Source organism: Lepidochelys kempii, chromosome 4, assembly GCF_965140265.1.
Source record: "Lepidochelys kempii isolate rLepKem1 chromosome 4, rLepKem1.hap2, whole genome shotgun sequence".
NCBI lineage: Eukaryota > Metazoa > Chordata > Testudines > Cheloniidae > Lepidochelys > Lepidochelys kempii.
Window position 1 is genome coordinate 14296347 of NC_133259.1, and position 144179 is coordinate 14440525.

Below are 144179 nucleotides of genomic sequence, written 5' to 3' on the forward strand. Positions count from 1 at the left end.
TAAACCATTTTATGAACCATATGAGGGAAAGAATTTACAGTTGGAAGAGAGATGCTTAGAAAACAGAAAGAAACAAAACCGAGGCGGTTTGGAGTGTTAAACAGTATAGAGAGGAGAGGATGATGTCCGCATGTTCCTATCTCCACACCTGATATCAGCATATGGAAAACATCTGACGTTACAGCAACTTTCAAATGCTCTTGCATGATGATAAAACAATAATAATACCTAGCTCCTATATAGTGCTTTTTATCAGTAGATCTCAAAGCACTTTACAAAAAATGTCAATGACACTGCTGAAACATTACATTGTATAATCCATATAAACTATAAGAAATCTTGAATCTAAAAACACATCCTCTGGTATGTACACTTAAAAAATTGGGGATTTGTATTTGTGGATCCAGCTATAGTAGAGGTTTCCAGATCTACACAATTACTAAATAAGAGCATTACGCGCAGTAATTTACATTCCATATGTGTCTACAATTATACATTCTTGTTAAAAAAGCTTCATTTTCTGCAATCCTTGGTATTATTGAACCCAGCCTTTAAAGAACCATGAATCAAAATCTCATAATTTTTGGAGCATCTTACAAATCATGAGATTTAAAAAATAATCAAATTTGGCCTTTTGTTTGCTTTAAAGTTTGTAAGCATCCAGGGTACACATTTTCAATGATTGCTCAATAACTTTGAAGGCTAGAAACTTTTTTTTAAAATGAAAGCTTGGATTTTCCAATCATTACATGATTCCAGGAGCTGGAGCTTTAAGAAAAGACAAATATTGCAAGACTCAAGATAAAATTGTGAGCGTTGGTAATGTTGCTTTGGTCCACTCCTCTGCTCCATTTCCCTCACCCACTTCCTTTACACTGGTCTCTTTCTACCCTTTAGTCCAGCCTCCCCATCATCTTGCCTCTTCCAGTTGCTGGGTTATTCTTCAGCCCACCCTCTCTTCTACATCACTCATCATCCGCACCTGTGTGTTGTGCCTCATTTTGATCCATCCCCTGCTCTCCCCTCCCCTTCTTTGCACTGGATCTATCCAATCCTCCTCTTTAGGTCATCTGCCAGTGGGAAATTGAGAAATCTAAGTAGACTTAGGGTGCCTTTCTGCTATTCATTGGAAAACTGAGAGGGAAGAAAGACTATCTGAAAGATGTCAAGTTTCTGGTATCAAAAGATTCTTTAATGAACTGGCAACTACCACTGCTGTCCTAGGTATCCCAGCATGAGGTGTTATATGCTACTGTTAGATTTGGACTATAGAACTCCAAAATGTGGATGTATTTGTATTTGTGCATTAAAGTAACTGACACCAAATATTTTACTAGTATGATACCACCCTCTGAAAAAAGCTACTTGCATGTCATCTGCATTTGTATTATGGGAATCCCCAGAGAAAGATATGCCTGCAGTCATATCACTTTGTGGCAGGATCCTGTCATCTCCCTCAGCCCAAGCAGTCAGGCTGGGTCAGTACTTGGATCGAAGAGCTCTATGGAACACCTAGATGCTTCAGGAAGTGATGTTGGGATCCAGCATACATAAGAGAATGGCCATATGGGGTCAGATCAATGGTCCATCTAGCCATATCCTGTCCCCCACCGTGGCCAGCACCAGAGCTTCAGGGAGAGTGCACAGGACAGGGCAATTTTGGCGTGATCCACCTGTCTTCCACATCTGGCTTCTGGCAGTCAGAAGTTTAGGATTGCCCTGAGCATGGGGTTGCATGCCTGACCATCTTGGCTAATAGGCCTATTTTCCATTTATAGGCCTATCTTCCATGAACATATTTAGTCCTTTTATGAACCCAATTATACTTTTGGCATTCACAACATCACCTGGCAGTGAGTTACACAGGTTAAATTGTGTGAAAAAGTACTTCTTTTAGTTTTAAACCAGCTGCATATTAATTTCCTTGCGTGACCCCGAGGTTTTTGTATTGTCTGAAAGGGTCAATAACATTTTCTTGCTCACACCACTAAGGATTTTATAGACCTCTAAGTGTGATTACACTTTTTTCTGTGTCAGCTAGTTCTTCTAGTCTATGCAGGCTCTTAAAACACTTTCATCACCATAGTAGATGGGCTTCCCCTGACCTTGGCTAAGTTTTTTCTCTCATTCACTGCAGGTTGAAAGTTTCACAACCCTTTTTTCCTTTCCTGCAAACAATTATGGAAAACGATGCCAGTTTTTGACCAGCTCCACCCAGGAGCCAGAAATGTCCTGTTCACAGGCGCTTGGATGTGCCAGCAGCTGGGATTGAAAGGAAGAGAGGGCTGTTGCTGCCAAGAATAACTATGCCTGCTGGGCCTGTCCTAAGCTTTGGCTGGGGACACTGCTTAATTTGTGCCAGGGCTTGACAGGGCAGATCCCTGGCACCTCTAGGCTTGGCAGTTCATAGCCCCGCTGGGCTTGCTCCATCAGTTATGAATGTAAAAAAAAAAAAATGCCTGTGCCCCAGTACCTCTTTCATTACAAATTAAGTATTGGCTGGGGAAGGGCTGCTCTCCCGCTAGCCTAGGGGCAGGGCCATCCCCGCGCGCGCGCGCCAGCCTCCCCGGGGGCTGGAACCCCTGCTCCTCCAGCGTTCGAAACGGTCGTTCCCCCCTCTAACGGCAGGCGGGATCCACCACCAACGTTCTAAACAACGGCCGAGGCTCTCAAAGGGCGGCGCGAGCGCGGCCTCCCTCCCCACGTGCCGGCCAGGCCCGGCGACCTCACTTCCGGCCGCGGGGCGGGGGGAGTGGGCGGAACCGGAGGAGTGCGCATGCGCCGCTGACCGCACACCGCCCAGGCGAGGCGGCTGGTCCCTTGCAGGTCCCTGAGTGCTCGCCTCGGCGCTGCTGCTGCGGCTGGGCGCAAAGTCCGCGCCGGGCCGGGCAGGGCAGGGCAGCGCGGGGTCCCCCCCTTGGCCCTGCAGGAGCAAAGGGGGCGCAGCTGGGCCCGGCGCTTCCCACCCCGCGGCCGCGGTGCCGCTGCCCGGCGGGCGAGTGAGCGGGGCGGGGGCAGCTCCCCGCGGGCGGAATGTGAGGCTCGCAGCCCGGCTCCTGCCAGCGGCGAGCGGTTCCCCGGGCAGCGCGTCCCCTCCCCCACCCCCGGGCACCCCTCGCTGCGGGGCCGGGCACTGCCCGCGCTTCTCCGGCTGCGTCCCCGTCCCCAGCCCGCCGCTCGCCATGAAGAAGTTCTCCCGCATGCCCAAGGCCGAGGGGAGCGGCGGCGGCGGCGGCGGCGGCGGGACGACGTGCGCTGGCTCCGGCGGCGCGGGCGGCGGGGGCGCCGCGGGCCGGGTGCTCGCTGTGGGACGGCACCAGGTCACCCTGGAGGATCTGCTGGCGGAAGGTAACGGGTGCAGGCCCCGGGCCGTGGGGGTGGGCAGTGCCAGGGCAAAGCCCCCGCCGCCTCGGTGGAGATGCCCCGGAGGCGATCGGCGGGTCAGGGCGGCTCAGCCCCCATCCCGCTCGCTTTCCCAGGGCCACGAGTGCCAGCCCATGCCCTTGCGGGAGGGAATCGGGGCTGGGAGGCAGGAGCCCTGCAGAGTCCATGAAGGGGGCTCCCGTAGACCGACTAAAAAGTTGGGGACAGAAGGAGAGAGGTCTTCCCTTTGCGCCCCCCACTCTGGGCTAGAAGCCGGAGACCTTTGGATCGCCCCTTTTTTCTCCTCCCCCCGGCACTGGCTCTCCTTCCCAGACTCTAAATAGCTGCATACACATTATAAGCCGGTTAGGGTTTTTTGTTTTTTAAATGATTGGCTGGTGCATTGGCCTCATTGTAGGGTTTACTTAGTTTCCTGGCATATTGTCACCAGTAAACCATTATGAAATTGCCTAGCAAGTGGCATGCTGCTGTTGGATCTGATGATTCATTGGGTCAGATCAAATGGTGTTTCAGAGAATGTGTGTAGTGTACAGTAACCAATGCCAGAGAACGGACTTGTATAAGATTTTTGTCCTGTTTGCTAAGTAATTCTAAATGAAGCTCATATTAAGGCCTAACTTCTGGAATTCAACAGACTTGTACTTGGATCAGCAATGAATGTGTGGTGTTTGCAGCTTTTTATGCAGTAGGACTCCTGTCTCTCCCCTTGCAACAATATTTGATTAATTACTCCATCGTTAGTATGCTGCTTGTATTGTTAAACCGGCAATTGACATTGCAGTGAACTTATGTTGGACAACAAAAGCTCTGAATGGGCAATATTTGGTCATTTATGCTATGCATTTTAGTAAACTAAATAACATAGGTAATCTTGACTAGTATCCGCTTTGGGTTCTTATTGTGGGAGTAACCAGTATAGTTCTTATCCCTTAGCTAAATTTTTATGTATACTCTACGCTATGAAGACTACTGTAAAATTCCCTTCTCGGGTGGTTGGACATAAGGCCAGTTTTGTATTTAGAATACTCCTATGCGGTGTGGTATTCTTGCAAAATTAGAAAACAGTAAAGTGAATAAAATTATGTTAATGTGTGTCAGAGAAAGAAAAGGAGTACTTGTGGCACCTTAGAGACTAACCAGTTTATTTGAGCATGAGCTTTCGTGAGCTACAGCTCGCTTCATCGGATGCATACTGTGGAAAATACAGAAGATGTTTTTATGCACACAAACCATGAAAAAATGGGTGTTTATCACTACAAAAGGTTTTCTCTCCCCCCACCCCTCTCTCCTGCTGGTAATAGCTTATGTAAAGTGATCGCTCTCCTTACAATGTGTATGATAATCAAGGTGGGCCATTTCCAGCACAAATCCAGGTGTCGTTCCGTCCCCCCCGTCCCCCCCCACAAACCCATTCTCCTGTTGTCAGAGAGTAGACTTATGTGCATATGCATGCTGGCCAATTTTCATGGTTTATTTATAATTCTCAACCCAAGTACTGTGTGCAATTGTGTAGGTTTGCATGTTCTCATTACCCCTTGCATATATTTATTAAACTGCTATTAATGTCAAACAAAGAACGTTTATAGGTTCTAAATTGATTTCCTTATTTCAAAGTGAGAGAATTGGTAAACGGCTAAGGCATTGCAGATACTGATAGTAGATCTGAGTACTGTTTATCCCGTGCTATTGAAAAATGATTGCAACGGGAGTATGTTATTGTGGAATTTTCATTTTTTCAAACATATGTGGGATTCTGGGAATCCTCTTTCGAACCTTGAAAGGTCTATTGAAAAATATGAATTCTAAGGAAGAACATGCCTACCCTGACTTTTAGTGCCCTCTGAAAGGGACACTGTCATCTTGAGATCTTTTTGATTTAAAAATATGAAATGAATAGTTTGTTACTGCATCTTTTTTAGCTTTTGTGCAAATTTTTCTGTAATAATTTCCTATTAAAAAGGTTTCAAGTCAGCTATTAAATACCCACACAAAGGAATACTGACCATGCACTTCGCAGCACTTGATGCCAAAAGTAGAGTGGAATTTTCCCACCTCACCTTTCAATTAATATCTTTATCTATTGTAATGGATTTTTTTAATCTTTCACACAGAAGTATTAGTTGACAGTATCCGTTTAGCTAAAATTGAATTTGTGTTCAATATTGAGAAGATGGGTAGTTTTGCTTTTGCAGTTTAGAAGTGAGCTCAGTACTCATGCATTAGTTTTAGGCCACCAATTCCACAACTAGCAATGCAGGTGGACCCTTTTATGGAGCCTTAGCCCTGGTCTACACTGTGGGGTTAGGTTGAATTTAGCCTTATGTCCATCTTAAAATGAACGCGTCTACACAACCAACCCCTTTCCGTCGACCTAAAGGGCTCTTTAATTGACTTCTGTACTTCTCCTCTGTGAGGGGCGGAGTGCTAAAATCAACCTTGCTGGGTCGAATTTGGGGTAGTGCAGATGCAATTCGGCAGTATTGGCCTCCGGGAGCTATCCCAGAGTGCTCCAATGTGACCGCTTTGGACAGCACTTTGAACTCCGATGTACTAGCCAGGTACACAGGAAAAGCCCCAGGAAATTTTGAATTTAATTTCCTGTTTGGTTCGCGTGGCGAGCTCAGCAGCACAGGTGACCATGCAGTGCCCCCAGAATTGCAAACGAGCTCCAACATGTACCAAAATGGAGACACTTGATCTGATTGCTGTATGGGGAGAAGAATCTGTGCAGGCCGAAATCTGATCAAAAAGAAGAAATGCTAAAGTATGTGCCAAAATCGCACAGGGCATGGTGGAGAGAGGCTACAACAGGGACACGCAGCAGTGACATGTGAAAGTTAAGGCGCTCAGGCAAGCCTACCAAAAGACAAAGGAGGCAAACAGTTGCTCAGGATCAGAGCCCCATACATGCCGCTTCTATCATCAGCTGCATGGCATTCTAGGGGGGGACCCCACCACTGCCCGTGGACACCTGCAAGGGGGGACTTTCACGCAACAAGGAGGAGGATTTTGTGGAGGGGGAGGAGAATGCTCAGCAGGCAAGCAGTGAATCTGTTCTCCCTGGCAGCCAGGACCTTTTCATCACCCTGGAGCCAATACCCTCCCAAGGCTGGATCCCCAATCCTGAAGCCAGAGAAGGCTGCTCTGGTGAGTGCACATTTGTAACTACAGTACAGGGTTTAAAAGAAATAGTGTTTAATGTTTGTTTTGCTCTGAAGAATTGGGATGCATTCGCCGCCAGTACAGCTACTGGAGAAGTCTGTTAATGTGTCTGGGGATGGAGTGGCAATCCTCCAGGGACATCTCCATGAAGCTCTCCTGGAGGTACTCTAAAAGCCTTTGCAGAAGGTTTCTGGGGAGGGCTGCCTTATTTCGTTCTCCACGGTAGGACACTTTACCATGCCAGGCCAGTAGCAAGTAGTCTGGAGTCATTGTAGCACAAAGCATGGCAACGAATGGTCCTGGGTTTTGGTCGCATTCAAGCAACATTCGGTCTATATCTTTGTGTTAGCCTCAGGAGAGTGATATCATTCATGGTCACCTAGTTGAAATTGGGGAATTTTTGTAAGGGAACAGTAAAAGGACCCCGTTCATGCTGGGTTGTTTGCGCTTGGCTAAAAGGGATCATCCCTGAGAACAGCCACATGGCGGGGGGAGGGGTGAAGGGATCATCCCAGAGAATAGCCACGCGGTGGGGTGGAGGGAGGTGTGTGCTGCACATCCACCCAAAAACCGCAGCCCCTCCTTTTAAATGTGAAACCCAATTGGCATTACTTGCTATGGGAAAGGATGGCGCTGCAGTGTGAAACCATTCCCACATGTTATGAAGGTGTAAGAAGCCAACCCTGTGTACCAAAAGGCTTACCATGGCTGCCTGGAAACCAAATTCTGTTGCTTCATACCGGCAGGCGCTCAATATAAAAGGCAAAATGCGACCTTGTACCTAAAGCACATGTGCTGTCTGCTGTGAATTGCTTGATTCACTGTGGAAGAGTCTCCCTTTTGTTCTCAGAAATGTATCATTTTAAATTTTACTCTCCCTTTTTATCTCCCCCCAGGTGCAAATGTTTCTGTGCTCCCTCTATCATTTCCATCCCTGAGGTTATCGCAGATTAGAGGGTGAAAAAAACGCACTCGCAGTGACATGTTTTCCGAGCTCATGCAGTCGTCCCGCACTGATAAGGCACAGCTTAATGCATGAAGGCATTCAGTGGCAGAGGCCAGGAAAGCATTAAGTGAGCGCGAAGAGCAGAGGCAGGAGGCGATGCTGAGGCTAATAGGGGAGCAAACGGACATGATGAAGTGTCTGCTGGAGCTTCAGGAAAGCCAACAAGAGCACAGACCCCCGCTGTATCCATTGTATAACTGCCTGCCCTCCTCCCCAAGTTCCATATCCTCCTCACCCAGATGCCCAAGAACATGGGGGGGAGGCTCCGGGCACCCAGCCACTCCACTCCAGAGGATGGCCCAAGCAACAGAAGGCTGTCATTCACACAGTTTTGATTTTTAGTGTGGCTACAATAGGCAATGTGGCCTTGTCCTTCCCTCCTCCCGCACCCCACCCAGGCTACCTTGTCAGTTATCTCACTTTTTTTTAATTAATAAAGAAAGAATGCATGGTTTCAAAACAATAGTTACTTTATTTCCTTTGCCAGCTGTGATTGAAGGCGGGAGGATGGTTGGCGTACAGGGAATTAAAATCCACAAAGGGGGCGGGTTTGCAGCAAGGAGAAACACACAACTGTCACGTCTGGCGAGTCATGAAACTGGTTTTCAAAGCCTTTCTGATGCGCAGCATACCTAGCTGTGCTCTTCTAATTGCCCTGGTGTCTGGCTGCTCAAAATCAGCCGCCAGGCAATTTGCCTCAACCTCCCACCCTGACATAACCGTCTCCCCCTTACTCTCACAGATATTATGGAGCATACAGCAAGCAGCAATAACAATGGGAATGTTGGTTGCACTGAGGTCTAACCTAGTCAGCAAACAGTGCCAGCAAGCTTTTAAACGTTCAAAGGCATGTTCTACCACCATTCTGCACTTGCTCAGCCTATAGTTGAACTGTTCCTTACTACTGTCCAGGGTGCCTGTGTATGGCTTCATGAGCCATGGGAGCAAGGGGTAGGCTGGGTCCCCAAGGATAACTATTGGTATTTCAACATCCCCAACGGTAATTTTCTGGTCTGCGAAGTAAGTTCCTTCTTGCAACTGCTCGAACAGCCCGGAGTTCCTAAAAATGCGAGCGTCATGCTCCTTTCCCAGCCATCCTACGTTGATGTCAGTGAAACATCCCTTGTGATCCACCAGTGCTTGCAGCACCATTGAGAAATACCCCTTGCGGTTTACATACTGGTTAGCAAGGCTGTCCAGTGCCAAGATAGGGATATGTGTTCCGTCTATTGCCCCACCACAGTTAGGGTACCCCACTGCAACAAAGCCATCCAGTGCGACCTGCATGCACATTTCCCAGAGTCACTACCCTTGATAACAGAATGTCAGTGATTGCGTTGGCTACCTGGATCACAGCAGTCCCCACAGTAGACTTGCCCACTCCAAATTGATTCCCGACTGACCTGTAGCACAGTCAGGCGTTGCAAGCTTCCACAGGGATATCGCCACTCGCTTCTCAACTGTCAGGGCAGCTCTCATCTTGGTATTCCTGCGCTTCAGGGTGGGGGAAAGCAACTCACAAAGTTCCAGGAAAGTCCGCTTACGCATGCGAAAGTTTCGCAGCCACTGTGAATCATCCCATACCTGCAACACTATGTGGTCCCACCAGTCTGTGCTTGTTTGCCAGGCCCAGAATCAGCGTTTCACTTTATCAACCAGCCCCACTGCCACCATGATGTCCCAATTGCCACAGCCCATGCTTTCAGGAATGTCTGTGTCCACGTCCTCATCGCAATCGTCCTCATGCTGGCGTCTCTTAGTCTGGTTCTGCACATACTCCAGGATAATACGCAAGGTGTTTACAATGCTCACAACAGCGGCAGTGAGCTGAGCGGGCTCCATGCTTGCCGTGGTATGGCATCTGCACGGGTAACCCAGGAAAAAAGGTGCAAAACGATTGTCTGCTGTTGCTTTCACGGAGGGAGGGAGGTGCGACTGATGACATGTTCCCAAAACCACCTGTGACAATGTTTTTGCCCCATCAGGCAATGGGAGCTTAACCTAGAATTCCAATGGGCAGCGGGAACTGTGGGATAGCTACTCACAGTGCACCGCTCTGTAAGTCGATGCGAGCCACGGTACTGAGGACACACTCCCCCGACTTAATGTGCTTAGTGGGGACATACACAATCGACTGTATAAATGGATTTCTAAAAATTGACTTCTATAAAATCGACCTAATTTCGTAGTGTAGACATACCCTTATTGAAGTCAATGGGGCTCAGTATAGGGATCTGCCTTTGCAAGGCTTGTTGCAGGATACAGTTTTCTTGGATTGTGTAGGGGTATGATTCTCTAATAGTTGAGGAGGTGACTTAAAATAGGCCTGTGGTAGAAAACAGGGAAATTGGATAGTGCTTTGCTCAGCTTACATACTTAAGAGGACTGGTAATCTCATTTGTAAATTGTCAGTTAAGAAAAATATAAACTCTTATTTAAGGTGGATGATGTTAGGATACTACGTCAGCCTAAGGGTTGGAGAAAGTAATGCGTGTGTAGCCTGTCCCTTTTGTTGGCTGCTATGTTATCAAGTAACTTCGCATTAGCCATAAAATATAATGTTGTCTATAACTTCATCCTTTTGTGTGTATTTACTTTTGTTCTATGATTACATTAGAAAGCATTCAAGTCAAACTTACTGTTCAAGTTAGTTGATAATGTTCGATGTTTGTGCTCAGCAACGATAGTTAGTGGCATTGTGAAGACATCTGCATCTGTAATCCTTCCACTGAAGCCAAAAGAAATGAAAGTGAAAATGTGGAATTAAAAATTAGCAGTATTAGCAGAGCTAAAATAAAATCTACTTGCGCAAGGGCCCGTAGGAACCTTTCATCGTGTTATGTACTTCTGCAAACTCTAAGGTTCTGTTTATCCTCTTTCCTGTAAAAAGCAAGTTTCTAGTCCTTATAGTTGTGAAGAAAATGTTCCTAATATGGTGTAGGGCAGGGGTTCTCAAACTGGGGGTCGGGACCTGTGAGCTTCCACCCTGAACCCCGATTTGCCTCCAGCATTTATAATGGTGTTAAATATATAAAAAAGTGTTTTTTATGTATGTGGGGGGGGGGGGGTTTGCACTCAGAGGCTTGCTGTGTGAAAGGGGTCACCAGTACAAAAGTCTGAGAACTCCTAGTGTAGGGTTCTCTTGCCTTTCTGAATGCAGGCATACCATCTCAGCCACTCTTGTCAGTTTTCACTGTAATTTAAATGCCGATGAAACTGATAAGAGGGAGACCAATTTAAAGTCAGTGCCTCTTGGGATGAGCATTGGAAGTGGTCAAGCACTGGAGCTGTCAATGGAGAGGATTCAAAAGAGATTTGGGGAGAGCTAAAGTAGTAGCTACAGGAGCCATGGAGACTGTAGTATGGGAGTTGGGGGAACAGGAAGAAAAGGCTGGCTGAGAGGAGCAGCAGGCAGAGGAGGTTTGGGGTGGAGGGTACCACATTGATCAGACCCGTACTAGCTGGAGGCTATGAAAGATGGAGTCCTGGGGGGGGTCCAGGGTAGCATCCTAGTGGGACTCCCAATGCCTTCACCTGTTGCAGTAACTGGAGGTGTGGGGACTGGCTTATCTGAGCATTATCTATTTGACAGCAACCTATTAGACCCCAGCCCTGTTTGTAGTCTCATTGTATTAGGAGATCTGGTATCTGTTTGTTTGACTTATTTGGCAAATATTTTTTTAATTCACCTAGGTCTACAGCGGGTCAAATACTGTTCAGCAAACATTACTATTTTTGTTAAATCCTCTAGTCAGGATTAGGGGCACCATTGTGTTTGGTCCTGTATAAACCCACTGGAAGGTATATGGTCTATGCCTCAAAGAGCTTTTAGTCTAGGGCAACTGGAATTAATAAAATAGAAATTTATTTAAGAATTCATTGCAATTTGAATACACAGCTGTCTATTCTTCCAATTGAAATGGTGTGGAGTGGCCGTGTAGATATTTTCACCCCAGCTGATAGGCTTAGTTGTTGGATAAGTATGTGTTGGATAAACATTTCAAACTCTGAAAATTTAATATTTCAGGTTGAGTGTTTGAAGGCTATTACAAAGGCAGGCCCTGATCCTATAGCTTGACTTCAGTTAGGCTCCATGTGAGTGGAGGATTGGTGCCCTGGAAGTGGCAAATTGGTATTTTAGAGGTTTACCTATACATAACTTGCTAGCATACAGTAATGAATCTTCACTAGATTTGCCACTGTAATGTACATGTCCTCACTGTAAAGAGGTACAATGCCAAGGAGAGTACTGCCAGTCTTTCAGTGACTTGAATGGCTAGACTTCATAGCATTGCAAGTTTGTTTGGAATGGGATGGGTACCGGAATGAGAGAACAGCATCCATCTGCTGGAACACAATGATTCATGAGATCTAAAAGCACTGTTCTTTTCAGGGATGTTCTGGTCATGACACTTTGTGTCTGGTATAGTTTTCATAAATAAATTAGCAAAAACATGATCAATCTTACCTGAGAGAGAGAGAGAGAAATTTCTGTCCCGGGTGGAACAAAATTACTTATTTCTGTGCGCACTGCCTATTAGGTGGAGATGGAATTCTGAGACATACGTCGTAAATATTGGATTAAGCAGAGTGGAACATTCACCCAGAAATATCTTCACTCGTAAATCAGCATGGTGGGTTGTTTGGTTTCTTTGTATCTGGAAACAGCAGTAAAGTTTTGTGTGGCTTCTCCATAGGTCTGAACCCAAGATATGAGGTGATGAATGACTTCTCATAGTGCTGGGCAATGTTTCTCATTTATGCTTTCCCGCTGCGCCCCAGGATAGTTGAGGGTGGCAGTGATACTGTTCCCACCCTCCCTGGCTGAAGAGGCTATGTTTGTCAGAACTGATTAACCTGGCATGGACCTTCCAGTGCCTCTCTCTCTCTCACAGTGGCGGTTTGCTATTGCAAAAAACAATTTTCTAGGACCAGACAGTATAAAATGGGTAACTTTAACTGATCATTTCTCTTATGAATGCTAAAAAGAAGTCGTCAAATAACTTATTCTACTGAGTGGCGCAAAGTCCATAGTTTAATTACCGTATTAAAGAATGAAACATACTTCTGAGTTCTTCCAGAAGGACTTTAAAGTGGTTGTATAAGAGAGTCCAAGCAAAAAGGTCAAGTCTCTCTGTCGTATAATGTTATAGTGTTCAAGAAAGAGAAGTTTTACTCAAACACCAACGTTAAATGTTTCCTCTGGTCAACAGCCCTTTTTCTAGCCTCCAACATCATGGAGCACTACCTTAAAAGTTCAGTCTGATTCTTATAGCAGTACCCGGCTCAAACTGCTGCAGAAGGTATCATTATACTTTCCACTAAAATATATCTCCTCATAATTAATAACTGCACTCAGACAAAATTTTGTGATGAGACCCAGTATTTTTAAAATTAAATAAGTAGTCCACTGGGCAACCTTAACTCAGAATTAACCAAGTTTTGGGGTAGGTAATATATAATGTAGGTGGTTCTGGATGTCCATTTTTAAAAGATGGTCTTGGTTCCCATTCTGGAGGCATACTGCTGTGAAAATCCTATTATAATGGATCTGTGCAACATAGCACAATGAAGAACAGGAAAAGCTACCAGCGCTTTCCTGAGTTTTTTTTCTTTGAGTAATAAACTGTGGCTCACCATAAAGCTAAACAGATGATTTAGAAAAGCAGAGCTGAATTAATCTGAGTGTGGAAATTCTCAACTGGAGGGAACTTCAGGAGATGGTGGCAGAGATGGGTGGGTAGGCCTGGTTCTGCCTCCAACCTGCAAGCCTGCTGAAGTGTCCATTGTGATGAATCTGTGGACTTTGTTACTTGAAAGGATATTTTCATATATGCTTAGATAAATTTTTGTATTCTCTAGCTTTCAGTCTGAATCAAAATCTCAGTATTGACCATTCTTGTTCCTATAGGCAGAGGATGTGTTCACATCTGCTACTTCATTTTTACACCTTAATTAGGTAACTATATTAAATGGCCTGGTCTACACTACACAGTTAGGTTGACGTAAGGCAGCTTACGTTGACCTAATTATGTCAGTGTACACACTACAGCTGTGTCCTGCCAGTGTAAGTACCGTACCACACCGACATAATAACTCCACCTTCATGAGAGTCATAAAGCTTATGTCGATGTAATTAGGGCAACGCAGTATCTCTGTAGACACTGTGTTACTTACATAAGCTGTTGGCTGCCATGCTGGAGCCTTGAAATTTGACAAGAAAGCTGGGATGCTACAGCCTGGCTGCCCCTGGTGCTCCGGAATATGGCTGTGCCCGCCTGGCTCCCCACTCAGGGAAGCAAGAAGCCCGGGTGGCTCCTCTTCCCCCCCCCCCCCCTCCACACCGCACAGTGGGGAGCTGCACTGAGTTGAGAGCTATGGCTCTCAGCCCCTCCACACTGTCCATCTTCAGATGGTGGAAGTGCTCCTCGTGAGGATGTGCACCTCTGACAGAAGTAGGGTAGTGTGAACATCAGTAATTACTGAGGGGGCTGTAAGTTGACCTAACATAGGTTGACTTAAGTCTGTAGGGTAGACATGCCTTAGTAACTCTTTGCAAGCTTACATTTTGTTACACAGGCTTTCTTCAGCACTTCAGCAGTTAGGTCACATGTATCATGCTGCTCCTTGTATCTTCAAATAAAAATAAGAATCCTTTCTGTTGGGAGTCTAGAAAGTTTTAGATATTCAAATCATAGAATCATAGAATATCAGGGTTGGAAGGGACCCCAGAAGGTTATCTAGTCCAACCCCCTGCTCGAAGCAGGACCAATTCCCAGTTAAATCATCCCAGCCAGGGCTTTGTCAAGCCTGACCTTAAAAACCTCTAAGGAAGGAGATTCTACCACCTCCCTAGGTAACGCATTCCAGTGTTTCACCACCCTCCTAGTGAAAAAGTTTTTCCTAATATCCAATCTAAACTTCCCCCGCTGCAACTTGAGACCATTACTCCTCGTTCTGTCATCTGCTACCATTGAGAACAGTCTAGAGCCATCCTCTTTGGAACCCCCTTTCAGGTAGTTGAAAGCAGCTATCAAATCCCCCCTCACTCTTCTCTTCTGCATGCTAAACAATCCCAGCTCCCTCAGCCTCTCCTCATAACTCATGTGTTCCAGTCCCCTAATCATTTTTGTTGCCCTTTGCTGGACTCTCTCCAATTTATCCACATCCTTCTTGAAGTGTGGGGCCCAAAACTGGACACAGTACTCCAGATGAGGCCTCACCAATGTCGAATAGAGGGGAACGATCACGTCCCTCGATCTGCTCGCTATGCCCCTACTTATACATCCCAAAATGCCATTGGCCTTCTTGGCAACAAGGGCACACTGCTGACTCATATCCAGCTTCTCGTCCACTGTCACCCCTAGGTCCTTTTCCGCAGAACTGCTGCCTAGCCATTTGGTCCCTAGTCCGTAGCTGTGCATTGGGTTCTTCCGTCCTAAGTGCAGGACCCTGCACTTATCCTTATTGAACCTCATCAGATTTCTTTTGGCCCAATCCTCCAATTTGTCTAGGTCCTTCTGTATCCTATCCCTCCCCTCCAGCGTATCTACCACTCCTCCCAGTTTAGTATCATCCGCAAATTTGCTGAGAGTGCAATCCACACCATCCTCCAGATCATTTATGAAGATATTGAACAAAACCGGCCACAGGACCGACCCTTGGGGCACTCCACTTGATACTGGCTGCCAACTAGACATGGAGCCATTGCTTATGGACTATTCTGTTTGCTCAGGAAAAAGTAGTCCAGAAAAAAATCAAGACTTCTTGTAAGTTTAGAGAGACAGTTAGCTTTCCAAACTGCTGGTTTGTTTAAGGGCTTTGCAAAACATAATATGAATTAAACTTTGTTGAGAAAGGTTAAATACACAACTCAGAACTGGTGCTGCCCCTAAACACAACTATGCTGTGCTAATACAGGAGAGCTAAAAAATGGAACTGACTTCTCTCTTTTGTCCAAGCTAAGTTACCTCAAAAAAATTAAATAGCAAAATTGGTGAAAAGGAAATAGATTTAAAAACATTTCAGACTTAAGGGTGATGATGATATAAACTTTAATTTTCTGTGTCTTGTCTGTTTATAGAATAAAACATTATTGTGACTGTGAAAGAACATAAAATATTTGATCTAGTTATTTTTATTTGAAGTCACAGCTTTGAAATAAGTAAAATATTCCAAATGGAGGACTGAGGAAACTATACAACCTAAAAAGAAAAGGAGTACTAGTGGCACCTTAGATACTAACCAATTGATTTGAGCATAAGCTTTCGTGAGCTACAGCTCACTTCATCGGATGCATTTCATTCGTGATCTGTAGCTCACGAAAGCTTATGCTCAAATAAATTGGTTAGTCTCTAAGGTGCCACTAGTACTTCTTTTCTTTTTGCGAATACAGACTAACACGGCTGCTACTCTGAAACCTATACAACCTAAATGTTCTTTCATGCCCCTTCTCTCCTCTGCACCCAGCGCCACTCCACATGTACAAACTAAGTTTCTATATGAAATTCAGTGAGAGTTTTATGTCAATAGCATGTGGGGGCAGGAGGTGAAGGGTTAAAGGAACTTTTGATCTTGGAGTTATGTAAGGCAGGAAAATAGGCTGTTGAGTACTAAAAGGTATTCTAGGGTTTTAACTTCATCAACACTTCTGATAGACTAGCTCTAGTAATAGCAATATGAAGTGAGATTAACATTTTGCTTTCTACAGGATGCAGCTGTGTTCAAATACATTTTCTTTAAAAACAGGAAGTGCCTATGGGTAGATGTGTGTAATTCTTGATTTGTCTTTCCCATATGTTAATGATGCATAACTGAGAGTGTATTGAGTAGAGGAAGGCTTCGTTTTAACTCAGTGTAGTGGTACTGGGTACAAAATAAGAAAAAATGTTATGGCTCCCTCCTTAGCATTTCATTTTCACTGAAAAGTGTTTAATTTTGGTGGAATAATAAAATTAGTAACTAGTATATTTTGTTTACTAACTCAGTATACTTTAACTGACTTTGATGTATCCTAAATTAGAATAAGATTTTAACACTTTTACCCATCTACTTCACAGGGCTGTTAGAATCAGCTCTATTATATAGATGGGGAAACTGAGGAAGGGAGGATGAAAAAAATTCCCTAGGGCTGGAGAGGGGTGTCTGCATCAGATCAAGGATAAAAATTCAGGAATTCCTGAGTTTTAGTCTAATTCTTCTCTTTTCATATTATTAGTGCTCAATCATTCCCTAGACAATTATTTCCACATTTTAGTGTGTATTATAATTTATTTTCACATTTCCCACTTTATTGTCTAAACTCAGTTTGATTTAAAAGAGAAACTAAATATATTTTCTGTGTATGCCTAATTGTAGTTGGATATTGGTTTAAATTAGCAGAAGGAGAAACCCACGTACGTGGTAGTTTAGTAGCTCTGAAAGCTTTTTTGTAAAATAGTGCTCAAGAATCAGACTATTGTTAACTAACAGTTTTTCTTTGGGAGATGTTTTATGCTTAGCTTGATGTAAATTTTTCATAATTTTTCCCACCAGTCAAATCTTGATAGATTCTATTTGCAAACACTTTTTGTTTTACATTTCATAAATGTTGCTTTGGCGATATTCACATTAATACAGTTTGACATTACTATTAATTTATATTATGGTAGTACCTACAAACTCTAGTCAATGGTGAGGGTTCCATTGTGCTAGGCAGTGCACAGATGAGTAACAAAGAAGACTGTTCTTTCTCCAGAGAGCTTAGCGTAGGGTTAAAATTTTCAAAAGGGACTTGCGCACTTAGGTGTTTTTGAAAATTTTACCCTAATCATGAGAAAGCAATAGGTGGACAAAATAAACAGAATGGGGTGGGAGTGGGTGGGAAGATGAGGATAAATTGAAAAGATAGTGAAAGCATAGTTTTGATGAAATCAGAAGTATCTTAAAATTTTATGTTTTTAGTGTATCATAGAAACACAAACAAATTAAGATGAGTGTTAGAAGATTTATTTGGCTGTGTATCCTCTTGTCCTTCAACAAACTTACCCTGCATATCTTTTGTTTAAAATGGAGTAACAGTAACTTTAACTGACATGGATTGTAGTTAGTGTGCACGAAGCTGGTGTGTGAATCTGCAGCACACTAGCTTGCGACACACTAACTTGTTTTGTGGACCTTGCTACTGTGCATTAAAAGTTCTGTAGTGCGCTTTGATATGCTGCTGGAACATATGCAGTTAGTGTGCAGCAAGCTAATGCACTGTACATTCCCACCCCGGCTTGTCATGTACCAAGTCTCTGGTGAGCCAAGTCCTTAATTTTTGATGAATGAATGAATGAATCTCAGTATTTGATATGACAACACAATACATGTTCAACAATGAAGAAAAGTCAACTTCTCAGACTAATTCCTTTCTAATCAGTAGTGGTGATTTCATGTCTGAGCTCCTCCTAGGCATTGATCAGTTTATCCTTACAACACCCTATGAAGTAAGGAAGTAGTAGTACAGGAGAACCTCAGAGTTATGAACATGTCTGGAATGGAGGTTGTTCATAACTCTGAACAAAATTTTATGGTTCTTTCAAAAGTTTACAACTGAACATTGACTTAATGCAGCTTTGAAACATTACTATGCAGAATAAATATGCTGCTTTCCCTTTATTTTTTTAGTGGTTTACATTTAACACAGTACTGTACAGTATTTGCTTTTTTTTTTTTTTTTTTTTGGTCTCTGATGCTGCCTGATTGTGAACTTTTGATTCCAAATGAGATGTGTGGTTGACTGGTCAGTTTGTAACTCTTGTGCTCATAACTCTGAGGTTCTACTGTATGACCATTTTATGGATAAGGAACTGAAACAGGCAATTGGCAAAGGTCACAAGGGACTGAATGTAATTCTCCTAAGTCTCAATCAGTGCCTTAACCAGAAGACCATCCTTCCTCTTGCCTAGTTTGGTGAGTACAACCGAGAAGAGCAGCTTGTCCAAAATTAAATTATGGAGACTCACTTGTAGGGAGAGAACCATCCAGACCCAAAAAGTCAAATTGGAAAGTGTACCCTTATTATTATTTTTAAGAGTTACTTGGTCATTCAGGCATATAGATAGAGAGATAGCACATGCATATTACTTGGGTTGAAGAGAGAGTGAAATTGATTTTTGACAGAAGAGAATAATATTCAGTGGGTGGGGCAGTATTTTAAGTCCTGTAACTGGGCTCCTGGCTGTTGTGTTTATATATTTTTCTTAATTTATTTTAACCTTTTTTCAGTCTTTCCCTCATTGTTAAAAACTTTTATTAGCTTTCTTTAAATCCTTAACTTAGATCTTTATCTCTAATAAGTTTTATGGACTTTAGACTGTCACTTTTGTATTTGTTGCTTGGTGGCACATCCTGGTCATTATAGTCTTATAATTCAGAGTGTAAAAAACCCCTGACAATTTGGACACTTGCCTGCCTCAGTCTACTAAAGAAATACTGTGAGTTTGTTTCAGATGGCACACTAGGAATTATTTCTGGAACCTCTGTAAATCTATTATGAAACTTCAGGTTTTTTTCCTCTGCATCAGTTGTGTCTCTGTGTGTATACAATATGTCAATACAGCTTAATTTAGTAGTTGCTTGAAAAGGCTATTAACAGTGCCTGAAATACTTGTATATAGCTAATAACTAGAGGTTAAATGACTGGGGATAGGATTCAGTTCCCAATGGCTTTAAGGGGCAATTCTCTGATACATGGCATATACAGTCCAGGCCTCTTGGTTGCTGGAAAGGGAAAGTTCACCCCATCTTTCGTCTCTGCCTTATGCTGAGAGTAAGTAAACTTTGAGTTACTGGTCTGGTCTGTGTATGGGTAAGGTTTTGTCTCCATTCTCCCTTGTCAGCAAGTGGACAGGGTGGAGAGAGAAGAGGGGCATTCTGTCCCCTTCTGTGCTGTTTTTTTTTTGTTTTTGAGGGGGTTCAGTACTGTCCCCTATTAGTCTCTTGTTAAGTATCTGAGATTTTGCCATGCTGGTTTTTGGTCCACCTCTGCCCTTGGTCTCAATCACCCCACATCGCTACTCTTCATAACTTTTAGGAGCAGCAGTGTGATGATTACAAGATCAGGGATCAGTGGTGAAACTGACCAATCACCTTCGAAATATAGGTGGAATGGAAGAGATTGTAATAAGTTACACTGTGCAGCTGCTTGGGAGCGAGCAGTGATAGTCATGTTTTTGCACTGTCCACACTGGCGCTTAGGTCAATGTAACTTATATCACTTGGTGAGTGGTGGCTTATTCACAACTCTGAGCATAGTAAATTATACCGACATAAGTGGTAGTGAGTACAAGCCCTTAGTTACTGTGCTGATATAGAATGAGAACTTGAAGAGAATACCGTAATGTATATGTGTAGTGAGGCTAAGTTAAGGTTGTACATGAAACTTTAATTTTTTAACTTCCTGTCTTTTGAGTGCTTAACTTTGCAACCGTAAGATTCCTTTTACATGATTTGTTTTCTGTAATTTCTTGAGTCTGCAGATTGGCCAATCTATAACTGTTTTTTCACTCACATAATACTGGATGGACAAAAATTGGCCAAACAAATTTTTCCTGTACATCCAGAGGTCTGTGACCAGGGTCTCTCCCCCCTAATCCAGATGGATTAATTTCCTTTGGGACTAAAAACCATGACTGTTTGAGATTCTGATACCTTCGACAAGACAGTTTGTATCTAGAGTCTCTCATCCTATCTGAAAAAAAGTAATGTGGTGAAATTTGTTTTATGAACTTGACATTCCTATTAGAAGTATTCAACAAAAAGGTTGAGCCACTGTGATCCTTCCAAATCTACCTGATATGCAGAAGCCTGCATTCCACAGGACGTGGTCAGCTGGCCTTGTATCATGATGTATGCGGAAACAAGTATTACAAGGCTGAGACCACTCCTTCTGAGACTTCAGCTGGATACCTTATGCAATCTAGTTTGAGAAGTTGTCCTGGGAAACACTGGCATCTACTGCAGATGTGAGGACACTGTGGTGTCTCCAAATTAGTTGTAAAAAGAAAAGGAGTACTTGTGGCACCTTAGAGACTAACCAATTTATTTGAGCATGAGCTTTCGTGAGCTACAGCTCACTTCTACTTCTGGAAAGATTGATAGCAAGGACTAATTGAATGTTGACTCTGGATTGATGGATTTGTGGTATCAGAAGACACATACTGGTAATGGACAAAATGGTCAATTCTGTAGTACAGAGTGGATTGATTTAAAATGATTTTAATCATGATTACAATCGGCAAGCAGGAAACCTTGATTTAAATCATCAATTTAATCTTATCTTGCATTTGTAATTTTTACTGGTAATCATTAAAACATGTTGGTTTGCAGCTAAATATAGACTTACCAAATTTAGTGTGTTACTTTTTGCTAACCAGGAGGATAAGCTATATCTACACATTTTTTTAAAGCTAAACATAGCTTTATTTGGATTAATTTTTACTTATGTTGGAAAGTTGTGAATGATTCATTTCTTATTTACTAGACTATTTTTTTACTTATGTTTTGTATTGAGCTGCATTTGGATTGAAAGTGGAATTCGGCTAAAATTCACACAAGCTGCCTTTTAAAATATTTTTATTAAGTAAAACTACTGTAAATGTGCTGGATCTTTTTTCTTATGTAAGTTTTGATAAAAACATGTTTTGCAATTAAAACTGTTTTATTAAACAAAAGGAAGACTTTAAGACTTTCGAACAGGTAGCTCTCGTCCTCTCGGATCTTGTTTATATTTATAGATTGGAAAAGGGAAAACAAGCTTTCCTGCTTTTTCAACTTCCACTTTAACTTTGAATAAATTTAAATGAAGAAAATAATCTTTCTTCATCTGCAGAAGAAGCTGTTGCTGTCAAAAGCTGGTTTAGCACTTCAGCAAACTCTGGCTCCAAATTTCTACCATTCATTGGTTTGATTTTCTTTAAAACTTTTTTGTAGCCAGCATGTCCTGCTTGAATATTTTTTATTTGAATGGTAGGTTTCAGAGTGGCAGCCGTGTTAGTCTGTATTTGCAAAAAGAAAAGGAGTACTAGTGGCACCTTAGAGACTAACCAATTTATTTGAGCATAAGCTTTCGTGAGCTACAACTCACTTCGGATGAAGTGAGTTGTAGCTCACGAAAGCTTATGCTCAGATAAATTGGTTAGTCTCTAAGGTGCCACTAGTACTTTTATTTAAATGATTTTGATAGATTACTATTAGTTTAATCCTTAATATAGGTTGTCACAATTCCAAATTTAAATTAAAACAGGTTTGTTTATTTAAAAAAAAAGAATTTAAAATAAATCTGATTTAAATAAAATATTTAAATTAAAATCTGATTTTTTTTATCTGCTTTGTTCTACAAATCACATTTCCATGGGAACTGATTTTCTAATTACACAAAGACTTTCTAGTCAAGTGGGGACTTGACCTTACTTGTTAATTCAGCTACTGGTTATCTCCAGCTGAGATTTACCTAATGGGGCATGTGTGTTTGGTAAGCTTTGTTAAAAAGCTTCAAACTCCACAGCATGGAATTTAGAAGTAAAATTAATTACAAACGACCCACAACCCTGCTGAAATTTGCAAACTATATAATATACAATAAAATGCTTCTAAGATACAGTTTTAATAGCAGATTAGTTAATGTGTTTTCTAAAATTTTGTTTATCCCACGTATGGCCAAACTATATTTAACTCTATTCTGCCAGTACTTTGACTTAGTCAGGATCCTAAAATTCATTATTCTTTTCATGGTATTTTAGTTTTTCAGAACTTCCAGATTTACGTATTATTATCCACCAGTGCTTAAATAGTAGGAGACAGCAATTTCTTTGCTTTTACCTGCTGTCCTATACATGGTGGATCCAGCCATTTTGCTGTTGTAAGCAAGTTTCAGTCTATACATAGCTCCCTCAATTGGTTCAGATGTAACAGCACTCACATATGGGATTGGGACTGTGTTCAGTTTTGTTCCTTGCACCTGAACGATCCAAAGGAAAGTCATTTTTTTCAGAGTTTCCTTTAAAAAAATTTATGGATAGCCTTTATCATTTCAAAGATAAACAGATGTAGTGATATCTGCTTTATTCTGCATTCAGTCTGAAACAGTAGCTCTGAAAGGTATCAACTTGCCCCATTTATTTCAGTAAGGGGCCTGTGGGCTTCTCTCTTCTGTGGCTGTGGAAAGTGGTACGTTTCCAAGATGCCACAGAATTTGCCATTTTGCTGTAGCTGGACACTTTGTTTCCATGCCATGATGGCAGCTTCAGGATATTCAGGTGGTAAATGATTAGGGAGCAGGTATACAAGATGGTAGAAAGTCACTTATCCTTGCCAGACAATATAGGAAAAAATACAAGCCTTATACCAGTCCAAATAGTCCTCTTGGGGTTCAATCAGGAAAATACACTGGGAGAGAACAGCTGCTTGAGGGGAAAATAGACCTGTCTTTCAAGAAGTCTGCAGGACTCTGTGTTGGCTTAATCTGGACTGAAATCCCCTTGTCTGCGATCTGACTTTTCTCCCAGTGTGCGGAGTATTGTTCAGTTTCCATATTGGATGAGTGAGCTTTGGGAGACTTCCCTTAAGGGGATATGCCTTAGAAAAGGTCCCGGGATGTAGAGTCATCCTGTCATAATTCAGCCTCAGGAAGAATCACAATAGGCTTGAAGCTATCCATTATCTGCTGTGGAGAAGGGTGATAGTCAGAGCCTCTCTTCTATTCTATTCCTCGTTACAGAGCAGTGTCTGATTTGGTGTATTCTGTAAGTTCCCAGAAAAGTTCAAATCCAGCATAGGGACTCTCAAATACACTTCGGCAGCCATAAATTTAGAGGCCTTCCCTACTTTCTATAGCTCTGAAGGCTACTTCCTATAAATCCTTATTTATTGATCCCATGGGGGAAACCTGTATTTTACCTTGGGATAACGGTACTTCCAGCACATTTCCTTTGCCTCTTTGATATGGCTACTACTCCTAGTGTGTTCATGATGCTTGACATGATAGTAGCCCACAGAGAGGAGAGAATCTAAGGCTATGTCTGCACTGTCGCAGTGCAGGCGATGGGACTGTGAATTGCAGAGTGCACCAAAATGTTGTGCTCTAACTGCCCTGTGTGGATGATTCTGGCGCAGACTAAAAGGTATCTAGTTCACATCAACATAGATGTATTAGATTCCCTCCTGGTCTCACCAGTGGCCTCCAAAGCTGCTTTCGATCTCTTCTGTACCCTGGTCTGTCTCACTTGACATCAGATATGCAATCCTTCCAAGCAGTACTGAAGTAACTCATCTAGTATCTCTGTCTTGTGAGTGGGGTTTTAAGACCTCACAGCTCCTTTTCACTGTGATAGTCCCAGGAAGCCAGTTTCCTAAAGGTTCTGTGCATGTGCTTTGCTTTCGCTGAGGGCTATGTTGCTACCGGTTTCAAGTTACTGCATAGCTCTTTCTAATCAAGCAAAGAGCATTACAAAGAAAACAGATTTAAATGCACACTAAATATACCCAGAGTCATCCATTGAAAGACTTCCCAACCCTCCTGTAGGACTTCAGGGTCCCCTTGGACAGAAGATCTTGTCTGCTTGCTAGATCAGAAAGGCCAGGTCTACACTATATATCCGTATAACTGTGTCGCTCAGGGGTGTGCAAAATCAAAGTGCTACAGCAGCTGAGCTGCACCATTGCAGTTGTGCCACTGCTGCTTTTAAGTGTAGACCTGCTCTGAGTCAGTTTAAGCACAGCCTTCTTACGCCCTTTCTTTGTCTGTTGGTCTCTAGAAAACCCACTTTGAACCACTGTATGCAAGCTTCCCCACTGGGTGGTACCTGCTTAGCGATGTTCAAAACCTAAGTGATTTACCTTCATGCCCCCACTGTTTTTGGTTCCTGGAGGAATTGTGGCAACCCTGCTCCCTGGCGTTCGCATACAATCCTTGGACCACAGTGATACATACATTTAATAAAATATGGGCCCCAGAGATATCACATGGGATTGCATTATCTGTTACAGCAGCCTACCAGGTTTTGCAGCAAATACTGTGAGAAGAGAACAGTCCTAATGGCAAGGCTCTTAAAAGAGGGGAGACAGTATAGGTGGCCAAAGCCTCAAGGTGATCCAGTATGCTACTGCTTCTCTGCACAAGTTATGGTTGCGTTATAGTTAGATCCATTCCAAGGTTTGAGCCCTGAATACGTATGAGACTTGACATTAGACTAGTTAAAGTCAGAATAAATTCTTGTTTCTATCACTAACTCTTCTGGACTAGATAAAATCTTTGTTTAAAAATATAATCTTTAATAGAAAAGACATCTCTCCAGTTAATAAAACAGCAAATAGAAATTCACAAGGCAGAACTAGAAGTATATTCCTTAGAATGGGACATGTCAATGACTAATGTTTGTATCTTTGGAGAAAAACCTTAATTTGTTTTTAAACTCTTCTGTAACTATCACATGTTTGCTGGCATCTGAAACTGAATGTTTCTTGAACTTACTTAAGAGCTCTTTGGTTTTTTACAGAAGAACTAGCTTAGGCCGGTCAGATATTCTAATAACACAGCACTATTAAATGATGCAATTAGAAGTTGGTGATTGTTGCACTTAACTGAGTGGAGGGAATCTGAGGGGTGAGCTTGCACTTGCACGACTTTATCTGTTGACTAAAAGATGTGCTTAATTGCCCATGGGGGGGGAATATTCATCCTTCTAACCGATCAGTAATAGCATAATCTTTTTAAAATAAAAGGAAATGAAAAAGCTGTTAAGACAGTTTCTGTGAATAAGAGACTGAGAGAAGGATCAGTTACCCTCATTTTGAAAACATTAGTGTCTGAGATATCCTGATAGGTCTTGCATAATTTCCTTACGCTTTCATTGTCTGCAGATCTTTGGAAATTGGGTTACTACAAAATTGCTGTACGTTTTACCTAAAAATAACGAGGTAGAGTGTGATGAGAAGCTTTTGAATTAGATGGCTTATGCAGTTTCTTTTGACATCCAGTTCATAGTGTGTAGTTATGACGTTGGTAACCAATGATGGATTTTTATTTGAAGACCTCTCATTGGAAATTAGTGGAGGCACTTCTAGCTTTCCCTCTTAGTCAGTTTAATCATGTTCGAATTTATCTAATGGCATCACAAGTAACACCAACAGTTAGTGTAAATGAGATTAAACTGAAACATGAATTTTTCCTGTCCTGTACACATGACCTTTGTATTTGTTGGATAAGAAATTCAGTTATAGGAAGTCTTGTTTGAGTGAGTCCTTTTTTATAAAGAATTAATTGAGAAGTTTCTTTTTGTATATTCCAAATCTACATTTCAAAATTTTTGTATATGACTACTAACCATAACTTTAAATTTTCTCATTGTTGTGTATGAATATAACGTTAAGTTCAACATCAAAGAAGGCGCTGTTGCATTTTATTTGACTGCATCTTTAAATCAACATCATGTTGGAATATAAAGGAAACACTGCAGATTGAAGTGCATTGGTGTAGTAAGGGATGAGATGTATAAAATATTCAGACAGGTGATCAAACTACTCATCCTTAATGTAAACCCACATCAAGTCTTTCTTTTGCATAATTTGGAGATGTAGTCTGGTGTTCCCATTTTGGGAAGATTTAATGCAGGGATTCAGGTTCCAGCATTTTAAGAGCAGTTTGTGTTTTTGTAACAGACATGTCAGGAGCAAAATGTTTAAGGATGTTTTGTACAATATGTTGGTCTAGATTTGAAAGGTTGCTTTCTCCAGGGCGTCCATGTAATATTGAAGTGACTACTCTGTCTCTAACCAGATTGGGGGCAGGCCAGATTAATGTCTCTAAAATTCAAGATTAAGCCCTGCTTTCAATCAGTATGTTTCCCCTTTGTGAGAGGATGGCTGCAGATGTGTTGCAGAACACTACAGTACTTCTAGCCCCAAAATGCATAATTGATATTATGTTTAATTACAAATAAATCTTGATATCTTCTTATGAATTCAGTTTCATAGCACCCAGTTATAAAGAGCTTAAAAGCTGACTCTTTATTATAAAAAAAAAAAGTTGAAGCCAAAATGATTGTGATTTATGACCAAGCATAAACTTGATTGACTTTTATATTAACTCATTTCTAAGACTGTTCAGATTAATTCTTGTAGTGACAAGTCTCTCTTGGATAAAATGTATAGGTGAAAATGGGTTATCATTTGAATCTGCATACTCAGCTGGGATATTACTGGCAGTGAAAGCAATCTGTTAACCTTGCATTACTAATTATGGTACTTCATTACCACACTTCCTTGTTAAAAGAACCAAAGTATTTTAGTGCCTTAAACAATGGAGTCCATGAATTATTTGTAATGTTAGAGAAATTTGGATCTTGCTTTTAATTAATAGAAAAAAGGCAGCTAGTGAAAGCAGTGCTATAGTTAAGGTTGATAGACCTCAGTCCAAACTTTTATTTTTGGTTCCAGTATTCATACTTTTAGACATTCTGCTTCAGAAATGAATTGTTTGGGAAAGTTTATAAAAACGTGTTGATTATGTCTCTTAGAGGCCCTTAATTTATCCTAGTTGAGAAGGATGCAAAATTCTATTTTTAATCTTTTCTTTGGAATGGTAGATGCTGAATTAACAATATAGTCTTTTCAAAGGTTTGCAATTCTTGTAACTTTAATTAAATTTAAAATCGATATAAAATGACTGAACTTTCTACTGTTCAGGGTAGTTCTTGATATCATGTGGAAAAATCCTGATGAAGCTTGATAGTTAAATTCTTGAACTGTACAATTGTGGGACATTATAAAAATTCATGGATGTGTATCAATTGTAAGCATCATTGCAAACTTACTTGGATTTAACCTTTTCTCACTTTCTTGGGGTACTGTGCATGTAAGCTTATATTGATATGTTGCTGCTGGTCATGGGTAGGCAAATCAAAAATAGAAGTACAGAAGTTTCTTATATGTAATCCATAAGGAAGGAGCAAAATACTGGTGCTGATTTGCCTCACTAAATGTCACTGAAACATTTTGGTAGCGTACAGTGGCATAGGTCTGTGTGATACACACTTTGAATTTACATGACACAATGCTGCAGGTTTGGTTATGATGTCAAATGTGCTTTAGAAGAGCGTGCTTTAATTGGTCTAGCCAAGCTCTACCTTAAAGTGAATGGTAATTTGGGATACTTCAACTTTTTATTATACTTAACAGGAGACAATTTAAAAAGTGCTTGATTTTCAGGAGTTGGTGTGCAGCACTTTTTGAAAATCAGGGTCTCCTTAAGTTGTCAGGTTGGGCACCTAAATTTTTGAAAATCTTGTCATGTATTCCTAGCTCATAGAAACAGAGGTATTTTTAATAAGCTTGAAACAAATAGATAAGGGGAGATAGCAAATGGAAATGAGTGGGTATTCGTCTAAAAAAAAAAGAGCCAGAGATAAATTTGTGAAATGTTAATGTCCAACAAATGGGTACAGATTTGAAAATATTGGTGTGTTGGGTCAGAGAAGAAGGAAGGTTTTAAATACTAGTTTCATAAAACAATAAATAAAGTGGAATAAAATGCAGGAATTAATTTATCTGAAAAATATTATATTTCTTAATATTCTTATATATAAGATTCATGAATGTGACTGTAATTGCTTTGAAAATTCATCCTGTCACCATGGATGTAAGCCCAATCAAAGACTTTGGGTAAAATTTTCACAAGTGCCTAATGGGCACTAAGTGAATTAAATGCTTTTGAGAATTTTACCCTTAGTTCATAACTGTTACTTCCTGAGTCTGTTGCATATGGGTGAAGGTGCATAGTAAAGGGTCTGTCACAAGTAGCATGGCTAATGTATTTTTTTTCTGAATTTGAGACTTCTTAAAAATGGATTTTCCCAAGCAGGAGTAGGTGTACCAAACATTACTTTATTTTCAGTAGTAGTTTAGCTTCCTGTGAATATATTCAAATTACACAGCTCTTGTTGGCCATACTAAAAGCTGTCTGTAGAAAAATCTCTTCCCCCTCCAGTGCCTAGGTGTACTATTCTATCCAGGTAGAGAACATGTTGTACCATGGAACTTATTTTGTATTTAACAGCACTGATAAATAGATCATGCCAATGTAGAATGTTTTGGCTCTGGCCCATTGGTGGTACTGGTATTATTTATCTCATAGGCTTTAACTAGGGGCCACCAAATGAAATTAATAGGCTACAGGTTTAAAACAAACAATGCACAGTCAACATGTGGAACTCCTTGCAAGAGGATGTTGTGAAGGCCAAGACTATAAGAGGGTTTAAAAAAAACCAAACCTAGATAAATTCATGGAGGATAGGTCAATCAGTGGCTATTAGCCAGGATGGGCAGCCTCTATTTGCTAGAAGCTGGGAATGGGTGACAGGAGATGGATCACTTGATGATTACCTGTTCTGTTAATTTCCTCTGGGGCACCTGGCATTGGCCACTGTGGGAAGATAGGATACTGGGCTAGATGGACCTTTGGTCGGACTCAGTATGGTTGTTCTTATGTTTAAATTACCTACTACAGTTACTTGCATATTTGTATTTAAATTGCTACTGGTGGCTGGCCCATTTAAGACGAAAAAAAAAGTTTTAAGCCTTAGCAGGTGAAAGGTCTACTTCAGACTTCCATGGAATTTTACTTTGCATGTGTTCTTGTGGAGAGGAGGAAAATGTAACTTAATCTAATCAAACAAATTGTAATTTAGAAATATATTTGATAATCCCTGGACTAAAAGATGTGGAAATATATAGCACGTGAATGAAAACTTGTAATATCTGGATTCTCAAAGCTTCATAAAAGTATCTTTTGGATGGGTCCCAGTAGACAAGGACTCAGAGATCTCACAAAAGCACTTAAGGCTCTCAGTATGGCTAGCTCCAATAGGCCTTATCAAAGCCACTAGAGAGCTTGTATGATCTGTAAGCGAGCTAAAGAAGCTAAAAAATCCAAGTAAAATAGGGGAAGAAAGTGTAAAAGATCTAGGAGTTATGAGTCCTTTGACTTCTCCTTCCTTGCCCTCTTCCACAGAGGATGGTGAATTGCTGGGCTGTGACTCCGATCAGGATTGGGGAAAGACTCAGCAAAGGTTTTTTCCACTTGAGAAATTTGAGGCCATGTTTAACAAGGTTGAATCTGTGATTCAGATTCAGTCTGAACAAAATCCCAAGAGTAAGCCTTTGAACACCTCCCCTCCCCCCCCCCCCCACACACACCATCTTCCCCTGTGGTTGCAATTCTTCTACACTCCTCTTTCGAGGAAGTAATAAGAGATGAATGGGATAAGTCAGAGAAGGACATATTAAACATGATCTTAAGTTCTGTAAGATCCAGGAACCAAAAATTGCAATTACAGAGATATTGAAGATTGTTGCTGCCATAGCGTCCCTGGCTAAAAATATGGTTATCCCCTCAGAAGGGGAGTTCTAGCCTAAGGACCCCACGAGGATGAGGTGGTGCTCAGAACTGCAGAATCGTTTGTCATGAAGGTGAACTCTTCTTTCATTGCTTCCAAAGAAGTGGTTCTACCTTCAATCTGTCTAAGGCCACAGTATCCCACTGAAGAGAAGTGCCACAACTGTATGTGTCAGAGGGGCTCTGAGAATTATAGGAAAACGTCAAAAAAAGAAAATGGTATCCCTCCCCGTCTATAATATTTACTCAAGGGGTAAAATCATTTCCAAGTCACAACCTGCAACACATTCCTGCCAATGGATGCCGCTGCAGAGGACAGGAAGTTCACCTTGTTGTGCTTGATTGTGTTGCGTGGCCAGAAAGAGTTAAACATCCTGCAGAAAAGAAAAGGAGTACTTGTGGCACCTTAGAGACTAACCAATTTATTTGAGCATGAGCTTTTGTGAGCTACAGCTCACTTCATCAGATGCATGCAGTTTCCACGGCATGCATCTGATGAAGTGAGCTGTAGCTCACGAAAGCTCATGGTCAAATAAATTGGTTAGTCTCTAAGGTGCCACAAGTACTCCTTTTCTTTTTTGCGAATACAGACTAACACGGCTGTTACTCTGAAACCTGACATCCTGCAGAATAAATTACTAAAATTCAACTCTTAAAGACAGATGGTGAGATAATGTTTGTGTTTTGTATATGGGTAGAGGTCAAAAGTGTAATCAACAGTCCCTGTCTATGCTGTATTCTGTTAATTCAAAGATCAAAAGAACATCCTAGCATTTAAATGAATTGAAAACACAGGATATCTCTGTATTCATCTCTTTGAAATGTACAGCAAATCATCTGTAAATGGTGGAGAAACAGGCCATTGGCCTTATGTTAATCTGTGTGAATAATTAACAAGGATGCTTAGGAAATGAGGGCCTATTGTTCCCTGAGGGACTCCAATTTATCAAAGAAGGCCTGAAATTGTATGGAAGATCCTTGGGCCCCAATCCTGTTTATCTCAGGTCCGCTTAAGTTTCAACAGGGGAAGTTTGAGTTGTCAGATTGAGATCCCAGTTATGCTGGTACTCCCTGAAGGTGATATTGGACATTGGACTACATCCTATTAACTAAATTCTAAAGGAACTCTTTGCAACTATAAAGCTTAGTGTCTCTGCTATGTATCTGAACCTTAAGAATTGTCTGTATGTATGTTGATCTTTTAGCCATACTCTTTCCTTTTTAAATAAATTTTAGTTCAGTTGTTAAGAATTGGCTGTATGCATGTATTTGGGTAAGATCTGAAATATTCATTAACCTGGGAGGTAATGTGTCCGATCCTTTGGGATTGGTAGAACCTTGTCTTTTATATGATGAAATAAGATTTTCAGAAATCTTCATCATATTTGACTTGGGTATCTGGATGGAGGCCTGAGGCTGGGTTACTTCAAAACCTGGATTTGTGCAGGAAATAGCCCAGCTTGATTGTCATGCACATTGTGTAAAGAGTTGTCACTTTGGATGGGCTATCACCAGCAGGAGAGTGAATTTGTGTGGGGGGGTGGAGGGTGAGAAAACCTGGATTTGTGCTGGAAATGGCCCACCTGATGATCACTTTAGATAAGCTATTACCAGCAGGACAGTGGGGTGGGAATGGGTATTGTTTCATATTCTCTGTGTATATATAAAGCCTGCTGCAGTTTCCACGATATGCATCTGAGGAAGTGAGCTGTAGCTCACGAAAGCTTATGCTCTAATAAATTGGTTAGTCTCTAAGGTGCCACAAGTCCTCCTTTTCTTTTTTCAAGGGAACTGTGGTGTTGACTTCTGGGCAACCAGTGAGGTAACAAAGAATCTGTTTTATGCTGGCTTGGTAAATCTAAGTATTGAAAATATCCACCAGCTTTGGGGATTACCTGCCCCATTCTTTGCAGTTCACCCTAATTGAGTGACCTCAGCTGGGACCCCGGTCACAATAATACTTACTCAAAGGAAAAATCATTTCCAAGTCACAACCTGCAGCACCTTCCTGCCAAAGGATGCCTCTGCAGAGGACAGGAAGTCCACCTTGTGGTGCTTGATGAAAGTGGTAGCATTTGACCAGGAGGCTATCTTACAAATTTCTGCTATGGATGCACTAGCTCTTTCTGCCCATAAGGTCACCAGGGATCATGTATAATGTACCCTGATTCCTTCTGGAATCAGAATCTCTGATGTCTTGTATGCTTTCACAATACATAGTCTAATCCACGTAACAACAGAAGACTCAGAAGCTCTGAGTCCTTGGCATTTCAGATGGAAGACTACAAACAGGGCATCCTATCTCCTTTGGGTCTCTGTGTTTGAGATAAGTTTCAGGAGAATGATAGGGTTGGCTATAACTGAGGGACACTCTTGAAGTACGTGTGTATGCTTCAGAGGCATTCCTCAGAACAGTTCAGCTCTGAGAATCTTGCCAACTCCATGCATCTTCAGGGCTGGAGGGACTGGGGTTAGAGAACGTGGTAATAGAGAGGCTGTGAGTAGTGCAGCTGCTGTAAACTGTACTGGCAGTGAGGGGACCTTTGAGTTCCTACTGCAGATCGGGTCCCAGTGAAGTGGGAAGAAGCTGTGTTGCCTTTCTCATAGATGCAGAGGGAAAAAGGAGCCCCTTGGAGGTATGGGATTTTGAGGCTCCCCTTCCCCTTCTCCCACTCCTTGCAGGCAATCTACAAAATTAACACTTGTAGACGTGATTCCTCCTTTTTTTTTTTCTAACATGCTTTGATCAGCAGAAAGGTAGTTAACGAAGTTGACATTTAAATTACTGGGCATCTGAGCTAACTCCCAACTGAGATCAATGTTCACACATCTCAAAGCTGCTATTGCAGGCTCCCTGCAAAGCTAAAATAGGCTTTCACTAAAACAGTCTGGTCAGGGCTATCACTGCCACCAAAAATGTCAAAAGTAACCTATTAATGCTCATGCCTAGCATTTGAGGCTCCTAAGAGCAGGTAAGATTCCAACGAGCCCAAGTCTGATGGGTTGGTGGTGGGCTCCCAAACTTAGCCTTCCTCAGTCTCTCTTCTCAGCACTGTTGTTTATAGGTAATGGGAAGCAGAAGGGCTTGTGGGGCTACAGTCTTTTCCCACTGCTGCCATTTTGGCAGTTCACAACCATAATCTAAACATTCATTATGACTTGCCTTCAAAATTAGACTAATAGTAGTGCTCAAATTTCAGAGTAACAGCCGTGTGAGTCTGTATTCGCAAAAAGAAAAGGAGTACTTGTGGCACCTTAGCGACTAACGAATTTATTTGAGCATAAGCTTTCGTGAGCTACAGCTCACTTCATCGGATGCATACCATGTGAGTTGTAGCTCACGAAAGCTTATGCTCAAATAAATTGGTTAGTCTCTAAGGTGCCACAAGTACTCCTTTTCTTAGTAGTGCTCAAAGATGATTTGCTCAAGAGGCCTACCGAAAAGTGTAAACACCTTAACTAGGTACTTCCTGAAGATACTTCTCTTTGTACGTTAAAGGACAAATGCCTTGTTTTTCAGGAGAGTAACTTTCTCCCCTTCTCTTTTCTAAATGTAAAAAGGAGTTTCTTTGTTCAAACTATCCTAAGAAGCTTTTCTGTTTCATGCTTTTTTTAATATAGCTACAAAAGTCTAGGCAGCCTCTAGCCAGCAAAACAGTGTTGATGGTTTTCATTCTTAAATAACTTTTAACAGTGAAGCAATTTGGTTTGAAATGATGGATGTTTTGCCTCTAAGTGAAAATTTCTTAATAAATAAAATTTTCAACTCCTAGGCTACAAATGCATATGTGCACATGCTTTGCTTTCAAGCATTTGAGTAGTCCTATTAAAGTCAGTGGGACTGCTTATGTGACAAATTACCTCTCTGCTTAAGTGCTTGCAGGATCAAAGTCTTAACTTTCAGTATTTTGTTTTTGTCTATAACAGTTTTGTAAAAATCAAGTAAGAGACTCTCAGGCATTTTAATAAACCACCATGTGTTATTTCATTATAGTACACATTTTCAAATGCATTTTACAAAGTCTCAACTGGATTTAAATCATGATTATCTTAAAAAAAAAACAAAAAAAAACAAAAAAAACCTACGCAAAACACCACCCACCTAAGGAATTTAAACAATTTTAAATTGCTTCACCCTTAATTTGCTATTTTTTAGGTAAAATAGTGAAAGAGAGCATAAATGTTACATGACGTACATTTGCAATGACAGTTTCAGTATCTCAAAATACCTTCTCTTGTGTTTTTTGGGAGGCCCATACTAACACTTCTAGAAAACTTTTAAAAACTATTTGCCAGAATGTTTTTAAGGATGTCTTCATATATGATCACCCTCTCCTTTTTCCAGTGCAAATTGTCAAGAGAGCCATTATATCTCTTAAATGGTGGATTAATTTCTGGATTATATTACAGTAATTTAAAAATTTTATGCCTTTTTGAATAGGAGAAATGGTTGTCATAGTAGTTAAGCATTTCATTTTTTATTTGTGCATTTACATCCTTTTTTTATAACCTTTCATTTTCTGCATTGATGAGTCATAATTCCGAGATGAGTATTCAGACTCATGATCAGATTGTAGTGAATTATGAAGAGCCCTGATTGTTGAGTTGAGACAGTTTGCCTAGAAGTGTGGGAAAGATGTGGACTTTAAGACACTACAGACTTGAAAATCACACTTTTGAATAGTTTTCAAATCTACTATTGTTACGAATAGCCCCGAAGATTACTGTAATGAACATTAGAGAGGGAAAAGGGTTTTTTGTTGGTTTAGTGTATTTGAAAGCATTTTGTACATATGCAGTTTCACTGTTTTCCCTGTACAGTTGTTTTTACCTATTATTTGTATGATTCTTATCATAGCAAGGTGAGGAGAAAAACTAAAAACAAAAATAGACAAAAATTGACAGGATGACTCAAGTGTGTGTAACACTTGAAACTGAAATTTGCATTTTGTATTGATGGTGTTGCTTTTAGATGGGGTCTGATTTGACTGATGAAGGGAGAGTTTAATTTCATTCTCGGATATGTACATATGTGTTGCCAAGGGGATCAACAGAGTAAAAGCAGATTAAGTTTAAATTGTCACTTGCATTATGTGCAAAATTCAATTAGCAAGTATCTTTTTCAAGTTTGTGACCTTTTTAAAGGCTTTATCTTTACGGTTCTCAAGCTACTTTGCCTACCCCCTAGCTTTCTAGGGTGCCAAAAGAATTTCCTAAACTTGAGTTTAGGTTGTGTACTTGATGAAAGATGGGGTGAATTTGCCATATCAAGCTTAAAAATTGTAAGTATAGAACTAAAAATATAAAACATGGCACTGTTCATCCTGGATTAAACCTCTCAGAAAAGTTTCATTGTCATCTGCAAATGGCAACAGTTACAAGCTGCAGGAGTTGACAAACTAACATTAATGTGAAATAAACATTTTTCAGGCAATAGCACTGCATAACATATTGTAGTTGCCTTAAATTGTTAACCAACAATTAAGTACAATTACAAGAGGACCAAAGTGTCAGTGATTTCGTACTTGATTAAAAAAGTGTTCTAAAAAATCATGTTTTATCGTGGTTTGATACATTTTTAAAGGAATAATGGAAATTCTAGTGGTCTAACTTTTGTGTAATTTTTTTCCTCAGGTGGCTTTTCCACTGTGTTCCTGGTGCGTACCCATGGTGGAGTACGCTGTGCATTGAAACGAATGTATGTTAATAACGTGCCTGACCTCAACATTTGCAAAAGAGAAATAACAATTATGGTAAGTAAAGCAACTATTTGATGGTATGCAGCAGGCATGGATTTGAATGGAAATTTTGCAGCTTTATTTTTCTAGAGGGGTGAGATTAGGAATATAGATATCCTCTACTTTTGGAAGATGGAGTGTGAATTGTGCTTTAGTTACTCTTAGCTGGTCAAGGAGTAGAATTGGAGAGAAACTCTTGTGAACCCCTTCTCTCTCAAAGATGATTTCAGTGCATCTCAGCAGCAGCCACAAATGCAGCAAATATAAACACATAATACTGAATGAAGAGGTGGGTAAAAGTCTTTATCTCTGATTCAGGATTATATCTGGAGTGACTGATTTGTGAAGGTCAAGTGCAGGCACCTTTGCTGGTGTTAATGCAACAAGCCACGGGGGCAATGTGCAAATGCTTTAGGGCCCAACCTTGCAGTATTAAAACTCATTTTTTAGCAATCTCAGTATTAGTATCTCTATTTGTACTCAATAGCCTATGTTAGAATTTCTTCACTGAACGCTATTGTTTCCTGAAAGCTATTGCTAATGTGTTCATGCTCTTCAACCTTCTGACTCCTAGTTAAAAGGTTTGAGAACATGCAAATGTACTGCTCTAGTCTTATAAGACAAACTCTCTTCCATGTATAAAAGAGAATATGCACACTACCCAAAAAAAAAAAAAAAAGAGAGAGTAACAGTAAGACAGCATATCCCTTATCCTTCTAAATTTTTTACCTTGTGAATCATGTGAAAGAGATCCTCTCATTGACCGCCTCCTTTCCAAACCTCAAAATCACAATTCCCCGTACAATTGAAGTGTTACATGTAACAAGTAACATTAAAACTGTTCTAAAATATAATTCTGTAACAGTGATGGTAAAAATAGCAATGTAGGTTTCCACAGTTAGTCTGTTTCTGTGTCAGATGTGTTCTGTTTACAACTAAAAAAAATTTTCTGCCAGATCTGTGAACTCTAACTGTAAGCTCTGAAAGTACTGTATGTGACAATCAAGGTTCTGCTGGCTAAATGATGCTTGTAATGGGGTTGTCAAGCGATCTAAAAACATTAATCGTGCAATTAAACAGGAGTGGTATACCATTTATTTAAATATTTTTGGATGTTTTCTACATTTTCAAATATATTGATTTCAATTACAACACAGAATACAAAGTATATAGTGCTCACTTGATATATTTTTTTATTACTAATATTTGCACTGTAAAAAACAAAAGAAATAGTGTTTTTCAATTCACCTCATACAAGTACTGTAGTGCAATCTGTTTATCATGAAAGTTGAACTTTCAAATGTAGAATTATGTACAAAAAATAACTGCATTGAAAAATAAAACAATGTAAAACTTGAGAGCCTACAAGTCCACTCGGTCCTACTTCAGCCAATCGCTCAGACAAACAAACTTGGTTACAATTTGCAGGAGATAATGCTGACCGCTTCTTGTTTATGATGTCACCAGAAAGTGAGAAGAGGCGTTAGCATGGCAGTTTTGTAGCTGGCGTTGCAAGATATTTATGTGCCAGATATGCTCAACATTTGTATGCCCCTTCATGATTTGGCCACCATTCCAGAGGATATGCTTCCATGCTAATGATGCTTGTTAAAAAATAATGCATTAATTAAATTTGTTAGTGAACTCCTTGGGTGAGAACTGTATGTCTTTGGCTCTGTTTTACCCGCATTCTGCCAGATATTTCATATCATAGCAGTCTCGGATGGTGACCCAGCATGTTTGTTTTAAGAACACTTTCACAGCAGATTTGACAAAATGCAAAGAAGATACCAATGTGAGATTTCTAAAAATAGCTACAGCACTGGATCCAGGGTTTAAGAATCAAAAGTGCCTTCCAAAATCTGGGAGGGACAAGGTATGAAGCATGCGTTCAAAAGTCTTAAAAGAGCAACACTCAGATGCGGAAACTACAGAACCCGAACCACCAAAAAAGAAAATCAACCTTCTGCTGGTGGCATCTGACTCAGATGATGAAAATGAACATGCATCGGTTCGCTCTGCTTTGGATTGTTATCAAACAGAACCCATCATCAGGAAGGATGCATGTCCTATGGAATGGTGGTTGAAGATGAAGGGACATATGAATCTTTAGCGCATCTGGCACTTAAATATCTTGCGATGCCGGCTACAACAGTGCCATGCAAATGCCTTTTCTAACTTTCAGCTTGTAGCAATCTAGTCTGCAGTCTGGTTCTACAGGTGTAACTGATTGGAACCCGGTAAACCATTCTGATGTGCAAAAAACCCTCCAACCCCAACCTGGTTTAATTTTAGTTTTGAAGTTTCTACATGAGAAGAAAGCAGTAAGAACTTTATATTTTAAACTATATGCAATGAGTAGATATCTTAAGTAAGACGGTACATTTTTTTACGCCAACCCACACTCTAGACACAATATAGAAATAATATGAAGGGTGTAGCTGCTTGGTTATGTGCCCTCACTTAGTATCAGTGGTGCAAGTAGAAATCATTTCTTTCGGGTACGCTGCCCTCATGGGAGGGGCACAAAGGGTGGGGGGCGCATGTGACCTCCACACAACCTGGGGCCCCCGCACTCTACCTGTCCCCTCCCCATGATCCACATCCATCCCACGTTAGCTGGCTCATAGTTGAATTTAAACTAAAGAAATAACAAAGGTAGATGTGAAGCAAACATGCAGGATGCAGAAGTTTTTTTTTTTTTTTTTTTAAGTAGGTCAGAAAATCCTTTAGAACCCATAACAGTCCTGTACTAGGCTACAACAACCAGGGCAGAATTTCTGTGAAAGGCGCACAACACCCACATGTACTACCCTTACTATAATTGTATCAAGTCCATTCTGAACAGCATCTAATACATGAAGCATATTGTATATGGCTGCATATTCACGGGTCCATGGCTTTGATCTGATGTTTCTTCCTGGTGAGCAACAGATCTTTCAAATGTACTGTACAACTCTTTTAAAGATCCTTAGAGCAGGGGCGGGCAAACTTTTTGACCTGAGGGCTGCATCGGGTTTCTAAAATTGTATGGCAGGCCAGTTAGGGGAGGCTGTGTGTCCCCAAACAGTCAGGCATGGCCTCTGCTTCTCACCCCCGACAGTCTGCCCCCCTCTCCCTCTTGGGACTTCTGCCCCATGCAATCCCCGTGTTCCCTGATGGCCCCCCAGGGACCTCTGCCCCATCCACTCCCCGCTCTCTGTCCCCTGACCGCCCCCAGACCCCCTGCCCCTAACTGCCCCCCGCCTCCCCATCCAACTCCCCCGTCTCCTTCCTGAATGCCCCCTGGGACCCCTGCCCCATCCAACCACCCCTTCTCCTTGACTGCCCCTGGACTCACTGCCCCCTGCTACCCCATCCAGCCCCCCTCTCTCCCCCCGGGAACCCCTGCCACATCCAACCACCCCTTCTCCCTGTCCCCTGACTGCCCCCAGAACCCTTGCCCCATCCACCCCCCGCTCTCTGTCCCCTGTCCGCCCCTGGACCTCCCCGCCCCTAACTACCCCTCCCTGCCCCATCCAACTCCCCCCTCTCCTTCCTGACTGCCCCCCCCGGTCCCCTGCCACATCCAACCACCCCTTCTCCCTGTCCCCTGACTGCCCTCAGAACCCCTGCCCCTGGCTGCCCCCCGCCATCCCATCCAACCTCCCCCTCCTTCTGGACTGCCCCCCCGGGACTCCCGCCCCCATTCAACCACCCTGTTTCCCTCCCTCAGAGTGCCCTGATCCCTATCCACGCCCTGATCTCTATCCACACCTATCCCTACCCCCTGACGACCACCCCCGAACTCCCCTGCCCTCTACCAACCCCTCCGCTCCCTGCCTCCTTACTGCACTGCCTGGAGCACCGGTGGCTGGCGGCGTGGCTGCACCAGGACAGGCAGCAGCCCAGCATGGAGCACCGGGTCAGGCCGGGCTCTGCAGCTGTGCTGCCCCAGGAGCTCACAGCCCCGCTGCCCAAAGCATGGCGCCGGCAGAGCAGTGAGCTGAGGCTGCGGGGGAGGGGGAATAGCGGGGGAGAGGCTGGGGGCTAGCCGCCAGGAGCTCAAGGGCCGGGTAGGATGGTCCCGCAGGCCATAGTTTGCCCACCTCTGCCTTAGAGCATGACAAGTGATCCTAATCAAAGGGATTATTAAAGACCAGTATTTCAAAAAGTTCTCTTGATTCTGACAATGCCACCATGTTCTCCATAAATCTATAGGAAGACAAGGGTCTTAATTCTTTTATATAGGAAAACTATCCCTATGAATGATAATTGGAAGTTGTTTAAGAACGCTTTACTAGATGTTCCAAAAGCCACAATCAAGGAAGAAGGCAGTATTGGTTAGAAAACTGACCCAATTTAGAAGGGAAGTGACAGCTATAAATAATAATTAAAAAAAATAGATGGAAGAAAGGAGACGTTGATAGCAATCAATATAAACCGAAAGCTAGAATTCGTAGAAAATTTATCAGGGAACAAAGGAACACCAGGAGAAATCTATCACTTGCAGAGTTATGGACAATGAATTTTAAAAAAAGTATATTAGTTACAAAAATAATCCTGACAATGGCTTTAGTCCATTATTAGAGGACAATGGTAGAATTATTAATAGTGCAGAAAAGGAAAAAGTGTTCAATACATATTTCTGTTCTGCATTTGAGAAAAAACAGATGATGATGTCTCATATGAAAATACTCTTTCCATTTCACTGGTATCTCGGGAGCATATTGAATAACCACTGTTAAAGATTTTTAAATCAGCAGGCCCAGATAACTTGCATCCTAGAGTTTTAAGAGCTAACTGAGGAGCTTACTGGAACTGGACTGGTAATGTTGATTTTCTATAAGTCTTGGAACGCTGGTGAAGTTCCAGAAGAGTGGCAGAAAGCTAATGTTATGTCAATACTTAAAATGGGTAAACGAGATGACAAGGGTAATTATAGACCTGCCAGTCTGACATTGATCCCAGGCAAGATAATGGAGCACCTGATATGGAACTTGATTAATAAAGAATCAAAGGAGGGTAATATAATTAATGCCAATCAACATAGGTTTATGGAAAATAGATCCTGTCAAAGTAACTTGATATCTTTTTTTAATGAGATTAGACGCTTGAGTAATAAAGGGAATAGTGTTGATGTGATATACTTTGCCTTTGGTAAGGCATTTGTCTGGGTACGGCATGATATTTTGATTAAACAACGAGAAAGATGAAAAATTAACATAGCACCCATTAAATAGATTTAAAGTTGGCTAACTGATAGGTCTCAAAATGTAACTGTAAATGGGGAATCATCATCAAGCATCTAGAGGGGTCCTTCAGGGATCGGTTCTTAGCTCTACGCTATTTAGCATATATTTATCAATAACCTGGAAGAAAACAAAATCATTACTGATAAAGTTTTCAGATGACCCACAATTGAGGGAGCGATTAAATAATGAAGAGGACAGGTCACTGATACAGAGTGGTCTGGATTGCTTGGTAAAATGAGCATGCACAGACAATGTGTGGTTTAATATAACTAAATGCACACATCTAGGAACAAAGCATGTAGGCCGTGCTTACAAAATGGGGAACTCTATCCTGGGAAGCAGGGACTGAAAAATATTTGAGGGTCATGGTGGATAATCAGCTGAACATGGGCTCCCACTGCGATGCTGTGGTCAAAAGGCCTAATGTGATCCATAGATGCATAAACTGGGTAATCTAGGGTAGGAATAGAGAGATAATTTTACCTCTGTACTTGCCACTGGTGTGACCGCTGCAGGAATGCTGTGTCCAATTCTGGTGTCCACAATTCAAGAAGAGTATTGAAAAATTGGAGAGGGTTCAGAAGAGAGCAATGAGAATGATTACAGGATGAGAAAATCTGCCTTAGAGTGATAGACTCAAGGAGCTCAATCTATTTAGTTTAACAAAGAAGGTTAAGGAGTAATATGTTTATGTCTATAAGTACCTACATGGGGAATAAATACTTAATAATGGGCTCTTCAATCTAGCGGACAAAGATATAGCATGATCCAATGGTTGGAAGTTGAAGCTAGACAAATTAATACTGAGAATTAGGCATACATTTTTAATAGTGAATAATTAATTTATTGAGGGTTGTAGTGGATTCTTTCTCACTGACCATTTTAAAATCAAGATCGGATCTTTTTCTAAAACATATGCTCCAGGAATTATTTGGGGGAAGTTATACAGCGTATGTTATATGGGAGGTCACCTTAGATGACTGCAATAGACCCAGTTGGCCTTGGAATCTATGAAGGTAGGACTGGGAAATGTCCAGTATATACTGCTTTTGGATACTTAACTAGCTGGAAAAGAGAATGTTGTCATAGTAAGAGCTGGTTTTGGACCCTAATAAATAGTTGCTTGATCAGGTCTTTCTCTAGTGGGGTACATTAGAGGTGGAGCTCTTTGCCGCTAATTATAAAAAGAAGCTCCTGCACCAAGTGAAGGCTCATATGGTGTATCTCTCACATCCTTTTGTGAGGGAAAGCTCTCATAACTTTCCACTAGTCCTCTTAGAAGCAAGGACTGTGACAGCTGTGGAAACTGTCAGGCATGGATCAAGTTGCCTGAATTTTGGCTTATTGTCCGTTAGTCCTTTTTAATGTAACACACAGTCCATGAATGTTTGCAGTGTATTATGATTATAGCTGCAAAATCTTAACATTTTTGAGTTTGTCTTAATGATGAAATTAACAGAGAACATTTTTCTTTTGACATGAGCTTAGTGTTTATAAAGTTTCCAAACTGACAGCACTGTAAATTAAACCTTACTACCTACACGGGTGCAGCATAAATAGTGGCAATCCAAGCATGTTCACGCTGTCCTGCCCATGGTATCTAAGTCTTCTTTTGGAGGAATTATGTTTATGCTCTATTTGATCCTTGGTGCTTAGCTGAGTCTAAGATGGGGTTGACTGCTAATATTTTCTTTGAAGTGGGCACCTGTCCTCTGGGAATTGTAGTGGGCACCTACTCACTTGACATAAGCTCCTAAGTAGCTATTAGAATGTTTTTTCAACAGTTACCTAGGACGTTTCAAGCATGGTGTAGAGATGAAAGACTCCATATCCCAAGAATCCTCCAGTCTTCTATATAGATGTATCTTTATACTTTCTAGAGTTTATTTAAACGTTTGTTATTCAAAATGTGATGTTTTTTTTTTTTTTCCGGTTTCAGAAAGAACTCTCTGGGCACAAGAATATTGTAGGCTATTTGGACTGTGCTGTTAATTCTGTTAGTGACAATGTGTGGGAGGTGCTCATTTTAATGGAATATTGTCGAGGTAAGTAAACTACTGTTGGAGTTCTTATTTTTTATGAACATAAGTAAAGCATTCTTAAAGTTAGAGTCCAGGGTTATCTCCTAAAATGTGACATGTATTTTGGTAAAGACCACATTTATTATCTTCCTAATTAAGGTCAAGACCACTGAAAACACTGTCACATTTGATTTTGTTCTTAAGTGCCAGAAAGAATGAATCTGGGAATATTGAAAAGCTCATCCTACACTGCTTTATATGAAGGTCTGACCAGAAAAGAGGGGGGGGAAATTAAATGTTTACATAAATATGTAAAGTGTCCTTGTTCCCTCTAACAAATTTCAGAATATATTTGTATATTGATTTGGGAATGAAGACTTTGCAAAACTGAATATCTTTTCACTCATGAAACTGCTGCTCCAGATAATGAACTGTAAAGGCTACATGCTGTCTCATCATCCTGATCCCTTAAATTGTTTTAAATCAGTTTATTCGGTGGAGGGTGGAGGCCATGGAGGTCCAAATAATGGTATCTCATGTCCTGGTCTATAACAGTTCTTTTTGTTTTAGGCAATACAAGTGGCTTCAGAATCATTTCCTCTTTTTCAAATATTTAGTTTCTTTAATTTACAAGTACACCTCTACCCCGATATAATGCGGTCCGATATAACGTGAATTTGGATATAACGCGGTAAAGCAGCGCTCCGGGGACCGGGGCTGCTTTACCTCGTTATATCCAAATTCATGAAACAGCTGATTGGCGCGGCAAGCCTGGAAGGAAGGGAGGGAGCGGGGGAGAAGCGGAGCAGCGGCAGCCCACTCAGGGGAAGAGGCGGAGCGGAGGTGAGCTGGGGCGGGGAGTGGTTCCTCTCCCTGCCCCGATATAACGCGGTCTCACCTATAAGATGGTAAGATTTTTTGGTTCCCAAGGACCACGTTATATCGGGGTAGAGGTGTATAGTTTGGGTTTTTCCCCCTTTTTTGTATAGAAATGTATTCCAGTAGTTTAGCTCAAATGTAGAGAAGTGTTAGGATCCAGTTACGGTGAATCTGGAGAAATGCTTGGATTTCAAAGTAACTGTGTCTGCTTCATGTGAAAATAAAATGTTCTGCATAAGCCTGCGCATTAGGTGCTTAAAATGCTTCAGGTGCCTTCCCTTTGAGGGTATTTGGCCTTTGTCTGCACTCAGCCAGTGCTGGTCAGTTGGCCTTCTGTGAACTGCCTGATGTGATATCCTTGGATCTCTGTTTTGAAAGACAAATCCGATTCTGTGTCATTGTAGCTTGTGTGTATTCTCACTGTTGCTGTGAGGTGCACTATTGTGTGCTTCTGCAACCTTCTAGAAAGCTATGCTCTTTGGGAGCCACGTGAGTGATGCTTTCATTGTGCTCAACATTTACAGCCTGAATTTACTTCATCTCCTATTGGCTGAGGGTAAAGGGAATGTCTGCTGTAACCCTCAGATTTCCAGCTACCTTTTCTCTTGTTGTACTTAATTTAGATAGATAACTATAGTTCTTTGACTTTTCTGCACCATCATGTACGTGGTTTTGGCGATGGTTTTATCTCTGTGCTGATCATGTAGACTAAGAAAGCGCCTGCATTGTTCTGAAGCAGGCGTACAGAACTAAAACTAAATATTGCTCTTGTTCTCCTAAACTAAAGATGCTTTTCGATAGGGAAAAGGGGCACTGATCTGAGAGCCAGAAGACCATGCTTTTCCACTAATACTAATTCTTTTCATATTGCTTAATGAACAAGACCTGATACCTTCCCCCTTCTTAAGGTAGGGTTTAATCACTTCTCCCATCTTATAAAAAGGTCTTACAGGGTTTGCACAAGGTCACTTCTCCAGTAAGGCAGACCAGGTCTAATTCACTTAGCTACACTGCCTCAGAATTTTACCTAGGTTGGTACAGAAAACGAGTGAGATGTAACTCCATTAATTTCAGTTGAGATGGACGAGATTTGTGACATGGACTTGAAGCTTCTGGGTTCAAACCCTGTTGAAAATCCATGCAGGAGCTTGGTACAGTTGCACGTGATGATGTTAGGTGATTTTTAAAAAATGAAAACTGAGGAAATTACATGAAAAAAACTGTTAAAAGGATATTAAGTTTGTGAAGTTGAGCACTCAGATTACAAAAACAGTAGAATTCAAGTTGCTGTTTGTGCAGCTTCTGTTTGTCAAAATGCATCAAGGGGGAGACAGCCTTTAATTACATGATCACATACTTCCCTTGCTCAGGCCCTTGCCTCTGCCTCATTCAGTGCATAAGTAGGACTTTTGAATGCTTGACTTCGCAGTTTTAATAGTGGGTGAAGTAATATCTTTTCTAGGACCAACTTCTGTTGGTGAAAGAGACAAGCTTTCGAGCTCCACACAGATCATCCACGTTGTTTCTCTAATATTCTTGGACCAACACAACTACAACAACACTGCAAACAGTTTTGATAGTGTCTTTTAAACATATGTTTATATAGTATAAGTATAGATTGCAGCTGTTCATGTAAAAATTGACTCAATTCAGCTCAAATTTTGAGTCGTGTTTTGATTTTGCACACTTCTGAGATTTAAACATCTAAATTTCAGTAAGTAAAATCTTAAAAATTTATGGCTTGTCCACTTGCTGATATTAATATAAGTTAACTAAACTGATATTACTTTATTTTTTTTTTCTGTTTGCCAGAAGCTGGGAATGAGCAACAGGGGATGGATTGCTTGATGATTACTTGTTCTGTTCATTCCCTCTGGGGCACCTGGCACTGGCCACTGTCAGAAGACAGGGTACTGGGCTAGATTGACCTTTGGTCTGACCCAGTAGGGACATTCTTATGTTCTAAGAAATGTGGTTTTGTAACTAATGGGCGCTATGCTTCCTAGCGTCTGAAAGTAAGGCTCATAATCTCATAAAAGATAGTATTCTATGTGTAGTATAACTAAGCCCCTTCATTTTCGGTTTAAACTGATTTTTACAAATAAAAAAAAATCCTAGGTTTTACAATAAGTATTCGGGTTTTTTTTTCTGATTTTCACCCTACGTTTGGATCATTCATATCTATATATAAAATATAACTTGTTTTATTAGGAAAATACAATACATTGCATGAGATATGTATTACGATAATACATTAGTCTGTTTGTGTATATGCAAAGGTGCCTGTTGAAGTAAGGTTATGTATTAGTCTAGAAGATGCACACAATAAACGAACAGGCACACGTTCAAGCTCCTGAAGTGCGTATGCATCTGAATGTATCTCATGCCCACCATGTACACATTTCAGGCTGTTAGCAGATAACGGTTTAAAGCTCTGACACACTAAAGACGGGAAAATCTGTATCAGAATACATTTCAGAACATAAGAAAAGTTTAAAAAACTTTAAAAGTTTAAAAAACAACAAGGAAAACCAATGAAGTTGAGTGTATACAGTGCAAATGCTGTGGCCCAGTTACTAAAGTAAATATAGGCTAATAGTTTTAAGTCTATAACAGTAAACTGTTTATTCAAATTAAAAGTTTTAGTTTGGGATTAGAGGTATATTGTTTTCTTAAACTCACAGTTGGCATTGTGCTTTGAGTTGTTTTAGTTCTGTAGCAAACCACATTGAATTCTATTAATCAAAGCATTAATCTACTCAATACTTTTGCCCCGTCCTTGTGTCCACCAAAATAAATACCGGTATTTGTCCATAAAATTTAATAGTTTTTTCCTCCAGTTTTCATCTGTTTTTGTCATTGTATTAATAAACACAGATAAATTCCTGGGAAAAATAAAATAAAATAACTGAAAATGAAGGGCTCTAAGTATAGCATGAGAATAATATGGTGAGCAATTCAAAAACTGCTGTTTCTAAATGTAAGTTTAACTTGATTGCAGTGTAGATGGAGTAGAAAATTAAGCTACTAATTAATGGAGAGCATAAATGTATTTCTCATTTGATCCACTGCTTTGAAGTCATAATTAATAGGTATTGGTGTCGGAATCGACCTAATGGAGACAGTCTTTTCCTTCTGAACTTCTCCCTGCTGGCACACTTGCTGAGTTAACTGCACCTTCCTTCCAGTATGTCTGCCTGCACTGAAGATAATAGATGTTTTCTCTTTCGCTCTCCGTGAGATCCTTTTACAAGGGAGTTGCCTCTGGGAAACCAGTTTTTCCTTTATTTTTTCCACTTTAACGGAATATAATGCTAGAAATGACTCCATGATCACCAGAGATTACCAATAATCCAAGAATTTCCTCTGAGAATTTGGTGCTTATTCTGCCAGAGATATGTAACATAGTGGAGGGAGAACCATCAGTCCTCTCTGACCAAATCACAGTGTTACAGGATTTTTTTTCAATCTATTCTTTCTGAAATAGAAAAGGTGAATTGGTTTCTTCAGATAGCAATTCTTGGGCAACAGATCTGTCAGCTGTCAATGCTTTTCAGGATAAAGATGTACATTTTAAAAAATAAAATTTTGTGTTCAAGAAAATTATTCCTTCTGCATGTGGAAATCTTGAGTTCAAAGACTATTGAATAGTCTCCATTGCATCTCTCTAATGTGATTAATTCAAATTTCTGGCAGTTACTCAGTGGTTGCTTTTTTCTCCTGAGTTATAGATGTTAAGGACAGAAGGAAGCATTATGATCATCTAGTCTGACCTTCTGTATAAAAAACCAGACCAAAGAATTTTCACCTATTGATTCCTGCATGCAGCCCCATACCTTTAAGCCTAGCTAGAATGTGTCATAGTATCATAGAATATCAGGGTTGGAAGGGACCTCAGGAGGTCATCTAATCCAACCCACTGCTCAAAGCAGGACCAGTCCCCAATTTTTGCCCTAGATCCCTAAATCGCCCCCTCAAGGATTGAACTCACAACTCTGGGTTTAGCAGGCCAATGCTCAAACCACTGAGCTATCCCTCCCCCTCTACAACTGTTTCTGTCATTGTGATACTCTTTGCGCTGGTACTTTTATTACTTTCCCTATATGGTGGTTGAGTGATAATGAATGTTTGTTACTTCTCATGAATTAGGACTCCTGTCTAGGACAGTGAATCCAAGAGAGGAGGGAAAAAAACAGATTTCTGACTTGCCTCCCTAATATGACTATAATTCTGAGGACATACTTTTCTTATATTTATCAACTAGTTTTTGTTTAGGCAGGTGAAGAAGCGGTGTCAGATGTCAAATATTGCAATAGTGGCATCTGCATAATAGTGGTTTATTTTCTATACTTTGAAATTATAACAACTTTTGTAGTTTTTGGGTCTTCTCAGCTTTGGATTTGGCGAAGGTCAGCAAGTGTGTTCGTGTGGGGAGGTTTCAGATTTCAGTTCCCAAAGATCCTTTTGCCACCATTGAGTGGGATTGGACACTGAATTACCTTCTGTTTGGAGCAGTGGATTCTTATTAGGAATCAATAAAATTAAGGGTAATTAACTTTGTCTGTTCTGTAGATGTACGGGGGATGGGGGTGTATTAGCCCTGTTTGAAAAACAGCAAGAGTGGTTGATTAAAAACTTGTTTAATTTTTTGACAAGAGGTTGAAACATTTTGAGTGCATATAGATAAGGTTTTAAATAGAAACACACTTTGTTAGATTCAAGGCCACACAACATTTTGAAAGATCGTTAAAAAGAGTTGTTACTTTTACAAAGTTATGTTTCTGCTGTAGCGGGGCAAGTCGTAAATCAGATGAATCAGAGACTTCAGACAGGCTTTACTGAGCCAGAAGTGCTGAGGATATTTTGTGACACCTGTGAAGCTGTTGCCAGGTTGCATCACTGCAAAACCCCAATAGTTCACCGGGACCTGAAGGTAAGAGTTCCACTAAAAGGTAATGAGCTGAAATGTTTGCTGCTATTGAGCAGCCGACAAAAGATGACTTGTAATGTGGAGGACATCTCATAGTGTGCAAAAGCTGCCCACTTATATATGGGGAGAAGAACAAAGTCTGTCTGCAGAACCGTACCCAGAAGATTAAATGAAAAACGTTAGGTAGGTTAGGCATCACATTCTTGTAGAATAGATTTTGGCACTACTGGTGACCTAATGAGGTAATGATGAAGTTATTGTTTTACTATTAATGCTAAATTTCTTTAGAATGTTCAGAATATTAATACATGACAGGTTTGTTAACACTAACTGAAAATTAGAGGGAAGACTTAGCTGCTTTCTATAAAATTGGACACTACACTGTTTTTTGTCTTTCAGTTTGTCAATTTACCTGATTGTTTCATTTTTCCTTTTAAGGTAGAGAATATTTTGTTGAATGACAATGGAAACTATGTCCTTTGTGACTTTGGCAGTGCCACTAACAAATTCCTTAATCCTCAGAAAGATGGTGTTAATGTAGTTGAAGAAGAAATTAAAAAGTAAGTTCACTTAAACAGCTATTTGTAAGCACTAATTAATTCTCTTAGCAGCACAGAACTTATTATATGTTATGTACATTAATGGAAACGTAAGGGACTAGCTAGGAACAAATTAGTGTTCAGGATGGTTGATTTAAGTGCACAACTCCTGAAGATACGTTCCTGTTGTTAACCACTTCCTTAGTAGTGATCAGGGCTATGCAAATACCTAAAATAGGCATAGCAAGATAGTAGGAATACCTGGTAATGTTGATGCTATTTCAGTTAACCTACAGGCAATTCCTGCAAAATTTAAAGTGAATACACTAACAGTAGAGTGTTAATTACAAAAAGTTTGATGCCTCCAGGTAATACATTAAACTTAGAATATATGCAATCTTGTGATACTTGTACTCTCTTGGCTCTTTCCCCCTAAGAACCTGCAGTGTTCTAAGCCTTGCTTCATTCCTGTTTAGGCCCCTGACCTGCAGTTTACAGCATACACGTGAACTATTGTACCAACATGTTGTTAATTACAGAATTGTGAGACCTTAGATTCAAAGTTATTTGATGTGCAAGTTTGTTAGCACATTGTTGAGACATCTGGGTGCTATTGAAAGACAACTAATAAGAACAGGCTCAATCAGCCTGCATGATTGCTGACACTGGAAAAAGGCTTCATACTAACTTACTAAGGTCTAGATCTGTCCTAATGATGGATCTAGTAAGATCCACGTCATTTCCACTCTGTTTAATCAGAGAAATTGTGCATGTGTTCAAGTTTAAAATTTGTTTGTTTGTTTGCCTGCTAAAGATGGTTGGTGCTGAAGAGTAACTATGTATTATTCAGAACTTAAATGGAAAATAAATGTACACCTTTTTGAAACTACTACTTAAGATACATACATTTGGGAATGATATGTTACATTTTATAAACACACTGTTATTTGCTAATATGAGTCTCAATATCCCTGGAATATGCTTAGTTTTTAACTAGCAAGAATCAGTTCAGTGAAGTGAGCTGTAGCTCACGAAAGCTTATGCTCAAATAAATTGGTTAGTCTCTAAGGTGCCACAAGTACTCCTTTTCTTTTTGCGAATACAGACTAACACGGCTGTTACTCTGAAACCAGTTCAAAGATGTAACTTCAGCATCTGGGTTTGGCTTTGACTGCAAAATTTTTCAAGAAAAGTTACCAAAAAATAGTAGACATACTGCTATGAAAAAAATCACTCTTGGCTTTTCTAGCTCCATCTTTCTTTTTTCATGCTCCATATTTCCAGCATTAGCTTCATGTTGCTTAGAACTTCAATAAGAGACTGGTCTGTTAATGTGTATACCTTTAGAGTAGTGTGAGCAAAATATCAAAAAATAAGAGACGTTAAAATGCCACAATCTAAGGTGTAATTTGGAAATAGTTTTTTCGTAGCTGCTTTTGAAGATAATCTATAACAAGAATTAAATATTTATCATTTCCCTGATTTTATTAAAATCAGGTGTTCAAGTTTGATACCTTTAGACAAACTTTTTTGTGTTCATAAACTTGGTGTATTTGATTTGCAATAGTTATAACTTGTTGTAATTCTTCTAAGAGTATAGAAAAACAGCAAAAGGTTCTTTCCATAAAACAAAAAACTTTTGCTGAGCTATGAGCAGCATATCTACTGCCATGTCCGCATAGATGGTCAATGATCAATCCACACAGCATCATTTGTTGCTTACAGGAATGCTGTAATGACTTACTATTTTACATAGTAAGAAGAAAAGGAGTACTTGTGGCACCTTAGAGACTAACAAATTTATTTGAGCATAAGCTTTCGTGAGCTACAGCTCACTTCATTGGATGCATTCAGTGGAAAATACAGTGGGGAGATTTATATACATAGAGAACATGAAACAATGGGTGTTACCATACACATCGTACTGAGAGTGATCACTTAAGGTGAGCGATTACCAACGGTGGGAGGGGGGTGGGGGTGGGTAATAGGGGAAATAGTTTTACTTTGTGTAATGACCCATCCACTCCCAGTCATAACATTCAAAAATCAGTCGGAGAACACTTCAGTCTCTTCGGTCACTTGATTATAGACCTAAAAGTTGCAATTCTTCAACAAAAAAACTTCAAAAACAGATTCCAACGAGAGACTGCTGAATTGGAATTAATTTTGCAAACTGGATACAATTAACTTAGGCTTGAATAGAGACTGGGAGTGGATGGTTCATTACACAAAGTAAAACTATTTCCCCTTGTTTACTCCCCCCCCCCCCCCGGTAATAGCTCACCTTAAGTGATCACTCTCATTACAGTGTGTATGGTAACACCCATTGTTTCATGTTCTCTATGTATATAAATCTCCCCACTGTATTTTCCACTGAATGCATCCGATGAAGTGAGCTGTAGCTCACGAAAGCTTATGCTCAAATAAATTTGATAGTCTCTAAGGTGCCACAAGTAATCCTTTTCTTTTTGCGAATACAGACTAACATGGCTACTACTCTGAAACCTATTTTACATAGTGTATAAGTAATCTGTAGTGGGCAATTACCCATATTAAAAATGATTAGTGTATATTAGCTTATGAATGGTGGCTAATAAAGGTATACTGCAAATCTTCCATTTCATCTCAGTTCCACTTTACTTATTTTCTGCTAGGTATACAACACTGTCATACAGAGCTCCTGAAATGATTAATCTTTATGGAGGAAAACCAGTTACTACCAAGGCAGATATTTGGGTAAGTAATATAAAAGGTGGTCTAATTCTTGTAGAGTTGTTCTGCTTTATTAAGAGTAAAAAATTGATAAAAGGGAAGTTAACGTCTCAGAAAATACAAAATAAAGGCTTTGCAGTGAGAGAATAAGGTGTGGCTTCTTGCAGCAGAAGTAGTGTGTGGGAAATGGTGATAAAGAGAAATAGCTGTAGATAATGGCTTTGCCTTTTCCTACAGAAAATTATTGGCATACGTGATGTACTGTAAAAGGGGAATTATTATTTAGATTAGTATTTTTTTTTCTTTAGCCTACTAGTGCAAAATGTAGGTAACATCAGTATTTTCCCTCGCTCTGACTCAGTTGTTAACAATGGCTTCAACAGAAACCTGTTTAAGTATGATTTAAATAAGACAGACTGAATAGGTGACCAGCTCCTGTGCATTCAGTCCTATCAGCGATGTTTAGTTCAGTGTGAAAAATAAGATTTTATTGTCACTAATGATGTATAGTGAATATTTGCAGAGTGCATTAAAGATGAAGAGTGCTATATTTGCTGATTATTACACTATATATAATCAGAAAAGTAACAATGAGAAAATAAGGTATGTAATACAAAAATAAATATTTGTAATGAGTGGCTGGTACTGTTCGTTAAACATCTTTTAGTTGCTAAAGAAACAAGGTGGATGAGCCACTCTCTTTTATTGTACTAACCTCTATTGGTGAAAGAGACAAGCTTATGAGCTATGGAGAGCTCTTCAGGTCTGGGAAAGATATGCAGAGGCCACAGCTAGCCTAGGTCAACTGAGCTGGGCTGTGGGGTTATGAAATTTGCAGTGTAGATATTTGAGCTCAGGCTGGAATCTGGGCCTTGAGATCCTGTGAGTGGGGAGATCTGGCTTTGAGATTTGGTGCCACGAGTTCTTTATCGTAGTGTGTATCCAGAGTTTTGCAGCTAAATACAAGGTGGAAAAGAATTTGTTTAACATGAGTAGCTAATGTGCATTCTAAGGGCAAATCTACACTACAAAATTAAGTCAACCTAAGTTAGGTCGACATATAGCAACCACAGTAATTAATGGGGCTTTTCATGTCCATATTGTGCCCTCTGTCGGTGGTGTGTCCTCACTAGGAGTGCTTCCACCGACTTAACTGTGTGGGGCATTGTGGGGTACTGACATCTGGGGCTTTGGGGCTGACAGCCTGAGCTGTCGGCAATGCGGGGCTCGCAGCTGCAGCCCCACTCTACCCAGGGACGCACAGCCCAATATTTACATTATTATGTAAATAATGTAGCGTCTACATGGATGCTGTGTTGCCCTAACTATGTCAAACTAAGCACTATGCCTCTCACAGAAGTGGAGTTAAGTTGATGTAGTGGGTGCCTTATATCCGTGGGAGCTAAATTTTAGGGTAGATCCTTATTAGATAAAGTAGCTTACCTTGACCTAACTCTGTAGTGTAGACCAGGCCTAAGAGACGATTCAAGGAGAAGTGGACACGTTAACACCTCTTCAGTCATAGGTCTGTGAGAGTTCATTTGAGAGCATAGCGATGGTCTAGTTTCACCCACACATGATGATACCCATATAGGGTATCATTAAACAATTACAATCCATACTTGATGGGGACCACAGCCTGAAAAATCTTTTCTGAACCCTCTTTTCTGGGCTTAAAACAACCCCCCAGACTCACCAATCTCATGAATAGAGGCAAGCTCCCCACAGACCAGGACACATCAACTCAAACTGGTACTGGCCCTGCCATAACAGATGTAAACCCTGCAGAGTCAACTCTGCTCCTATAATGACCATTACCCACCATAACATACCTTTTAAGATCCACGTGTCCTACACATGCCTAAGGCAACGAGGTGTACTTCATTCAGTCACTAAATACCCTAGTAACAACTGTGTGAATGAAACCAGTCATTACTCTCTCAAATGAACTCTCACAGAAAAGTGATAAGACAAAAACAACATTAATGGGCCAACACTTTTCACAAAACAATCATTCCATATCTTACCCCTCAGTCCTCGTTCTCAAAGAGAACCTGCATAATGCTTTCGAAAGATGAGCCTGGGAGCTTAAATTCCTAACCTTGCTAGACACAGAAATCATGGTCTCAATAAAGACGCTGGATTTAAGGCTGATTACAACAATCGGTAACCCTCTAGCCTGCTATTTTTTTTGTCCTATGACTGCAGAGGTGTTCACAGGTCACTTTACCTTGAATAGTCTCTTACAATATGTGTTAACTGCTTATGCTAAACAATTGTTTCCACCTTGTATTTCGCTGTGATGCTGTGAGTATCTTTCCCAGACTGGAAGAAAAGCTCTGTGTAGTTTGAAAGCTTGTCTCTTTCACCAACAGAAGTGATCCAATAAAAGATATTACCTCACCCACCTTGTGTTTCCACAATCCTGGGACCAACACTGCTACAACAACACTTTTAATTACTAAAACCACTGAGGAAATGAAGCGAGGGTAAATCTGATTACTATATGAAATATAACACTTTCATTGTCAACATCTGTAATACCTAATGAGGACTTAAGAACTTTTTCAGATCACTGAAATGGGAGAACAACTCCATGATTACTTTTTTTCTACATGCCAGACAGGTGCATCTTGAGTAGATTCCATCAAAAAGTTTATGGGAAAATAACATGAGCTCAAGGACTCTTATTTGTCAGTTTAGATGGTGGTTCTACACGTGCAATTTCGCTGTATAAACACATATTGGAATATTCATCTGAATTAAAAAAATAGATTTTTTTAAAATTCAAAAACAGACGTAAGTTTCCTCTCTGAATTTCTTTACGTTAACAGCTTAGTTGCTGTCTGGCATCCAGTTGGAGGGACAAAAAGCACTTGTAGAATTGCTTCAGATCACGTCATTGCTTACATCCCAAGTTATGTCAATGGAGTGTTAACTCAAAATGCTACCGTGTTCAATGTCTATGCAGGCATTAGTAGTGACCAGCATTTAAGTTATTTATTAAATCTAGCTTCACTTTTTACACTGATTTATTGCCATTTAGACTTTGCAATGACAATACTTTTTTCTTTCTTCTCTTTTTTTTTTTTTTAATTTTACTTTATAGGCACTTGGCTGCTTGCTGTATAAACTTTGTTTCTTCACACTTCCCTTTGGGGAGAGTCAGGTTGCTATTTGTGACGGAAATTTTACCATTCCAGACAATTCCCGATATACCCATAATGTACATTGTTTGATAAGTAAGTAGCTGGGCAGCACTTAAAATTGTTTTGTGTGAATTTATTAGACCTTACTACTAGTAACCTTCCCTACCTACAGTATGCACTTATAGTTAATGTCCTTTAAATCAGTGAATTTGAAGGTTTGCTTAAACATAATCTAACCTTGCCCTGACACCACTTTTAGACCTTTGTTCTAAGTTCAGAAGAGTCCTTATCTCCACTGTCTGAGAAATCAAAGTAAATCTGTGGTTTTGCTGGGGAAGAAAGGGGGATCATTGCATTGAGGAAATCTTTTGAAAAGGAAAATTGTCTGCTCTGATGAAGAAAAAAAAACAAAACAGTTTCCTTTTAGTTCTTCTTCAAGTGCTTGCTCATGTCCATTCCATGTAGGGGTGTGTGCTCACCACCTGCACCGGTGTTGGAATCCCCTCCCTCCCCCGTGGTATCCATAGGGGCTGGCTCTGGTGCCCTCTGGAGTCACATGCATATGTGCCTGTAGAAGGGACACCCTCTCCCCCCTTCAGTTCCTACTTACCACCAGTGATGGTGCTGGAACGCTCCTCTTGCCTTAGCAAGCTATACTGACCAGTGGTGGTTCTAGTTTTTTCTTGTGTATATACCTGTAAATAGTAGTAGTTTTAGTAGTTTCTAGGACTTCTTAGTGGTTAAGTGTAGTATAGATAGTCTCTGGAGAGACTTGGTCTAGGGACAGGGCATGCCCTGGTCCCTGGGCTTTAAGCCATGTGAGCGGTGTAAGAAGCCTATGCCATTGAGCAATCCATGCTCCATTAGGTAATATAAAATATTAAAATTTTTCTTTAAAAAGGTATCCCTGTCTGAGATCTTTCACCTTCCTCAAGATCTTCCCTACAGATCTCCCCATTGTTTACAGCGTCTCTTCTCCTCCTTGCTGAAAACTTACATTGAGGACAGCCCCCCCAAAAAACTTTTTGATAGGACAACCAGCTATATCTGTAAAATTTTCAACATTGGTTATTGTATAAGAATCTAAGTAATATATAGTGTCTTCAGTAAAACTAGTTACCTGTGCCAATCTTTTTTTAAATAATCAGTTTTGAGCTACCCCCGCTTTGTGAGGAATGTTGAGTTTACTCCTGAGCTAACTTAAAAAGACAGAATCGCAGCTAGGATGGAAAAAACATGTTTTGAAAGGATGCTTATGCAGTATTTGCAAGGATACTTTTGCAGCAAGGAGCAAGAAATGCATTTCTTTTTAAAAAGAGTGATATCCATAAAACCATGCTGAGATATAGCACAGAATTTCCCCAGCACTTCCTTGCAATGCTCCCAAATATAGCCCTATATTGCTCTAATCAATTTAATGAAGAAGCTACCATAGACAGAAAAACAAACAAAATTTTAAAATTCTGGGGAAAAATCGTGTTTAAATCGTAGACCTCATAACTTTAAGTAATTATTATTTAAGTACTTGAAATGTACCTCTACACACTCACTTTTTTAAAGAATAAAAACAGTGTTGCCTTCTTTGTCGATAAAGCAAGATGTGTTCTAGAAAATGTTGTCCATCTAGACCAGTCTTACATTTCTGTTTGGTTTGCTTTCTACCTGGAGAAAAGTAACAAAAAGTAGGAACAGAACTCTCATCAGAATTAACTCCAGATACCTGGCTGTGCACACCAGAGATGAGGAAGAATCTCTCGCTTGAAACTTACATTTAATTTGAGACAATCACTCTTTCAAATCAGATCTGTTTAGTTCTTTATTCTTATGACCTTTCTTGATTCCTAGAATGAATGTTGTCATATTTCAGTTGATTTCCCAGGTTGCCAGGAAGGCTATTACCCCAAAACTGTTTGATAAAGCCTGGGCTGATGCAAATTATACTTTTAAAGTTTCCTGACATGTTCTTGCTATAAACTTCTTGTTCAGAATCTAAGAAAGATTTTTCTATTTTTATAATTGTTTCTGTATTTGACAGGTTATTAAATGATCTCAGTATGCTGACTTCACTGGCAAATTTCTGACCAACGTGTACTTTAATAGGCTGTAACTTATCGTGTAGTCTTGGTTCACACGAGACTACAGGTGATTTTGTCATGTATTTAGCAGGACACTAAAATCCAGGATGAGTCCAAATATGCCTCTAAATCCTTCTGAGCCCTAGGCATCTATCTTTTTAACCTTGAGTTTGTCAAGAGCTTTGTTGTGACATACCTCTTTCAGAGGAGGGCTGCACACAGTTTCTCCCAGCTGCCGTATATTACTTCTGTTAGCTAGGGGAACTTAATAGAATTGAGGTCCTAATTGTGCCCCGACACCCCCCCACACACACTACTTGCAATGTCTGAAACTTCTTTCTCAGGTGCTTCTGATGCCATCATTTCCAGCAGTTTTGCACCAGGCTAGGATCATGTGGTGGTGCCACTGCAACTTTTCCATCCTATCTTACGCTGTTCTTGTCATCTTTTTTAAATGGTATTTCCCCAGCCTTTTTGACTAAACTCTTGGATTATTGCGAATATGTGAAATGAGGCTAGATCTCATTTTTAGGGTGAAATTTGCTAATGTTTTACTACAGTAGTGTCCAATCCTGAGGGCCAAGTGTATTTCAGAATGGTCAGGAGTCTACAATCAATATTTTGGGGCTGATTCTCTGCACTGTTCTCTCTCTGCACCTTCAGGATTTACCACGATGTAGGGAAGTCTTCTAGCTCTACACCTGCTCTACCTCCTGCATAGAGGGAGGCATAGCTCCTGAAAAGGGAGCATCTGAGTGGTTGGGGTGGACACTTGAGTTGGAATGAACACTTGGGCTGTGCCCAGTTGGCATATTGTCCCTTGGGGACCACAGCCAGCAGACATAAGTTGAGGCATTTCCCAGGGCAAAGAATTGGGGAACTGTAACAGGGTGGTGTTGCTCAACTTCTCCTGGCCTGCCCTGCATGGGAGAGGAGAGTGGTATTTTGCTTAGTGTGCCCTTAAGCTCAGGCAGAGCTAGTGAAGCTGTTATGCTGCCCTTTTTTTGGTCCCGGGCGGTGGGGCTCAGTCTTGGGCCCCAAACCCCAGTAAGTCGAATGCCAGCCCTGGCCACCCCATTAAAATGGGTTCATGACCCACAGTTTGAGAATCACTGGATTAAAATGAGTGTACTTCAGAATTACTTATTAACAGTAAGTTTGTTTTTAATAATGCTGTTTCTGTAACGGACGCATGGATTGGTGCTGGTCTAAAATCCACTCTTTTTAATTAGTCTGCATCTAATTTTAACATTCATATAGAATAATGTTCTCATGAAATGGCTGGCTGTGTCAGTTCAGAAAACATAAATTGTGTTCAGAGATGGAACTTGGTTATGTTTTGTGTGTGTGTGTGTGTGTGGTTTTTTGCATGGGTCCTCTAATTAAAAAAAAAAAAAAAAAGTTGCCGGTTCCAAATGCAGTGACATTTACACATCAGCCCACCTGTGATGCCTTTAGTTGGCTCACTGTTTTACATTTCTGTAAAATGTATCTGTATCTCAGAAAATGCTTTTCAAGAAGGCTGGTATTCCTGAGTTGTTTTCATTCTAGTAATGGAGAAGAAGGTTTTGAAGACATAACTCTGATCTAGCTGGTGGAGAGACTCAGTTTTCCTAAAATACGAACTACTTTTTTTTTTTTAACTTATTAGTGTAGCACTTTGCAATTTGTTTTATAGCATCCCTAGCAGTCCTTACAAGTCTACTGTTCAACTGATTCAGCTGAGCGTCAGGACTGGTAATGCAAATTTTCTACTCTTTCATTCAAGCAAAAGAGGAAAACATACAGTATAAACCACATATTCTTGGCAACAGACACCATTCTAACTCAGTACTTGTCTGAAAGAAGTAAAAACCACTTTTTGAAATGAGTAAATTCTAAATCAGTTAGTAAAGTAGTTTAATTCTCATTTACTCTTCATTTGTACTATGTCATAGGCAAATTTTCTTTAATTGCTATTAGAGAAATTTTAATCAATCCACTTTTACAGGGTACATGCTTGAACCAGATCAAGAACGGAGACCCGATATCTTTCAAGTATCTTATTTTGCCTTTAAACTTGCCAGAAAGGAATGTCCATTGTCCAATATTAATGTAAGTAGTCTTCTGTTTCTCACGTCTTTTTTGATAGATTTAGTAAGTGTCCCTCAATATTGTCAAAAGGAGTTATTACTTCTAGATCAAATCAAGTGGAAACATGTCTAATGTTAACTTTTTTCTTTATAAAAGTCTGTCCCTGTGCTGAAATTTCTGGATATGATAAATTTCAAATAGATGCTGTGTTGACAGAATTCTTAGCTCGTTAAACTAAAGCAAAAAGGAAAACTGCCTTAGAATCTTCTGGATAGCCCTAATAAATAAAGATGGAATGGAAAATCGCTTCTGACACATCCTGATAAACTATATCAGAATGTAATGGTACTTTCAGTGAACTGTACTTTCCACACTTTTTATTTGGCTAGGTCTCTGGGTAAATATAAAATACATTTTAAATTGTTCCTGCTATGTTGATTTTTCTCTCAGTAAGTTCAAATTTGAGAGTTACTACATGAGGTAATGAGGACAAAAGGAACTGATAATTTTGAACAGAGCTTTGAGTTAACTTAATATTATTAACCATCCTTAGCCATTTCCAGCCTTGGCAGGCTCTTACCTACCTACAAGGGAAAATGGAATAGCCTGAGATTTTCTCCTCAGCCCCCTTCACCTTATTTCTATATTTCTCTAGCATTTGGGGGAAAGATATAAAATCTCTAATTCCCAGACACAAACTACATTTAAGATGGAGTTAAGGTTGAGAGGACATAACTAGTAATGTTATAAGGATGGAATAATTATTTCAAAACCAAGCATTCTTCTTGAAGTAGTGTCCATATGGCTGCTCTGCTTCAGTTGTGCATATGCCTCTTGAGCCCTTTGATCAGAGGTTTTTCCACTACCTGTGCCTGTTTGACCTGTGTATGTGCCCTATACCTCCTCATGCCAGATGTCAAGGCTATATAGGGATGCTTGAGTGAACCACCCTTAGTTCCTATTCTACCGCCTTGGCCGGAGAGGGAGCTCTAGTGTGCCTGCCTGGAGCGTGCCGTGGCTATTGTGTATTCTTCTTAGAGTTGCTTGATAAGATTGGTTAGTATAGTTAGCTGTTAGTAATAGTAATAGTACCTGGATGACTGGCTACTCGAGGGCCATTATTATGAAGCTGTGCTATCTTCCACCCAGAGAGCCCTTGCTCTGTTCCAAAAGTTGGGTCTTCAGCTGAAAGTAAGGAAATTCACCTTAACCTTCATAAAGAAGATACAGTTTATAGGGGCTTCATTGAACTCGTTGACAGCCAGGGCCTGCCTTCCATTAGACAAGTTCATAACCATATCAAGTTTGGTACAGACAATTCAGGGAAGTCCTTGGACTACTATAAGGACACATGACAGCTTGCGATTTTGTGACCGAACACGCATGGCTACGTCTCCACTTCTTTCCAGGCTGGCTCAGAATGACCTGTTTTCTAGGCAGCCGCACCTTGGACAAACAGGTGATGGTTCCTCTACAACTGAGGAGCTTCCTGGATTGGTGGAAAGATCAACTCAACATTTTAATGGGCATTCCCTTCTGTTTCCCAACTCCATCACTAACTTTAACAGAGGCAATATTGTTGGGATAGGGAGCTCACCTTAATGCTCTCATGACTCAGAGCAGATGGACAACTCAGTAAACCAATCTCCACATCAATCTGTTCGAGTTCAGGACTGTCAGGAATGTCTGCTTCCATTTCCTGCCTCCCAGAGGCAAATCAGTCGGGTCATGATGGACAGTGTGTCCTGCGTGTTCTATGTCAACATACTATGGAAATGGTGCATAGCTCATCAGATCTAAATGTTGGTGGTCTACCTCTTGGGCATTCAGAACACCACAGCCAATGTTTTCAGCGGACACATGGCACAGAACTGTGAATAGGAACTAGACTTTCAAGTCCTCCAAAACATATTCCTAAGATGGGGTCTGCTGAAGGTGGATCTCTTCAGAAGAACAAGAAGTGCCCTCTTTTCTGCTCATGAGGGGGGTCTGAACCACCATTTGGGGGGGGATACCTCTCTTCCTTTCTGAAGGAATAGTGTCAAATTCTATCCAAATGTAGGTTTTGTGTTTTAAAAAAAAATCTTTTATAATGCGTATGGTGAAAATAAATGTTTCCATGAATGTGTTTGAAAACTCCGAAGGAAACATTTTAAAACAAATATTCTCTGCACTCTGTGCAGCCCAAACGTAACAGCGTTGTGCTGAAAGTTAAACTGACTTAGCTGACTTCTATTCAAGATGAGAAAGCTAAAAGCAGTCTATATCATGGTGAATTTTTTTTAAAAAAATTGCAATTAATAATCTCTGTGATGGTTTCTCCATGGGGTTCCACCTGGAACTGGGGTAACACTGAGCCCCCTGACCCACCAGCCTGTGCTCCCTCTCACACGGTACTGCTGTGACAAGCTGCAAAGCCCATCAGTCTGCACTTTCACCAGCATTCATACAGTAGGGACACACCCAGCTGCAGTTACATGCAGGCTCTCTGACCAGCCCCTGCATAGGAAGGCTACAGCCAAGGCAACTCCCAGCTCCCCAGGCATGCCCCGCCTCTGGCGTATATACCCAAAATTGTTCCGTCTTGTGTTGCACAGGGAACTTGACAGCATAAGCTCAAAGTTTCCCCCCACCTTCAATGTGGAGAGGAATACCCAACAGCCTATGAGCTATGATTCCCAAACCCTTCTCTGCAATTCACTGGTTAAGATAAAGCAAAAACAATTTATTAACTACAAAAGATCGATTTTAAGTGATTATAAGGAACAGCAAACAGATCAAAGCAGATTACCTAGCAAATAAAAAAAAAAACCAAACTAAGCTTAATATACTAATAGACTGGATATGAATTAGCAGATTCTCACCCTAAGAGATGGTACAAGAAGGTTGCAGATTCTTAAGGGGCAAGTGCACTTGCTTTACAGCTTGGAATCCCCAGGTGTTTCATTCACAGGCTAGAAATCCCTTTAGCCTGGGTCTAGCATTTCCCCCAGTTCAGTCTTTGTTCCCCAGGTGTTTCCAGGAGTTGTCTTGTGTGGGGAGTGAAGAACCACAGATGATGTCACTCCCTGCCTTATATAGCTTTTGCATATGGTGGGAACACTTTGTTTCAAAGCTTGGTTCCCAGACCAGTCTGTGGAAAAATACTGACATCCCAGGATGGAGTCCAGCATCATGTGGTCTGATCACATGTCCTTGTAGAGTCATAGCAGCCAGTACTTACAGGCTGTTTGGAGCATTCACAGGAAGGCTCACCAGGTGGAAGATAAGCTTCTCCGAAAGCCTATTGTTTTTTCATAATGGCCCATTGCCCTGAATAGGCCCCCCTTCACCCAATTTTGTCTAGTGGGCATTAGCCAGGTGTAACTACATTTGAAATACAGATATAGTCAATATTCATAACTTCAGATAAAAAGATGATACATGCATATAGATAGGATAATAATAATCAAATCATAACTTTTCCAATGACACTTCACATGCCTAATGTACAAAATGTATCATAATTATGCCATAAAGCTATCATAACATCACTGTGAAGAACATGCGGTGCAGTGTCACAATCTTTGTAACAGAGGTAAGAAAACATTTTTAATACATTTAACCTGACAATGTGTGTTTAACCACAATATTGAGCCAAAGCACTGTCTGATACTTTGTTTATGAATTAAGATCCCCCAAGAAGCCACAGTATTCCTCTTCAATTTGAAACAACTTTCAGGATTTTATATTTTAATTCACATATGTTTTTTCTGAAGAATTCTCCTGTCCCTTCAACTCTTCCTGAACCCATGACAGCTAGTGAGGCAGCTGCTAGAAAAAGCCAAATAAAAGCCAGGTGAGTAAAATAATGTAGAACTTTGTGGATTCTGATGTAGATATCTTTATAGCAATTTTATGCACCTGAAGTTTTCTTATATGTTTGGTTAATATGCTAAAACTCCTCCTGATACCCAGGACTTGTGTGTATATGAATTTTTTTAAAAGGTCAATGTTTTTAGCAGTCTGAGATGGTAATTTTAATAGATAAGAATATTTTATTATGAAAAAATGTCTCTTTAGCATTTGTTTTTTTTTGACAGATCAGTGATAGGGGCACATTTTGATAGGATAACTTTTCAAAAGCTCCTAGTTGACTTGACTTAGCCTCCTGTGTGCCTAATGACAGGTTTCAGAGTAGCAGCCGTGTTAGTCTGTATTCGCAAAAAGAAAAGGAGGACTTGTGGCACCTTAGAGACTAACCAATTTATTTGAGCATAAGCTTTTGTGAGCTACAGCTCACTTCATCGGATGCATAAAGTGGAAAGTACAGTGAGGAGATTTTATATACACTCAGACCATTAAAAATATACATTGTATGGAGAGTGATCACTTAAGATGAGCTATTACCAGCAGGAGAGTGGGGTGGGGGGAGAGACAACCTTTTGAAGTGATAATCAAGGTGGGCCATTTCCAGGAGTGAACAAGAACGTCTGAGGAAAGGGGGGGAGAGAATAAACAAGGGGAAATAGTTTCACTTAGTATGATGAATCAACCACTCCCAGTCTCTATTCAAGCCTAAGTCAATTGTATCCAATTTGCAAATTAATTCCAATTCAGCAGTCTCTCGTTGGAGTCTGTTTTTGAAGTTTTTTTGTTGAAGGATAGTCACTTTGAGGTCAGAAATCGAGTGACCAGAGAGATTGAAGTGTTCTCCGACTGGTTTATGAATGTTATAATTCTTGACATCTGATTTATGTCCATTTATTCTTTTACGTAGAGACTGTCCAGTTTGCCCAATGTACATGGCAGAGGGGCATTGCTGGCACATGATGGCATATATCACATTGGTAGATGTGTAGCTGAACGAGCCTCTGATTGTGTGGCTGATGTGATTAGGCCCTATGATGGTGTCCCCTGAATAGATATGTTGGCACAGTTGGCAACGGGCTTTGTTGCAAGGATAGGTTCCTGGGTTAGTGGTTCTGTTGTGTGGTGTGTGGTTGCTGGTGAGTATTTGCTTCAGGTTGGGGGGCTGTCTGTAGGCAAGGACTGGCCTGTCTCCCAAGATTTGTGAGAGTGATGGGTCGTCCTTCAGGATAGGTTGTAGATCCTTGATAATGCATTGGAGAGGTTTTAGTTGGGGGCTGAAGGTGACGGCTAGTGGCGTTCTGTTATTTTCTTTGTTGGGCCTGTCCTGTAGTAGGTGACTTCTGGGTACTCTTCTGGCTCTGTCAATCTGTTTCTTCACTTCAGCAGGTGGGTATTGTAGTTGTAAGAATGCTTGATAGAGATCTTGTAGGTGTTTGTCTCTGTCTGAGGGGTTGGAGCAAATGCGGTTGTATCGTAGAGCTTGGTGTAGACAATGGATCGTGTGGTGTGGTCTGGGTGAGAGTTGGAGGCATGTAGGTAGGAATAGCGATCCATAGGTTTCTGGTATAGGGTGGTGTTTATGTGACCATCGCTTATTAGCACTGTAGTGTCCAGGAAGTGGATCTCTTGTGTGGACTGGTCCAGGCTGAGGTTGATGGTGGGATGGAAATTGTTGAAATCATGGTGGAATTCCTCAAGGGCTTCTTTTCCATGGGTCCAGATGATGAAGATGTCATCGATGTAGCTCAAGTAGAGTAGGGGCATTAGGGGACGAGAGCTGAGGAAGCGGCGTTCCAAGTCAGCCATAAAAATGTTGGCATACTGTGGGGCCATGCGGGTACCCATAGCAGTGCTGCTGATTTGAAGGTATATATTGTCCCCAGATGTGAAATAGTTATGGGTGAGGACAAAGGCACAAAGTTCAGCCACCAGGTTTGCCGTGACATTATCGGGGATAGTGTTCCTGATGGCTTGTAGTCCATCTTTGTGTGGAATGTTGGTATAGAGGTCTTCTACATCCATAGTGGCCAGGATGGTGTTTTCAGGAAGATCACCGATGGATTGTAGTTTCCTCAGGAAGTCAATGGTGTCTCGAAGATAGCTGGGAGTGCTGGTAGCGTAGGGCCTGAGGAGGGAGTCTACATAGCCAGACAATCCTGCTGTCAGGGTGCCAATGCCTGAGATGATGGGGCGTCCAGGATTTCCAGGTTTATGAATCTTGGGTAGCAGATAGAATATCCCAGGTTGGGGTTCCAGGGGTGTGTGTGTGCGGATTTGTTCTTGTGTTTTTTCAGGGAGTTTCTTGAGCAAATGCTGTAGTTTCTTTTGGTAACCCTCAGTGGGATCAGAGGGTAATGGCTTGTAGAAAGTGGTGGTTGGAGAGCTGCCGAGCAGCCTCTTGTTCATATTCCGACCTATTCATGATGACCTCCTTTGTCAGCCTTTTTGATTATGATGTCAGAGTTTTTTCTGAGGCTGTGGATGGCATTGTGTTCTGCACGGCTGAGGTTATGGGGCAAGTGATGCTGCTTTTCCACTATTTCAGCCCGTGCATGTCGGCGGAAGCACTCTATGTAGAGGTCCAGTCTGCTGTTTCAACCTTCAGGAGGAGTCCACCTAGAATCCTTCTTTTTGTAGTCTTGGTAGGAAGGTCTCTGTGGATTAGTATGTTGTTCAGAGGTCTGTTGGAAATATTCCTTGAGTCGGAGACGTCGAAAATAGATTCTAGGTCACCACAGAACTGTATCATGTTCGTGGGGGTAGAGGCAGAAGGAGAGGCCCCGAGATTGGGCAGAAGGAGAGGCCCCGAGATTGGGCAGATTCTTCGGCTGGGTTAACAGTATAGTTGGATAGATTAACAATATTGCTGGGTGGGTTAAGGGAACCATTGCTGTGGCTGCTTGTGGCATGTAGTAGTTTAGATAATTTAGTGTCCTTTTTCTTTTGTAGAGAAGCAAAGTGTGTGTTGTAAATGGCTTGTCTAGTTTTAGTAAAGTCCAGCCACGAGGAAGTTTGTGTGGAAGGTTGGGTTTTTATGAGAGTATTCAGTTTTGAGAGCTCATTCTTAATCTTTCCCTGTTTGCTGCAGAGGATGTTGATCAGGTGGTGCCGCAGTTTCTTTGAGAGCGTGTGACACAAGCTGTCAGCACAGTCTGTGTGGTATGTAGATTGTAATGGATTTTTTGCCTTCAGTCCTTTTGATATAATGTCCATCTGTTTGCAATTGGAAAGGAAGATGATGTCTGTCTGTATCTGTACAAGTTTTTTCATGAAGTTGATAGATTTCCACTCCATACGGCTAAATGCAGTGCCTTGCATAATGACAGGTTTCAGAGTAGCAGCTGTGTTAGTCTGTATTCGCAAAAAGAAAAGGAGTACTTGTGGCACCTTAGAGACTAACCAATTTATTTGAGCATAAGCTTTTGTGAGCTACAGTTCACTTCATCGGATGCATAAAGTGGAAAGTTCAGTGAGGAGATTTTATTTCTACATAGACCAGGGCAACAAAGCCCGTTGCCAACTGTGCCCACATATCTATTCAGGGGATACCATCATAGGGCCTAATCACATCAGCCACACAATCAGAGGCTCATTCAGCTACACATCTACCAATGTGCTGTATGCCATCATGTGCCAGCAATGCCCCTCTGCCATGTACATTGGGCAAACTGGACAGTCTCTACGTAAAAGAATAAATGGACACAAATCAGATGTCAAGAATTATAACATTCATAAACCAGTCGGAGAACACTTCAATCTCTCTGGTCACTCGATTTCTGACCTCAAAGTGACTATCTTTCAACAAAAAAACTTCGAAAACAGACTCCAACGAGAGACTGCTGAATTGGAATTAATTTGCAAATTGGATACAATTGACTTAGGCTTGAATAGAGACTGGGAGTGGTTGAGTCATTATACTAAGTGAAACTATTTCCCCTTGTTTATTTTCTCCCCCCCTTTCCTCAGACGTTCTTGTTCACTCCTGGAAATGGCCCACCTTGATTATCACTTCAAAAGGTTTTCTCTCCCCCCACCCCACTCTCCTGCTGGTAATAGCTCATCTTAAGTGATCACTCTCCATACAATGTATATTTTTAATGGTCTGAGTGTATATAAAATCTCCTCACTGTACTTTCCACTTTATGCATCCGATGAAGTGAGCTGTAGCTCATGAAAGCTTATGCTCAAATAAATTGGTTAGTCTCTAAGGTGCCACAAGTACTCCTTTTCTTTGTGCCTAAGTACCTTTTGAAATGAGGTTAAGGCTTGCTCCTAAGTCAGTTTGGCACTTTTGGAAAATTTTACTCATGTTCTGGCAGAATATTGCATTGCTATAAAATTCCCAAATAGCGAAACAGAACTGGAAATGACTGAAGCTCTAGAGTCTGTAGATTTTTGACCACCATGAAGAGAGAAGAACGGATTCTTGCTTTTAAAAAAATATTTTATCATCTCCTACTTTTTCTATATCACAGTGTTGAGTTTCTGGAATATTCCATGAATGATCGTCATGGTGCAATCACAGTACTTTGCTCAAACTCTGAAACAGTTGCATTCTGTCATTAAGTTATGATCAATATATGTCTCCAGGAAAAACAGAACACTTGCACTTAGGAAGAATGAATGTTAATGATGTTCAGTCACCTTGGTCTCCTTGGAAATGTTGTTGCATGGGCCCCCTCTTGTGGTATCTATAGACATTTGAGAGTTTATCTGAATTAGTAGGCAGGTCTTTTAGGCTTGTTCTCCAAAAGTAATGTCAGGGGCTTTTCAATGTCTTCAATATTTTTAGAAATCAAAACTTAGAAATATTAACATAAAATTTAAAGGTATGCAAAAAGAAGATGGGCTTAAGGGTATCTTGAATAAAGCTGAAGAACAGTCATATACATTGAAATGTCTTCTCTGGAAAATTTTTCATTGTAGAATAACAGATGCTGTTGGACCAACAGAAACCTCAATTGCACCACGACAAAGACCAAAGGGCAATTCAAGCACTGCCACTTCTAATGTGCTAACTATCCAGAGCTCAGCAACACCAGTAAAAGTATCGGTTCCTGGTGAATTCGGTAACTGTGTGCAAAAAGGTAATTCACTCAAGCTGAAGGACTTAAATATTAACACCCTTCCTTCCCCCCACCCCCACCCCCAAAAGGGTGGTGGTGGAGAAGGTTTGTTCTATTTTTCCATTGTTTTTAAAGATAGAAATCCAAAGTCTGTGACAGTCACTTTGAACCCAGAGGTAGCTGTTGTGATCAGTGTCCTGGAGCTCTGAACCATCTGGATAGCCCTAACGGCCATCCTACCTATTTTTCAAAACTCCACAGTGCGGATCCTGACACATAGCGGCTCCCCTACATAAATCAAGAAAGCACAAGTTCATCTCTCCTCTGCCTGGATTGGAAGCTGTCAAACTCTAGATGTCATCAACACCAGATAACTGAGATGGCAGAAACAACATGGCAGACGTCCTGAGCAGACAGTTGGTTACCACTCATCAGTGATTTTTTACCTAGATCCATCATAGAGATGAGACATGGGGACCCTGGTGATAGATTTGTTCGCCACTGATGTCAACGCCAAGTGCCAGAACTTTTGTTCCAGAAGGAGCACGAGTCTAGGCTTATTGGGCATCTTCCTTCTGCAGTGGTACCAAGGTCTCTTATGTGCCTTTCCAATTCCCCAGATCCCCCAGCATGATTTCCAAGGTTAAAAGGGACAAATGAAGAATTATTTGTAGCTCTGTACTGGCTGAAGCAGTTCTGGCTTAAAGATTGATTACAAATGTCCATCCAGCCTTTGATCCAGCAGCTCCCAGACTGCTTGAAGCTGAGCTACAGCCTCACAACCAGATACACTTCCCAATCCAGAAGTCACTGCAGCCTCCCAAAGACAGCATAGCTATTAGCTGGTTGAGTACCTTGGACAGAGACTGCTTCCTTCAGATCCAGAAAATCCTGACACAGAGCAGGAAAGCATCTACCAGAAAAACATATTCATTTAAATGGGAGATGTTCTTGTTGCAAGCAGCCCAGCATGGTCTGGACCTTGTCCAGGTCTCTGTACTGAAGGTCCTCAACTACTTAATGCATTTAAAATAGTCTGGCCTTTTATTCATCTCTGAGACCCACCTAGCAGCAAGCCAAGCTTGCCATCTGCCTGTACAGTATTGCTTAGTCTTGTCACCCCCAAAAGAATATTACACACACACACTCCCACTGGTCAGAGAACCTCCTACTGCCTGGGACTTCAGTTTAATCTTCCTAAGGCTTGTGGAGCCTGCATTCAAACCTCTCCTTACACCACCGTGGTTTTTGTTGTTCTGATCCCTGCGGTAAAGGGAACAGAAATTACCTGAAAGTACCCCAATGTGGGAATTGCCAGTAGGTGTAGAGCCAGCATATATTGCTCCTTCACCACCCTCTCTACAGACCATGATGCAGAGGGCGTGTTGCAGGGAGTGGCTGGAGAGCAATTATGTGGCACAAGTGAAAGCAACCTTCAGATTGCTCTAACTGGTGCAAAGAATCAGGGACATGTAATAATAGGTGGCTGGTTCTCAACTTCTCCTTTTTCCTGTATCCTGGACTCTCCCACATAGCTGTGTGAGGGAGGGGAACCATTCTTGGCTACACTCTCCCAGGCGCAGGCAAAGGCAGTCAAACTCCTATCTGACTCTCCAGAGGGCTCCTGTCCTGTAGATAGGTAGGTCAGATTTCCTTTTTCCCCTGCAAAGCAGAAAATGGCCAGTAGGGGAACTCGTGAGCAGCTGCAACAGATGTTGGCTGTGCACCCATACAGTGATAAGACTGATTCAGATGCTTAATTTGAAAAGTGGCAGGATGCTTATGAGAATAATTTGTAATTATTTTCTTAACCTAGTTGCTCTCAAGGACCACTGCTTAAAGCTTTGGTCACAAGTGGCCCCAGGGCACAAGTTTTATACCACTGGCCTAGAATGTTACACATGAGGTACATGATACATGAACTACCTGACTTCATCTTACTTAGACAGCAGTGTGTAGTACATTAGTAACTACTTACCTAATAAAGGCTGCACAAAGAGGACTCTGTGGACTGGAGAATCTGGCCCAGTGTGTGTGTGTGTTCAGTATATTGCAAATGTTTGTGTCAATATGCTCTAGATCTCTGAATATACAAAAACATTTTTTCCTTAGCTATTTTTTTAAAATCTTAAACAACTATAATTTGTGAGGAGTTAGATTTACCTTGATGCATGAAGACTTCATGTGCCTAACTTGCCAGCGTGTGGAGTGATCCACAACAAGCAAATATATATTTTCCTAAATGGATGAGTTATGCATCTAGGTACATTCATTACATTAAAGAGTCAGAAGGATACAAATGGAATAAAGGGAACTGTCTATTTCAGTATCAAGTTCCCACTAACTGGAATGTTTTGGGACCTCTGAGCATTCTCAGTAAAGAAGAGCCCTCGAACCAGCTGACAAAGGCCATAGAGTCAAATTATAAGAGCAAAGGGAGTTTCCCACATGACTCAGGCTGGAGGCATGAACTCTTAGAGTGAGAATTCTGCAAGATATCTTCAGAGATATAAAATTTACCTTGCAATTCTACCTTCTCTTAAGATTTCAATTTCCCAAACTGGTCAAGGAAACTCTTAGGGCAGGTCTATGCAACAAACTTGAATTTGTAAAGACTTCTGGTGAAGATGCTGTAAACTGACAGGAGAGGCAAGAGCTGTGTCGGCAGGAGAAGCCTTCTGGCCAACATAGTGCTGTCTACGTGGGGGGCTAGGGTCCATATAATCTGGATTTTTCACACCCCTGAATGATGTAGTAATACCGTAGTAACTGTATACTTGGACTTAGAAAACAGTTTGTTTGCAGTAAGAGTGTTAAAATAAAAATGTGACAGTTACTGACAATTCTGCCAATAAACTTCAGCAATACATGAGTAAATAAAATTCTTTAAAAACGTTATAGGAACCCTACGACCAGGAAATGGACAAGAGATCTTGTCCCAAGGGACCAATCAGCACACTCCACAACAAAATAGAGTGCTGCAGCAACTGCAACAGGGGGACTGGAGATTACAGCAACTGCACCACTTGCATCACCAGCAACAGCAACAATTGCTTCAGGATGCTTACATGCAACAGGTACAGGGTTATTTTACTAAAGGAAAATGCCATGTTTAAAAATAATTAAATGTGAGTAAGCCCTCTTTTTAAATTCTATATTTCAATTACACATGGAAATTTAAACTTTTCTACTACTGTGGGGGGGTTCTGCCTTTTTCAGGCAGAGAGCAAAGTGGGCTGTCTTATTTCCCCTTTGTCCTACATCTGTTGTATAACACACTTTTTATAGTTACGTTTTACGTGCTAACCAGTTGCTGTTTCTTCCGGCTGCTTGAACTCAGATCCTAGCTGGATTTTGATTTAGCACTAGGTGTAAGTGATGTGTTGTGCGAGACACCCTTTCATTCCAACAATCTAGAAAAGCAACCTGATGCTGGCAATGACTGTCAGCAATAGTTTGTTCTCTGAAGAGCCATCCGTGTAGGATTCTCGTTCTGTGGTTTTGCCTAGTCAGTGTAAAATTCCCATAGCTGTTGAGGTTTTTTTGACCCTGGAGGGTAGCAGCGGTGAGAGCAGAAGACAGATCCCCCTTCTTGTTGGATCCCCCTGTAAATACTACTTCGCAAACATTATGGTCCCTTTTTTGACCATGGTCAGCAAAGGTGCTCCCTTTTGGTGATTGTGATTCTGCATTGCTCCAGCTCTTCTGTTGACACTGTGTATCCTTAAAAGACTTACTCAACAGAACACACGTTTAAGTATGGCTTCCTAAATTTCCTGAGGATCAGATCATTTTACTTGTACTGTGTGGTGCCTAAAACACATTTGAGGGTGAGTGATACAATAAATAACCATCTGAGAGGGAATCTAAAAGAGCAACCAGGTTTGACAGATCCAGTGGGTCCATAATACATAATTTTTTCCCCCACAGGACTCTCTGCTTTTTAAGGTAGACCATTGAGTTTTCATTTAAGTGTTCACTTGCAAAATACACTAAATACTGGCCCAGTTTTTATATCTTGTACTATCAGAACAACGTGTTTTAAAATGCACCAGTTGTTTATAGTGTGTTTTACACTTATTTAACCATTGCTCTCCTTTATTGAAAATGCTGCTGATGCATATAGATGCATTTTTTAAACAAGCTGTTTAAAATCATTACTCATTGAGTTGTTTCGGTTAATTTTTTCAGAAATATCTCTTTCTTTCTAAATGTAGTATCAACAAGCAATGCACCAGCAAATGGTCCAACAACAACTTATGATGCAATCTATGTACCAACAACAACCTTCCCCCTCCCAGTATCCTGCCATGGTATGTTGCCTGTAGATGCTGCTATTCTTTCTTTGATTAGTTGGTGTGCTATACAGATTAATTACAATGTATAGTAGTCTTAATAGGTATCTGAGCTGCAATAGACATCTTAAATATTGGGCAGTGAATCATCTAATTTGTTTCCCAACATGCTACAGCTTTCAGTGCTAGCATGTTTCTCTGTTCATATCTGTTAGCTGATTTTATAATGAGCACATTTTAAAGAATGTGTAGATTTGGGTACAGTTAACACATGTTGCCTGAAACACTGCTGAGTAGTTATTCACTAGCCTGAGAGATATTTGGTTGTTACAAGAACGTAGGCAGATGTTCAACGTCTAAAGGTTGGTAGAAAATTAAAGCTCTATAAAATCCAATATTTGAAATAAACTTCTCAGGCCAAGACTTTTTCAAAAGTGGTTGCTTAAAATAGGGTTCTTAAGTGGCCTGAATATCCAGCAGCTCCCTTTCAGGCTCCATTATACTGGTACTTATCACAATTGGCTAACAGTACATGTAGCTTCTGCAGTTGCATGCAGTCATATTAACTGAACACTCATTTTGAACACAATTATGGAAGTCTGGTCCTTAAAGACAAAAATAGAAAATAAAGCACTACAGTAGACACCATTTAAAATATTTATAATTTTGCTTTTGCAAGTAGATACTGAAGTATAGCATAACGTACATTAATTTTGCTTGCCTTTGCCAGTAAATATTTTAATGGTGACAGTTGTATGCACAAACGTGGCTGAGTTAACATTACTATTAGAACCTTAACTTTCTCAGAGTAATGTTAACTTGGCTACTCCATGCATACTATTATGCAACATCTCATTTTCCTGTTTTTACTTTTTATATTTGTTCATAAATAAATATTCTGAATATGCCATAAAATATAGGATGGGCACCAGAGCAGAGAGAGAATTTTTCATTTGCATTAAGTGATAAAGCATTTGAAATCAAGTATATGTTACATTGACTGAAGTTTGTTTATATGAAATATTCTTGAATGCAGCTTTTAAAATATATCTAAAGTCTTGAGTTAACAAACATCAAAAAATATCAGTTAAGTTAAACCTTTCCTTTATTTACCATTTGATGTATCATGATTTCCGTAAAGAGTAAATGTTCTTACATAGTACGTGTGCTGCAGTATGTAGGTACATCACGGTGGAAACTTTAAGCTCAGAATTTTCCTGCTTTAGAGAGATCTTTTGTAGGTGGTCTGGTCTTTTCTTAGCAAGATGGAATAATTTCCTATTGTTCTGCGGTATGCAGTCCCTCTGGACTTAGAACCTGACTGCAAAGGTGGTTTTATTTCATTAGACTTACGGTTAAACTTATTTTAAATTTTTCTATTTTTATTAATAGATATTATAATGTCAGTTTACTCCACCTTTGCAATGTAGAAAAAAGGACATGGAAAAATAATTAGCCCAATCTAATTAGTACACTCTCTTATCTCTAACATAATTAGAGATTTTACTCCCCCATCAAAATAGATTTATCTGGGTATGTGGGCAACTATAATTTTTGCAAGGATAATTTACACCAAGATTACTAAAATGAACATTACTCAGCATTTCAACCTTTAGTGGATATAGTAAAACATAACTTGTTCACGGTGCATACAGTACAGCATTGTAAGGATTCCTCTGTGCTGCCATACAGTGCCCTCAATATATTGCATGTGTGTAATTTAAAAAAAAAAAGGTAGCAGTTATATATTTACTTTGATCTTTTTTCCCTCTCCAACTCATATGTTTCAATGAGTGATTTATTAAACAAGCAATTTTATTAGTAGTATAAATGCTCTAATACTGATTTCCTGCAGTTTCAGCAGAAATATGTAACTTTGGCTTTGCCATAGCCTGATGTTTTTTGTCTTCCTCCTCATATATTAATTTCAGACAAGATGGGTGAGGTAGTATCTTTGTTGAACCAGCTTCTGTTGGTGGAGGGGATAAGCTTTCAAGCTTCACAGAGCTCTTCCTCAGGTCTGGAGAAGGTGAAGAACACTGTGAAGTTCGAAATCTTGTCCTGTCCACCAACATACGTTGGTCCAATAAAAGATACTACCTCACCCACTTCATGTCTTATATCTTGGGACCAATACAGCTACAACAACATTGGAAACTACGATGATAGTCATATTGCAAGTCCAAATACTGTACAAGAAGCAAAAGGAAAGTGGCCTGTTGAATGGCCACATGAATTCTGGTTACTTTATAATGGTGAGTCTCTTCCTCAGGTGCAACAATACCAGCAAGCTCTCTTACATCAGCGGATCCTTGCACAGCAACATCAACAGCAACAGCCACAGTCTCCTGAGTATCTTACCTCTCCTCAAGAGTTCTCACCAGCCTTAATTTCCTACTCTGCATCGCTTCCAGCTCATGTTGGAGCAGTGATGGATTCTCCTTATACTGCCAATAGGCAAGTAGGCATGTTGTTGAGACAGTAGTGCCGGAGGCCCTAGTTGACTCAATCCCGTTGTGATGGGCACTGTACAGATACTTGCCTGGTCCTTTCTCAAAGAGCTTATGCTTCCTTCACTATTCTGAAATGTATTTAAAATGTGTCCTACAATCTGCATTCAACTTGATGCTGTTTATATTGGGGTGGGGTGGGGTACTTCTCTGGCTACTCTGACTGACAAATCCAGTTCAGGTTCTGCTGCTGACAGAACACACCACTCATAGCTGCTTGCTTCTGGACTAACCTCACTTCCTGCCTTGGTTGGTCATGGGCTAAGTTGCTCAGGTATTGAACTTGACACCCTGCTGCCATTTACCATTCTGCTATCCCTAGGCAGGATTAAAACCTTTTCATATGCTGCTTCAAGGTATGAGTATGTTGTGATTTGCTGTTGACTGTTACTTGTACACCCCACAACACAAGCTATGGCTGAAGTTTCTTTCAGTTTTCAGGCCTCAACTTTAGCTGCACGCGGTGTAAACTTTTCTACTTTATTCACTATGCATTGGAAGGAAAAGATCAGCTTCATTTGTTATGATGGAAATACGAATGAGGCTGCAGCTAAAATATTTTCAGCTTACTTACAAAGCCGTGATTTTGTTAAATCAGTTTTCTGAACCAAACAGGCATGGATTGAAGGGTAAAGGAGAGAGCTGTTATGGTCAGATGTGGGTGGGGGTTGTGTTAAAAAATTAGGCTGAATTTGACACCATATGGGAGCCCTCTCCACAGATGTAAGATCACACTTGAGACTCGGTAGCTGGAGGCAACATTCAGACGACAGGCAGAATTTTCCTCCTGGCCAGTAGCAGGAATCCACAGAGACCATATCAGATAAACAGGCATAGTCTGCATCCAGGACAGCTAGGGTATGCTGTTAGAACTCAGGATTAACCATGGCCTGAGGTTTGATAGGCTTCTGTGAACCAGGTGCTTCTCAGAAGCCCCAGGGAATTCAGCAGGAGATCACTAAGGTGTTGTGGCCCTCCAGATAAGTCCCAAATCCCACAGCTCCAAATATCACCAGGGTATTGTCTGATGGGCCAAGATGACCTGACCACCACAGACAGGATGGGGGAAGAAAACGGACACCAGTGAGGATGTAGGAGACCTTATTAAAGAGGTGTGTCAGTATTTAGTTTATCATCTACAACCAGAGTCTACATATTTCTCTTACCTGTCAGGCAAGTTCACAGTTTCTTAGCAATGCAGGTCCCAGGTGGTGCCCCACCTTCCCCAACCTCAATACCTTTTTCCCCAAGGTGGCTGCCTCTCCTCCAGCCCCTTCCAAGGCAGTTTTTCTTCTTGGCACTCCTTCAGCTTAGTCTTCTTGGGTGCTGCTGGTGTTGCTCTTCCTCCTCTCTGGAATAAGCTGGGTCTGGCTTGTATAAACCCCAGCCTCCTCCCACTCCAGCAGACTCTGAAAAAAGTAGTTAATTGGAGTCAGCTTCTTGGGTCCTTTTTTCTTCCCCATGTGAGAGTTCGCTTGGTCACAGCTTCACAGCCCCTAAATCTCTGCAGCTTACAACAGAAAATAAAATCAAAAGTAAAATACAGACAACAAAATACAAGAACATTGACGAAAAGCTGCCAATCCTTTGAGTTTTTTTGGTTTTTATATGTTGTGTCAGATAGATACTGGTACAAGTTAATCATGTTTGAAAGACTTCAAGAGTGGATTTTCTCATTATTTTGTTGTTTTTTTTAAAAGGCCTTGACTGACTGACTGACTTGTTTTCATTGTCCTAGTATATTTCACTTCTACCTATAAATAAATGTTTCAGTTTAAGTTCATGCCTATGGATGCTCCGCCTTAAGATGTGCATGCGCTCTCGAGTGGAGATTGCAAATTAGTGTCCACAGGGCTGTTTCTGCTCAGAGCTGTACCTCACGCATCAAACAAGAGGATAAAAGGAGGCATGAGCCTGCTGCCACTCAGCTTCCTCTTCATTGCCTACAGCTCAGAATGGAGCGTTCTGCTGTCTTCAGGTTTCTGCCATTTTTTCCATTATTTATTTTATCTGTTTTTACTTAATTATCCCCTTTTCTATTTTTGGTTAGCATGTTTGCGCTCCTGGGAGCGAGGAGCTGTTCCCCCTTCCTCTTCTTGGACCTTTCATTTGCGCTGGAGCACAACCTGTTACACTTAAGGGCTTAACCCCTACCAGACCTGCCGCAGGACTTGTCCCTGCAGTGACAGACACTTGAGTTGCCTGTGGTGTTTGGGGGTTTCTTGCCTCCCCTCAAAACGTAAAGTGTGTCTGGTATTCAAAGACCGGTCCAAAAAGACAGGGAAACGAGACTAGAACTCCTGCCTAATGAAACGTACTCTAGTTCCAGAGGGGTCTGCTCCCTCCTCCTCCATGTTGGCCTCAACATTGCTGGCTGCTTTGGCCACTGTTGGAGCTTTGTCTGCAGCTCCAGAAATGATGGTTTCAAAGGAAAAGAAGCACGCCTCCCCAGCCAGGTGGACGAAGAAAAGAGGTAGGTCTTCCCATATGACCCACTTTCAGGAGACTGTACATCCCTCAGAGGGTATGGCTGAATCTCTGGCTGAGTCCAGGACCAAGGTTTTTGTACCATAAGAAGCCCTATATAAACAAGCCCAGTGGCACCACCTGATCATGACACTGCTGTATACACAGGGCTGTCCTGCATATCTCGACTCTGGTCTGTTACCGCAGTTCCGCAGACGGTTGAAGACCCTGCAGCTTCCTCAGTACTGCAACAATCTCTCTCTCACCAGGAGGCATTTCCGCCTCTGGTAACAGCCCAAGTCTTTATTATAGGCTATCAGAGGCCTCCAGCACCTAGATTTTTTTTTTTTTTTTTTTTTTTTTTGGGGGAGGACTTTATAATTTCTCATGAGCTGGAGTCTCCACTGTTGAGATCTGTCAGAGCTCCCTCCCTGGTAACATTCAGACAGTCACAAGTTGAGACTTACCTAAGTTGCTAGCCTTTAGAACTGGCTATGTTACCTTGAGGTTCCATTTGTAGCTCAAGAGAGGATTGGTCAGACTCCGAGATCTTGGTACAGGAATTCTTCCATGTACTGTACCACTACGCTCCTATGAGTCCCTCTAATGGAGAGACTTTGGGGGAACCTGGCAGACATTGTAGGCCTAGAGAGCCTGATTATCATTGAGAACTCCTACTTTTTTCTTGGGGATAAAGGATCAGTAACCTTACTGTCCATGGGTACCAGCAGACAATTCCCTCGCTACTTCGGTATTGGATGATACATAGGAGGAACAAGAAACTCAGGCTGAGGGGATCTCTCTTCCTGTGGTAATACCATCACTGCCTTCCTGTGCTGGTGACATCAAGACCTTCCGGGACTTCAGGCAGTGGCTGGTGGGCTCTCTCCAAATCCTGCTAGAGGAAGTCCAAGAGTCGCATCATTGGATATTTGGAATATCAATCCCCAAGGAAAGTTTGCCTTACCTATTCATTTCTCTATCTCTTACATGCACCCTGTGGCAAACACCTGCCACAATTCCATCCACCTGTAAGAGGGCAGATAAGATATATTATATCTCATCAAGTGGAGTAGAACACTTCTTTTCCCATTCCAGTCCTAATTCCTAGTGGTGGATGCAGCCAACGAAAGGAGCCATCAAGCTCACTCTAGACCTTCTCCAGTGGACAAGGGATCAAGTGGCTGGACTTGCTGGGCAGGAAGAGCTACTAGTCTTCTGCTCTTCAATTTCATATTGTCAATTATCAGGCCTTCATGGCAAAATAAGACTTCGCTACATACTCAAAATTTACACATTTTACTGGACACCTGCCACAAGACCAGAGAGATCAATTTCAGTCCATCTTGGAAGGCTAATTAGTCGCAAAAGCCTCTGTGCAGGCTACCTGAGATGCCACGGCTCCAGGTCCAGAGCCATTGCTGTGGTCATGAGAAGAGCATCCTGGCTCCAGGCCTCAGATCTTCTGAGAGAGGTGCAAAACACTATGGGGAGTCTCTCCCTTTAGAAGGACCCAATCTCTTCAGTGAGAATATGGACTCCTCGTCTTGCATACTCAAGGATTCCAGGGCTGTTTTGCGGTCACTGGGGATTTAGTGTTTGTTTAGTAGATCTCAAACTGCTCAAAGATCCAGTCCATTCCAGTATCATCAGCACGCCTTCTCTAAGCCTGAGGAACTCTTCTTTGGAAGATACAAACAGCAAAAATGAGGACCCCTTCCACTCCCCCACACACTTCTACTCAGTCTGCTCTCGACTGAGCTCTTAGAGCATTGAGCATCCCATTCTGCTGGATCCTCTCTTGTGCAATTACTCCCTCGTGTCCCTTTTGGTGACTGTCTGTCCCACTACTTACCTTACCTCAGCCAAGTGGATACTGGAGGTCATCAGAGTTGGTTATTCCATCCACTTTCACTCCCCTCCTTCTCACTCCCCCTTACCCATCCCTCTTCAGGGACCCTTCTCACGAGGAACTCATAAGACAAGAGGTTCAATCCCCCCTCCTCCTCCTGTGAGCAATAGAGCCAGTTCCACCAGAGTTTATCGGAAGAGGCTTGTATTCCAATCTCTTTCTACTTCCAGAGAGAGAGAGGGTGAAACTCAGGAACTTGAATTATGTCCTAGCACAGCACTTCAGAATGACGACACTCACTACCATTATTCCATCCCTAGATCCGGGAGGCTGGTTTGTTGCCCTCAACTTACAGGATGTCTGCGTTCATGTAGCCATCCACCCATCCCACAAGTACAGCTTACACTTCAGAATAGGAACAGATCACTACCAATATTGAGTTGTCCTTTTCAGACTCTCCATGGCTCAAAGGCTGTTGACAAAAATCCTCTCAGCAGTAGCAGCTTCTCTGTGTCAGCTCGATATTCCTGTACTTGGATGACTGGCTGCTCTAAGGCGGGTCACCTGAGAAGATCCAGTCATCAGTGGGCAAGGCATTAACCTTATTGTAATCTCTGAGCCATCATAGGAAATCCATACTAATTCTGGAACAAAGAATAGACTTTATAAGGGCCGCTTTAGACTCCACAATACCAAGAGCCTGTCTACCCAAGGAAAGATTTTTCCATCCTATCCAGTTAATCTCAACACTGCAGTTCAGCCCACAAACAACCTTAAAGCCTTGTCTAGAGCTACTTTTGCCGGTGATATTCCCAACCCCAAAGAGAATTGGGTTGTCACCATTTTTTCTCTTAGCTTTTTAATTTTTAAATTTGAGTTGAATTTTTTCAGCCTGCATGGGATGTGGGATCATGGTTTTTATACAAACTGCAAAGGGGGTGAGGGGGAGCAACGTAGAAGGGGTTTGGAGATGAAACCAAGAGGCTAGGGCACAATGTTGTACGTTTCCAGTTAATAAGAAATGGAAAAAATGAAAGTATATTTACATATCTATTTAGGTCTGGTCTACACTGTAAAGTTATGTGTGCTTTAACTGAAAAATTTCATGCCTTGTGTGATGTAGTTAAACCAACCTAAGCCCCAGTGTAGACACTCTCGACATAGCTATGGCCTCCCAGAGAGCTGGGTTTAAGAACCTCTTCCATCGTGGTAGTGTCTGTCTATGGTACAAAACTATAGTGGTGCAGCTGCAGCACTGTAGGTGTGCCACTGTAGTGTTTCTAGTGTAAACGTTCACTTAGACATTCACATACTACTTAGTCGTCTTTGTTCCTTGAAAGTGATCTCCGAAGGAAATGGGTTTATGCCTCTTTTTCTTTTTTTTTTGCTGCTGTGCTATATAAAGGCCTGAAAAGTTTTAAAAACCACATTCATTAGAAGTTGACATGTTATATACCCCTCCTGTCTTCCCTTATTTTTAATGAAAACCAAAGAACAGGTAGTATTAAGATTCCAAGAAAGGAAAAACTTGATTAAAGAGAAAGTGACTTTATTTTGTTTAAAATTTATCTTTTTCTTGTTAACACTTATTTAACTTCATTAACTCTATAAATAATTGGAGGAGGAGAACCTTTTAGTCAATAGCCCCAGCCCTTCAATTAAGAACCAGCAGGTCCCAATCTACAGATACGTTTTCTTCTCCCCGTTTCCCCCCCCCCCCCCCCCAAAAAAAAAAAAAAGAAAATCCCAGCAACAAAACAGGGAAAACAAATTTTGACATTCCCAATATTCCTCCCCTGCTACCCTCCTAAAAAAGCAGAAATAAACATACTGGCTATTTTAAAATATAATACAGAAACAAATAGATACACTGCCTTGACTATTTCAGGTCATGTTTACATTAGAAGGTATTTGCAGTTTGGCCATGCTTAGACTGAATGGAGAAAAAAACTCAAAGTAAAACACAAGTTGAAGTGAATTACATACAACAGTATAAAATAAGGTGGAACAAAACTCTAAACTATCTCACTGGGAAGTTGTCACATTGTGTGTAAGAACAAATATTTAAAGACCTCTGAAATGACGAAATTCTGATATGCTTAATTTTACATCAGTAGGCTGTAATGTTTCTTTATCTGCTTCCCCAAATTGACTTCACAGGTCAGCCGTTCCTGATACAGAGGCCGTTTCCAGTTACCCAAAGCAGAACATCAGTAACCCACCGGATATGTCAGGCTGGAACCCATTTGGAGAGGACAATTTCTCCAAGCTAACAGAGGAGGAGCTACTGGACAGGGAATTTGACCTTCTGAGATCAAGTAAGGGACGCTTGAAGGCTTATTTCGCTTCACAGTAAATAAGGGCTCTGTGTAGGTACACTCAACAGTGCCAAAGACTGTCCTTTTGAAGGGCCATGCAGTCTGTTGTACACAAAATTCTTTCTGAGCATTTGAGGGCAGAACTAGGTCCGCTTTCTCACTTTTCTTTCCATTTGGAAAATGTTGTGTGCGGGGGAAATTCACTGTTTAGCATTAGCAGCTATTGATATAATCTTTAACTCTTCAATATTTCTCACATCTCCTTGATTGTCAAGAATTCTAAGTATCAGTAGTATGGTGTTCAGATAAATGAGACAATTTAGCTGCTTGCATTATTCCATTTGCAGCTCTGTTTTCTTGCACACCAGAACAGAATGGTCTGTTGGTCTGAAATGCCCTTTGAAAATGCCTGAAAGAAAAATTGGTCTATTACATTATGTTAATGTTTTGTAATGTCCTTTGATGAGTGGCTACATGTAAGGGCTGCTTTATTGTTCTGACATGGCAATAGTTGAATAAACTTTTTTCCTCTTTAAGTCAGATATCTCAATGTTTTTACTTGAAATCACTTTCTTTAGTCAACTTGTTGGTATTCATCCTGATACTATTTTCAAATGTAATTTTGTTAAGGAAGACTAGAGCTGTTTTTAAAAAGACCTGTAGCATGTAACAAAACATGACATTGACTTCAGAGTTACAGGTATAATAATTTGACAGATAGGATCAATTTCTCACTTGTAAAAATGCAACAAAATAGCTAGTGGGGAATTAATGGAAAAAGAAACTATAATTTTAACAGAGCTGGCTTCTTTCACATTTCTGGTGGCTTAATTTTTCCAAGTGACTTTTTTTTTGTAAGCTTGCTGTGAGAATGTGGAATGCCAACAAGCAAAGTGAACATAAGAATATTAAAGACCATACATGAAATCGTTTTTCTACCATTTAAATTCAAGAAATCATCCTAAAATAAATAGGGCAGAACCGAAAGCTTACCGTAGTGTTGCACGAATGTGGTTTATTTGTACCATTTTTCTAAGAGATGTCAAAGTAGCATTGCAAAAATGAATTATTTCCAGTAGAACAAAAAACTTGTTCTTGTTAATGTTTGGGAAATGAAGATTGTCCTAGTTGAAAATAACCATTCTTTAAAAAATTGAACTTGAAACTATTGTCTTTCCAGTAATTGTGTTTAAAATCTTAAGCATACTTCCTTCAAAAGGAGCCTTGGAAGATTTGGAAATCAAAATAATACTCAACAGGAGAATGTTTGTTTAAAAGTGAAAGGTCAACATAGCGCTGCCCATTCTCATGATTCCTAACCACTTTGCTGACCATAATTATGCTAAATGTCCGGAGTATGTCCTGTGTCTGGCTTCACTGATTATTCCGTGTTTCCAATAGATGTAAGGAAAACAAAATATACTGACCAGAAAAATATTTTAAGTGGCTTCATGACTAATGTACTAGCTGCCATCTAGCAAATGTACTTACTGAGAATGGCCAGCTATACTGAGCATACTCAAAGTTATGTTCAGTCTGGTGAAAGATGTAGAAAAATTGACAACTTAAACAGATTCTAAGAAGGGAAAATAAGATTGTCAGAGATTTAAGATTTTAATTTTTTTCTTCATACAGTGTGATCATATTCTAAAATTCCAGCAAAATAGAAATCCTAAAGTAATGCTATTTTCACACAAAGTCACTTTCTTTGAAGGTTCTAGGAGGTTGATTTCTGCCTGTAAATGCTAGTGAACTTTGCATAAGGTTATCTCATCAGGAAATTCTAACACCATTGTCTCAGAGGCCCTGAAGTTATGTAATGCCTTTATACACACCTGATAGAGAGCTTATGACGCTTTGTAGTGAGATGACTGGTGGTATTCTCAGTGCAAGATTAAGGAGAATACAAAGAAGAATAGTTGATTAAGATTATTATACAGTCTGTAGGCTAGAGCTACGTCTACACTAGCACTTTTGTCGTTTTATAGCTTATGTCACTCCGGGGTCTGAAAAAAACACACCCCAGATTTACGTAAGTACACCGACATAAGTACACAGATGTGCTCCCGTCGACACAGCGACCGCCGCTCATTGGAGGTAGTTTAATTATGTTGACGGGAGAGCTCTCTCCTGTCAGCATAGAGCAGCTGCACGAGCGATCTTACAGCGGCACAGCTGCATCGGTACAACTGTGCCACTATAAGCTTACTAGTGTAGTCATGGCCAACAGTTGCTTTATTCCAACATCACAGTGAGCGAGATGGGACTGTAAAGTGATGGCAGAAAAAGGAAGAATTATTGTAACATGACAAGAATTAGAACAACTTTTACATGGCTGGTGGCTCCTGTTAATATAGCGTTCATGATATATAATGCCTGCCATTGAATTTGTGTAGTAGCCTTAATATGATGTTTCTTGGAACGCAGTCCTTGTAAAAACGGGAGTGCTTGAAACCACACAATTTTCTCTCCTCTTTTGCTCTTTACTGTTAAGTCGGGCGGAATACGTAGTAAAAGTTAGAGCATAGTAGACATTAGACTTCATGTTACCTTCATGCCAACATTTGTTTGAGTTATTCCTTATTTCCTCAAGTATACTGAGCTTCTACAAGAGAATTATATGAAGAAAATAAACTAATGATGTCTTGTACTCTACAATCCCTTGTATCTTTTCTGCTGATTCTCCTTTAACAGTTACTGATTACTTCCATTGTTCAGTGTTTGTATTATACCCTGCTAGTATAACTGACTAAACAAACAATGGATGCTGGTGCTGGTGTATCTTGCTTTTCCCCTACCCTAGTCTGTAAAGTGGCTTTACTATTGTACAAGAGGCTCATGATAATAAGCCACTAGCACTTCACATTGTAAAATTAAGTGCCTGAGCACTGTTCCATTTATTCAGTATTTAGTACTTAGCTTGTACGTAGCACTGTATATTTAAAAAAAAACAAACAACTTTTCAAACATCAACTAATATCACATTTCATTTCTGAACTAGGGAATAACTCCATTTATAGATAGGGTTAAGTGATGTGCCCTAGGTCCTTCAATGAGTTGTTAGAACCAAGACTAGAAACTCAGGTTTCCTGACTTTTTTTTTTTTTTTTAATATAACCACAAGACTGCGCTGCCTAGGAAAATGTTGAGACATAACTTGCTGTGGTTTAACAAATAATACACTAGGTGGCAGGCTGGTTTAGTATACTGCAGGAGGTGCAATAGTTTTTATTCCTCACCTTTGGCTTGAGTCCAGTTTAAAAGCCTCAGTGGCAAGCCGTACTACACATCACAGATTTCCACAATCTTCACTCCGACAATGAGGATTTTCTTAATGAATTCCTCATTGCAATTATTGACGTCCTGTCACAAAAGAGATCCCTGATATTAAGGCAATAGTAGACAAAGTAGATAAAATACTTCCATTACATTTTAGCCTATGGATTTTGATGTTGAGACAGTTAGCAGTCTTGTTCTAAATGTATGTTCTGTAATATCTATAGTAATCTTTTAAAATCAGAGCACAAATGTTTACCGCTATACAGTTAAAATGGCAAAAGTGGTAAATGTACAGGCATACTCCTCTACAGAGATAATTTACATAATTCTGGTTTTAGTTATTTCATTGTACATTAACAAGATTATACTTGCTAAAATGTTTTTGACATCGTGCAGATGTGTTTAAATATATATCACTTCTCTTTTCATAAAATCACCAGATTCCTTTCAACAGGAGAAGACCTCAGTTTTTACAAGAGACAGCCACTGTTTATCACAGAATGTGTAAATTTTCTAGGTTTATTTTTGCTTTTTTTGATCTGAGGGAATAAGGACGGAAGAATGAAAACCCAGAGAAGAAAATTTTCATTGCTGTACTACTTAGTCCGATAATTGACACGTTATAAGCTGTCATATAGTCTTTTGAAATAAACTTTTCCGTTTGCTTTCAGTTTCACTGGGCTGGCATATCACAAAATGTTGATCCTTGTTTTTATTTTCTAAAAGCCTAATTTGTTATGTCATGTCACAGTTTACATATACATTAAAAATATGTAAAGTTTTGTTCACTATTCATTAAACAAGTTTCCTAGGTTCTCCCTTTTGGGTCTCAAAAGTCAACGTTTTTAGGGTATATGATTTATCTGCAGCTATCAGCATCTTCATCTTAATGTGGGCACGTTCTACTATACAATCTCTCATATAAACTGGTTAAACTATTATCTGCGTACATAGTAGAGTATGCACAGAGAACTAAAGTTCTTGATGCTATGATGGTTAAGCTTTTTGTTCTCCATGTTCACTGCAGGAGAAATGAATAAACTGAATATTTTATATCATATATAAAAGAATATTATGCTGTGGAAAAGATCCTACTTTCACAGAGACAAAGTCACTTGACAATTAACCAGTAGATGAAGCTAAGTGAGAACGCTTTTGTGTAAAAACATTTTTTTTTTTTTTCAAAATTAGCTATTCCATTAGCTACTGGCTTTTTTTCTGCATGGTTTCCTTTTCCGTGGTCATGGTTTTAAAGATGCCAATGAAGCTGCAAAGGCCAAACATGAGTGATTGTAATGGGTTTCTGAAAATTATAAAATTGCATTACGACTAAATGGTTTCTTTACTGACTAAACACTCAGCTGCGGTACTACACTTTGGAGCCAAAGTAAAATACTCACTGGAATATGGGTAACAGTAGTTGAACGGTCATCTCTGCTCACTATGATTTTCTGTTATCTTGGCTCCTGAAGTCTTTGCTGAAGATTTTGTTCCTAGTGTAAATAAATAAATAAAACATACTTTCCCAAATTGGAAAATTTTACTATTGCTGAGTTATTGCTTTTTAAGCTCCAGTACTCTTAAACTGGAACCTATGGTTTTGGGATTGAAAACTGCCCATTCTCCTAAATAGAATTCCTCTTCAGATCCATTCTGCATCATATTATTTTTGAGATCCAAAATCACTTCAAACAAGTGTGCATATCATAGAATCATAGAATATCAGGGTTGGAAGGGACCTCAGGAGATCTAGTCCAACCCCCTGCTCAAAGCAGGACCAATCCCCAATTTTTGCCCCACATCCCTAAATGGCTCCCTCAAGGATTGAACTCACAACCCTGGGTTTAGCAGGCCAATGCTCAAACCACTGAGCTATCCATCCCCCCATATGGGGCCTATGCCAGCATTCTAGAGAAATGTATAGAAGACCCATGGGCATGGGATGCTCAGTATAGTTTAACTCCAGCTGTGTTGAGGAACCATCCAGTCCATGTCTTAAGCAAATTAACCATTTTTTGAAAATGTTTTTTTGTATAGTCATTTTTCCAATTTTATTCTGTTTTATGCTTTCTTGTTGGTTCAAAGCAAAAACTAGAGAGAGCTGGTTATTAAAGAGGTGTGCATCTTATGACAGGATGCAAGTCTTGTTTGGATTGTGGCACTTGTGTGGAATCTATTGCATTATCAATTGGCATTAAAGAAACTGATAATTTTCCTCTAAAGCCTAATCATCTATGCTGAAGGACAAATAAGTCTTCATATCAGTGTGCTAACAGTCTTAATTGCCTTAATCATTGACACTCAAGGAAAGCTCATGCAAGCTTTTTATCCCTCAGTTCCAGGATATCACATGAAAGTAACTTTGCTTGCTTCACATGTTGAGGGTCCTTTTGAGCATCAAGAAACCATGGAGTCAGCCTGCTTCTGCCCTGGCCTTAATCAGGAAATTGGACAAACTCTTAAATCACAGCAAGATTTAATCATCTTCCTCACCCTTCCTTCCTTGGGCTCCTTGTTGTTACTAGTAAATTTACAAATCAAAGGGAAGCATGTCACTGTGACATTAACACCAAAGGTTAGCTCAATTGAGAAGGAAGGCTTACTCATTTTTGCTACTAGCAGCAGTATAACTGTAATGGTACACAGACTGAAAACCAGCCTTAGCAAAAACAATTCAATAGCGGCAGTCTCAGGGTGTGGAATGCAAGGAGTGCCAAGTCAGTGAAACTTTTCCTGGATCCCATTAGCTTCGTCTTCTGAATCAGCTGATGTTCCCAGAGAGCTAAGAATCCCAACTCTTTATTTGGAATCTAGCTGTCTGAAAACCTTCTACCCATCAATCTGCCTCCTTCCCATCCATATTCTGAGGTCTTTTCTGTGAAAAATAGAGGGGAAAAACAGCTGGTCTCCATTTCGCCTATAGCAGGAGACTAGGGATGATGGTACCTAAAGCCTCCCACATGCACATTTTACATAAACTTGTATTACGGTAGTGGCCACAATGCAGCAGGCTCTGTCCAGATATGCAGTAAGAGGCAGTCCTTGTCCTGATGACCTCACAACTTAAAAAACAAGCAGCAAACAAAGGGTGGAGGAAAATAATACTTTTTTTTTTCTCTATCAGCTATCTCCAGCTGGTCCTCAGATTCTCCGTGAATAGTCAGTTCATTTAATTGGCACTTGGAAGTAAGAAAGGTCAATACAGACCAGATCAGAGAAGATGTTACCTGTAAAAGGGTCATGTAGGAACAAATGTGAAGATGGCTGTGGGAGAAATGGAAAAAATTGGAGGTTGTCTGCTCATCACGGGCAGGGAGGCAAAATGTAAGAGTTAAACAGTTAATGTTAGGCAGTATAAGTAGAGTATATGCAAAAGAACAACTAATCAAATTCCTCAGACTGGCCCTATGCATAGGGGTGTGATGGTGGGAGGAAACAATGTTTTTTAAAGCCTACCCATACACCTGTCCTATACTATGCTTTAATATGACAGTGCTTATTACTATGGCCTCTGCAGAATGCCATTTTTGAAACTTAAACTGACCAGGAGCTACTTGAAGTCTTCCATGACTCAGACATTCAGGATTTGCTGTAACAGAGCAGAAATTGACAGGCTTTTCATACAACAATCTGATAGATGAACACACACACATAAACTGGCACCTAGTGCACAGATGAGCTGGTGCAACTGAGAGCAAGTTGAGTGCACATATGACTCAAGAACCTGCTCAGGTCTGACACAGTGATGTTGCCACCATCATCTTCCCCTACACAGAGATCCATATGAAGTCTTGAGACTTGGGTACTGCTATAAGTGACACACCTGTAATCAACATAGTTGAACCACCATGTTCTGCAACTCTCTTGTGTGTATTTGCCAGAAGGGCTTATGACCCATTTTAGAAGAGCTGTGGTCACCTCTTTATCTTGCCTCCATCAGATTTACAATGCTTTCAGTTTGTATCTGTATCTGGCTCAGTAATATTCTCTCAGAATGCTGGAGCTAGACAATATGCTCACTCTGTCAAATCATTTATCCAATATCTGTCCAATTAAACACTCATTAGTCATCCACCTGGGAATTGCAACTACTTGTTAATCTACGATGGAATACCACAAGGGTAATTATATTAACTCTGGTTACTGGTAATTTTTCTTTCTTTAGCTGAATGTATAGTTTCTGTAGATCCTTGCTCACCTGCCCTCCATCCCTTCTTCCTTTTGAATCAAAAATTAGAGTTTAGCCAGATGGAGAGGCACCGTGGGCAATTGAGGATGTGGGCTTTTTATATTCACAGAATGTTCAACTATGACTATCAGTTTGTGTACTGTTGGGTAACTGCTTTGAAATGGTTCCAGGACGCTTGAGCAATAGTGCACCAAGATAGATCTGCTGACAGAATTACAGTTATGGGTTACCTTCTTGTCTTATCACTGATGACCCTTGGAACACTAGGCTACAATAAATGAGGAGACTACATTCACAGTTTTGTGTTGCATTATTCTTGTAATGTTGATTACTGTATGTATCCCTTTCTAAAACACATTGTATGGACCAGAACACTAGAGAATAAAGAGCATATAAAACATAACTATACTTGTTTGGATTTGGTGAAACTCAAAAACTGGTATTGCAATCATTAGTACAATTCCATAATTTAAAAGGGATTCTGGCGGGATTACAAATTTATGTCCTTCATTGTGGTTCTAGCAGAAAATCTTTACCTTTAGGGAAGTTAGTGAATTTTTTTTAAACTGATTTTAGACATAAAAAATTAAAATGTAACACAAGGTGTCTGACTTAGGTCCTTGGATACCATGGTGTTTGTGATGTTAGAACCTAAACGGAACAGAACGAAAATTAGTTTCTCTTACAAGTGCTGCTTGACTCTATTGGTTTTTAGTTTTAATACTTTTTCATCATCTGCCACAGTTTACTTCGGGGTGGGAGCAGAGAAGTAAAGCAAGAATGAACTCTTGCAGATGAAGGCGTTCAAAAATGGGATAGCTGTCAGGGTACAAGGAGAGGATGTTATCCTTCCGAAACAAACACAAATCTATTAAACGTATCATTAATTTGGCATAAGAACTGCCATTTTTATTTTATTTTATTTTTTGTTCTGTTTCATTTATTTTTACAGACAGGCTCGTGGAGAGGAGAGCATCCTCAGATAAGAATGTGGAGCTACATTCTGCTCCACAGAACCATCCTTCTGAAGATCCCTTTGGTTCTGTACCTTTCATTTCTCACCCAGGCAAGTTACATATGTAACATCACTACCTCTTATTTAAATATCTCTCTCTCAAAGGAAGCTTGTTCAGTTATATGACCAAACCAGTGCAAATTGGAATCATCAGCCTTGTGGTTGAAGATTGAATAGAGGACAATTTTTCGAACGTTATCGTGAGTGTCTTGGAGTTTAAATCTAATCTAGCACCCAAATGCATTGATACATTTACATTTCAAAAATTGCATATACATGATATATTGAATTTAATACAACCTGTGTCAGTTTAAAAAAAAAAAAAAGTCTCCTGTTAAGGAAATTAGTCATTTAGGTCACACACAAGTATTGCTACTTTCCTTTATTGTTTTCAGCCACCAGCCTTTCTGTCTTTTATTTTTGTTGTTGGCTCCTCTATTTTATTAGAATCTGCAGGTGCAACAGCAGAGGGATAAAGAGCTTAGCTTTATGTCTGGTTACAGTCACACTTATGACACTGAGACTCTGTATAACTTTCTTTATAGAGACAAATTTTCTGACTGTACTGTGAACTCTGGGATCTAAAAAACAAGTTGTGCTCTATCACTTACTAACTTGCCAGTTATTAAAAATTCGGCAACAAGAACTTCATTGACAATTTTAATGCATGAGGTAGAATAGAATCTAGGGCACTCCTCCGTAACATTACAAAAAGTTTTTGTTACTTTGTACTACTGTGAAGCCAGCAATGAGTAAAATAAGGTGTAACTCAAAGATGCTCAAAGTTGTGGGTATGTTGAGTTAAAAATGCCCTCTTCATGTGATTTTTCTGACTGTCCATATTCACAGAAATGGTTCCTCTAATATGCTCTGATTTCACTTTGTCTTCAGTCTTGTGTACTTTTTTTTTTGCAGCCACATTCCCTTTTGACTTTCACTTTGCATTTCTGTGACTCTCCTTATGTGATCTAACACTTAGGCCCTTTCTGACCATGCATTACCAGGTGTGAACAGAATAATATTTGGCATTCTGTTCTCTACTGTGGTACTCATTAAGAGGTAGGCTGTTAGTTCTGCTCTCATTCTCTGTCAACTTTTTCCTTGTCAGGCTGCCTTAAACTGGTTAAAACTGGTTAAACTGCTTAAACTGATTCTGCTCACATTACTACATTCTCTGAGTTTTCGTCTGTTATATCTGCTCAGCAAGCACTAAATTACCACCTTCAATCACCCTGCTCTAAAGAGTTCTAGCATTTCTCAGGTCTCTTAAGCCTGTCCTAAGTACTGTGTGTTTTCCATAGAACTAGACTCCGCAGGATTTGCATTATGCAGAATCTGCAAAGACTCTTCTTTGCCCTATAGGCAAGGCTGAATTAATGTGAAATAAGGAAAGAAATGGTCCCTTTGAGTGATGGCCATCCAACTTAGTGTCACTGTTTTACTTTCCTGATCTTGATACGCTCTCAGCAAGCCAAGGTATCCTGCACTGAGATATTTTTAGGTCTGGAAACTTTTTATAGTCCCTTAACTTCTGACACAACTTTTTGATGTTTTTACTCTGCTACTGCTTCTCAGCCTGCTGTGCCTATAACCTTAAGATAATTACATTGAATTTACTAAATCATATAATGAAAACCCCCCACTTTTTTCCATTTACATATTTAGGATAATCTTGAGTCCAGGAAATGGAAGAGCTGGGGAGATGTAGAGTGAGAAACTATATACCCTCACTATTGACTCTTTTGCCATTTGTAAAACTTACAAAAAATAAAATATTTACAATCCTGGATCAGTTGAGGCTGAAAAGTAAGAGGAGACTTATAAAAGATTTTCTCTAGCTGTTGATTGTAAAAATTCTTACACTACAGCAGTCTGGGAGGCATGGCCTATGTTGAGGTCTTTTACTGAAAAAACTGCAACAAATGTCAATGTTCTTCTTCAAGTGATGGCCCCTATTGTATTCCACTGCGGATTACACACTCACACAATGCGTCTGAAGCCAGAGAATTTGAAAGTAGTGTCCACTGATCCGCATGTGCTCCCTGGCTCACCTTGGCCTCTGACTGAGGGGATAAAGGGCAGGGCAGACTGACCGCCTCTCCAGTTCCTGTCACTGCTGCTTGGTGCGGGTCGGAACCTCTCTGTGTCCATAGCTTCAGCTTCGTCCCTTAAAATAAAATTTAGCTTTTTAAATAGTTTTAGTGGTGTTATGTTATCCTGGGGGGACCCTCCCCACTAAACCTCTTGTGGGTACTATAAACACAGCTTTCAAAAATGGCTTTATTAGGTTGATTTCTTCAACAAGGACCACTTGTTGAGATATTGGACATGATACAGCAAGATCAGTGCTATTTAGCAAATACAGAAGCCTGAAAATACGTCCTTTCGTTACAAGGTGACAGTTATTTTTTCCCTAAATACTTGCTAGCATATCTACTATACCACAGTCTGTCAAATCTCAAAGCAGTGTATAATGTCTTGTGATGGCTGGCACAATTTGGTACAACATATGAAAGAGTTCTGAATTCTACAAACAAATTGGTCCTTTGTAGGTTAACTTCTGGTAGAGTTTTAGTTTAAAAAAAAAAAGAACATTCCCATAAATAAATTTCTGCTATTTGGAATGGTACTCAACGATAATGTTATAGATAGATAGTTAATGGCCTTGTACTCTACTCCTTGCATAGGACATTTTGGTCTCAGTCTTTTAAGAATAACTAAATGGGATCCATACAATTCCCAAGAATTTGAAGACTTTAAAATATATATTGTTTTTTTCAGGCTCCCAAGGGCTGGAATTATTCTCTGAATCGAGTTGTATTTTGTAGCTTTTGGTAAAATTTTTTTTAAAAAGTAGAGTTTTCATTTCTTTACTACTGCAAAGCATCTCTAATGAAACTAATTTATATTTTTACCAGAAATATCATCTAGCTTTCCCTGAAAATTTAATTTTGAACAGGTAAACTATAGTGGTAGTGTCCCAGTCATCAGACGGTGGTAATCAAGAATAATGAATGATGCATGATTTTAAATCTGTAGGCATGATTTTAGACCATGGCAACTTATGTGATAAGTTTCTCCCCATCATATTTTTACTATAACACACAGATTACTATAGATTTTGATTTGTAAATGTGAGGCACAATTCACTTAAATTTAGGCAGAAGAAATATGGAATATAGTTGAATCAATGAGGCAAATTTGCATAAAACATCTGATTCCCTATATAAATATCAAATAAGACTGCACAGTTCTCCAGCTGCATGCAAAACATACTTATTTTGGTATTTTTGAGTTGCCTGGAAGATGATGCAGCTAATTCATGCCAGTATCTCTGGCTAAATGATCATCTACTAAGCAGTGGTCCACTTCACAGTAAGAATATCAGTGAGTTCATGGAGTAATTCACTTTGGGGGGGAAACTTTTTTTTTTAAAACCTCGCACTTAATATTGTGGACTTTGACCAAAAAAATAGCATAGCTTATATTGCAGTAGTCTGTCTTTATTAAACTATGGCTGTCAGTTTCCTACTACAGTGGGAATTCATGATCTGTGACAAGTTGATGGTCCAGGACAATACTGATTGCTTTGCTCTTGAAATGACTCAAGTATACTCCTGTCACTCATTTTGTTGTGTGGTCATTTTCAGTCCTTTCCTTTTCGGGGATGAACAGAGATCCTTTGGAGGCTGCATAACTAGGCACCCTTTAATAGTAAATAATGAAGTAGGTTTTCTACTCCTAAAATTAAAATAGATCAGTACATCAGGATCATGCATTATGTAAGTCCACTCATGTTTCATGATACAAGAGGGGTCCCACTAAAAACCATCAAAGACGTCCTAACAAGTGTAAAGTTATTCACAGATGTGTTTTGAAGGGGAAAAAACACATTCTAAGAAATACATGTTTTAATTTCCAGTTCTTGTCTTGAAAACAAGAGCAGCAAGCAGCATACATCTATTACAATATTCAGCAGCTGCTGCTCTGCCTGTCGTCAAAGAAATAGTGCAGATTTAGTTGAAATGTCCCAGTAATCCTGGGGCCTGACATGTGGCAAATTGCTGTGAAATGATGGCGGCAGTATGTTACCAATTCAAAGAAAGCGTAAGGCCCTTATGCCCCACTCTTCCGCCCCCCTCCCCCAACCCCCAAAATGATGAACCAGCAGCAGGAATGTAATTATTGCAGTTGTTACAAGCCATTCATCCTCTTATAATCGGATGTCTAGAAAAAGAACATCAGAACAGAAAATTTCCTTGAAGATTATTAGGATCTTCTTATATGATTAAAGATGTTCCACCTATCTTGCATTTGAGTGAAGAACAATTGTCTCCTACAAGATGCAAAGCTGATTAGAAGTGTAGCAATCTGAGCAGTACATTGCAAACAGATGTTACTGCATATTTCTCCAGCTTTTATAAATATATATTTGAAAATTTCATTGCAGCAGTTTACAGTTTGAGAAGATTACTTAAAAAAAATGAAATCTTCTGCTATGTTTATTTTAAAGTGCATTCTGACAACATTAAAACGGCATTAAATTAACAAAACTCTTTTTTTCCCCTTTGGGCATTTATTCTGATACATTTACAAATTTTGGTAAATGAAGTATAGTTTGACAGCTTCTACTTTTGGGGTTGAAAATAGTTTTACCGTTATTGATGGAGGAAAATTTCTATAATGTTTAAACTTATGTGAATTCTTAACAGTACCGGGGCTTTGTATTTGGATATTTATTTTTACTTGTTTAAGGTTGAATGTAGTGCTCATTAATTTAACCAACTGTGACGCTGACCAAAGTCACCAAGAATGTTGTTGTTGATTTCAAGTGGGAGTATGCTCATTCCCTAAAAGCATGTTTGAGCTGTGCATAATCATAATGTGTGCAGGTATGTAGTGGAAGCTTCTTCAAGCAATGATGAATCCAGCGAAGTATAGCACTGTAATATACACCTAGTATATTCTGGACTTGAGCTTTTTTTCAGCAAAGACTGTTAATCATACTTTTTTTGTGCTGTGACTTTGTACTGTAAACAAATAAGTAGGGTAAGATCCTCACTCTTTTCTAAAATGCAAGGACATATGACCAGTGATGTCCCAACTATATAATATACATTAGCAATGCATTCATCACAGAACAGAGAAGAGGGAGAAACATCTGCAGTCAGGAACATCTGACATTCACTGTTTTCCTGTTTTGAGGCCCCTTTGAATTCTAATCATAGAGGGGTTATCAATAGCAAGTTTTTCTTACAACTTTTGCTCCCACTTACTGAAGATTTTAATTAGCTTATCCATTATGCCTAGCCCATCTTTTTAAATGTTTTTGTATTTATTCAGGGTTTTTTTGGTTTCATTACAAAAATCTCGTAATTCAGTTCTTCTCTCCACATGAAGAAATCAGCAATGTTCCTGCATATTGTTGGGGACATGGGTGGAGGGTGAGGAGAAACAGAGGAGAGAACCCCGGGGGAATTTTGGGTGAGGAGGCGAGGAGAGAACCGTAGGAGTTTTGGCTTTTCCTGTTCAGAAGTAACGTACGTTGTTTGAAAGACTGCCTTGGGCAATTCATTTTTATTGGTCCTCTGGGTCCAAATAATACGTTTCAAAGTGATCAAGAATGTATTCAGTATGTAAGGGAATTCCTTGAGGTGATCTCAAAATCAGTGATTGCTTAAAAAGGATTTTCTCTTGATCTCAAAATCAATGGTTGCTTAAAAAGGATTTTCTCTTGGACATGTTTCATTGTGTATTTTTGGTGTATATAAAAAGTAAAGAAAACTCTTATTTCTGCAGAAACTGATGTAACCTTCTGATGGGCTTTCTCTTCCGTTTACCCCCAAAAGGGCCTGATTCTCCCCTTTCTTAAACTGGTTTAAATCTGGAGTAATTCCACTGAAGTCAATGGAGACCCCATTGTAAAACCAGTGTAAGTGAGAGGAAAACCAGGCTTACTATCTCTATAACTATATTATCTCAGCATATGATTTAGAAGTTGCAGAAGTTTAATACATCCATAATATATCAAATTTTCTTCAGCAAAGCTGAGGAAAATCATATGAAGCAAAATGTGAATCTCTTCAATGAAATTAGGGGGGGAGAAAGAGGGTTCGTGGGTTTGCTTTTGTAAGATTCTAATAAGTATTTGACAGTTTCAGTAGGGACTATGTCAGGAAATTAATCTCAAGTTTTGAATAAAACACTGTTCTTCTTCCTCTAGGAAATAATTTTTCACAGTTTTACCTGCAGATAACAAAAAAGAAATCGAGATTTGCTATTAATAGAAGTGGAATGACTTTTGGCCTCTTATTGCTGAGTCATTAAACAAATATTCCAAATTAACCCCCATAAACTGGCATTGGTTGTATGCACTTACAAGTACCCTGGGGAGGGTGCAGGGAGGCAACTTATTTCTAGATCTAAACAAAAATCACCTGTGTATACAAACAAGGAAAACCTACTTCTGTGGCTTGTAAACAAAGTATGAGAAGTAAGCAGTTTAGGGCAGAAGTGTTACTTAAATGAAAGTTTGAAGTTATTCTAAGTCTAATAGTAACCAGAGATAATTTTTTAATTGATAATAGTCGCATCTCGATAAGGAGCAAGGACAACCCAATCCTAAAGCTATGAAATAATTAACTGTCCTGGGGGAAAATATTTTGTAAATCTGATTATTCTAAAATTCCAGATGGAGTGGGTAATATTAAGGGTGGTTTTGTTAGGGATGAGAATTAACAGAACGTATCTCTCACCCACACTTCTTTGCAAGCTATGTCTTGTAAGCTTCAGATTTACATCCAAGACACCCAAACTTGATCTCACTGTTAGTTACTGTCAATAAATGGTAACAGAACGCTGACACAGAGCTGTGGTTAGAAAAGATCTTGCAAGTTTAAAGAAACAAATCCCCCACATAGTTTCTTGTTCTCTATTCTTGGGTTGTCCCCTATATTTAGGGGTGTTTTGGTCACGGATTTTAACCTGCAGCGGTTCACATTAAACCATGGCAGAGAGAGAACTAAGAATGAGTCGGCATGGCGGCTGCTTCGTTAAAATCTTTTTATATGAGAGGTGGAAAGGGGAACAAGGGATGAACAAGGGTCTTTCAAGTGCACTTCTGTGTGAAAGCTCTTTGAGCTGTAGTACGAGCTCAGGAGACAGAGCTTTGATTCTAATCCCCACACTTACACGGTTGTGGTTTCAGAGTTTAAGTGGGCACTCCTGTATAGTATGTAGGGTAGGAACCATCAAACTAGAAAATGACTTGGCAGTCATCAGAAAATGAAAATCCTGCAACTGTCTTCAAAGTAAGCCGGTAACCACAGAAATAATATATTTTGAATTATTTTTCTACTGGGTGAGTTATAAGTAGTGTGGATACCACTTGTTCAGAAACTGTGCTGCTCTTTTTTTCAACCCCATAGCAACAGATATGATGCTTTTGTAACTGCGTTGCAGTCACGAGCCAAAGTAGTAGGAAGTTCAAGTTTAAAGGACGTTATTTCTGTGCATGATATGCTCTGGGGAGTGCAGTTACTCTGTTCTGTACTTTGAAACAATGTACAAAAATGGGTATCGAGAGTAAGTTTGTTTAGACATTTAAGTGGCCTAATTTTCAACAATACTGCGTGCTCAGTAGCTCCCACGGAAGTCGTGGGAGCTCGTCAGTGCTCAGCACTTTCAAGAACCAAGCCACTTGTTTAGGTACCTGCATATGGATTTAGGACTTTAAAGTTCGGTTCATGTTCTCGAAAACCTTGGATAGGGGATGGTCCAGTTGGTTAAAACTGCTATACTTTCTACTATATACAAGTAAGGGACACAATGAAAAACTATGGACTCTTAGAAATGTATAGGTCATTATTATTTTTGTGTAATCTACCTACTTCAGTGCTGATATAGCATAATCCAGGAGTCTCAAACACACAGCCCATGGAGTTATTTGCTGCAGCCTGCCAAGCTCCCCGCGCCCCCGCTCCCAAGTTATTTCCTGCATCCGCCAAGCTCCCCTCCCCCCCAGCATGCTGTGTCCCCGCTCCTCTGCCTACCTCCAGGTGCTTCCTGCTGCCAAACAGCTTAGCGCTTTCCAGGAGGGGGGGGAGGAGCAGGGACCTGTGCACTCAGAGGAGGAGTGGGGATTTGGGGAAGGGGTTGGAATAGGGGCAGGGAGGGGGGCGGAGTTGGGGTGGGGACTTTGGGGAAGAGGTTGGAATGGGGGCAGAGAAGGGGTGGGAAGAGGCGAGGCAGGGGCGAAGCCTCATGGAAGGGGTGGGGGCGGGGGCGGAGCAGCGGGGGGGAGGGGTGTCAGTGATGCGGCCCTCAGGTCAATGTACTAGTCCTCACGTGGCCCTCGTGGTGATTTGAGTTTGAGATCCCTGGCTTAATCTTTATTCTGAAATAGCCTGTCATATGTATATGATCTCTGTTCAATCGATTGATAGGTGGGAATAGTGAAAGACTTCAATCCTAATTCATCAGACACTTAGAATAAATAAGAAAGCACTCAGATAATACTAGTCCTAGCAATTTATTCTTCCTGTTCCATGCTCTGCCCCTATCCTTATTGCATCTCTGTGCAGATCTTTAGATCTATTTCTTCAGTATTACGATTAGTGACATATGGATGCTAACAATGTGTAAGGACTCCATTGAACAATCCCAGACAAACACAACCCCTTTATTGACCTGATCGTGGAAACATGCCTGTGAATACTGCTACTCATGTGACTAGTCCCATCAGCCTCAATAGGACTGCCTGTTCCTGTGCCATTACAAGGAATGGAGGCACCAAAGCTGATTGGCAATGGAACAGTTAGTCATATACTGACTGTTTGCAGAGTGCTCTAAATATGAAAACTAAATATTATTTTATGTCAGCTATTAAGCTGTTCCCAAATCTCTCAAAGCTCTCTTGGCTTTATTATGGCTGAAAGAAAAACATTGATAAAGGCTATGGTGATAGTAAGAGGTGCTCGGGTGATCAGACCCAAAAACAGCAAATGTTCATCCCAGTAAACAAACAAACAAAAAACCCACCTAACCACTTAATGTATAATTAAAATAAGACCTCTTTGCAGTAGACATAGCAAGCAAGCTCAAATTAAAAAATTATTTCCCAACTGATTTCTTCTCCCGTTCCTCCATTCTCAAGCCCCTTCCTCTACAGGAGTTGTTATCCATATATTGGAAAACTAGGCTTTCGGATGTTCATGTAGGTCAACAAAAGTGAAGTTGACTTAGTGTGCTAGGACGCTTAAACTGTATAGCGCAGATTCAGGACACTGATTATAATGTGCACAGGCTCAAGCCCCAAGTCTTTTATTACATGTGTTCTGTCATGGCAACGTTTCCCATTTAAAAAGTAAACACGCACCATTATATGGGTTAAATCTTGCCGCAGTACAGTAACTCCTCACTTAACGTTGTAGTTCTGTTCCTGAAAAATGCTACGTTAAATGAAACAATGTTAAGCAAATCCAGTTTCCCCATAAGAATTAATATGGGGGGGGGGGAAATTAGGTCAGCAAGTTGAGACAGCCGCTGCTGCCAGCAAGCTCCCTCTGTCCTGCTCTGTGGAGATAGGGTAAAGGAGTGAGGGGGACACCCTGACATTAGCACCTCTCTTCTCCCTCTCCTCCCCTCTGCACAGCAAGCAGCAGGCTCCCGGGAGCAGCTCCAAGGCAGAGGGCAGGAGCAGCACATGGCAGTGGGGGGAGGGACAGCTGAACTGCCCCGCAACTGATAGCCTGTTCGGCGGCTACCGCACAGGGAACTTAGGGGAGTGGGAATAAATAGGGGGCTGTCGGTCCACCCTGGTTCCAAACCCCGACCAGCTAGCTCCTACGGGCTTCTCTTTCTGCAAACCGTGGACAAACAGGCGGCTGCCAAACAATGTTATAAGGCAACATTACGCAACTTTAAACGAGCATGTTCTCTAATTGATCAGCAACGTAGGATGACTTCAAGTGAGGAGTCACTGTGTATGCTCCAGGGGGTCAAACACAGCCCTCACAGTTTCTCTTTGTCTTGCTAATGCAGTTTGGGGATGGTTCGTCTCCTAGTATCATCAGGTTGAGAGCATGAATATGAGACTAAAGACTAATATGTGATATTTAGATATTTTCAGTGTACCAAATTTTCAGTTCATCAGACAGAAATGGAACCATTTACCGGTTACAGGTGTTCAACTCTCTTCATACAGAAATAGTTGTGTAGGTATATACAAAAAAGCAGAATATACACTTACATTGGTACTAATATTTTAAAAACAAGTTTGTCTTTCTTGAACCTAATGTTGCTAATGTCTACCCTAAATCAGATAGATTTAGGTTATTTTCATTTTGCAAACTAATCACATTCATGTTAACAATTACAGAGTCTCAACAAATATTGGAAATGTCAGGATTTGGAAGACATGGGGTTATCAAGTCCAACATGAAGGCTATACCTTTGGGAAATCTAAAGTATCCAGTCAAATAATCCAGATTTTAATTTAACAGTAAACCAAATGTGTACTATTTAAACTAAGAACAGATAAGACGCAATTTAACACCAGAAGCAAACAAACAGTCCAAAGCTATAATCACCTGATGTTTCTGGTCATTTTGTTCTTAAATCCATATAAAAAACATACATTACTTCTAAACTCTTTATTATGACTCTGGGCATGTTTTAGAGGTGAAAAAATGGTTACCAAAAACTATTGTTATACTTTTTTTCATAGAATACAACAAGATAGTCCAGTAAGCTTCTACTTCCTGCCAGAAATAGACCATTAACCATCAAAAGATAATATTGACCTTGCTTGGAGTGATAAAGTTGCATACTCCTTGAGTGGCAAAGGAATAAATCATAAGCCAACAGCAGAAGCTTTACCAGTTAGAAACCAATGAGTAGAATGACAAACTTTTTACTCAGACTAACCAATTCATCCTTTAAGAAAAGAACAAAAAAACCATGCAAACTTGCCCTATACTGTGAACAATCTTCAGTTGCTTATATTCCAGGAGTGCTGATTTTTTTTATGAAGAGAGGGCCCAATCCTTTAGTCCTTACTCAAGCACAACTGTCATTAAAGTATATGTAAATTTTGCTTAGCTGAGGACTTTCCAGGTCAAGTGGCATACTACAGAGGTTGTTAGTTGCTTTAACAGTACATAGCTGTTCTACCTATAACTTAAGTTGGGTGTTGACCGTGATGTAATGATTTATTCATTTATTTTTATGCATTCATGACTGTTGCATATGGGTATATTACTGAATCTTACGGTTTCAAACTGCCCCCAGTGGACAGTACAAATAGCTCCCCCCAGCACAACCCATTTCAATTGACCATAAATCAACTAGTAATTATCAGTTAGTCGAGCAAATGCTTGATCAAAAATATGTTTTGTTCCATGCTCTGAAGGTCGATAAAAGTGATCTCTTGTGATACACCCAGAAGAAGTGGCTTCCATGCTAGGGGACTCTCCTGAAATTAACCAGCCTCAACTCCCTACACGAAAACACCATCGCACGGTCAGCAAAAGAGCTTCAACTGAGATGACGAGGCATAGGAAGGGGATGCTGTTCAAGTTTTACAGGACCCAAACCACATATGGCCTTATCAATTAAAAACTGAACTGGGAAGCAGTCCATGGAGCATAGATGTAATGTGGTTGGGCCAATTTTGTTGGAATTGGAAAGAAGTGTTTAAATGTGTAGCTGGTTTCCCTCATCCACAAAACTACAGATTTCTACTGACAAAAGTGTTTATTCTCTTCAGTATTTTGTATACCTCTCATTCATTTTATGAACAGCCTTTGGAACACACAACTAAATGTTTTCTTGTCAGATGCAGTGACAAGAAGTAGAGATTTTGTCCTGTGTGTCTTTGAAGGAGGAGCAAGGGGATATATGGTAGAGTACACATTGCTGCTTCTGGGAGCAGACATATAACTATACAGCCCTTGCTACTGGCTAGTGCCTACTGCTGACCATGCTCATCTCAACACTGTTAAACTCAGATCCAAAATCGTGCCCTTGACACTCCCAAAACTGAAGAGCTGCATCAGATCTTTTGCCTTTAGGCTGTTTTCCCCCTACTATGCTAGAATTGTATTTGTAAAAACAGTGCCTAGGGCTGGGGATTACAAATTTGTCCCATCTTTGAAATAGGTGACTGTATGTCAGTTGTAAGAAGTCGTTTTATACATTCAAAATATATTTCAATTTAAAAATAAACATGCCTTTTAAAGTCTTTTATATTAAATTTTAAAATGTGTTAAATGCTGTAAGAATGGAGTTACATGTGGGGGGAGTGTAGGTGACAGAAAAGAGGTAATTGGCCCTTCCGTATTTTAAACTCTTCTGCCGACGAGTAATTTTGCTTCCATGCCACCCATCCCTCTCCCTTCCTACTGATTATGAAGCACTTCAGTGTAGCGGTGCTCTGTGGGTAGGTGTTAGCAGTTGCTTTTTTTACTATCTGGAGTGGAATACAGTAGTGGCCTACTTCCCTTTATTGCTCACGTTAGAAGAGACACTCATCCCCTCCTCCTTGCCCGTCAGTTTAATCAATGTAACCATCCCCCTCTTTCCAAATCCTTCCATTGGCTGCCTACCCACTATTGCATCCAACTTAAGCTTCTCATCAACTACCTTCAAAGCTCGCTGTAATTCTGGTCCTCCCTACTAATCTTTCCTTGTCAAGCTTTTCATTGCCCCTCATCCCTTCTACTCCACCCATGCTCTTACCTTTGTCCACTCATTTGTTAGCTTTTTGCACAAACCTCTCTGTGCGGTCTTCCATGTGACCTCTATGCTACATAGGAGCTCTCTGAACTCATCTGCAAAGACTTGACCCCATCCACATTTAAGTCCCTCTGAAAGACACATTTGTGTGATGCTGCGTATAATGATTCTAGTTCAGGGGGTCTCAACCTTTTTCTTTCTAACCACCTCCCCCAACAGGCTATAAAACTCCACAGCCCACCTGTGCCACAATAACTGTTGTTATGCACACAAAAGCCAGGGCCAGCATTAGGGAGTAGCAATCAGGGCAGTTGCCCTGGGCCCCTCGCCGCGGGGGGATGTGCAAAGCTAAGTTGCTCAGGCTTCGGCTTCAGCCCCATGCGATGGGGCTTTGTCTTTCTGACCTGGGCGCCAGCGAGTCTAAGGCCAGTCCTGCTTGGTGGACCCCCTAAAATCAGTTCCCGGGCCCCAGGTCCCTGGTTGAGAAGCACTGCTCTAGTTAACTTGTATATAAACTGCCTATTGTTCCCTTTCCTCAGTCTCAATTTGCTTGTCTGTCCTTAGATTTGAGGTCTTAGATCAGGGGCTATCCTGTTTCAGTATTTGGAAAGCACCTGACTCATACTAGGCACTGCTGTAAGTAATTAATAAAGTCAAAAGTAAAGGCCAGTACAAGAGCTTTGCTTTCTATTTTCCCCTTTAGGACAGCAAAACCCAGTAGTAAAACAGCTGCTGCTAGGAGAGATTCAGTCCTTTTTTGTAGTTAAAAAGTGGGACTCTTTAAAGACAATCAGTGGTGTGCTTCAGTAAGAGTGAAGATCTGAGAAGTCAGGAAGTATAGCATTTTCAGTAAATAAATTGATTTACTTTGGTGTGATACTGTAAACATGAGACCCGTATTCATGAAGCAATCTTCTGTGGGTGAAATGAAATGTATCTACAAAGGTATAAATATTCTCCATACTGTGTGTGTGAGTAAACTTTTCTGATGTCCTTTAAGATGAAAGGTGCCGTCTAAGACACCTGTAAGATATTAAAATATTAGTATAAGTGAACTCTGAATTTTACAAAGGTCTCAAGGGACACGTGATACCTATGTAAAATCAGGGCTTCAGGTGACCCGTGTTTCCTCAGTTATAGGCTGGCTGAGTCAGGAGAAAAGGGTGCTGAAGCTCCACAAGGCTGAAGCTAAACTCCAATGGCACTCGTAATTTCTGCAACAGGGGAGCTCTGAAGTTCTGCTGGAGCAAATCTAACCCCCTGCAGGAGTAGGGCTCTGCTCGACCCCTGCAGGTGATTAAGAGCTCTGCATGGTTAACTACACTCAGTAGCACATCAGATTAATAACAGATAACTTGAGTTTGAATATCTAGCTCTTGTATAGCACATTTCATCCATAGATTTCAAAGGGCTTTACAAAATACTGACCACCCGATCAATATCATTCCCATTTTACAGATGGTGAAACTGAGGCAGAGAGGTAAAGTGACTTTCCCAAGGCCACCCAGTAGGCCAGTGACAGAACCAGGAATAGAACCCAGCTCTGTTATATCACAGTCTGGTGCTTCATCCACTACGCAACTCTGCCTCACCCATAAAACAGGGGTTGCAGTGTAGAAAAAATCATTTAATGAAAGAGGTCATTTTGTGCTATTCAGATGGAACCCAAATAAAGATGAGCTGCCTTTTCTATTTTCCCTGCCCCCCCTTTTGTTTACAAGCTCTATAGACACTATGTTGGCCTCATAATTAACAAAAGTATTCCAAGTAATTAGACTTGAGACTCTACTACCTCAAGTACAACCTTATTCTGGAGTGGGGAGAATATTCTCTGATCTGTATCTGCAAACCTACAATCCTGCACCACTGAAACAGGACCCATCATCTCTGTTCCATAGAGACTGAAGAAAGATCCTTTAACGTATCCCCTTTATGCTATTTCAGAAGACTTGATTTTGTATTTGTAGTTTTAGTCTTTCTAGTGCATCAGTGTTTTACCAAGAAAATGAACAGCCTGTAGGCAGTGTAAGCCCCTGATTCAGCAAGGCACTTAAGCATGTGCTTAACATTAATTAGGGACTTAAGTGCTTTGCTGAACAAGGGCCAAAGTATTGTTGTAGGTGAGAAATTAGAACATAGCTTTTAAAATGTGCTCCTAGGGAGGAGGGAAGAGACGTGACCTTTTAAAATAAAGCAACAGACCGGTGTTTCATAACAGCTACGTCCTTTTATAGATATAAGTGGTACTGCTCAAACATCTGTTTTTGCTGGCTTTTTCATAGGGAATTTGCATACGCTTATACATATGCTGATCCAGAGACACCGCCAGGTTGGCACATTCACCAATAGTTCACCCTGCACGTGGTGCTGTATAAAAAATACTTCTGGGACCGTATTGCAGCCATGTGGCTTGCTGGTGTGCTGAATTCCCCCACCTCCTCTTCACCTGTGTATTTCTTCACACACAGCCTTCTTACTCGGACTATGTGCAGGAAAAAGTGAATTTCACCCTTTGAGAGCTCATGCAACAACAGTAATCAGCACGATTATTACTGCCATTATATATTGTTCTATGATACACTTTCCATTCTTTGCACTGTATTTTTTTGCAATTTGGTTTCACAGTCAGAGCAGAGCTAAGTTGTCCGCTGATGTACGATGCTGCAGTAGTGTATCAATATAAAAAAATCAATATTGCTACCCAGACCGGTACCTATTCAGCTGTACAGTGCACACAGCCAAGTAAGGTGGTGTCCACATTTGTCTTCCAAAAATAAAGAAGCGTCTTCAAATTCAAATGCTGTCATACAACTGTATTGCTCTCTGATTTGTGATTGGTAGTTTGTTACATGGTGTACAGAAACTGCACAAATTGGATCCAGTGTGACTAGCTCACGCTGGTAGATTTTCTTCCCCCCATTAGTTGAGCTATAAGATTTTTCAGACTAGTTTTTCAAAAGATCAGGACCCCACCGGCTCCCACTTCGGCATCTTAAAGAAATGGAAAGATTTTCAAAGCACTCAGCACCCAGCAGTTCCCATCATTTTCAGGGTAGGGGCTGCATTGCGCACACCAATGAACAGCTGGCCGTACTTGTTTATATTATCTTTTGAAGATTGATACCAAGAGCTGTCAAAGGAGAGAAAATGTTGTTCTCACAGGCCAGGTGTATTAGAAGTAACCGAAGGGCACAAAGGTCTGACAGTTTACCTATTTCATTAACATCAGATCAAAAGTTGACACTCTATATGGACCTTCAATCTCTTTTCTGTGAATAACTGCAAAAGAGGCACATCTGAATGCACCTGCACCCTTCTACATGTCTATGTGGTATATGTGAATAAGAGCTGTTGGTTGTAAAAATGAATGTAAAGTTATGTTTTATATTTTCTTTGGCCCTGCAGGTTCTCCGGGAAAGGCAATTGACAATTCAGCCAGCAGTCAAGAAAATAATTTAGGGAGCCCAAACAAGGCTGAAAAATCAAGTCAAGCCTCTCGAGAGCACCATTCAGGAAGAAAAACGGCAGGGGGACAAGTGCAGAAAGGAAGCGATGAATCAGAGAGTGACTTTGAATCTGATCCTCCTTCTCCCAAGAGCAGTGAGGAAGATGAAGAGCAGGAGGATGAAGATGTCTTACAGGGGGAGCATGGAGACTTTAATGATGACAATGATACAGAACCTGAGAACTTAGGCCATCGGCCTCTCCTTATGGACTCTGAAGATGAGGCGGAGGAAGAGGAAGAAGAAAAGCAGAGTTCTGATTCCGATTCTGATCACACCAAGGGAAAGCCCATGGAAGGGATCCCTTGTGGTAGATACAGAGAGGTGGGTGGCAGTCGTGAAGACAAAGAACCTAATGTAGCACTCTCTTCCTTGCCTGAATTACCAAGTACTGTGGCCAAGGTGAGCCCTGGCCAAGAATTTGATGTGTTTGGGGCTGTCCCCTTCTTTGCTCTTCAGACTCAGCAACCTCAGCCAAGAGAAGAGAGTGACACAGATTTCTCCCCTCAGCCTGCTTTTCTCAGCCTGAGGCAAGAGCAGGATGACTTTGATGTCTTCACCAAAGCCCCATTCAGCAAGAAGGTGGCCCAGCCAGATGGCCCGGTTGTAGGAGCTGAGACCCAAACCTCCCCTACTTCTCCCCGAAGTGTGGATATTTTTGGCTGCACCCCTTTCCAGCCTCTTCCCACCCCAAAGAGCAGTGAAAGCAGAGAGGACCTCTTTGGTCTTGTCCCCTTTGAGGAGATTACAGGGAGCCAGCAGCAACAGAAGGTGAAGCAGCAGCGGAACCTGCAGAAACTCTCCTCCCGGCAAAGACGCATGAAACAGGAGGTGCCCAAAAGCAATGGGAAGCGCCACCATGGCACCCCAACCAGCACCAAGAAGGCTTTGAAACCCAGCTACCGCACCCCAGAGAGAGCCCGCAGGCACAAAAAAACTGGCCGCAGGGACTCCCAAAGCAGCAACGAATTCCTAACCATCTCAGACTCCAAGGAAAACATAAGTGTTGCATTGACTGACAGCAAAGATCGAGGCAACCCTTTGCAAGCGGACGAGAATCTGCTGGACCCCTTTGGAGCCAAACCTTTCCACCCACCAGACTTGATGCGGAACCCACAACATCAAGGACTGGGTGACAACCGTGGGGACCATAATATAGTAGTGCCTGGTAGACCTAGACAGAGCTCCCTGCATGGGGCCGTTCACAGTGGTGATGGGCTAAAAACAGATGACTTCGGTGCAGTGCCCTTCACAGAACTGGTTGTGCACAGTGTAACACCACAGCAGGCCCAGCAGCAACAGGCATTAGAGTTAGATCCATTTGGGGCAGCTCCATTTCCTTCCAAACAGTAAAGGCTTCCACCAGATTATTTCTCGTTCTCCGCACTATTTAACTTTGTTTTTAAATAGTGTAATAATCCATCTGGTTGAATTGACAGGAAACTGATTTTTCGTACAGTTTATTCAGCCTCGGTACTGCATGCCCAGCTCTCCCCAAAAATTTAAAATCATGTGTTTTTGTATCATACAAAACACCCAGAAAAAGGAGGAAGCATTTCAATAGGACAGCACATTTCCAGAGGAATCAGACGTGAGCTCTTATTTCAGCCACTGACTTTGTAGCCATGAAATATACTGTTCTGCACTTTTGCATGGCCTTTCCACTCATAGGCAGTGCCAGGGGAAAAACCAGGGAAGAAGGTCTGCCATGATGCATCCAGCAAGTCTGATGGAATGGACTCCTTCCATGATACAAACCTTTGACTCTGAGACCTGAGATAATACGTATCTGCTGGTATCCAGGATCTGCTGGAAATTTTTCAGTCTCCACCTTCTAAATGAAAGCTCTTTTCTAATCCTAACCAAGACACCTACTCAAAGGATTGTGTGTCTCAAGATTGTGGAGTGTGGTGGTGGCTTGAGAACTGGTGCACAAGTAGAGGTGAAAGGCAATTTTTGTGTGCCTGAGCATAAATGTTTTTACAGTAAGTGCCATTAATGTAAAATAGCAAATTGAAAGTCTCGAGTTAAAACTAAAGATATAGAGAATATATTGGTTTGCTAGATAAAATCCTGGGTAACAAAGTAGCAGGGATACAGCCAGCGTTTGCAGCACTTTGAAGACTACACAGTACACTTGACAAGAGGGGCTGATTTACCTGGGTCCCATGTCTAGCACAGCAGGAGTATATCAGATCATCAGTACAATGGGCAGCAAGTGCAAACATGTAAAGATTACAGAGTGGCTTTATTCAATTAGGGTGTGCACCTGCAAATACCACTACTTTCTCGTGGATTTTTATTCCAAACAAAATCTGTGTATACCTTAGAAACTGTTTTTAAACAACAACTATGAAATTGTCGCATAATATTCTTTTCAGTTCTGACAACTCTGTTATTGTAATTAGTCTGATTTATAAGAGTTTCTGCTAAATGCACTGAGCTATGAAGAAGCTATACCGTGAAACCACAGTTTCAGAAGAGAAGCAGTAAGCAGCAGGTAGCTTGTAGATGCTGATTACTATTCTGTCAGTAAACTGCATTTCACACCACAAGGCCTTACAGACAGGACCCACTTCCTGCTACAAAGTACCTCTAAGCCAATAGGTGCACATGAGATTGCTAAAAACGTATACTACACAGTATGTCATGATGGGCTGGTGATGCTAATCCACTTGGTGAATACATGATTTAGCTGTTCTGTTACAAAAGAATATACTAGCTATATATGGGCCTGAATCTCCACTGTCTTGTGCCTTGTGTCTAGTCACTTACACCTATTGCAAAGTGAACAGAAATCAGAATGGTGGTATTTGACACCCATTTCACACTCATTTTTCACAGGTGTAAATGACTAGACACAAGATGGAAGGAATCGGGTCTTCTGTGTTTATTTCAACATGGTATATCTTCCTCTGAATGTTGACATTTTGCACAAAAAGCCCATTTTAAATTATTTGAGACAAATCAATGGATAAATGAATTGTATATACAGATGCAGTGAGTGTTCCCTTCCTACCCACCTGTCCACCCCCCCCCACACACACACATTGTGGATTAGCTAAACATCTAGATTAACACATTTCTTCTGAAAGTCTTATTAATAAGACACATACAATTAGGTGCAGACTCCTCCATAGATTTTTTCCAGAGGAGTCTGGCTCTTTTCACGCACAAAAAGAAAAAGGGGACTTCTTAAAACAAATGGCTGCTCTCCTTTGATAGCTTTATTCCATTTTATTTGACTGCTTTTTTGGATTGACTAGAAACCATCTGTAGCTAAAGTATTCATGTCTCTGGTCTTAGGCATGAGAAATAAGAGCTGCATACATGGGTCTTTATCTCTTCCTCTCTTTTTCCTTTATTCTGACAAAACAGATGAAATTCAAATACAAAGTCTTGCTGAGTTAGGGATGTCCTCGTGATAAAATGTTTAGCTTTGGGAAAGACAGTTAAAAATGGGTAACCTCTATCTATCTGCATCTGAATATTCCAGTTCTTTTAGGCTCTATCCCTGTTATTCTTTCTTATTCTTGTGCCAGGAAGCAAATGTCGAGCTTGCGTTTTTTTCTGGCTCTCAGATTAACACTGATTTACAAAAAACCCACCAAACTGCTTTTATTGAAATTTTACGCACCTACCTAATTAGTTCTTGGAAGATGTTAATTCCAAAAGTGAACAGATGATCAGATTACTCATGGGGGTAAATCGTGTAATGTGGACTCAGAAATTATAGTAAATCATGTCTAGAACACTCTGGTCATTGCTTTCATTTGTGTAGAATGATCTTAACTACCTGCAAAACATTTGTCTTAAATTGGAAAATTCATTTTTTAGTCTTAGATCTATCTCACACACAGGAATTATACCTCTGAATTTAACAGTCTGCACAAAGGGATTCTTGACTCTGCTCTTTGAAGTGAAAGGGAGTTTGCCTTTGACTTCAATGGGGGGAACATTGGAGCCCCAAAAAGGTTATGTACTAAGATAACTCTTTCCTGGATTATCAATTAAAATGAGCATAGAAGGCAGATTACTGTCATCCCAATTGGATTTCTTTTCTAAGACTTTTATTCTGAAACATGTTTAAGTTGGAGAATGTTTTAAATGTTTTCATCTTTCTTTTCTCGCAGCAGAAGGAAGGTATATGTTAGATTAAATGAGACTCAGTAATGAAGTCTCATTTAAGGGAAACAAAAATACTGTAAAACCAAGTTATTCCAAAATTCTCTGGCCTTTCATTATTATGGCCTTTCCTTCCTAATGGCCTTAATATACCTTGATTTATGTACTCTGTTTATTTAGCAGATCCTTTTCAGAAATGACTTATTTTTAACATGTTTCTGTAGTGACAATGATTTTTTGGTGGCGGTGGTTAAGAGAGACCATATTTGCATGCCTTACAAACCTGGCTTTGCCTGGTTGGCTGTGCAGTAGACTTGGCCTGTGGAGATACTGACCTTGAGTTTAATTTCCATTAAGATCTGTTAATGGAACCAAAGTAACTGATGTCACTGGGGAAAACAGTATACCTTTGCCTGTACTGTGTGTGTGTGTGTATGCATGTATATATTTTAAAAAGGATTATTATGACCAAATACTGGAAAAAACATACTATGATAAGTACCATGATGCTGTATAAGACAATGATAGAAAGGTAGGGAATTGTCACTTTTTTTTTGGTTACCCAGCAGGGAGTATCGTTTTAGGGTTTGATCCTTCCCTCTGGAACAGGGATCGGCAACCTTTGGCTTGCGGCCCGCCAGGGTGAGCCCCCTGGCGGCCCTTGCCGGTTTGTTTACCTGCCGCGTCTGCAGGTTCGGCCGATTGCAGCTCCCACTGGCCGCGGTTTGCTGTGCCCGGCCAATGGGGGCTGCGGGAAGCGGCGAGGGCCGAGGGATGTGCTGGCTGCCGTGTCCCGCAGCCCCCATTGGCCTGGAGCGGCGAACTGCGGCCAGTGGGAGCTGTGATCAGCCGAACCTGCGGATGCAGCAGGTAAACAAACTGGCCCGGGCTGCCAGGGGGCTTACCCTGGTGGGCTGCGGGCCAAAGATTGCCGATCCCTGCTCTAGAATATAAAAGGCAGCAGGGGAGATCTTCACAAATCAACTACTTTCAAACTGCAGTAGATCCAAGCAGATTAGGGAACGTAGTGCCATGATAGCAGTCCACACAGTCCATCAGTGGACAGCACGCTAGCATGATGTAGATTTACACCCCAGCTGGCAATGCGCTAGCTGTTCGTCTTAACAAGCGTTGAGTGGATTTTCTAAGATTGCACATCTTGTCAGAAGGTACTAACAAGCCCTTCATGGCTAAGGGCAAGAGTCACTGAAAATAAGTCTAGCTTCTCTGCAGACCCCAAAGCATCAGATTTGGGAGATCTGCATTGCTTTTTACTAGCTTGCACAATACAAGAGCTGGACCTAGTTTAGTGTGTCCCACACTTACGGAAATACCTTTTAACATGTTCCAGCTAGTCAGATGAGATACCCACTGTGAAAATAAATGGATACTTTGACTACTGTGAGAATAACAAATAGAGTTTATCTGGAGGTTTTTATACTATACGGTGTGTTTTTATATATATAAATATACACATGCACTCACACATTACATATCTCTTGGAGTTAGTGATTTTTTTTTTTTTAAGTATCATTGCAAGCCACAATCATTTTCATGTGACTGGAAAAGAGAATATGAACATAAGCCATTAAAAATGCCAGGAAGACATGAGAAAAATGCCAGGTGGTGGGTGCCCAGTTATTTTTCTATAGTACTTCTTTCAAAAGGAAAATCAAATAATTGTGTGTGTACCAAGTTTGTTTGTGTGACTAGGGCGTCCTCTAATAGTAAACAGCATACAAGCTATTTTTAAATTGCTGGCATACAGCTTTAAGTGCACTTTCCTGAATTACACTTCCATTTCTTGTTAGACTTGAAGTTTCTAAAGCTTTTTTGTGTACCACTAAACAGAGATCTTTAATTTTTCTGTGAAATTGATGTACATCATAAAATACTTGCGATTGTTATTAAAAAAATAATCAAATGTGATACTGATTTTGCAGACCTCCTTAAACAACTAATTGTGTAATATCATATTCCTGATGAGCTGCTGTTAACGTTATCCATTTAATCACTAATTGAGTTTTACGGCATTTTACCTTTTCACTGCTACAGACTTGATTTTGGTCCCTAGTTCATTTTGTTTGAAATATTTTTTTTCTTATTGTTTATTATATCTGCTGCCTAATAATCTGCTTTCTCTTAAAGCAGTAAATCCCAGTGGATTACACATTCTTTTATAATTCCATGAATGCAACATATTTACTTGACTCCGTCCTGCAGAAGATTTTCATATGTGAACATTCAGATTCTTAATAGGGAAGCCAAATGTTTGCAATTTCCATTACTGGCTAGAATTCTAAATACTGTTTACATGTTTACTATACAGATTCTGCCCTGCAATTGATTTTCTAACCATTTCTTAGGATAAAACTACTCTGGGCCAATCTACTAAAACCCCAGAGCAGACTGGGGTAAGAGTCGGGCTTTATTGAAGACTAATGACAATGTTAATGTTACCCCTATTCAAACCAAATGTAAAAGTAAAGTGAAACGGGAAGAAACCAATATTAGTAATTGGTGGTGAGTACCCCATATTAGTGGTGATTTGGCTGTGTGTGTTCTGTCCTTCAGTCACCATCATTTGATTCAGAGACTTACTACCCGCCAGATCAGTGGGCAGCGATCAATCCAGCGGCGGTCAATTCATTGCGTCTAGTCTAGATGCGATAAATCGACCCCCTGAGAGCTCTCCCGTCGACTCCTGTACTCCACCACCGCGAGAGGCGCAGGTGGAGTCAATGGGGGAGCAGCAGCAGTCGACTCACCGCAGTGAAGACACCGCGGTGAGTAGGTCTAAGTACGTTGATTTCAGCTATGTTAGTCACATAGCTGAAGTTGTGTAACTTAGATTGATCCCCCGCCAGTGTAGACCCAGCTAGAGTCTCAAAAATGATGTACATCTATAAAAGAAGCTTTGTTAAATAGGTGGCTAATGAGATTTTTTTTCATCTGTAGGTCCCTTTTCAAATCCAGCTCAGTTTGCCTTTGAGTGAAAGTTACCAACAGCTGGTTGGCTGGTTATGGTCTTACGTTAAACACTTGGCACCTTCTTTAGCAGTCTCAGTACAGGACCCAGTGATTGAATAGGCACAGAAAATCTCTCATTCTTCTTAGGTGGTTGTTACAGGTTGACTGTCCCTTTAAGGGGGGTGAAACCCAGCCACACATGGGCCAGCTGAGCTCCCCCTTCGCCCCATGATATTGATCAGCTGCAGTTTTAGATGGGTTCATTAATAGGCTCAGCTGGGTGGATTGCACATAAGGAGGGTGTGCTTCTTGAGTGGATTCAGGTCAAGTTCCCAGGAGAAGCAGCAGACAGCAAAGGGAGCTAAGAGAGGCCGGTTGTCTGGCTGGCTCCTCTGCGGGGACTGGAACTAAGCTAGGGCAGACTCAAAGCAGGAGGGGTGTGGCTGGTGGGAAGCAGTGGGTACTCGTTGTGTGTTGGCTAAATGTGGACTCTGAGGGGAAGAAACCTGAGAGCCAGCTTTCTGGGAGAAGGGTGAAGGGCTGAGCACTGAGACCAGGAGGGGCCAGGAAGCTCTTGGTTTATGTCAGGTGTGAAGATTGTTTTGCTGGACTCTCTGTTTCTAGCTCCAGAAAGGGACAGAAGGGAGTCTGATTTGGCCGGAAGGAAATGGGGTGTGGTTGTTGCAAAACCAGGTCTTGCTGGAAGGGGATGTTGAGAATTATTACAGTGGTCTTTTTAGTTAAAGATGTAAGCATTTTGGTCAGACTTTTGGGGGAATGTGGTGGGAGGGAGAGAGCTTACTCTGATGCCTCTGCTACAGCTAATTACAGTATTTAAATCTCCAGGACTATCCGTCTGACATCTTTTGCAAGTGCTGAAATCCACATGCACACAAACACACAGCCCGGGTATGCAACATACGGGGAGATAGCATAATTACTGTTAAAGTTCCTTAGGATTCACGACAGAATCAAGTAGAGGAATATATGTGAGCAATTTTTCTGCTCTAGCCCAAAACCCACTCCTTTTCATACGCAATATCTTGAAGTAGGCTACACTTACAGCAAGATTACTTGGTAACAACACTACTATGGGAATTTCACTTTTATGGTCTCTACTAAGCCTATGGTAGTTTGATTTCCTGTAACAATGCATCCAAGAAGAGGAGAAAATGATGCCCCTGTTGTTCTAACATGAACCGTGCTTAGCAGAGAAGGAGGGAATGTGTCATTGAGGAAGGTAAGAGAAGCATCACAGGTGAACTCCCTTTACTTGTGCTGACCTGGTTTAATTCAGGTTGGGACATGGGCCAGGCCCTCCTGTGTCTGGGATTAAGCACAATGTATGTACCTGTGCCCTTTGCAGTGACTAGGACCTTGTATTGGAAGTGATCCCTGTCCAACACAAACCTGTAACCCAAAGTCTCCTGCGATTACTTCATCTTGAAATATGACCAAGATCCATCTGTTTGACTGACCCAAACCACTCCTGCAAAGGGAGGGAATTAATATTGGTAGCTAAAGAAACCATGCAGTGTTTCTTAGAATTTCATCAAGTTTCTTCAGATCAAGAGGGAGCTGAAGGTTTTCCTCCTTCTGGGAATGAAAAAACTGCTAAGGATTAGCCCCCTGACCTTGGACCGCATTTAGATAGGGAGTACTTGTGGCACCTTAGAGACTAACATTTATTTGAGCATAAGCTTTCATGAGCTACAGCTCACTTCATCGGATGCATTCAGTGGAAAATACAGTGGGGAGATTTATATACATAGAGAACATGAAACAATGGGTGTTACCATACACACTGTAACAAGAGTGATCACTTAAGATGAGCTGTTACCAGCAGGGGAGCGGGGGGAGGGGGGGACTTTTGTAGTGATAATCAAGGTGGGCCATTTCCAGCAGTTGACAAGAACATCTGAGGAACAGTGCAGGGTGGCGGGGAATAAACATGGGGAAATAGTTTTACTTTGTGTAATGACCCATCCACTCCCAGTCTATATTCAAGCCTAAGTTAATTGTATCCAGTTTGCAAATTAATTCCAATTCAGCAGTCTCTCAGAGTCTGTTTTTGAAGTTTTTTTGTTGAAGAATTGCCACTTGTAGGTCTGTAATCGAGTGACCAAAGAGATTGAAGTGTTCTCCAACTGGTTTTTGAATGTTATAATTCTTGACATCTGATTTGTATCGATTTATTCTTTTACGTAGAGACTGTCCAGTTTGGCCAATGTACATGGCAGAGGGGCATTGCTGGCACATGATGGCATACAGCACATTGGTAGATGTGCAGGTGAACAAGCCTCTGATAGTGTGGCTGATGTGATTAGGCCCTGTGATAGGGTGCAACTTCATGTAACAGTGAAATGGGGATTCTTTAAAATTGCACAAGCGAGACTTTTTCAGTTTCTAACAACCATGTGTTAGTAATAAAGATTGCCGTGGTCTCTGAGCCACAGGGGAAAACCTCTCTCTAAAGAGAGCTCTCTAAGGCCCACTATTAGCATTACCCTGTAGATGGAGACTTGAGAGGAAGTTCACAGCTTGAAGAGGTCCTCTGAATGTGGTGATGGGTCTTGAAAGATGAATGTTGGTGTCCATCTGAATTAAATGCACCTCACAGCTAAGATGGTTGGGCCCAAAGCTCTAACTGCAGGTTCTTAAAGCATTTTTAACATCTGTGACAGAGCACCATTACCAATACCTTAAGGAGGACAGGCAAATTAATTTTGACAAAATTTCTTGGGAGGGACCCAAAAATCCAGGAACTCAAAAGCAGCATGAATTGCCATAGTTTAGGCTTTAGCATTTGAGAAGCACTGGAGTGCAAGTGTAACCCACGCACCTTCTGGGTGTGGTGGTGAGTCCCATCTAGCGGCACCGAGACCACTTAGTGAGCAAGAGAGATTAATGAGTTTGCTCTACAGCCTTAGCTACCAGCCAGGTGGCTTTTCGCTCATGCGGTAGAGGCTCATGCACTAAGCTCCAGAGGTCCCCGGTTTATCCTGCCCACCGACAACCAGGGTCTGTCGGTGTTACACAAGCTCAGTGAAATTGGATAAGTTCATAGAGGATAGGTCCATCTATGGTCAGGGAGGTAACCCCGTGCTCTGGGTGTCCCTAGCACCTCTGATTGCCAGAAGCTGGGAATGGACAACAGAGGACGGAGCACTTAATGATCGCCTTCTCTGCTCACTCCCTCTGAAGAACCTGGCATTGGCCACTGTCAGATGACAGGATATTGGGCGACATGGACCATTGGTCTGACCTGGTAAGGCCATTCTTGTTATTCTTTCTGCAGCCTAGGGTCTCACAATTCTGGCCGTGTGGGCTGCTCTAATTTCATTGCAGCCTCACAGAGGCAGATCATTTGGCTCCCAGGCTCTGGCTGTGCCCGTTCTGTTACAACTTGCCACCAGATTCTCTGCCTCTGTGGCAGCAGACCATGGCAGTTTCTGTTGCTCCTGCCCTTATTTAGCAATTTGAGCTGTTTCTGGGCAGCTTTTGGGCAGTAAGGAGCGGGTGTTCTCCTCCTCCCTCAGTTGGTTAACCCCTTAGGGGTTTAACCCTTTCTGAGCCTCCACTGCAGCATCTCCCTGCTAGCTCCTCTGTCACTTGCAAGCATGGAAGAGCACCCAAGGAAGCACAGGGTTAAGTCCAAGCAATGCTCTATTTTGAGGCAGCCTTCCCAGGCTTGGCAGTGGATGAATTGTGCCCAGCCTGCACCTAGCCTTCCGTCCCGAACACTGTTAGATCCTAGGGTTACAAGTCAGACAGGTGGCATCCCCTAGCCACCACCACAGCCACAACTCCAGCTGGGGAAAATGGACCAGGAACCACAGTGCAGAGCAGGGAGAGGCTCTGAAAGTGAAGACCCTGACCACTCGACTCGGGTAAGTCCCAGGAGACCTCTGCAGAACAGAGAGGGGAAGCACGCAGGGCCACAAATCCTCTCCTCTCTCAAATCTTAACCTGAGCACCCTGAGGAAAGAAGCAGGGCTTCTAATCAGCCCTCCTCCTTCCCAAGCTGCCTAGGAGGGCTCTGACAAGGAGGGGGAAGGAGACCCAGTGGAGAGGTTTCAGAGACAGACCTCTCTGGAGGGCTCCAGGCCCTTAGGAAGGCAATACACAAAAGGCCTCACCATAGAGCTTCTACACTCCCAAAGTGCACAAAAAGTTTAAAAAAAACAACAAAAAATCAGAAGGGGTGGGGGTGGGGGAGAAAAGCACATAATATCTCGGAGACGAGTCCTCTGCCTCCCCCTCCTCCACTGAGGCAGGTGAGCTCTCTGGCTTTGAAGCCAAACAAGGGGTAATGGGGGGAGGGAGGGGGTAATGCAGCAAAGGTGGGGTGTCTTTCCCCCCTTTGAGAAATTTCAAGCTGAACAAGGTTGTTTCCATGATTTGAATCCAACCTGAGCAGGCTTCTGAGAGTAAGCCTCAGAGTAAATTTCTCCGCTCACTCCTCCCCTGAGGGGCCGATACTCCTTCAAGGAAGTGATTAGGGGTGAATGGAACACTCCTGACAAAGGCAAGTGCATTAAGTAGAGCAACCTCAGCCTCTTAAAACATTCAAGAACCAGAGGGCTCCATTGCTGAGATACTGCTGTAGTGTCCCTCGCCAGCTATGGTTGTTCCCTCAGAGGGAAAGTTCTATCCTAAGGACCCCACGGATAGAAAGATGGAGGCCACCTACAAAAAGGACTTTAAAACCTCCTCCATTGCCCTCAGAGCATCGCTGACAGACACCTGCTTTGCAAGAGCATCTCTCGCCTGGCTGGAAGTTCTCAAAGTTCACAAGGACAGAGATCACCCTGACTTTGGTTCCATTTTAAAGAAAGCCCTCCCTAGCAAGAGTATTTGTAAGTGATGCCTCCGGCGATGCAGTGAGGTTCTCAGGCCAAGCCATGGCTTCCAGCTCACTAGCCAGGCACCACTTATGGAACCATCCCTGGAAGGAGGACGGAGCAGATTCTGTTCTTGACCAAGTTTACAGGTTCCCTCCTTTTGGAGAAAAGCTGGAGAAGGTGATGACTGGCTGCAGCAAAATCCAGACCGTCTTTTCCTGCCTCACTAAGTGCCCCCAGAAGAGAGTACAGACCAGCTTTCAGACAACGGCGCTCCTTTTGCGCCTCATCCTCACAGAGGTGACAACAGATTCTACAAGGGAAAACAGTGGAATCGAGATCTGGGGGGAAAGTCACGAGGGACCAAAATCCACTTAATGACAAAGATCACATAGGTCTCTGCCTAGAACTGATGGTAAAGGGCAGAATTTCCCATTTCCTAGAGGAATGGTTTTCAGAAATAGCCAGGGATACTCTCTCAAGCTGAGGGCTCCATCCCATCCATTCTTCATCCACTCATCTAGTTCCAGCAACCCCATAAAGTGCAATCTGATCTGGAACAAAAATCTCACCTTCTGGATACGGAAGAGATAGTGTTTCCTCAGAAGAAAGGTTCTCTGGGTTCTATTCCATCTTTTTCATTGTGCAGAAACACACGGGGAATGTCTGTCATTTATTACCTCAAAAGACTCAAGTGGATGAAGAAAACTAAGTTTCGGATAGAGACCCTGGCTTCTCTAGCATCATCCCTGTCAGGGGGAAAGGGGTCAGCAGGAGGGGAAGGGGGAGAAGGATGGGGATTTCTTGAATTCAGTAGACGTAGCGGCCTGTGCCACCACAGAGTTCTGAGAGTTACTCATGGCAAGAACCAATATTGGTACCAAACACTACTTCCTCGAGGAGCATCCCTGTGGGTGCTGCACGTTAGGTGTCTTGACACCCTGTGCTTGTAATCAGAGATTTGTGGCAGCAGGGCCCGGCTGGGCCGTGCACGCAAAGCAGCTGACTCACGTGGCACCGAGTGGCTACATGGCAGTGCACAGCCAACCGTCTGCCGCCGTTGGCTTGAGTGGGAGCAATCAGCAGTGTCCTCTCTGACTTCAGATAAAATTTATGGTAGATCATTCAGCGTGGTAGCATTAGCTTAGTTGTAGTTAGCTTCCCTGTCCCTTTGCCGTACTCTCATTTCTTCAATCAAAAAAAAATTTCCATTTTTCCCTCCCCTGTCTCTCCGGCAGGTGTACAGCCTTAGTCTCAAACAGGGTTTACCTCTGTTTTTTCTCTAAGATACCGACGCTCTCTCGGGGCCGGCTCACCTGGTTGTAAACAATGCCTGACTTGCAGACTCTCCATACACCGCTCAAGGTGTCCACTAACTTGGCAAGGCGCACATTACTCAGAAGTGCCCACGCTGCAGAAAGCTAACAGCCAGGACAAGAAAAGCCCCCAGGGATCTCTTAACTGAAGCACCTCATGATGGAGAAATCCCTCAGACCAGCGGGTGGAGACCCATCCTGGATTTACGAAAACTCAAATTCATGAGAACGCAACGTTTCAAAATGGTGACTCTAACCACAATAATTCCGGCGTTAGAGAAGGGAGATTGGCTATTGGCCCTCGACCTTCAGGATGCTTACTTTCATATTACCATTCACCCGTCACACAGAAGATTTCTGAGATTCACCCTAGGGAAACAGCATTTCCAATACAGAGTACTACCCTTCCACTGCCCCAAGGGTTTTTTCCAAAGTCCTTGCTGTCATTGCAGCTCACCTCTGCAGACAAGGAGTGATGATATTTCCATACTCAGATGACTGCCTTTATAAGGGCACCAGTTCAGCAAAAAGTAATAAAGACCATGCAGAGCATGATAATCCTGTTCACAGACCTAGGATTGCGAATAAATGTACAAAAGTCCACACTGGTTCCTGTCCAAAAGTTGGAATTCATAGGAGCCTACCTCAGTTGTTTCACAGCAACAGCAGTGTTACCCCAACAACGCTTCCTCACTCTAGTCAACCTAATTTCAACGGTGATGGGCAGCCCACAAACATCCACCAGAATACGCTTACAATTCTTGGGACATATGCCAGCGACAACATTTGTTGTGAAACATGCTAGACTCCACATGAGATGTTTGCAGGCCTGGCTTCGAACAGTGTATATATACCGCACAGACATTCTCAACAACAGATGCCTCACAACAAACAGTGAAAGACTTGTTAACATGGTGGACACAACCAAAGAATGTCTGCTCAGGAGTACCTTTCCAATAAAGAACTCCAACCATGACAATCACGACAGACACTTCCCTAATAGGTTGGGGGGCACAACTATTCAACAATACGATTCAAGGCCCCTGGTCCCCAGCGGAGTCCAACCTGCACATAAACTTACTGGAGCTAAGGGCAGTCCAAAATACATGCGATCACTTTCTCCCTTTAATCAAGAACAATACAATCAAGATCCTCATGGACAATATAGCATGCATGTTTTATATAAACGGCCCAGGGGGAGCACAATCATACTCCCTATAGGGAGACAATACGTCTTTGGAGTTGGTGCATCACCAACAAGAGAGATATCAGCATCTTATCTGCTGGGATGTCAGAATAAAACAGCGGATCCACTAAGCAGGTATTTTTCACAAACCCACGAATGGGAGATGGATCCCGGAATTCTCAAGTCCATATTTAAACTATGGGGGTTGCCTACCATAGATCTATTTGCAACAGCTCAGAATGCCAAGTGCCCACAATATTGCTCCAGGGCGGGATTGGGACACCACTCCCTATGCGACGCTCTCCTCATAAAATGTGAGGCGCCACTGATGTATGCATTTCCTCCAACCCCACTCCTAAGCCAAGCCATTCACAAGATCAGGCAGGACAAGTTCCGGGTCATTCCCATTGCACCCACATGGCCCTGAAAAACATGGTTCCCATACCTGCGTCAGATGGCAGTGAAAACACCTTGAACCCTTCCCTTAGTGCCTCACCTTCTATCACAAGATGCGGGATGCATCCGTCACCCCAACCTCGCAGTACTCCACCTAAAGGCCTGGTTACTCCATGGCCAACTGGGTCTCTGAGGCAGTAAAAGATATACTACTGAACCGTCGGAGACTAAGCAGAAGAAAGACATATATCCAGAAGTGGAAATGATTCTGCACCTGGTGCCAAGATAAATGGATCTTACTACAGTCGTCGTCCCTACGGAGGATCCTCGACTACTTATTAGGACCACAAGCTCCTTCAGAGTACGCTTGGCTGCTATTACCTCCTTCCACGACAAGGTGGACGGGGTCACTATGTTTGTTCACCCGACGATTAAACAATTCCTTAAAGGCATTGAAAACACTTATTCTACACTAAGAAACCCTACACCCATGTGGGACCTCAACTTTGTTCTACACAGACCCATGAAAAAACTGTTTGAACCCCTTGCAACTTGCCCTTTGTTGCACTTATCCATGAAAGTGGCTTTCCTCATTGCCATCACATCTGCAAGACAAGTGGGAGAATTAGGTGCCCTAATGGCACACACACCTTATACAGCATTCTTTAAATATAAAGTAACCCAGTGACCACATCCTAAATTCATATCCAAGGTCGCCTCCCCCTTTCATTTAAATCAACTCATTTACTTAACTGTATTTTTTCTGAAGCCATATGCGGTCAGGAGAGAGGCCTCACTCCGCACGCTGGATGTTTGCAGAGCATTAACTTTCCACACTGAAGGAACAAAAACATTTAGAAAATCACCTGGACTATTTGTTTCCGTAACAGAACACTCGATGGGTCAAACCATTTCAAAACAGACTATCCAAATGGATATCTGGATGTATCCATTTGTGCTACCAAACCAATGATTTACAACTTCCACCGGCAGTTCGCACACACTTCACCAGAGCACTGGCAGCATCTGTGGCCTTTCACTAACATTTGCAGAGCAGCTACCTGGGCATCACGCCATACTTTCACTAAACTCTATGCTTTAGAACAACAATCAGCATCAGATGCTCACTTTGGACTTACGGTGCTATCCACCATTTATAGACCAACTCCGAAGCCCCTGCCCTCCACCGAGGGGCCCTGCTCAACAGTCATCTAAAGTGGAGCACCCCCAGGGACATTCCTCAAAGAAGAAGAGAAGGTTACTCACCTTGTGCAGTAACAGAGGTTCTTCGAGATGGTTTCCCTGTGGGTGCTCCCCTACCCCCCCCCTTCAGAGTTTCAGGCCAATTCTCTGAAGTAGAGAAGGAACAGGGGGACAGTTGGCTGCACACTGCTAGGTAGCCACTCGGCGCAGTGTGAGATGGCTGTGGCGCGTGGGCTGCCCAACTGGGCACTGCTACCACAAATCTCTGATTACAAACGCAGGGCGTCAAGACACCTAGAGTGGAGCACCCACAGGGACAACCATCTCGAAGAACCTCAGTTACTGCACACGTTGAGTAACCTTCGCTTTCATTCGGCCTGTCCTCAGACCCCAGCGTTTTTACAAAGATGTTGGTAGTGATAATAAACAGACTCAGGTTGCAGGGAATCCTTTCGTGGGTGACACTCAGATCAGAGCTCTCTTACAGTGTACAGGACCCCGTTTCGGACTTTGAGTCTCCTCCAGGTGCACGGCTTCATCATCAGTGCCAAGAAAAGTTCCCTGGTTCTGTCCATGAGAATAATCTAGCTCTGGGGGGCAGAAATAGACGCCTTGGTAGCAAGGATCTAACCAGCGTTAGGCTTCAGAAAATCCAGGAATTTTTTATCCTCATGCTCCAGAGCCGCAGAAGACCTGCCATAGCATTATACCTCCAACTGCCGGTGTCAAGCATAGGCATCACTTCATGGGCACATCAGAGCGCTTCACGCCTTCTTTTTGAAGGAGAGGGACCATTCCCTGAAATGCATGAAAAGGTCAAGTACTGGTTCCAACACAGCTATTCAAGTCCTTACAAATTTGGTCAGTCTATGACAATGTCTGCAAAGGCATGCCCAGCTGCCTTCAAGAGCCTTCAGTCCGCACAACTGATGCCAGTCTGGAGGTTTGAGGGACTCTCTTGGGGGCCCAAACAGTTCAGGGCCTCAGGAGCGAGGAGGAAAAGGCTCATAAAAATCCTACAGCTGAGAGTGGTCAGCTTAGCTGTGTGAAGGTTCCAGCCCCACTCCCCCACAAGGGGGAACCACTTCCTGGTTCAGTCAGACATAATATGACTATGGAAGCCTATTTAAACAACCAAGAGGAATAAGAAATCTGACACTGCATGTGTGTAGCCTGTAGGTCTAAGTGCATAGGTATAAGTTGCAGCAGTAATGCAATGAACCTACTGGCCTCAAGGCCTGTGAGAAATAGTTCAACTAAACCGATGAAGGCATAAAGCCCCAAAAGCCTTAGCAAAGTAGCTAACCAAAACTAATCCTCGATCATAAGATATCACAAGATAGAATGATGCAATGACTAAACTGCTGACAGGTAACCACAAAATGCTAGTTTGTACCGGCTTGGCGTATTTTAAATTAGGGACATCAGAGGATGTCTGACCACAAGAATGCCATGGTAACCAATGATGTATATGTTAAAATTGAGGTAAAAGGATTAATAACCTATCGGAGAAGAGCATCCCAACATTAGTAGGGTGAGGAACTACAAATAAGGAAAAGGGGCTGAAACCCCTACCTAAGATGCATTAGGCATACTGCATCAGTATAACACATTGTAAGAGCTGTATCCAGGTCTGTCTCCCTTAGGAGATGCCAGGATGACTACCACTGCTGATGGGGATGATAGTGAGGTGGCAGAAAACTAACTCTTCAAGTTGTTCTGCAAGGGATAGTGAGACTATATGGATGCTCTGCTCAGTCTATAGTCTCTACCTCCCTTGCTGGGAGCGTTTGTTACTTTGCTAATAAAATGTGAGTGTTGCAATTGGGGTTCCCAGTTAAACGGGAATTCTAATAATACTGGGCCTGATCTTGGGCCGAGAACCAATCAAATCTCAAAATGTTAACTGGGAATTTTTAAGCAATCATATAATTAATGCATAATAGATCAGGCAACATGTGGAAGCAATGGAAATGAGGAGGGCAGAACAGTTCTTCTTTGCCCTCAGAGTGATCCATGTGAAAGGAGATCTGAACCAACAGGCAGACTGGCTTAGCAGGTGCATGGTCAACACCTCCAGTGCTGCTGGTCTTGGAGCTTGGGTGTTAGCTGCACTAGCAGAGAGTGCAGCCTGCTGATTCAGCAGACCTGGATATTAATCAGAAAGAGAGACCATAGGTTTGGTTCAGTGACAAAGTCGCTTGGCCAAGTTTATGGTCAAGGCAAGTCCTAGTATCCTGGCTCAATGGTTACAGGTACGTGAACGCATATATGCCCGCGACAACATAGTGGCTCACTTGACGTAGTGTTGTCCCCTAGGCCAGTACAAAGTAGCCCCTCCAATGGCTTCTCCTTTTATACATTGATACAAACAAGTTACGTATCACACTCCAGACATTGTTAGCTACCACCTATATCTTGTACCCTCTAGTTTGAACAAAACATCCTCATTCATTATCCTGTCATCCCCTCCTGATCTTTATGAGGGGTCTGTGTGTCCCTGTACTGTCTTCTCAGGCCAGGAATGTGCTTTCTTGGTTAGCTGATAGTCTGACAAGGCCGAATTTAGCCATTCCTGGGGATCCAGCAAGGCCTACATTTCCCCTCCTCTTTGTCTTTTTATGTCTCTCTCATCCTGGAAAAGCATAGTGTCAGAAGTGAAAATGACCCAGTGGGCTGAACACTGTTTCTTGGCCATTTTACTTTACATATCCATACATTCATGTCCCATGCATCTATTCGAGGCAATGTGCAGACCAGTGACTTGTGAATAGTTTCCTTTTTCCAATTGTTCTTTGTCCCATATAGTGGGCCTGGGAATGTTAGGTCCAGGACTTCAGTTGAGAGGTGTAGTCTGACTATTGAGCCCTGGCGTCAGTGTGTGTAGGATAGAGATAGTGGTATATAATTGCTATAGTAGATAACAATACCCATAGATATAAGGATGATATGCATTCTATAAGGATATCTGGAATAATAAATGCATATTGCTAATGCTATCATTATATATTTTTAAATTTTCTCCATTACTGCAGCTTTATTAATGGTCAAAACTAATTCTTTCCCAGTCTGCTGTTGTAATTTAGCCCTTTTATTCTTGTAACCCACAAAGCAGCATATTCCTATTAGTTTTGGAGTACTGACATTACAAGTGAGGCCTTCATATCTAAATTTCGTGTAATTAGTTACTACGCTATTGTCCATTCATATTATAGGTGACCCTTACTGCTAGTTGTCACCATCTGGTAAGCTTCACCAGGCAGTAGACAGGAGAGGTTACCCTCTCCATCACATAGAACTGGGCTGAACCATTGTGACCACTGGAGTAGCCATGTGAAAAAAATCCCTGGCATAACAAGCAGTGTGCAGTGCTCTTCAGGCTAGCATTGTTGTGTGATACACCAGTAGTTGAAGTAGATCTAGTTGTTTCTTGTAGATGGGTCTTCCAGGTAACCTATTAACTTGGTTACTGCCTATTTATCTAATATTGCTGTGTCAGGATTCCATGTTGATGGCGATACCGTAAAAGAAATGTACATGAAACTGCACCAGATTGTTTTGAATAACATCCCTCGGTTAGGTTGCAGTGCCATTGACCTCAAATTATGAATGGGACTAAAATGGCTAGAGTAGTTATCATGTAACTCCCATAAGCAGTAGAAATAATTTCTTTACCAACCCAGTTTTTCCCTTGCCTTTATACTGTTTGTTGTAATTAGTTTAACTTTTACTGGTGTTTGATTAAACAAGTTAGCAATGGCACGTTTGTTGTAAGTGGTGTTACGTTTCTCAATAGCCAGACCCTTAATACGATGGATTATAGGTTTAGAGAGAGTTCCTGCTGCCTGGTGGTCAAAATACACCTCTATCCCGATATAACGCGGTCCCCGGGAGCAAAAAATCTTACTGCATTATATGTGAAACTGCGTTATATCGAACTTGCTTTGGCCCACCTGCTCCTTGTCCCCTGACCGCCCCCTCCAGAGACCCCCTGTCCCTAATCACCCCCAGGACCCCACCCCCTACCCAACCCCTCTGCTCCCTGTCCCCTGACTGCCCCAACCCCTATCCACACCCCCGCCCCCTGACGGGCACTCACCGGCAGCAGCGGGAAGCAGAGCAACGTGGCCCCAGCCCGCTCCACTCCACCAGCTCCCAGCCACGGCACTCCACTTCCCGCTGCCGATGAGTAAGGGGAGGTTGGGGAAGGGATGTCCCCCGCACTCACAGGTTGTGTTATATCGGATGGAGGTGTAGTTAATGTGGTATATATCTGTATACATAAATATATTTTCCACATTACCCCTGTTCAAAATGGATATTCCAGATTTAACTAATCTTGAAATGTAACCAATTATTCCATCTAGATTTTGGAGTCTCCTATTTTAAAAGATGCCAGACTGCAGAGTTTTCTTTTGCCCAACCGTTGAGTCTTGTGCACATTCCTGATAAGATCTAGTATATTAATTAACAAAGAAGTATACAGTAATGATATATATGATTTTACACCAGAGGTGGGCAAACTACGGCCCATGGGACCGCTCTGCCCGGCCCTTGAGCTCCTGGCCGGGGAGGCTAGTCCCTGACCCCTCTCCCGCAGCCTCAGCTTGCTGTGCCGCCAGCACTCTGGGTGGCGGGGCTGCGAGCTCCTGCCGGGCAGCACAGCTGCGAGATCCGTGGGTTTAGTGTATTAAATTGCTCCCCGTAGGAATGTGTTACTTATGGAGCACCAGGGCTGGCACCCATTAGTACACCGTAAGTCGCACATTCCTACGGGGAGCAATTTAATACACTACACCAGCCCTCCATACAGTTTTGGAACCTCAACGTGGCCCTCGGGCCAAAAAGTTTGCCCACCCGTTTTACACAGTAACCAAATCCAGCCATATTTCAGTGAGAGAGATTGAAAACCACAGGTACCTGAACTCCTTTTGCTCAATAATATCTATTTTAAATAAGAGACCTGGCCCAGCTAGCAGTCTCTCTAATGTCTCTATAGTCGATTGCATACTCAACTGTCCATATATGGTAGACTGAAGTGTAGTTGACCAGTCTGTAGTTTATAAAGCACTCTCTTTTCTTCTTCCAAAACCTCGGGTTTCTTCACTGTGTACTGATACCTTCTGGTGTCTCGGTCTGTCAGATGCACCCTTAAATCACTTAAGATAGTTAACATGATACATTTTTTGTTTGTTACATTTCTTTTCTTTTTTGTAACTAATTTATACACAGATTAATTTAGTTGATCAACAGTGTAATAAGGGCCAAATCATTTATAACACGAGCTAAGCTTTTGTACTGATTTTCCCAGTTCTTTAGCACAAATATACCTGTTTTTAGCTGTTTTTGCAGAGACAATAATTTTTACTTCCTTAATATGTGCATTACTAGTTTTTCAAAATAAATAGTGTTTGACTGCTAAAATAAATGCTCACGATTTTCTGTGATCAGGTATATTGCTCTCCCTCACTGAGCACTCTGTTTTTGCAAAAGAGATAGTACTGTAAAAGAATTTTTACCCAAACTTTGTTAGAATTACTTTGCTTGTTATACCAATTAAACTTTTGTCACTATTTGAAAGCACAAACTTTAACCACCACCACTTCTCTTTAACCAAACAAACGAAATCAGAATAAAAATGAAAGGAAAATGAAATTTAAATGCAGGTCTATGCAAACACTTTGAGGGTATTACACTTTCAAGACATTTGGTTTTGTTTGGGAGACAAAGGTGGAAGCCTACTGAAATTGTTTGGTTAGCTTTAACATTTTGCAACATAAGATTAATATCTATGATTATATTTTTTTGACATTTTTGCTGCAAGATTCTTAAAACTATATTTTAATATTTAGTAAAGGTGCAACTAAGTTTATCCAACCCCCAAAAAAGAAATTAACCATGTTACCTTTGCATTAATGTTGAGGTTTCCCCCCGATGGTTTTTTTCTTTGAACAAAAAGCCTTTGATTAATAAGAGAACCCTTTTTGTTTGCAATGGCATTATTTGTTAAGGCAGAAATATACGTGCATATATTTATAACTGAGGCCTTTTTGAGCTTTGCAAAAAAAAATTTGGAATTATGGCTATAACCTGACTGTAATATTAAAATAGTGTGGTACCACTTATACCAAAAATAACTTTTTATAATTATGAATATCAAATTGACTTGTGTTGCAACAAAAGAAAAAGAAAAGTCACATGACCCAGCATACACCAACATAGGACAACATACAGGATAAACTAACAATTAAAGATGAACAGTAAGGCATTAAAGGATTAGTTATTAAGGCAATGCATTTTAGAAAACAGAAAGGTGAACAAAAGGGTTAAACATTTAGTTAAACAAGATACTACCTTTTTGTTTAAAACTTGTAATAAGAATTGATAAAAATGATTTTCCTACTTTGTCTTAATTTAGTCCCTTTCCATTCCTTTATATACATTACTATTTAGAAATAGGGAAAACCCCTGTTTCAAATATTAGTGGCTAGGATTAGAAGCAGAGCTCACATTTCTGTTGATTAGCAACCATATCTTCAAGAAACTTAAGAGTCTTTTCAGCTGTTGCATGCCTGAAGGGTTAAGATAATTAATGTATTGGATTTATTTAAGTAAAGTTACCACCTTAAGCAAAATGATGATTTGGTTTTTTGTTTCTTGTTTTCAATTGCTCTGTTTCTGTGATGGGGGGGCTTCTGTAATAGCTATAACTTTTAAAAACAAAGGGAGGGCAGAAGTGAGGAGAAAGCAATGTTGGGAGGGAGACAGAAGCCAAGAGAGATTAATGAACTTTGTGAGGTCAGTTTAAAGTAAAGGCAGCAGCAGTGAGTTGAGCAAACTGAAAGAGGATATAATATTTGAGAGGTTATATTAGCTCTGAGGGAAGTGCGGCTCCATGGGCTAGTGACGGGGGCTTGGGAACCAGGACCTCTGTTTTTTTATCCTGGCTCTGAGAGGAGAGTGGGGATTGCTGCCTGCTCCTGCAAAACATGAACTTGTTCCCCCAGTTTATGTTGCTTTTGTGTGTGCGCCAAATGGATTGCAGGAATGCCCATCCCTGCTGAAGTTGACCGTTTCTGGGCAACTCCACGCGTTAATGCATCCATTCCAGGTGTTATCCAGCTCACCTATGTTATTTCTATTTTCTCTTTCATCCAACAAGTCGTGGCCTCTGTCTCTCAAGGTGCTCTGTTAACCAGATTGTTTCCTCATCCATCTTATCTACCAACCTAGTCAAATCATTGGATAATTCTTTTCCCTCTGCACTTACTTCTCCCATTCATACAAGAACTGCTCTGGGTTTTGGCTTTGGTTTTGCCAGAAGCTGGCTCTCCTCATACAGTGGTAGTTACGGTGCAGTGGCCCTTGCCCGTGGACTGCTTGGATAACTGCCGGTCTTGGTCATTCCACATGTCCCCATTCCAACATCTATTCCAATTATCCCAGGTTCCCATCTTTTAATTTTGCTAGGGCCACCGTTTTGCATTTCTGTCCCCATCCTTCAAGCCCTGCCTAAGTATCTGAAGCCTATTGTTGTCCACCAAGATATATAATAGGGGACAGCACTTCTCTTTTTTGCAGTTTCTCTACGGTTGATTTCAATTTTCTATTCTGTTCCTCTGCTTACTGTAATATATCATTAGAGCCCTGTATATCCACAGATATCGGCTTTATAGCTGCAGATTTTCAGACCATTTTTGCAAATTGGATGCTGGTACAAATTTTGTATCCGCGCAGGGCTCTAAATATAGGATCTCAAAGGCCGGGAAGCAGCTGTTTGCAGCTTATAGCCTAGGAGGCTGCTTCCTCGCCTTCACATGGGAGACAGATCCTAGAGCCACGGGGGCAAATGCCCTATCGCACAATTGGCCATAGGACCTACTTTATGCATTTCCGCCCTTTCCAATATTGGGGGAAAGGTGATCCAGAAAATAACATGCAAACAAGCGATGGTAATTCATTTAATTCATCGTTGGTCAAGGAGATCTTGGTTCTTGGATCTCATAAAGCTGAAACAGGAATCCCTACTCCAGCTTCTAGGAAGACCAGATGTCCTCTAGCAAGGTACTCGGAATAACTCAGCTGGTGGCAAGCGAGAGCAGAGGAGGCATGGCCAGAGCATGTAGAGCCAAAATGCTGAACTGCTGCCGTGAAGCTTCAGAGAAAGGAGTGTTGCTAGCAGGAAGGAAATTATTGGTAAGACATTTTCCGTCCCCTCGCTGCCCACCTCCAATTGAGGTGCCAATTCAACCGACAATAAATAGTGGCTCAGCTTGCTTTGTGGTAGTACACTCACACAATCATAATATTGTAGAAGAACATTCAGATCCTTTTGTCTTGTTGGAAGTAGTTGACAGCTGAGAGCGGAAGTGAAAAGAAATGGTACCTCTTTTTTCAGTGCTTGACATGAACATCAGGGTCCCCACCTCCCGAATCACTGCAGTTACTGTTTTAGGGTGTGATCAAATCACTTTTGGTTAGTCCAAAAGACATTTAGGAATCGGGAGAAGGCATGGAAGGGGGAGAAGACCAACTTTCCATGTTATGCGGGTGCCAAGAATCAACATTTGGGAGGTTTCCATACAGTGGAATGATCAGACCTCTTATGGCTCAAACAAGGCCTTGTCTACTCTGGAGCAAACTGGACCGTAATGCTGTAGTAAGACCATTGAGTTCATCAGCATTTTGGTATAACAGCCTGACAGTTTCATTTAACTATTTATTTTTTAAATGCGGTATTAGACTGAATAAGGCAATTAGAACAGTATCCCTGTCATTCGTTTTGAGAAGTCTAATTTTACATTATCCTCATTATCAGATTTCAAAATGCCCAACTGCATTGTAGAAACTGGAGGTTTTGGCACTGGGGGAGTAGTATCCATTTCACTTTAATGAGACATGACTTGTGAATAATATTGTTAAGTACACATTCAGTAAACCCAAATTTATTTACAGCTTAGATATTCACATAATACACATTTAGTCATGCAGCTTGATAAATTACACTCCATGTAACTGAAACACACCATGACTTTGAATTTCCTTTTCCAGTGGTTGAAAAATGCTACAATAGTTATATAAAAATAATTAGTTTTAAAAAACGAACTAGCAACCTAAAGAAATAAAAATGCATCCACCAACACAAACAATTGCTGATTGTTTAATTTTACATGAAGGGTGTTAGAGCAGGCTTTTTCATTTGCAAGTTTCTAGTCAGGCTTCAGTAGTAATTATTAGTGCACATTAAACATGTTTTGCAGACAAGTTTTAAAAAAAATAAATAAGGTCAGGTGTTCACACTGAAAGGCTCAGAGGTTTGGGAGGTAATCCATCAATATTATTAAATGCTAACAAAAGTCATTTCGAAACCAATTTAGTGTAGAACTCAAAGGAACTCCGCATGGTTAGACTTGTCAACAATCTACAATTTTACAATAAATACATAAACATACTAGTACAAAAATTACAGTGCCCAGAATTCTCAGTCACAAGCATAAGTACGTGTTCAAAGGCTTTACAATAGAGCCGTATCTACTGTAATAAGTCACCATCTCCATCCACAACATGGCCATTGCCAAACACCTCCTTTGAAATTCAAAGAAGTACTTTCCTTTTACCTCTGTTACCAAACAATTCCATTGTACAAGTATTAAAACACAGCCTTAGCTACTTGAAGCTAAGAGCAAAATAAAACAAGGGGAAAAAATCCTCTCTCAAAGAGGAACTTGTTTCTTCGCTTGACTCCCCTTCTCCTACCCTCCCCAACACATTTGATGGGACCCCTATCTAGGAAAGGCTTATACTAGTTTGTGTATGTTACAGAGCTTTAGGCATTCCAGCATGGGCTATTGGTTATATTTCTTTTTAGCTCGCTGACTGGTGATATACCTTTCCTCTGGCCAAGGTGGTTTTTTCTTCAAGGCCACTTTCAGAAGTTCTCAGAGTGGCTACTAAGATGATCAAGAAAAGTTGTAGCCAAACATGTAGCTGGCATTTTGAGAGACCACACATCAGCCACTAGGCTAAATGTTTCTATTGATTCTAAGCATGACCCTGGATAGTCATTCCCAAAACAGGGACTTCAACATAACCGTAAAGAAAACAAGTGCCTGCACAGGATCATTTCCTGTAGAACATCATCCCATCCACACTGAAGTAACTACTGTGTTGGAGGACATGATTACAACTGTGCTTCCCTGACAATCGACATACAGGTCAGTCTCACGTTGGACTGTTACTGAGTTGTAATCAGATCTGCCAACATACTGGTTACTGATCTAGAAGAAACTTGAGAGAAACACTGATTCTAACATTTATCACATTAGCCAGCAGCATTTAATGCAACTGTTCAAGTGAATGTAAACACAAGCAATTACCCTCCAGAAGCTATTTAAGATTTTAATTCCATTCAAAAACAAAAATTTTTCCAACCAGCTTCAGAGACCATGTACATTGAAATCTATATAATAAAATAAAGATCTTTCAATCCCTGCAACAGAACACCACAACTGTTCAGGAGTTTAAGGTATCTGGTTGGCATTAAGGAATCCAGACACTTTCTGTACTGACATGAAAAATTATTTTTTAAAAGTTTTTCAAGGCAAAATAAATTTAAAATAAACTGCAATTTTTAAAACCAGGATTCAACCTGAGAGAGACTAATCTAGAGGCAAATACTGAGTCTCCTTTTATGAATAGCTACAGAAAACTTATGGTAACAGACATGTTTAAGTAAGAGACTACACAGTGCTAAAAGAACACTGATGCATTTGTTCATATTAATCAGAAGGCCATATTTGCTCTTTAGATCTGGATTATTTTTGTGGACAGTTACTTGGGATTATTTATACCAGTCTAATACAGGGCCAGTTGCTGGTGTAAACTCCTGCAATGTACATTAAGTGTAATGCTACAGTCTATTGACCACAACCGGTTAATAAACTTAAGCCTACAGTTGCTGGATAGCCTTTATAATATCTCAAGAGTAAAATTTTCAAAATCACAGAAGTCACTTAAGTTCTTGAGAAAAACCTAGAAACTCAATGGCACAAATCAGTGCCACTGTCCATTTCAAATGAAGGAATTAATTTTAAAGTTACTGATGATGAAACGGAGTGGAAGGAGAGCATCCATTTGATTTTTCAAAAAGAAAAAACTTTGTTAAAAAAAAAAGTACGAATCCATTGAATTCAGATTTAAATATAACAGCAATGTCATAGCATGCACACAACAATTAGATAGTAAGTCTAGAAGGTACACCACAATGTATGGATTTGAAAAGGTCTAAGACCAGGTCCCAAGAAGCAATTTATCATAGGAGCTTTAGAAGCATGCTGTTTAGGGCAAATTTCTTCAGAGTACTCTTTAATGAAGTCTGAAAGTGAAGTCCAAATCAAGGAGAGAGTCATCTGCTGTTCACCAAGAGTACACATCGCTGCCTTTCATGTTTTACCAGTCAGAAGAAGGAATGTAATTATTCATATCCTGTTTTTACATGGTCTGATTACATAACCTCTCTATAGGAAGACCTGCACAGTTGTTCTCTGCTTCACTGCAGAATGTACAGTGGTTGAAGTGAATGAGTCATTTTGAAGACCTAAGCAGTCATTGTCTCAAAAAAACCTCTGTTGGTATGCCATCCCAGCAAGTAGAAACACAGTCCCGCAGGTAATAGAGAGCAGCTGCCTCAGCGCATGGTTTCGGAAATCAGCATGCAACTAAGGACTAGACATTCATAGTCAGAACTTCTGTTGCAGTACGAGAATTCTGAAAGATAGAGGGAGACAAGTTTCATCAGACTACAAACATCAACTGTCTACACTTTTTTAAAAAAAAAACCCCCAAAAGGATTGACAAATGTTGGGGGAATTAACAAAATGGAGTGAAAAGAAGGGTGTCAGTGATAGCCCATTCTGCCATCCTTTCTCTCACAGAGTAGCACCTTACTCTGTGCATCTCCCCAGTGACTTCAGAGTGGCTACTGAAGGAGTAAGATGTTACTCAGCATGAGTAAAGGTGGCAGAATTTTTCTCAACACCAAATTGTTAAATTAAATTACTATTTCTTCATATAGAGAAATTTCATGTTGGACAGACAGCTGGGATTTTGTCATTTAGAGAAATTTCATGTCGGACAGCAAGGACAGAAAAATGCAACGGAAGTATCTTTTCATCTTAAATTTCAAAGGCAATATCTAGCACTAGAGTCTGGGGTGAGTAAGTATTCTAGAAGGAGTCCTAGTAGAGACAGTGCAGGCAAATGCCCTGTCCTTTAGCAATCTTATGAATTTAAGTGCAATTATAGCTAGATTACAGGTAAGACAATTCAGCCATGTTCCAGACATGTAACTTGTGTTATAACAAGTTTTGGAGAAAAATAAGGAAGAGGCAATTTAGTGGAAAAAAGTAATATACTGTACAGTAAAAATCTAAGCAATGTGCAGAGTAAATGCGATTATTGCAGAATATTAAATATCAAGAAAATGAAAACAAAATAAATTGAGACATTATGAAAAAACTTATCAAAATTATAGCCTGAATGTTCACTAGAAAAAACATGCAGGACTTTTACTATGAGATTGTAAATCAAAGTTTGGATCTAAGTGGTAGTTAGCATCCCTGTATCAAGGATGTGATGGACTGATCTGAGTCTCTTCTGGCTTATCCTAGTTTAACAGCTATGTAACTCCCCTGGCTATAATGGAGTTTGGCCCAATTTATACTTGTGTAAGCAAGCAGATAATCTGGACTGAATACATATATTCAGTTGCTGAGCTTGGTCATAGTGTCAGCTTCCCCTACACCTACATACATAAATAATGTTGAACACCCACCAACTCTCCAGTTTTGCCTGGAGGATCTTATCAGGAAATTCAGCTGTGTGTAGAAGAATATTCCATATAACTCTTCAAGTGATGTATCTTTCATGGATAAAAAGTGCTACCCTGTGGTTCTGTTCTGGAGCATTAGCACAAATAAGGAAAGAAAGCAAACTGAACCTTGTGACAGAAAGGCTCAAAGCAAGATGGTCAAACCCCACACCCACTATATCTTCATGTCTCCATGCATATAGGACTGCCATACCTTCATTCATAAATGTGTACTGTAGTCAGGACAGGGCTTGCTGTGTCTGTATTGCATGATATACACTGTAGATTGATGCCACCAATACAACATTACTACTGCAAGGATATGCCATACTTGGTGACTAGAGCCAAGGTAGTTTAATTGTCCTTTTGGAAAAAGCAAAGAGATTGTCTACGTTATAATATTCAACATAACTGCTGCAGTAGCAACTCTAGCCTGGAGGTTGAAGCTCTCATGCATTTGAATAATTTCTGATAAACATGCATGCATTGAAGGGAAAGTACTGTATATCTCTAGGCCAGCTTTAAATGGAAAATGTATGCAAGTGCATTAAATGTAGGCTCAGATTACATATTTGCAAGTCCATCTGACTATTTAAGGATACAAGGGCTTGTCTATCCTCATGTTTTTGGCTACTGGTGCAAACCCTTAGTGGAGACACAATACAAGAGCCAGTTTACACTAGTACCCAACATTTACATTAGGGGTTTGTATCAGTGCAGCTATATGGGTGGCTATAAACCCCAGTGCCCATAAGCAATTGCCACATGTGTGCAGATACACAATGCACATGGGCACACTGGGTATTTAAGCATGCATGATACACATGTGCAAACAAAGGAGTACATCTGGACCCGACTGGCCTTTAATACCCAGACCTACTAAAGTTAGTAAAGTGAGCTAATTGAACCCCAAGGACTAGAGAAGAAGCAAATAAGTAGATGCTCACTATCTACCAGGCTCCTCCAGGGCCCAATTCAACTCCCATGGAAACTAATAAGGTCTGTAGCGGGGTGGTTCCCCCTCCAGCCCTGGGAGAGGGCTGGGGCTGTGGAGAAAAGCCCAGGCTGATTAAGGGAACAGCTGCAGCTGTGGCCAGCTCAATCAGGCCCAGCTGGCTCCTATAGGAGGCTGTGAGCCAGGAGCCATTAGTCAGTCTCCCTCTGCCTGTAGAGGGAGAAGGGCCTGGCTGCAAGCTGCTGAGCAGGACACCTAGATTGGAGCAGGGCTAGGGAAGGACCAGAGGAGAGTTTCCAGCCTAGAAAGCCTCAAACTGCAGGCCGAATAGGTGCAGCCCATGGGTAGGCAGAGGCAGCAGGTCCAAACCTCCTTGCCTGTGATGAGTGGAGTATACACTACAGTTCTCCCCCCCCCCCCCGATACAAGGGGCTAAGTGGGGACTGGCAGCAGCCCAGACTGAGGCGAGGTGGGGTTAGAGGGTGGGGAGACCCAGAACCTGAGAGTGTGGGGATACTGCCAGGGAGGCAGCACCCCAGAGAAAGGGGCATGGGGTCTTGGGAGGGGCTGGTAGTAAGGCAGATCACTGGCCTGCAGAGGGCGCTCCAGTGGCTGGATGAGCTAATTTCTGATGACTACCAGCAGGAAGCGCCACCGGGTGAGTCCGAACGTTTACACGGTCCTTTCACTAACTTTTTAATTAAAAAGTTATATTGGATCCTAGTACTCAATACAATACTACACTAGGGAAGATGTCATTGGTACAATTAAAATGTTTTCCAAAGTTGAATCTCTACATGGGAATTTATAGCAAGTGGTTAACTTTCAATAAATCACAATTTTATTTCTAGTTATATTACAGTGGTATTCTCTGCAATAAGTACCACATTCCCTTTTATGAAATGATGTGCCATTTGGCCATACCCAAGATCTTTTCTGTGTGAGTGCACCTCTCTGTAAAAATCCACAACGTTATTTTCCTTTAAATATCTCTCCTCCTGTGATGCCTATAAAACACTCAATCTTGACTAGACAGCTGATGTGCTGCTCAGTAGACGAATCATAATTGTCTTACTATTGTTGTGTGCGCCCTTCAACTGTTTGTCATAGCCACTCATTTCTTGTTATACACTTATAGCACGCCCTTTGGGGTAGGGATGTACTTTCCATTATTTATATATAGTATCTAACACAACTTAACTCCAATCCTGATTGGGAACTGTGAAGGAGTATGTGTCCCACACAGGTAATGATAGTAAACTGGAGAGACACAGCGATTAGTGCACTTGGTTGCACCTGGAAGATGGGCCAGGCCCAAGTGAAGATGAAGCACAGCTGTGTGGTAAGCATAAAAGGGAGGAAGTCAAGATGAGAAGGAGGCTGCAGAGAGTGACCTCTACAGCTGTTCTCTGGCTGCTAGAGAGTGGAGGAAAGGCCTAGAGAGGCAGATATATAGTATGCTGGGGGGCTGTGAGAGGACCTGAAGGAAGGTCCAGATGCAAAGTCTAGTGAGGCAGCCGAGGGAGCAGATCATAGCTGCTTGCCACAAGACCTCTAGACTGCAACCCGGTGGAGGGCCTGGGTTCCCCTACCAGTCCACCAGGAAACACCCTGACACAAAAGGGAGAACTATTATTTGGAGCCAAGCCTCCAGGAAGAAAGTCCTGGGACACATTGCTCTGCACAAGAGTAGGACAACCTTGCAGAGCCTGGGAAGGGGCGAAGAGTTATGTTTCTGTTTTTTGGAATCTTTGCTTACCCTAGAAGGGGTGAAACTGAAGGTAACCAGGCCAGGGACCCAAGGGAGACCACCTCAGGGCCAGAGTGGCTATCGACAAGGGACGCTAGAGGAGGAGAGCCTGCTATGCCATGCCAGGCCCAGCCTCAAGGGAATGCAGCAGTGGTTAGTCTACTCTCCAGCTGGGGTTTAGGTTCTACAGCAATAGCTTATGGGACATACATTTAGTAAATAAAACAATGGTACAAGTAACTTACCTGTAGGTGTAACTTGATATTTTTGCCTTAAAAATTAGAGCAGTCAGTGCACATTAATCCTTTGCTTATCCTAGTCTAGTACCAACACTCATGCTAGCTGGAAAACACTATAACCTAACAGCTTTTTATACTAACAGAGCACTATTTATCAAAGGATCTCAAAGCACTTCAGACAGGTAATTATTCCCTTTTTAGAACTGGAGAAAATGACAGCCAGCAGTCAGTGAGAGCTGAGTGTGATCAGCACTCTGGGGGGGGGAACCCCCAAGCTCTGGAGCTGGGATTTTCCAAGGAGCCTAAGTGAGTTAGCCTTCCAAATCCCATTTCATTTTATTAGGAGAATAATAATCACCTGCCATAAGTGGATGAACTGTTGACCAAGTGTGCTGCAATACCAAGAAATCATATAGTACAGGTAAAGTTCCAAGATCCTTTGGAGGTTAAATTGAGATTGTTGGGATACTGACACTACTTTATATGACTTATTTGTATATTTTCCAATTTTATACAAGTGTTAATGATCCTTCTGCCCCCCTTAACATGTCTTGCCACTAGATTATGATTTAGCTGAATTCCTGCAGGCTCAGAGAAGCTACTAGCATGACTGCAGCAAATGCATACAGAGAGCACAGTATAAAACACAGATATGGCTGCTTAATGTAGGACATGTTCACCCTTGTTTTTTAACGACCCATTCAAAACACACTCCTTCTGGAAGGGCATCTAAAGAAAGTATAACCAACTAAGTACACTGCAAAAGATAATCATACCTGGGAAGTATCTTTCTGGAACTTTGGAAATGTAAAAGAGAAAAGCTACAGCAGCAATCAAGTACATCGCAATTACTCGAGGAGCAAACTCCTGCAAAAGAAAATGAAACTTTGCTTAGTATTAGAACACGAACATCTACTTCATAACCTTTGTCTAGCAAGTGCACTGCATACTTTGCAAGGACAAAGCTTTAATCTCATTATTTTATTTACATGAATGTTGAACAGATTTCAAATCTGTTAGAAGTATCAAAACCTGAGACCGAAGAGGTTAAAGCTTAGCCCCATCTTTGTGCTTGAAACCAACCCCGCCTCCATTTTCTCTGGGCAAAGGTGAAAGTCCACAATAGGAGATGCGTTGTTGTTTGGTTTTTTTTTTTAATACATTCACACTGTGCCTAAGAACAGATTTCCTTAGACCAGTCCCCACAACTCTACACTGAAGCATTTCCCTTAGTAAGAATGCATTTAAAATGCTTGACTAATGAAAAAAGGTGGATCAATCAATGCCCTGTAAGTTCCTTTTGGAGCTACGGACCTAGTAAAAGGTAGTGGGAGGGAAAAGGTTACTAAATCAGCTTGGAATCTTTGACCATGTGAAGCATAACTTACCACACATGATCTCACGAGGCTTCTAAACACCAGATGGGAAAAGGGATGAAACTGTTCCAGTGGAAAGCAACCTATACATTAGTTTGGTCTTTTTAAGTCCCCATTACCACAGTATCTTGCTGCCAAAAACAAAGCTTTCTATTTTTAGATGTACGGGAACAAGACCAGTAACATGGACTTGTGCACAGAAGTACTTTGAATACCCAGGCAATACTACTTACTGCTAGTGAGTGTATAGAAAAAATAGTTTTTAAAAGTTTTTGAAGAACAGCCTATTCTAAAGTCCATTAAGGTGCCAGTGTAAGAACCGGCACAGATTAGCATCATGGTAGGCTCTCATGTGTGTCTAGTTCATTATATAACTCCTATTTTACCATAAGACTGGTATATATTTCCCTCTTTCACCCTGCCATGCTCCTTGCTTTTCAGGATTAGGTAAGCTTTACAACAGATTACTTTCCTAGCTGGTGTATAACTTAACATTAGTAACTTCATAAAATATGAATAATCGGTGGGTCACTTAAAAGGCAAAGGTGTGTGTGTGTGTGTGTGTCTGTCTGTATATATATATATTGCTCATTTCTGCCTTTGACACAAACTCTAAGTAAGGGGCTCTGCCCCAGAAGAAGACTAGAGTTAGAATCTGGCCCCTACCTCCCCCACTTTATTTCAGGGGGGCGAAGGCAATAGAGAATCTGCACCAGTGCTCCCTGACGCAGACTACTACTTTCCACTACACTGATTTGACTGCACACTGTACCCGTCTGGAGGCAGGCAATACACTGACCCCACACGGGTTGTTGTGTCCCAGAGGTGTGTATCTAGGGTCACAGTAGCTCCCTTTTTTTTTCCTCTCCTCTCCTCCCCCACCCCTTCTCACAAGGCAGGATTAAATAGTATGTTGTAAACAGATTTAATTGCTGCATCTTGTTTTTAGTTTCCCATCCTGAATTTAATATTTGAAGCTCTGCAATAGGTAAATCCAATTAAAAGCTATTAATTTTTTAACCACTCTTATATTCCAAAAGTGGGGAGACAGCCAGAAAAGCAGAGGAACTGGGTCTGCTTCTCAGCTTACCTGTACAATAGATGCACCAACTCCTCCATTGAGCCAAACCCAGTGGATAGTAGGAATGACTCCATATCCAGAGACAGAGCAAAAGATGACAGAACGCAGTCTGTGCCACTGTTGAGTGAGGTAGCTGGGATGAATCTGAGCAAAGAATACTGCAAGGATCATAGCAAGCACAGTGATCAAGTATACCTGACGCCAGTACTGCGGAAAAGGAGAAAAGAAAATACATGTTTTTTTTCTTCTTTGGGTAGGTGTGAAGATAATTTAATACCCTGGCAGAAAATGTACAAAATTAATTAGAAATCAAATGCAGAGAAGGCTAACCAGTGTTTTGTCCACACACACTTTTCACCATATACAAAATTGCATACAAAAGTTCCCTAAAGAGTTTTAAGTTTGCTCCTGCACTAGTTTGACAGGTTGGAATTGGTTCTACGGCTGAATTCAGATACTTCACATTTATTCTTTATTACCAATGGATAAGACAACAAAAGGTTTTGAAGGGAAACTACTTTCCCCTTCCCTACACCCATACAAATGGATGGGGAAGAGAAGGCAGGTTGTGGACCATCCTAATCACCCCCATTTCTGAAAAGGCCCTTGGGGATGCAGTAATTTCCCCTAAACTCTTGCCTGTGTAAAACTAATACTTGTTTATATAAACTAGAAAGCCCAGCAACCACTCTTCTCCTAACTTCTCAACTATCCCCCTTTCTTTTCTTGTCTAATACCATCTCCTGTTTCCCCATCCTTAAGTTCTTCCAGCCTTCTAGATCCTTGTCTGTTCCAAACCACTGGGTCTTTTTGACAAAGTGATTTTTGGCGTAACCTGATGAGCTGCAAAAATACAGTGCCTTCAAGGGACAGCTGAATTCCAGGATGCCTTCCAAAAACCCAAATTTATTTCCAGTAAGAACCAGCAATTTGTGGCAGATAGGAAACCAACCTTGTTTTTGCCAAATGTAAGCTAGTCAACAAGTGTAAACAACATAGATCAGCTGGCAGGCCAGTAATGCTGAATTATTTTTGATTGTGTGCTCATTTCTGAGCCAACTTGCTGTGTTCAACAATTCTGGATGCAATAAAATCCAGGTTTTCAGGATCTTTCGTAACACATCAGTGATCAAAATCCAATTAATCACTTTTCATGGGAAAGGTATACTAATATTTGAAAGGACTCCAGTTCCCCTCACTACTCAGTTAATTCTGCACCCCTTGCAGGTTGTGCAACTAACTTCTTGCATGGGGTGTGAGAAATCAGCCGGGTGAGGCCATGCAGGTCAGATATGAAGTGTTCACTTTATTGCACAAAAAGCACATTAAAACTTACATTATTACAGTAAAATGCATAAAACACTCCTGATACGTAGCAGCCCAGGATCCCAATGGAAATTCCTGCATAATCTAATGCCATCCATCGACGGCTAGTCTTCTCTGAGCGATGGCAGCAGAAAAGATGATATCCTACCGAGCAAAGCATACAGACCTGTAAAAATGTTCAAACAAATCCATGTTAATTTCTTCCAGGCCTAGTTTATGGCAACATGAAATTAAAGCAAAGAAATTATTGGGCTTAGTCTATGAAGCTGTCAAGTCTAGAATTAACCTTCTGATGCTGTTATATATTTCACACTGCTACCGGGTGTCAGGAAATCATGCTTCCTACCAATGCTGAAATAGCTAGCTGACCAAACCAAGCTACTTAGAGAAAGGTCAACCGCAGTTAAGGGGAAAAATCCTACCCAGTCTGGGTATGCACAAAAGGCTTGATTGGCAGTGCAACCAATGAGATTTTGCTGAGGAGGGGGAGCAGGAAGATATGCAGGGCAAGTCTGTACACAGGAGTGCATGGCTTTGCAGCAGCTGCTTATATTTCAGTGCGGAGAGGCGGTTTGGGTGTGCACCTAGTGGATCCGCTGGCCAAACCACCACATGTAGGGATGAGGAGGGAAAGAAGTGGGAAGCTTCTGGGGTATCCAGCTCTAATGCCATTCCACAAATTGAAGAGAGAGGATTCCATCACCCCAGACTTATTCAATGTATAGTCCACTTATGCTGGGACCAGTATTTGTCCCTTCCTTATTTATTCTCTCTCAAATAATTTTTTTGAGAAAAAGAGAGTGTGACAGTACTTCCTAAGTGGTCTTCAACAACCATGGTTTGAAAAATTTACCAGTCACCTACTACATAGAGATGTCTACAAGGAGGGAATCACTAACTGGGTAAATGGACAGAACCCTTCCTAGTCGCCCAGTTCAAACCATAGCTGATGGGAAGAGCGAGAAAGTGCTGGTCTTTCTCTCCACTCCTTGCCCATGGGGGAGCCCGTATTTCATAAGGACTTCGGCAAGTAGCTGACTGATACATTTGAAGCTGCTGGGAAGGAAAGGGTGGGAGTGTCTCTCTCTGACACACCTCAGTCCACACAACTTTCCTTTGGGCTGGTGAGGAAAAATATTTCTTCCATTCCTAGGAGGATGGAGTCTGTGCCTTTGCCCATCTGATAGAGTAGGGTGAAATTAACTAGAATCTGACAGGTTTCACTGCTGCTGATTTCGCTACTAGGATGGTATTTGCCAAACTAGATCTGCATGTATCACCAATAGTCTATGTGGCCCTTATGTGTAACCTGCAGCATGAAACATTGAGAACTATGCAGTTAAGGATCAGGGATCCATGGAAGGATCTCTCTCAGTGCAATAATTGTCCAAAATTTTCATTTGCCAAAACACTTTGTAATGGAAACAGTAAAAAGAACAAAGTTCCTGTATACTTCACTGTTACTACAGCAACTGGACAGGTGCTTCCTCTTTCCCACATATTAGCAGCTACCCATCAGTGCAAAGAGTTCATATTAAATTCTTCAAACTTGAACACCTCATCAAAAGGCCAAAGGCTCAAACAGATTTCAACTTATGTCTTCTGCTCCTAGCACTGACCCAAGCATTGTGGGGGTTCCAAGGGTATGTAATGTTCCATATCATACATGCTTCAAAGACAGTTCTGAGTTTCAACCTTGAGTTACCAGCACACACGCAAAAATTATTCAACATCTATAAATTTTTCACTCTAACATGACAACTTTTATTTTAATAAAAATATCATAGGTTAATCTCTGTGGCACACTGAATTTAGACATCCAGCTTATACACACCAGCCTCCAACTAAATGTTTGATTCAATTCAGCAAATAACTCTTCCAATTTTTTTTTAATTGCCAAAGTCATCACATTTTAATCCTAATTAGACCTCCACACAAGAGAATAATGGATAGGTGGTATTTGAATTTTAACCAACAAGAGGCTCCTTATGATCCAAAATGTACAAGTTACAATTACAATATTTTTGTCAGTATATGCTGTATGCAGGTGATGGTACAATTTGATGTATCTACTAAGAATCAGTTTTCTGCAGTATGGATAATTATTTCTCAGTTAAAAATTAAACAGGTTAAAGTCTGAAAGCTATT

The 144179-nt window shown here is 41.1% G+C and overlaps 2 protein-coding genes across 5 annotated transcripts in view; one reads left to right on the plus strand and one right to left on the minus strand.

The window, feature by feature from the left end:
• The first annotated feature begins 2774 nt into the window (after nt 1-2774).
• BMP2K (BMP2 inducible kinase) lies at nt 2775-111361 on the plus strand. 4 transcript variants are annotated; one of them, XM_073340471.1, is made up of 16 exons: nt 2775-3348; nt 35601-35719; nt 42878-42983; nt 48629-48771; nt 49207-49328; nt 51962-52043; nt 55129-55261; nt 59234-59337; nt 63075-63154; nt 68095-68255; nt 71136-71311; nt 72452-72547; nt 74802-74986; nt 81518-81675; nt 90096-90209; nt 106299-111361. In XM_073340471.1, exons 1-16 carry the CDS (start codon nt 3183-3185, stop codon nt 107747-107749), a joined length of 3396 nt encoding a protein of 1131 aa, XP_073196572.1. In that variant the 5' UTR covers nt 2775-3182; the 3' UTR covers nt 107750-111361. The 4 variants fall into 4 exon arrangements, 3 of the variants coding, with proteins under 3 accessions (XP_073196572.1, XP_073196573.1, XP_073196574.1); XR_012158433.1 differs by lacking the exon at nt 106299-111361 and adding an exon at nt 101569-102383 and having other exon boundaries at nt 2780-3348; nt 90096-90358; XM_073340472.1 differs by lacking the exon at nt 90096-90209.
• Nucleotides 111362-134113: 22752 nt separating this feature from the next.
• Nucleotides 134114-144179, minus strand: part of PAQR3 (progestin and adipoQ receptor family member 3) — a 12827-nt gene continuing 2761 nt past the window's right edge. The window contains exons 4-8 of the mRNA XM_073340474.1: nt 142042-142197; nt 140715-140912; nt 139025-139115; nt 135519-135667; nt 134114-134202 (exon numbers count right to left, since the gene is read on the minus strand). Of these exons, the coding sequence (XP_073196575.1) occupies nt 135525-135667; nt 139025-139115; nt 140715-140912; nt 142042-142197 (588 nt within the window). The 3' untranslated portion in view covers nt 134114-134202; nt 135519-135524. The remainder of the gene's footprint in view (nt 134203-135518; nt 135668-139024; nt 139116-140714; nt 140913-142041; nt 142198-144179) is intronic.

What these genes read in the sequence shown, in the direction of transcription:
- BMP2K (XM_073340471.1), top strand. Translation starts at nt 3,183, where the DNA reads ATGAAGAAGTTCTCCCGCATGCCCAAGGCCGAGGGGAGCGGCGGCGGC. An exon ending in TAATGTACATTGTTTGATAA is followed by an intron (nt 55,262 to 59,233) that starts GTAAGTAGCTGG and finishes CCACTTTTACAG; the next exon opens with GGTACATGCTTGAACCAGAT. An exon ending in CCTCCCAGTATCCTGCCATG is followed by an intron (nt 72,548 to 74,801) that starts GTATGTTGCCTG and finishes TCTCTTCCTCAG; the next exon opens with GTGCAACAATACCAGCAAGC.